We start from the raw sequence: 121896 nt of genomic DNA on the forward strand, positions 1-121896 counted from the left end.
ACGACTTGGAATATTTCTTGCCAGTCCCTTCTTGCCTGTAAGGTCTCTTTGGAGAAATCAGCTGACAGTCTTATGGGAACTCCTTTGTAGGTAACTGTGTCCTTTTCTCTTGCTGCTTCTAAGATTCTCTCCTTATTTTTAATCTTGGGTAATGTAATCATGATGTGCCTTGGTGTGTTCCTCCTTGGGTCCAGCTTCTTTGGGACTCTCTGAGCTTCCTGGACTTCCTGGAAGTCTATTTCCTTTGCCAGATTGGGGAAGTTCTCCTTCATTATTTGTTCAAATAAGTTTTCAATTTTTTGTTCTTCCTCTTCTCCTTCTGGTACCCCTATAATTTGGATGTTGGAACATTTCAAGATGTCCTGGAGGTTCCTAAGCCTCTCCTTATTTTTCCAAATTCTTGTTTCTTCATTCTTTTCTGGTTGGATGTTTCTTTCTTCCTTCTGGTCCACACCATTGATTTGAGTCCCAGTTTCCTTCGCATCACTATTGGGTCCCTGTACATTTTCCTTTGTTTCTCTTGGCATAACCTTCATTTTTTCATCTACTTTTCGAACAAATTCAACCAATTCTGTGAGCGTCTTAGTACCCAGTGTTTTGAACTGTGCATCTGATAGGTTGGCTATCTCTTCCTCGCTTAGTTGTATTTTTTCTGGAGCTTTGAAATGTTCTGTCATTTGGGCCATTTTTTTTTTTTTGTCTTGGCCTATCTGTTACTTAAAGGGGCGGAGCCTTAGGTGTTCCCAGGGCAGGGTGGGGCGACGCTGGTCGCTGTGCTGTGATGCTGTACGTGGGGGAGGGGCCAAGAGGGAGCAATGGTTCCCACTCCACTCTCCACCTATTCCAGTCACTGCCTCCGCTACCCACAATCAGATTGGGCCCCTCTGGTGCTGGTTCCCCAGTGGGTGGGCTTGTGCACACTCCAGGCCCCCGTGGGTCTCTCCAACGACCTCTCCCGTGAGTCTGGGAGTCTCTCCTACTGCCGCCCCAACCCCCACGGGCGTTCCCACTTAGAGGTTTGAGGCTTTATTTCCCCCACGCTGGAACCCTGGGTTACGCAGTCTGCTTAGCTCCCTGCTGTTCGTCCCAGTTTATCTGTGCACGAATGTGGGGCCACGGGGTACTACCCGCCACTCTGCCTGCCCTGTTCTCTGCCACTCTGAGTCCGGCGTTCTCAGTTTATCTGTGCCCGAATGTGGGGCCGCAGTGTCTGCTAGTGGTCAGACTGCCTGCCCTGTTTGTCCCACACTCCACGAGTCTCGGTCCTGCCACAGCAACGCGAGTCCTCTCCGCCCAGTGCCCGTCTCCGCCCCTCCTACCGGCCTGGATGTATGTTTATTTTTTATCTCCTTCGTGTCGGACTTCCTTGCCGTTCGATTTTCTGTCAGTTCTGGTTGTGCGAGGAGGCGCAGTGTGTCTACCTAGGCTGTCATCTTGGTTCTCTGAATTTTTGTTATTTTTAACCAAAAGATACTAATATACTTCAAGAAAAAATTTTTGTACAAATAGTCCATGCCCACTACCTCCATTCCCTTACCACTTCCTCCCTTGAAATCAGCGTCAGCTAGGGGTACAGACATGAGCCAATTACCCCTATGTTTGTTCACAGCCCTTTTTACAATGGCATTTATTCTACTTTACTGTGTGTTGTCTAGATCCACCATCCCTTATCTGCAATTCTGAAATCTAAAAAGGTTTGAAAAGACAAAAACTTTTATATAGCTGAATAGATCAATAGATAGATTTGCACTTTGGCACAGAAAAAAACTGAGCATAAACTGATGTGAATATTTGTGTGCAGAGTATACAATTAAGGTATTTGGTTCTGAGGTGCTGTTACAGACCCACCTGGAGATGCTAGGTGGTAATACAGGTCCACAACTCCAAATCCAAAACCTTTAGGCCAGGTGTGTTTGGAACTCAGCGTTTTTATGATTTCAGGAAATTTTTACAGTGCATATAACAACATATATGCTGGAAATACTATGTAATATTCAATAAGTCATTAGGGATGCCAGGAGAAACTATCTCCAAAGCAAGAAGGACATTCAAAAGCCCTCACCTAACAGTGGGGACCTACTGATTTCAGTACAGGGACAGATACTTTGGTGGTCAAGGAAAATTCCTTCATCAATATGGTATTAACCTATACTGTCCTTGAAAGAGAAACTAAGGTCTGTATGATACTGTGATAGTGAGTGCATGACACTATACATTTGTCAAAAAGTGACCCCTAATGTGAACTATGGACTTCCATTCATATCAATATTATGTATTTCTATTGGTTCATAAATTCTAACCAATGTGCCACACTGAGGCAAATAGGGGAAACTGTAGGGGGTGGGGTGGGTGGTGAGGAGAGGTCCTTAGGGGAATCTGAACTTTCTGTTCAATTTTTCTATAAACATAAAAATGCTCTAAAATTAAAGTCTATTCTTTCATTTAAAAATTTTAAGGTATATTTTGAGAGATATGCCTATTTTTAAGAAATTATTTAGTAAAGGAACTGGCAGGTGTGTCCACCTTTATCTGTGGAGCTGGAATCCCCCCTCCTGAAGCCTGAGCATTGGTGAACATCACTTCCTGTTTGCCTGGAGCTCTGGCTGTGATTCAGGCTTATGGCACTCACTCTGGGACAGCATATGGGGAACAAAGACATAAGGGGTGGGGCTCTCTGGTGGGACATGGTAAAGTTTCCCAAGGAAAAGGAGTGGAAGCTGTGCATGGAGAGGGCTAAAGCTGAAGGAGCGCAGGAAGAAAAGGCCCAAGCAGCAGTGCAGGAAAGTCACCTTAGGAAGTGGGGAGACATGGAAGGCCTCCTTGGGAAGGTCTGAGTCTCAAGTGTTCTATAGACTAGCACAGGACATAGGTTTCAGTCTCTGAAGCCACACTCCCTGGCCATAAATTTTAACTGTGCCACTTAGTGGAAGAGTGTCTCTCAGGAAGTCACTAAATTTCTCTGGGTCGTGGTTTTCTCTTCTGTGAAATGGAAGTCACCTACCCTTTTGAATAAGTATAATGTTTAGTAAAGAATAAACAAAATTGTGCATGTGGAACTCTCAGTACTGTGGTGAGCATAGAGTAAGCACTCAACAAAGGTTATAGCTCTTAGTAGCTCTGCCCTCTGACATTATAACTCATTTCTAGCACTTCAGTAAAGCAATTTCATAGATGATAGTCAGTGTGTGAAAGTCAGGGTTTTGAGGAGACTAGAGGAGCAGGATGGCAGAGGGTTGTGTGAAGGAGGAGGTGTTCCCACCCCATCTACTCCATAGAGAATGTTGTTGGCCGTTTATAGGACCAAGTTTTAGGTGGGGATGACCTGTGGCAAAGCTGGCAGAAATACTCACAGTGCTACAGGAACATTCTTGAAAGGACATTAAAATATTGTAAAGAGGCAATAAAATAAATTCTGTAGTTTAGAGAATGCTTTTCTCCTAAAAGGATAGCTAGAGAACCCAGTGAGCCCCTGGATATAGCAGCATAAAGAAGCATTTCAAAACATGCTTGTTAAATAGAAATAGATTGTACTGAGCAGCAGGTTAGACCAGATAACCTCAAAGACACCATCTAGCCTGTTTAGAATTCCCCTTTGTCAACTCTCCACTCTCTTCAAACTGTTTCAGATTCATCTCATCTCAACCTTGCCCACACACTCAATCAGAAAATTCAGCCTCTAAATCCAACTTCTGCTCTCTGTCCCAGTGTGCACTCTATTTCCAGATTTGCTTCTCCAACACGCTGTCTTCCTTGCCTGCCTTCAGGACCTTCAGTGGCTTCTCTAACTTACTGAGCCAAGGTCATGAGCTCTGCTGGCCACCTAAAGTCATGGTGAATTCAACAGGCTCCCCTTTACCCACGCAAGCTTTAGCTTACTCTTCCTCCATGAGGGCCCTCTATTAAAAGAAAACACAGTGAATATTTGTAAAAGGGGCCCTGACCTCTGTTCCCTCTGTACCCTCTCCACCATATACCCTTGACTAATTTGAAATGTGTAGTTTTAAGTTCTTTTTGCCATTGGCATAGCCACTCAATTCTCATGCTTTAATCTGCCCTTGGCCCCCCCTTCATTATCCTACCTTTTCTGAAACCTTTTTTGGTTCTAATGTAACATTTCACCCATGATTATTGTAGTGAGCTAATTAGAGTTGTCTGAGCTTTTAAACATTATTTTCCCAAGGAGAAGAATCCTTAATGGATTATACTTCCCTTAAATATCTGATCTTTATAAGAAGCTCTAAATTTGGGTTCCACACATTAAGAGTCTGTATTTTCAGATTAATCAGTAGGCAGAATCAATTGTCCCACTGTTTTCAGTGGAAGATTAAGGAGAGAGGGGATTATTTTCTTGACATATAAAAGGACCACACAGTCATTACAATTTAACTATAAGAAAGGATTAATTTGTATTTGAAATATGTAATTTTCACTTGGAACACAGACAAGGGACTAGTTCTCTGAGATCAAAATTCAGAATGTCATTTTCTTGATGTTTTATTTTCCATCTTTGTCACCTATATTTTGTTATTTGGTTTTTGTCAGAGCACAAGTGCATAGACTAGTATGAAGCTTCAGAGTCCTATTCTGCCTCTGAACATAAACTTAAGAACTCAAAGGGAGTCAATGTCTCCCTAGCTCTTAATTTTATTTGTTTTGATTGCCAAACATAAGCCAAAGGAAAATTACTGAGAAATTTCTTTTAAAGATCAACCCATTTCTTAAGTGATTGCTGCAGAAAAAGTGGGAGATTATTCAAATACAATAGTCCCTAGAGGGAAAGGACTTTTCCATACAAAACCTGGTCCTTCAGCACATGTCACATATGTCACACAGACTTGTCCAAGTGAGAAAACCCAGTTTCCCAAGAATTCTAACAATATTGAAGGAAGAGTTGCCAACGGTATTAACTGACATAATCAGACATAACATATTGTCTTCTGAAAGTTACCAGCTATGCATACATATGGTTGAGGTGCACAGGTGAGAATATGACAAAATGATTTTAAAAAACTGCTGTGTACAGTAATCTTGACAAATAGAAAAACTCCTTGAATTCAGTCCCCCTCCCTTGGCTAAGGTCCAAATTTTGTTCCTAGGATACAGTACATTATTTTACAAAATAATAACATTTAGAATTATTTTAAATCCTTGAGTGATCGCTCGCACTAACAAATGTGCTGCACCCAAATACCCAGGATATTGAGGGTACCCTGACACTGAGGGTACTGCTCTGATCCCCGATGAGCCATCCTAGACTGGAACTGAGTCAGACAATACGATGTAGGACTTCATTTGGTGAGATGGGGAGAGGTTGCTGTTGGGCTTTCAAACTATGTGTATAGGTACCAAAGGTGAATCAAGACATGAAGAACACCCAACTTTAAAATTCTGTACCTAAGGACCAGAGGAATGGTGGCAATTGTTGTCAGCAATTGGCAGTTTTTAAAAAAACCAAAACTAAGAAAAAAGAACTTCCACAAAAGTAAAGATAAAGATGATCTCAGTTTTAACGTGAGATGGGTGTTCTGGCAAAGTCTGCACATAACCGACAGTGCAGGCCTGAAAAGGTATAGTGGACACAGTTTTTTTGTCTTCCCAGAATATATTTAAGCAACTAGCCCTCCCCCATTCCTGTTCCCCATGACTCAGTGTCTAACTCAACTCCCAGTTTTTTGATCACAAATGACTAGAGTAGGAACAGGTTTACCAAAGAAAACGTTTACCAAGTAAACTTTGCCAAGTTTACCAAGTAAAATATAGAATGTTCACTTATGTTTTAATTTCAGATAAATAAAAGATTGTCTTATATAAGTATGTCAAAAATATTGCCTGTGCCAAAATTATACTTAAAAATTATTCTTTGTTCATCTGAAATTAAGATTTAAGTGATAATCCTATATTTTATCAGGCAATATTGCTTAAGGATGAAAATATGACATGAGCCAGGCTAATCAGAATTAGAACGGGGACTCCTGCAAAGGGCTTTCTTTTTCCTCTGAGCTCTCTAACCATAAGGGCAGTGAAAAAGAGCCGCCACTTGCCACCTTTCTCACCATAGAGGGATGACTGCCTAGATAAGAAGGCACCACAGGGGAAAGCACAGCCATGAAATGGAGAAGAACAGATATGTCTGAAGACAGCATTTGAATCCCCAAACTGAGCCTTGTCAGAAGTTAGATTCGCTCCCTGAAGTTTCTCAATAATATGAACCAATACATTTTTTGTTTGTTGCATCAGTTTGATTTGTATTTCTATCACTTGACAACTAACAGGTGGGATAAAAAGCCAAGACTTTAGATTTTAAAAATCATCCATGGATGGGACCTGCCCTGTACAGCAAATACTTGAACTGAAGCAGAGCTTGAAAGTCTAGATCTAGGACAAGTCATGTTTGGGGATACTTATAGGTGGTCCTGATAAAGCAGGAAAAGTGTGGTTTAGGGAGGCTTCTGAAAACTCCATGGTCCTTTTATCCTTGAATATCCGTCTCTCCCCACTGACTTTCTAGCCCTGCTCTGTCTTGCCCTCTAGTCTTTGGGGTCCTACTGGCTTCCGCCTTCCCACCTGGCTTGGACTTGCTCTTCCATCTTGACCTTCTGCTCTAGTACACTCTGCTTACAAACTGTCTTTTCAAATTGCTTTAGAATCCTCTTCCTATATTTTTTCTTGACTCTGCTTACCCTGGATCATTGCCATTTTTATAAACCCACCATTGCCCATAATATGATTCTATGAATGCTAGCCCTAACTCAGGGGCAGAAAAAGATTCTAGAGGTGCAAGCATTCAAAACGCCAAATGTCCACCCTATATATCAAGATAAAAGGGGAAGTAGAGGAGAGAACCAAGATGGTGGCATAGGTAGACACACTGCGCCTCCTCGCACAACCAGAACTGACAGAAAATCGAACGGCAAGGAAGTCCGACACCAAGGAAATAAAAAATAAACATTCATCCAGACCGGTAGGAGGGGCGGAGACGAGCAGCCAGGGCGGAGAGGACTCGAGTTGCCGTGGTGGGTCCGAGACTGGGGGAGTGTGGGACAAACGGGGCAGGCAGTCCGACCACTAGCAGATCCTGCAGCCCCACATTCATGCAGATAAACTGAGAGGGCCGAACTCAGAGTGGCAGAGAACGGGGCAGGCAGAGCGTGGGTAGCACACTGCGGCCCCACACTCGCGCACAGATAAACCGGGACAAATGGAGGGGAGCGAAGCAGACTGCGTAACCCAGGGCACCAGCGCAGGGAAATAAAGCCTTGAACCTCTGATTGAAAACGCCCGTGGGGGTTGGGGCGGCACTAGGAGAGACTCCCAGCCTCACAGGAGAGGTCGTTGGACAGACCCACAGGGTCCTAGAGTGTGCACTAGCCCACCCACTCGGAAACCAGCACCAGAGGGGCCCAATTTGATTGTGTGAGAGGGCGCCATTGCTCCCTCTCGGCCCCTCCACCACGTACAGTGTCACAGTGCAGCGTCACAGCGCAGCAACCAGTGTTACCCGGCCCAGGTGAACACCTAAGGCTCTGCCCCTTAAAGTAACAGACGCGCCAAGACAAAAAAAAAAAAAAAATGGCCCAAATGACAGAACACTTCAAAGCTCCAGAAAAAATACAACTAAGTGAGAAAGAGATAGCCAACCTATCGGATGCACAGTTCAAAACACTGGTTATTAAGACACTCACAGAATTGGTTGAATTTGTTCGAAAAGTAGATGAAAAAATGAAAGTTATGCCAAGAGAAACAAAGGAAAATGTACAGGGACCCAATAGTGATGCGAAGGAAACTGGGACTCAAATCAATGGTGTGGACCAGAAGGAAGAAAGAAACATTCAACCAGAAAAGAATGAAGAAACAAGAATTCGGAAAAATGAGGAGAGGCTTAGGATCCTCCAGGACATCTTGAAACGTTCCAACATCCGAATTATAGGGGTACCAGAAGGAGAAGAGGAAGAACAAAAAATTGAAAACTTATTTGAACAAATAATGAAGGAGAACTTCCCCAGTCTGGCAAAGGAAATAGACTTCCAGGAAGTCCAGGAAGCTCAGAGAGTCCCAAAGAAGCTGGACCCAAGGAGGAACACACCAAGGCACATCATCATTACATTACCCAAGATTAAAGATAAGGAGAGAATCTTAGAAGCAGCAAGAGAAAAGGAGACAGTTACCTACAAAGGACTTCCCATAAGACTGTCAGCTGATTTCTCCAAAGAGACCTTACAGGCAAGAAGGGGCTGGCAAGAAGTATTCCAAGTCATGAAAGGCAAGGACCTACATCCAAGATTACTGTATCCAGCAAAGTTATCATTTAGAATGGAAGGGAAGATAAAGTGCTTCTCAGATAAGGTCAAGTTAAAGGAGTTCATCATCACCAAGCCCTTATTATATGACATGTTAAAGGGACTTATCTAAGAAAAAGAAGATCAAAAATATGAACAGTAAAAATGACAGCAAACTCACAGTTATTAACGACTGCACCTAAAACAAAAGCAAGAACAAACTAGGCAAACAACTAGAACAGGAACAGAACCATAGAGATGGAGATCACATGGAGGATTGTCAATAGGGGAGTAGGAGGGGGAGAGAGGGGGAAGGTACAGAGAATAAGTAGCATAAATGATAGGTGGAAAATAGACAAGGGGAGGGTAAGAATAGTATAGGAAATGTAGAAGCCAAAGAACTTATATGTATGACCCATGGACATGAACTATAGGGGGGGAATGTGGGAGGGAGGGGGTGGGCAGGATGGAGATGAGTGAAGGGGAGGAAATGGGACAACTATAATAGCATAATCAATAAATATATCAAAAAAGGGGGAAGTAGAGGCCACCCAATATAAGATTGCTCCTTTTAAGGGGAAGGATTCCTACAGTCCTTTTTGAATTCTGGCTCTTCCCTCACAGATTGGGCAGCATGAAGCAAGTTACTGAACTTTCCTGGACTCCAGGATCATAGGGCAAAAGTCAAGAAAATAAGTCTCTCCCTGCCTGGTGAGGATGAGGGGAAATATTGGACACGAAGAGCCTAGTATCTGGTCACTCAGTCATTCAATGAATGTTAGTTTGACTTCAGTTTCACAGTTGCATCAGCTCTAATGGTTTTCCTTCATGTAAGTGATTGTTCCATGCAGAATGTACGTCTGAAAAAAGAACTCAGTATCCAGAATATATGAAGAATTCTTAAAAGTCAATTAAAAAATGAATAACACAATTTTAAAAAAGACAAAAGATTTGAATGAGAACTTCCGAAGAGAAGATACCCAAGAGGCCTATAAGCATATGGAAATATACTCAACATGAGTAGTCATCAGGGAAATTCACATTAAAACCATAATGAGGTACTTCCTTATACCTACCAGATAAGTAAAATTTAAAAGAGTAACAATTTCTAGTGTTGGTGAGGATATGGATAAATTGGAGGTCTCATACCTGGCAGGTGGGCATATAAATGGTGAAACCACTTTGAAAAACTGTTTGGCAGTTTATTATAAAGTTAAAAATACACTAACCTACAACCTAGTATTCCACTCTAGGTATGTATCCAAAATAAATGAAAATACAAGTCCAACAAAGAAATACTTTTACACAGGGGAGAGAAAAGATGGTGGTGAGATAGGTGGGAGCGGAGTTCACTTCCCCTTGCACATGGGTGAAACACCTACCCGATCTACTGAGGAACAAAGAGAACAACCAACAGTACCCCAGCGTTTATGAAGATATGAGACCAAAAAGTAAAGAGGACACTGAAAAAACAGACGGTAAGGGGATTGCTTCAGGACAAAAAGATCCCTGGGACCAATGTAGGGACCAGGGCCACTGCAGCTCCAGGCCCATGCCTGCCAGGCCTGCTGCAGGACTCCTGGGAGAGAGCTGAGTTAACAGCTCCCTCCCCTGCCAAACAATGCTTGAGCAGCACCAAGAGAGACCTGGTTGCTTGAGGTCGCAGGGAGGGGAAGAAGCACGAAGTAGTAAACACACAGAGACCGTGGGCACTGGCTGGGGAGAGTTGAGACTTGGGCTGTGTGGGGCCCTGACCTGGACAGTCCCTGGTCTAGCTGGAGAGGTGGGCTGTGTGAGAGGACAGGCCCTTCCTTGTATGGAGCATCAGGATTGAGCAGGAGGATTTTCTCAAAAAGAAAAAAACCCTTGGGGGCATTTTGGGGAATTTTCCTGCAGCAACAGCTCCAGTCTCCCCTCCACCCAGCCGCCCAGTGCTCTGGAGGGGCTGTGGGCATTATCGAGAAATCCGTAGCACCGCCCCTCCTCCTCCCCCCCCCCCCCCCGCCCCCGTGCACACATCCCTAGCCAGTACGAGGGTGAGTGCCTAAACTTGTGGGTCCAGGGGCAGCTGGAGAGCTGGGCCAGAGGCTGCACAAGTGCTGGTCAGGACAGTGAAGAGCTGGGCTAGGCTCCCTGAGTTGGCTGCAGCCAAAAAGACCAGCAAAACTGGCTTGGCCAGTTTGAAGCCAGCAGGCTTGTTTTTTGTTTGTTTGTTTGTTTGTTTGTTTTAAAGTAATTCCTTATTATTTTTTTAAATTATTTTTTCTTTCTTTTAACACCTTCTTCCTCTCTCTCCTTCTTTCTTGTTCTACTCCTTCTTTCTTTCCCTTTATATCTCTTCTTCCTTCTGTCTTTTTTTTTTAAATCCCCATAAATGAGACAATAAAACCTGGAACTGTGAAAAGACCAAAGTTGGACCCCAAAAGGGGGCATCCCAACAGCTGAGACAGTGAAACAAATTTCACTTTGCTACTCCAAAGAACTTGCAAGTTATTGTATATTTGTGTTACTATTTTTTCATTATTCTTACATCACTCATTTTATTAGTATTTTTTTAAACATCAAAGTGTAATTTTAATAATTTAGGTTTCTGTCTCATACAGTGTATTTTGGAGTCAGTTTAAAATGTTCTTCTTCTCTCTCTTACATGCACATGTCTATGTCAAAGTGTTCATATAGTAAGCTCCTGTACTTCCTGTGTTTCTTTCTTTTTAAAAAATATTTATTGTTATTCAATTACAGTTGTATGCCTTTTCTCCCCATCTCCCCCCACCCACAGCTGAACCCACCTCCCTCTCCCACTTCCACCCTCCTCCTTGATTTTGTCCATGTGTCCTTTATAGTAGTTCCTGTAATCCCCTCTCCTCACTGTCCCCTCCCCACTCCCCCCTGGCTATTGTTAGATTGTTCTTAACTTCAATGTCTCTGGTTATATTTTATTTGCTTTTTTCTTCTGTTGATTATGTTCCAGTTAAAGGTGAGATCACATTTTATTAGTATTTTTGTATCTCTCTTCTTTCTGTTTAGCCTTTTTCACTTGACTGGTTAATTTTCATTGTTTGACTGCTTTCCCCTTGTTCTCTCTTTCACAGTGTATTGTTAATTGTCTTTCACTTGCTTGTGTTCCATTAGCACACTACTCTAGGACCTATACTCCCTATTCTAGTTATCCAGATTACATAGATTCTGTCATATGATTGTTGCTCCATTACTATTGTAAATAATAGCTGTTCCATACATCTGTAAATACTACACAGAACCCATCCCAGATCTCAACCCATTTCACTGTGTCCTGAACTTCATTACTGGTGTGGCTAAGTCTATTCTCTCACACATTACACCTATTTTCTATCCTTTACTCCCTCTTTACCTCATAATCTGACCTCCCACTTGCACACAGCTTTCTACATCCAATTTACAATCCTTCCCCCTGACAACAAGAGTCTTATCTTCTTTCCACCCTTTCTAAAAAGTGACGAGGTGGGTGAATCATCACGATTAACACTATATATATTCAAAGGACTTCTGATCTCTTCTCTAAGGGCTGGTACTTTAAATATCATATAATACACTCCTGCTCTCTTAAACCATTTCACCTTCCCCCTAAAACCTATCATAAAAAAGAGTAGGTAGAAGCTGTGAACACCAGGATACCTCCTGGAAGAGGAAACCCACCAACAAAGGAAACACCAACAGCAAAGAACAAACAACTGAAAAAGAGCAAGAGAAAAGCCTCAAAACCTTGTATACATGGAAGAACCAGCTCCAACACAACCTGCCCACATCTTCACAACAGAAAACAAGAGGTGGGGGACAGACTGACCCTCAGATAGCCAGCTGGTGGGAAAGACCCACCAAAGAAACACCCAACAAGAGCCAAAAACCAAAGACATACACAGAGCCAACATAAACCACAGCCCAAGATCAGTAAGATCCGGAGATCAAAGAGACTGTACCGCTGAATCTCACAGGTATTCTACCACAGAAGTTCACACCATAAACCCAGGGGGTCAGAACAGAGACTCTTAAGAAGCAGAGGCTAACAGGAGGAGTCTCACAAACAATGGGAAGACAAAGAAACAATCCCCAAGTGAAAGGAAGTGGGGAAGTTTCAGAAACAATGCCAAGCGAAAAAGAGGCAAGTCAACTATCAGATATTCAATTCAAACAATTGGTTATAAGGAAGCTTAATGAGCTCACACAAAATTACCAAAAACTACAGGGAAACTACAATGAACTCACTGCAAACTATATCAACATGAAAAAGGAAATAGAAAATATCAACAAGGGCCAAGAGGAAATGAAGAATGCAATTTTGGAACTGAATAACACAGTATAAGGAATGAAAAGCAGACTTGATGAAGCAGAGGATCGGATCAGCGAACTGGAGGACAAAGTAGAAAAAAACACCCAGAATGAGCAAGAAAAGGAAAAGAGTCTCAGAAAGAATGAAGAGGGGTTAAGGGAAATGCAGGACAACATGAAACACAATAATATCTGTATAATAGGGATACCAGAAGGAGAAGAGGAAGAGCAAGGGATAGAAAACCTGTTTGAAAAAGTAATCATGGAAAATTTCCCTAATTTCATGAGAGAAAAAGTCACACAAATCCAGGAATCACAGAGAGTCCCAAGCAAGAGGAACCCAAAGAGGCCCACTGTAAGACACATCATAATTAAAATGGCAAAATTCCAAGACAAAGAAAGAATCTTAAAGGCAGCAAGGGAGAAACAGGAAATAACATACAAGAGAGCCCTGAAAAGGTTAGCAGCTGACTTCTCAATGGAAACGCTCCAAGCGAGAAGAGAATGGCAAAAAATATTCCAAGTAATGAGAACCAGAGGTCTGCAACCAACACTACGTTACCAGCAAGGCTCTCAATCAAGATAGAAGGCCACATAAGGAGTTTCCCAGACAAAAGAAGTCTAAGAGAATATACCTCCACCAAACCAGCTCTGCAAGAGATGCTAAAGGGACTACTTTAAGAACAGGAAAGAAAAGAGAGAGAAAGAGAGGAACACAGGTATAAAAAAATGGCAATGAATAACTACCTATCAATAATAACCTTAAACATAAATGGATTAAATGCTCCAATCAAAAGACATAGAATAGCTGAATGGATAAGAAAGCATGACCTGCACATATGCTGCCTACAAAAGACCCACCTCAGGACAGAAGACCTACACAGACTGAAAGTGAAGGGTTGGAAACAAATTTTTCAAGCAAATGCACAGGGAAAAAGAGCAGGGGTAGCAATACTCATATCAGACAAAATAGACTTCTAAAAAAAGGTCCATAAAGAGAGACCCAGAAGGTCACTTCATAATACTCAAAGGAAGAACCTACCAAGAGGACATAAACATTGTAAATATACATGCTCCCAACATAGGAGTAACCAAATACATAAAGAAAATCTTGGAGGACTTCAAGAAAGATATTGACAGCAACACAGTTATAGTAGGGGACTTTAACACCCCACTGTCAAAGATGGATAGATCTTCCAAACAAAATATCAACAAAGATATTGTGGAATTGAACAATGCCCTAGATAAAATGGACTTAACTGATATATATAGAGCCTTTCATCCCAAAGAAGCAAAATACACATTCTTTTCAAATGCACATGGAACATTTTCAAAGATAGACCACATGATAGGACGCAAAGCAAGCCTCAACAAGTTCAAGAAAATTGAAATCATATCAAGCATTTTCTCTGACCACAAGGGACTGAAACTAGAAACAAATCTCAAGGAAAAAACCCCAAAACACTTAAAAACATGGAGATTGAACAGCATGCTATTAAACAATGAATGGGTGAAGAATAAGATTAGGGAAGAAATCAAAAAGTTTCTGGAAACAAGTGAAAATGAACTTACAACAATCCAAAACCTATGGGACACAGAGAAGGCAGTCCTGAGAGGGAAGTTCATAGCAATCCAGGCCTACCTAAAAAGAATAGAAACATTTCAAACAAACAACCTAACCCTATGCCTACAAGATCTCGAGGAACAACAACAAAGACAACCCAGAACAAGTACAAGGAAGGAAATAACCAAGATCAAAGCAGAATTAAATGACATAGAGAATAAAAGCACAATTCTAAGGATCAATAAATGCAGGAGCTGGTTCTTTGAAAAGATAAACAAAATCAACAAGCCTTTAAGTAGGCTCATCAAGAAAAAAAGAGAGAGGACCCAAATAAACACAGTCAGAAATGAAAGAGGAGAGACTACAACCGATACCACCGAAATACAAAGGATTCTGAGAAATTACTACGAAGAACTATATGCCAAGAAATTTGAAAACCTAGGTGAAATGGACACATTTCTAGAAAAATATAACCTTCCAAAACTCAATGAAGAAGAAGCAGAAAGCCTGAACAGACCAATAACACCTGGTGAAATTGAAACAGTAATCCAAAAGCTTCCGACACACAAAAGCCCTGGACCAGATGGTTTCACAGGAGAATTCTACAGAGCATTTGAGGGAGAGCTAACCCCCATCCTCCACAGATTATTTCAAAAAACTCAAGAAGATGGAAGACTCCCAAACTCGTTTGATGAAGCAAACATCATCCTAATTCCAAAACCAGATAAAGACATAACAAAGAAAGAAAACTTCAGGCCAATATCGCTAATGAACATAGATGCTAAAATCCTCAACAAAATATTGGCAAACCGCATCCAGCAATACATTAAAAAGATCATACACCATGATCAAGTGGGATTCATCCCAGGGATGCAAGGATGTTACAATATTCACAAATCAATAAACATAATACATCACATCAATAACTGCAAAGACAAAAATCACATGATCATATCAATAGATGGGGAAAAAGCATTGGATAAGGTACAGCACCCATTTATGATAAAAACACTCAGCAAAGTGGGAATAGAGGGAGCATTCCTCAACATAATAAAGGCCATATATGAGAGACCTACAGCCAATATCATACTCAATGGACAAAAGCTTAGAGCTTTCCCACTGAAATCAGGAACAAGACAAGGATGCCCTCTCTCACCATTCCTATTCCACACAGTATTGGAAGTCCTAGCCACAGCAATCAGACAAGAAAAAGAAATAAAAGGCATCCAAATTGGAAAGGAAGAAACGAAACTGTCATTGTTTGCAGATGACATGATAGTGTATATGGAAAATGCTATAGACCCCACCCAAAAACTACTCGACCTAATAAATGAATTTGGCAAAACAGCTGGATACAAAGTCAATACTCAGAAATCAAAGGCATTCTTGTACACCAACAATGAAACTGTAGAAACAGAAATCAGGAAAACATCCCATTTGTTATAGCAACAAGAAAAATAAAGTACCTAGGAATAAACCTAACCAAGAAGGTAAAAGACCTGTACTCAGAAAAGTACACAACACTGAAGAAAGAAATTAAGGAAGACACAAACAAATGGAAGCATGAACCATGCTCATGGATTTGAAGAATTAACATCATCAAAATGGCCATACTACCCAAAGCAATTTATAGATTCAATGCAATCCCTATTAGAGTACCCATGACATATTTCACAGATATAGAACAAACATTTCAGAAATTTATATGGAACCATAAACGAACCCGAATAGCTGCAGCAATTTTGAGAAAGAAGAACAAAGCAGGAGGGATCAAAATACCTGGTATCAAACTGTATTACAAGGCCACTGTAATCAAAGCAGTCTGGTACAGGCATAAAAACAGGCACATAGACCAATGGAACAGAACAGAGAGCCCAGAAATAAACCCAAGTCTCTACAGTCAACTAATATGTGACAAAGGAGGTAAGAGCATAAAATGGAGCAAAAATAGCCTCTTCAACAAATGGTGTTGGGAGATCTGGACAGCTACACGCAAAAAAATGAAACTCAATCACCAACTTACACCATACAGAAAAGTAAATTCAAGGTGGATAAAAGACTTAAATATAAGTCATAACACCATAAAAGTCCTAGAGGAAAACATTGGCAGCAAAATCTCAGACATTCCACACAGCAACATCCTCACAGACACATCCCCTAAAGCAAGGGACATAAAGGAAAGAATAAACAAATGGGACCTCATCAAAATAAGAAGCTTCTGCATGGCTAAAGAAAACAGAATTAAAATGAAAAGAGAACCAACAGTATAGGAAAACGTATTTGCCAATGATATCTCAGACAAGGGCTTGATCTCCAAAATATATAAAGAACTCACACGACTCCACTCCAGGAAGACAAACAACCCACTTAAAAAATGGGCAAAAGACTTGAACAGACACTTCTCCAAGGAAGACATACAGAGGGCCCAGAGACATATGAGAAGATGCTCAGCATCACTAGCCATCAGAGAGATGCAAATTAAAACCACAATGAGGTACCACCTCACAAGTCAGAGTGGCCAACATAAACAAATCAACAAACAAATGTTGGAGAGGATGCGGAGAAAAGGGAACCCTAGTACATTGTTGGTGGGAATGCAGACTGGTGCAGCCACTGTGGAAGACATATGGAATTTCCTCAGAAAACTAAAAATGGAACTGCCTTTTGACCCAGCAATTCCACTGCTGGGATTATACCCTAAGAGCCCTGTAACATATAGTTTTTTATAAAAACACTGTAGCTTCATGGTTGTAAGTCAAGAGTCCCTTGAACTCATAAACACAGTTTATTAAATATCATAGGAAATGTCTTTGTTCATCTTAATAAAGGAATTTGGAAATTAAACTTCAAATAGAATAGTGCAGAGTAACTACTGATTTATCTTAAATCTTATGTAAATATATGGTAATCTTTTCCTTCAACAGTAATGAGGGCTAGCTGAGTGCCCACCTTCTCACAAAACCTTAGTCAACAGCCCCTTTCAGGTTTTTTTTTTTTAAACTCTTGCCTGGGGCCTGTAGTTGTGTTTTCAGTTATAAGGTTCTGTTGTACATATATATTTTTAAAAGTTTTGTTGAAGAAGACAAGGCTAAAAAGGTTGTTTCCATAATAGCTAACACTGTGCACTGTGCCAAGTGCCTTATCTGCATTATGTCCTTTAGCCCTCACAATATTACAAGGAACAAAGCAACAGAAGCTATCTTTTATATGTGTAATCTAAAGAACAAGATAAGTGAACAAACAAAATGGAAAGAGACTCATAGATACAGATAACAGATTGGTGGTGACAGAAGGAATGGGGGCTTGAGGGACTGGGTAAAAAAAATGAAGGGATTAAGTAAAAATTGGTAATTACAGTCCTGGCTGGTGTGGCTCAGTGATTGAGTGCTGGCCTGCAAACCAAAGGGTCCCCTGGTTTGATTCCCAGTCAGGGCACATGCTTGGGTTGCATGCCAGGTCCCCCCAGGTAGGGGGCGTGTGAGAGGCAACCACACCTTGATGTTTCTCTCCCTCTCTTCCTCCCTCCCTTCCCCTCTCTAAAAATAAATAAATAAAATCTTTTAAAAAATTGGTAGTTACAAAATAGTCATGAGGGTGTAAAGTACAGCATAGGGAACATAGTCAATAATATTGTAGTAACTATGTGTGGTGCCAGGTGGGCACATGAAATATCCGGGGAATCAACTTGTAAAGCACATGATTGTTTAACCAGTATGCTGTACACCTGAAACAAAAACAAAATAATATTGAATGTAAACTGTAATTGAAAAGTTAAAGAGTTAAGTAAGTAAATAAATGTTCTTAGTTGCAAAAATAGAAAGAGAAAGTTAAGCAACAGGGTCAAGCCACACAGTAGTAAATTAGAGAATGAAGATTTGAACCTTGAACCATATGAATTCAGAGCATGATTCCTCACTTGAGAACACGCAAATAAAGACCTAAATGATGTGGTATCTAACATTTGAAAAGTGGTAACTCACAGGTTTAACTTTGTATTTTTTTCATCAGTGTTGTTCAAGAAATATTTATTGCGTTCACCAGGTTCCAAGAAATACCCTAACTTTTGGTCAGATGTGGTGAATGAGATTCTTGGAGCTTATGTTCTAGTGACGAGAAAAGACAATAAACTCACAAGTGAATAGGTAAATAGAAAAGAAAAACATCAGATAAGGGCTCTGTTGGGCACCAAAAAGGATAAGGAGGGATTCTAGTTAAAGGCAGACCTCAGGGATGTGAGTTCCATTCCAGACCACCACAATAAAGAGAATATTGCAATAAAGCAAGCCACATGATTTTTTTGGTTTCCTGGTACATATAAAAATTATGTTGACACTATACTGTAGCCTATTAAGTGTGAAATAGCATTATGTCTCAAAAATGTATATAACTTAATTAAAAATAATTTACTGCTAATCATCATCTGAGCCTGTTGAAAAAATGGTGCTCATAAACTTGCTCAACAAAGGGTTGCCACAAACCAATTTGTAAAAAAATGCTATGTCTCTGAAGCATAATAAAGTGAAGCACAATAAAATGAGATACACCTGGGTTTTTTTTCTTCCTGCTCTTCCTGCTCCACCGTCTCTCCTGGATTGTGAGCTCTTGGAGAGTAGGCATTCTATTCAGTATTCCATGATTCATCTTAAACCACTATTTGCAGGTAGTAGGATCACTGAATCAGTGACATGCTATTTAAAGAGCGAAGTGTGCTCTCTTAACAACCTTTTATTTGAATGTAAATCACAATCTTCTGGAAATTATAGTCCTTTGTAGCTTTCGTTTATTCCACCTATATTTGAAGGTGAAATGTCAAAGGATTTTCCTTCTTCATTCTGCAGGGTGCAAAAGCTCATATCATAATGTTCTCAGGAAGATCAGAAAACCCCAGAAATCTCAAGTTCTCCTGATTAAAAAAATGCAGAATTTAATTTAACTTGGTGAAGAGTTTTAGGTTTTAAAAGTCTGACATTTTGGCTTGTTTTTGAAAATGTCCCCACAGCTGAGCCACAGTTCATAATTTGTTAAATAATTGATGCCTTGCACTAAGTGGCACCTTCAAAGGGGATATCCATCTTCCAAAGGGCTTGTGCACCTAATTCCTGTGAAAGTCAGCAGATGCTGAGACATTGCTGAAAAAGTGGGCCTCAAAAATCTCATTTCTTTTTTTTATTTGACAAATATTTTTGAGTCCTGACCACATGTCAGGCACTGAAACAGGCACTGGAAATACAAAGGTAAACAAAACTGGACCAGACCCCTGACATGATAGAGTTTACTGGGTAATGGTACTTTTTCCACATTTTCTGAATTCTACCCCATACTTTCTGAATCAGAATCCCTAAGGCAGTGATGCTCAAATTTTAGAGCATACCAAAATCGTAAATTATTGTCCCCTTCACCCCCAGAGTTTCTGATGCAGATTTGGGATAGAATTTAACAATTTGCATTTGTTACAACTTCCCAGGTGATGCTGGGGACCACACTTTGACAACCACTGACATAGGGCATAGAACCTAAGCATCTGCCAGTAATTCTGATGTCTGTCCAAGGTTGAGAGTTAATGGAGTATGGTCTGACTATCACTGTGTTGGTTGCATTGATCAGAGAGTTTCAAAATAAATGCAAGTCCAGTCTCTACTTTCATAAAACCCACAATGAGATAAGAGCAATAAAATATAAAGTCAAAATTTTATAAACAATTGAAATGCTTTGCTGGATGTTACTATCATGTGGGCACAAAGTCTCCAGAAATGTAAGATCTCTTACATTCCAGTGGAGGCTGGAATAGGTGGAGAAATCTACTGGGCCCTGAAAAATGAACAGTGTTTATACTGGTAACTGGAAATTGGGAAATTATTCAGGGAAATTTAACCTAAAGTCAGTCCATTTCCTTCAAATTTGACATGGATGACAAACCCCAGTAGTATAGCAGTAACTGACTTTTCACCAAAGGAAATTATGGGTATTTTCAAATCATACCTCAGTACTTGTAGATATTTTAAAATATTATTTATTTACAGGCATCACCACTTTGAAAGTATAACAGTTAGAGATCTGCCTGTAGGTCTTAAGTGAAATGCACTATGTTTACTTTTTTTTATGAAGACAACTTTTAAAATATTTGAATAATTGTATTTCAGTTCCTTTTAAAATATTACAAGTTTCATTGTATGCAATTAAAAACATTATTCTGAGAATGGTCTATGCCACAAAAACTAGCAAGGCATAGTGGCAGTGAAGTGGATTATGCATGTAAGAGAGTAAGCAGTATGTAGGGCTGGGTATAAAAGTAAATTAAGTTTGGATTGGTTGGGTGCAGACTTAAAAACCAAGGATAGAATCCATAATTTTTGATGGATTGGTTATCATATACGAAATGTAATTGATAACATTTGTAAATAACAAATGTAATTGAGGTTTAGTCAAAACCTTAGTTTTGACTAAACACCTACATCAAGACTTTTATTTAGTATGAATAAAAATCACATGGTGAATTTTTGAAAACACAGATTCCTGGGTCCCATATGCAGAGATTCTAATACACTAAACCTCAGGCGGAGCTCCCAAATCTACATTTTTAATAAGCTCCTGGGTGATGCCAGCACAGCTTGTCCACACAGACTTCACTTTGATCACCAATGATGTACTTAATGAAATGCGCACAGAAAAATACAGTTCAGAGACAGCTATGTATTGTGTTAATGCTTTCTTGCATTTGTTATTATGGTGCAAGTACAGAAAGGGAAAGAGAAAAGTCCCATGACTGGGTAAGTATGTGAAAAACCTAGAACAATAAAGTCAAACAAGCTAAGACCCTACATCATGCCAAAGTGCACGGTCACTCTTCAGGAGGACATAACATGTAATGTGTCCTAAGCTTAGGTGACCAAAAAAAATCCTTTGTCATCAGTTGTGTCGAACTAAATCCAGAGGACACATTTTGAGGAAAGCTGGTCTATGGCAACTTTGAAAGAACTTCCCCATAAAGCAAATACCAGAGATGATTAAAAGCAGTCTTTTAAAGAACACTATTGTTTATAAGCCTTTGCTCACAAGTCCTGAGTAGCTCAAACAACATCACAAGATTTAACTGAAGACAGTTTCTAGAAGTGCAATTTCCTTATTTCATCTAAGTTACTGATTTTCCTGAATGCCAACTTAGAATAATTTTTTTTCCAGTAAGACCTTAGCGGGGAGGCTTGATCTCAATACTCAGCTAACCCATGATGAGTCTAAAGCACCCAAGAAAAATGGGTAGTTCTCTCATTCCTGCCTTTCTCCTAATTGCGCAGGGCACTTTTTCCTAATAACCACATATGTGTCTGCTGGGCACACCTAAACACAAACCACCCCATGCATGTACTCATAGAGGCACCTAATCTTCAATCCACTATTTCTTCACATAACTTTTACTTTGAGGACTGTTCAAGATTGGCCAGATAACATTTTCCAAGAAGATATGACACATATTGGGGATTTCAATGGTAATTTTTGTTTTTATTGCTCAAAGGAGAAAAAGGATGCAGGCTTGAGTCTCCCACAGGGCAATCAAGACAGAGCATATGCTTATGCTCATTGACATTTTGTAAAAAGGACAAAGAATGAGAAATCCACTCAAACTTTTGCTGTCAAGTTTTTCAGATAAACAAGCAGAACAACTGGGTCTCCATAGCCTTTGGTGTCTTAGAACTTGGCCTTTGGCTGCATTCCTTTTGAAGTATGATTCTTGAGTCATGCCAAGTCACAATTTCTGCACAGGACTAGGGCTTTGGATGACATTACCATCCTTTCTTTCAAATAAAAAAAAAAACCTTCTTCCTCATGATCTAAAAATACTCCTCAGCCTTGGAGTGCAGACTTGTTTTCATCAACGCCTGTCCCCTAGATCATTTGTTTGAGGGAACTGATCCACATTTGGGTCTCCTTGAAATGTCCAGCTCACGGAAATAGCACAAATATTTCCTTTTTTCCAACCATGAGAATCCCATTCCCACCTCCAATTCACACACTTTTTCCTTTTCTTTTTTGAGATTTTCCTTTTTGTAAAGGAGGAGATGGGGGATGATCTTGGCAGGACAAAATAAAAATTATTTTGACTGAATTTTTTTATAATTTTAATTTTTTATTGTTATTCAATTACAGTTGTGTGCCTTTTCTCCCCATCCCTCCACCCCACCCCAGCTGAACCCACCTCCCTCCCCCACCTCTACCCTCCCCCTTGGTCTTGTCCATGTGTCCTTTATAATAGTTCCTGTAATCCCCTCTCCTCACTGTCCCCTCCCCACTCCCCCCTGACCATTGTTAGATTGTTCTTAACTTCAATGTCTCTGGTTATATTTTGTTTCCTTTTTTCTTCTATTGATTATGTTCCAGTTAAAGGTGAGATCATATGGTATTTGCCCCTCACCTCCTGGCTTATTTCACTTAGCATAATGCCCTCCAGTTCCATGCATGTTGTTGCAAAGGGTATAAGCTCCTTCTTTCTCTCTGCTGCGTAGAATTCCATTGTGTAAATATACCATCGTTTTTGGATCCACTCATTTGCTGATGGGCACTTAGGTTGCTTCCAGTACTTGGCTATTGTAAATTGTGCTGCTATGAACATTGGGGTGCACAGGTTCTTTTGGATTGGTGTTTCAGGGTTCGTAGGGTATAATCCCAGCAGCAGAATTGCTGGGTCAAAGGGCAGTTCCATTTTTAGTTTTCTGAGGAAATTCCATACTGTTTTCCACAGTGGCTGCACCAGTCTGTATTCCCACCAACAGTGCACTAGGGTGCCCTTTTCTCTGCATCCTCTCCAACATTTGTTTGTGGATTTGTTTATGTTGGCCATTCTGACTGGTGTGAGATGGTATCTCATTGTGGTTTTAATTTGCATCTCTCTGATGGCTAGTGATGCTGAGCATCTTCTCATATGTCTCTGGGCCCTCTGTATGTCTTCCTTGGAGAAGTGTCTGTTGAAGTCTTTTGCCCATTTTTTAATTGGGTTGTTTGTCTTCCTGGAGTGGTTGACTGAATTTTTATTCTTGCAGCTATGACCAAAAAAAACCAATTGTGTTAACTGAATATTTCTATTCCTATAAATTAACTTTACAAGTCTCATCACAGTCAAGTAAAATAAAATTTTCTCAGACAAATGTTGGATAGCTTTTATTTTAAACCATGTGTAAGATTACTTTAATTCTCAGTGGTAGAGCCTTCTAAATTCATGGTAGTGTTGTCTTGGTTAATTGTCTCATATTTAAATGACTAAATATTCATTTTATTCAAGTCAAACTCTTATACATAGCATTCAAGGCCCTTTGCTGTCACATGCTGTGAGTGGGCTTGGGAGGATAGCGTAGGAGTTGGGTGGAAGTCACAGCTGTTTCCACCTTCAAAAAGCATTGGTGGGAGGAAGGATCATGGTCAAGGAAGAAGGCAAAGGGTTAGGTTACCCGACAGTATGATCAAATGTTGTCAAGAGAGGAAGAGGTCAATGGTAGAAGAGGAGTCTAATGGTGGAGAATACAGTGAGTATGGATGTGGGAGATGGAAAACTAAGGTGCAGAACTGAATGAAAAATAAGGAAACTGGGAAGTCAATGGTCTGGGGACAAAGGCAAAAAACTGCAACAGATGTTCTAGTCAGCCCCATTTGCAGTTTAGGGACAGGACACTTCATTTTTAATGAATTAGTCATAGAAAAAGCTTCTAACATATTTGGTCTCAATTTGTCTCCCTAGACTTCTCCCTTACACATGTGTTAGACTTTAGTCAGACAAGAGAGTTCCCTCTTCCTCAAACAGACTTCAAACTTTTCCTCTTCCTACTTTTGTTTCTTTTACTTCCATTCTTGCACCTAGCACTTCTTTCTTCCTGGATCACCACCTGTTAAATCCTACGTATTCCTTCCGAGACCATCTCAGATGTCATTTCTAGGAAACCTTCCCTGATCCCTCAACCATATGCCATCTCTTCATTAAAGAAATTTGAATGTGCTGTTACACTTAGTGTGGTAATTTTGAGGCAGTTGAGAAAACAAAATAGCAAAAGGTTAAGAGGGAGCAGCTATTTCATCCCATCTCCTCTGGGGCTCTACACTTAAAATGCTCTGCATTCTGAAATAATCTTTAGTATATTTATATTGGTATATTATCTTACCTTCCCCCACATAATGGAAGATGTCTGATTAAGGCTAGCAGTTTACTAACTTAGGCTCTAATAGTCAACCTAGAGGAGTAGAACAATACTAGAATGAACAGTCAGAGTTACATATATTGGTCATTAAAGCAATGGAGACTGGAGCAAGAAGTCTTTATGTGTGTTCCAGTCTGATTCAGCAAGCCATAGCACACCCCTCTGAATCATAGTCTCTTCAAATATGAAATGAGGAGTTTATCTGCCCTATTCACACAGCACAGTTTTGGGGGGAAAAAGTGAGATAATGCCCACATATTATTTACAGGCTATAAAATGTTACATAAATAGTGGAGTTATAAAGATATTGTTCATTTATTCTTTAATCAATCAACTTATATGTATTGGTGCCTACTACTTAATAAGCAGGAGGATAATGGAGACCATATGCAGCAGATCCTTGAATATTATCATTTTGTTCAGCATTGTTTTGTTATAATGTTGATAGGACATTGTCAGAATTCAATTCTTACTTGGGTCTATTAGCCTGTGGTAAAATTGGTTTTGTTATGCATCACTTTACTTAACATTACAGAACCTATCAATGAAGTTAAGTGAAGACTTACTGTACATATTGATTATGCTTCTTAATTGAATAATCAAATTAACCCAATAAAACTTAGTAAATGAATGTAGAGATGTGCAGAAGTAAATGCATTCTTCTCTACACCCACCATTAAGAAATAATTTCTCTTGACTTTCTTTTTTTGTGTTCTTTTTCCAAATTTCTAGGATATCTATATACATATATTACTTTCATAGTTAAGAAAACAAACGTTGGTAGTTTTGCTTCTCCCAAATTTCTCCATGAAGGGTCACCAAACTCCCTTATCTACATACAGATTATGTGCTTCATGCTGGCAGAACTGCTGAATGTTATGTATCAAGTATGGTCCATCTTCCCAAGTGCTTAGTAGGATGCTTTACATGCGACCAGACTTAGATTCTTGTGTTTTAGTATGGCACAGTTCCAGCAACTTACTGAACAATTCTGTCCATGAGTGCTCACAGATCCAAGCTCCCCAACCCCCCACACCTGTCTCAAATTAGGACTAAATAATGTATTATTGAAAGCTCAATCTGCAACTAGTAAAAAAGAGCCATGTAAAATATGACAAAACCAAATTATATATAGCTTTTGAAAAATTCTCATCATCTCTTTCAATGACTTTAAATTGTGAGCATTGCTATAGGCCTCTTGCTAGTCATTCTCTTTTTCCTTTATAAAACAAATTGTCAGAAATACCATATGATCTCACCTTTAATAGGAACCTAATCAACAAAACAAACAGGCAAGCAAAATATAACCAAAGACACTGAAATTGAGAAAAGGCTGACAGTGACCAGAAGGGAGAGAGGAGGGAATTCCGGGGGGAAAGGGTGAAGGATTTGTAGGAACAATTATAAAGGACACATGGACAATAATGGGGAGGTGGGGTAGGGGGGCAGAAATGGGAGGGAGGTAGGGAGGGCTGGGGATTAGTCTGGGGTGGGGGGAAAAGGCAGAGAACTGTACTTGAATAACAATAAAATCAGAAAAAAAACCAAATTGTCAGGAAATTCTGTGTCTGGACATTTAGAAGTGTAGATTTCTACTGATGGTACTTCAAATGTGTAAGTTACGGGTGCAAAGGTACCAAGTTTGGACCAGAAAATCAACACATTCCTAGAAAACCATATCAACAGCCATAGTTTTCAACATGCACAGTGATGGGTCTGGCATCTAGTCCATGGAAAAGACAGAGAGGTGGCTACTGGGAAAGTTCCACCCTGATTCCTCTAAGGCTTAATATCTCTTCTTTTTAATTTTGTGGTCTTACTTCTTTCTGTTCCATCTGTTCTTTTCTTTCATTTTTAAAGAGATCCTCATTTAACAAACCATTACTTTTTATTTTTAAAGTAGCAATACATACCAAAAACAAAATTCAAAAGGTACAAAAGAGTCTAGGTTGAAGTGTCAGTCTCCCTGGGACCCTGTTACCAAACATTCACTTCGTCTCTCTGGAGATCATCAGTCAACCAATTTTTTGAGCACTTTTCTTTTTCATTTCCATGACTAACTCCCTGGACCAAACTCTCATGTCCTCATGCTGACCTTCATGTAACAGCTTACATCAGTTATTTCCTTTCCTAGCTAAACTACCCTTCTCCCATCAGGTAGAATAACTGAGAACAATGTCTGGGTAAGACCTAATTTGGAGTTTGATATACGTACGACATATAAATGACACGAAAGTGAGGAGGGTGTTCCACACTGGCAGCAGGGAGCTTACCTAAGATCCTGGCATATAGTGATTCTCTGTAAATGTTTACCAGGTGATTGAAATGATCAATGAAACATGCATGTGATGTTATAGGAATCAGAAAGGAAACTGCTTCATGACTACGGCGATCAGAATAAGAACTAACAAAGTACAGGGGAAATAGCCATCACAATCATTAATATCTATTGAATTAGTAACGGGTATACTCAGCTTCTAAGCATTCATTTATTTATTCCTCAGAAACCTTTATGAGGTATCACTTCATTATCCATTTTATAGACCAGGAAAATGTCTCGGGAAGGTTTAGTAAATTTCCAAGGATATTCAGCTGATGTGTAATCAAAAGTCAAATCCAAGATTCAATTTCAGTTGTCAGGGACTCAAATGATTAGGATAAAGAAGCTTGGAGCTTCTGAAATTTGCAAACCAGGATTTAGGGGACACTTTCTATATGTTCACATCATTCTAGGTATTGACAAGTATCTAATATATGCATAAAATATGGCTCCTTTCCTGCAAAGAACTTATACACTGTATATTTTTAAACTCGATATGATATTGTTTGGAAGGCGACCTGAGCTACTTCATTAGTGCTCACTTGGTGTTTCAGTTAGATTATATCCTCCTGAAGAGAGGGTTGATTGCTACTATACCCTTTGAACTTCCTTCTACTGCACAGCCCAGTATTTATTCTTGAATTCCCTTTTTTCCTGAGTTGTCACTAACCCTAAATGTGACAGATATCCCAAGGGGTAAGCAGAGGAAAGTAGAAATCCTTGGCTCATTAGAGCAGCAGTCAAAATATTGGTGAAATCAAGAAAAAGGTTGGAAGTGAACGTACTCTATGTCTTTGTTTTGCTTGCAGGGTAGAAAAGCAAATTACTTGGAATATTCACATAATATAAGTGAATTCTCCAATAATATTTACCAATCACAAGTCATGAGCCAAGTGGCATGGGGAACAATGAATGTGTAGTTCTCAACCACTGGTATGAGGCTTTGCATTTTCTTCTTTACATCAAAAAATAATATATTGGACAGCTTCTGCCCTGGCATTCACTGAAGGAATTGAAAAACTGAGAAAAAAAATGTAACCACGACATGACTTAAAAGTGAGGACATTTTATAAAGAACATAAATAAGAAATATTTAAATAAAGTATAAAGGAAGTACCCATATGCAGAAGAAAAGGAACAAGAGTTTAGTTTGTACACTAAAAATGGCTTCATTTTCAGTGAAATAGTGTTGGGAAATAGAACTGCAGCTCACCTTGAAGCAGAGCTGCCCAGCCAGTGTGTCTTGGCATCAAAAAGGTTATAGATGTGCCATGAAATGTGCATCCTTTCTATCTTGGGCAGGGGAAGCCAGAGCCTTTGGATGTGGTCTCCACCTGTGAGAAGCCTAGGCAGGGGTTCCTCAGAGGGTGGCCTGGGCCGAGTTAGTATTTGACAGTGTGCCCTACAGTCCCTAAAGGAGGCAAGCAAAAAAGGTGGTGTTTACCATGTGCTGAGTGGAATCAGGGAGAGCATTTACTTCAGCAGCCAGCTGAGAGTGCGATGCTGCCAGCTGTAGGCAAGAGACCCCTGGGGTTGCTGGGATGATTGGCATTTTAGGACGCCTGAAACAGGGCATGCAGCCAGAGTGCCTCCAGCCAGCGTGGGAAGCCCGGAAGGCCAAGTAGTTCATCCTGGTGGAGACAGCTCAGAGTGGGAGCTCCAAATCCTGGACTTCGAACATATCAGGCACTTATGTGTTTTGTGGCTGATGTGCCTGTTTAGTGGTGACCAACCCAGCAGTAGGGCAACTTTAACACATGGACTTTTTGAAGATTAGAGCTTTACCATCTTTTGAAATAGTTGATGTGAAAAAGAGTTCAAGTAGATTTGAATTTATTTTTATTATCCTAGAAATTTTGACATATTTGTCAAAGAAGAGAAAAAAAGAGCTGGTAAACTTTTAAAATATAATTGCAACAGTTTGAACAACATGATTTTATATTTTGATTGCCTTCTTGTGCAAAGTTTCCCCATGATGGTACTTATCAAGAATGCAAATGCTGTTGTGGTCATTTTTAAATTTTGTAATCAGGAAATGTGTGTCATTATTTCAAGTATAATGCCAGATATAAATGTGTTTTGTTCTGTCAATCTAGCTAAAATTGCTTCTTAAAAGTTTAGAAATGATGTTATTTGGAAGTTTTAGATACATTCAGTATTGAATATTTTCCTCAATGTTGGCTATATTTATTATATTTATATCATATAAAGAAATGTTCTTACCAAGCCCTTTACAGATATAGCCAAATCACTCACACATTACTCTAGCATACTACTCAAATAAATCATTTTTTCTAGGTGTGCTGACATGAAAAATGTTGGGAAGTACTTACTCCTAATACACCTTTTACAACTAGAAATTATTAAGCATTTCTTGTTGCAGCCAAGTCAAACAAATAAGTGAATAGGAAACTGTGCTATGCAGAGAACCAGCTGGGCAAAAGCAAAACAGTGAGAAAGTAAGAATGTTCCCCAAAACTACAACTATATTGAAACATTATAAAGAGAGGACCTTCTTTCTTTTTACTCTGTTAAAGGCACATAGCTTAGTTTTGCGGGGCAGAAAAGGACAAATTAACAGGTAAAAATTAACCATCACAAAATGAAAATAAAGATTTGTATTTTATTTTTATCATTTACACATTAAATATGTAAAGTAATGCAAGGTAAGTGCGAGTGGCATGCTCAGCAGGGCCAGAAAGAATTTACGAGGGAAGCCAGGTATTGTGACTGCCCAGTCTCTCTCTTTATCTATCAGCATGAACCTCTCATTCAGATCATCTTCTCAAATTATCCATAGGAGACTTATCCACATACTCAATAAGAAAAGTATTTCTAATTATATCCAACCATTCTTAATATGAATAGAATTATGCAGGGACACAAGACTGCCAAGACTTTTTTGCCAAACAATTTCTTTTGACTTAAGAAAGAACAGGCAGCTGCATTGTTTCCATAGCTATCCATATAAAAGAGCCCTTGGAATGAGGCTGACTCGTCCTGCTTTAAAAAGCTCCAAGGTAAGTGGGAACAGGACAGGACTTTCAAGAGGGAGACTGGCCACGCTACCCAGTGTCAGCTGCAGCTGCCAGCAGAGTACTGCTCCTTCTGATATTGCACGTTTCCCAGCCTTGATTTTTGTTGCCTTCTGTTTGCAATAGCAAATAATGCCACAGATGGGATTTTGTTTTGTTTTGGTTTTGGTTAACTAATCAAGTGCTTTTCCCTTTTCTTTTACAGAACTGTCTCACTCTCAGGCTACATCTTCTCACTTCTCACTTGCTAACGAGGTAAGATTTAGACTAACCAGTACCTGGAGGAGAATGCAAGAGACTGTGGGATGGATTTATGTCACTTAGCAAGCTTTGAAAAAGTGCTTGTCTCAGTAAATACCTTAACAACTGTACTTCAGGAAAGTTGCTAGAGAGGGAGAGAGGAAAAACAGTGCGCATATTCTTACTGATGGGGTGACATTTTAGCAAAAGGACAGTCGTTAATAGAATATAAATTTGTTTCTCTAGGAAAAAAAGTGTGCACTAAGATTCCCTGGCTAAAAGTCTCAAATTTTATTAAAAAATGTATCTTGCTACTAGACTTCATTTAGTAAACATGATATCTCATAAATAAGAAAGGACCTAGGAAAATGAGTCCTTTAAACTTCTTCAAAATCTTTTTAAAACGTCACCTTACTCCAGCGATTTTCAACTGGTGTGCCACAAGAATTTTTAAAACATACAATACCTGACTATTTAGTGAAAGATGCTGACCTCTTTTCCCTGAGATTGTAAAAAAAAAATGACAACAGCCAACACAATAGCTATCTGGTATGAGTGAATCAAAATTATATCTTTTTTTGTCAGGTTGACAAAAAATTATATATATTTTGGTGTGCTGCAGAACTTTACTAATTAGTTTATGTGTGCCACAAGATGAAAAAGGTTGAAAATCACTGCCTTACCCAGTACTGAGTGTTGTATGAAACAAGAACACTGTGAAATGTTTGTCATATCTATTGTAAAGGTATCAATCTGCCCTGCTACTGCAGACTGCATGTCTAAAAGAAAGACTGGTGGATAGCTGATTAAAATGAGTTTCAAGTAATTGGATCATGCAATGACTACAAGAGCATCCTTTGCCCAATCTTTTGTTCTACTGATATCACTGGCAACCTGCAAGTGACACAGAATGGCACAGCTTAGCATCATGCATTCTTCAGGAGGAAATTTGGGAAAGCAAAGGGAGCCCTTAAATGTAGAAGAATAAGGATAACATTTGCTATGGCTTTATCCTCAATTAGTTTATCTGGAACTCATTAATTGAATTTAATATGCAAAGAATTATGTTAGAGAAAATCTACTAAGCACCCAAGTGAAAAGAGTTAAATAAGATTACAATCCCTTAAAATCCATTAAATGTGAGCAGTTCTGAATGAACATCTAAAGGAGAAAAGAAAGTTCTCTTACATCGCCTGGCAAAAAATGAATTATTGTTGCATTATAATAAATGACATTTTATATCTAAATGGTAGCCTGAACTATTTCAAATTGCTTTCTCAGTCATCATTTTAGCTTTATTTTCAAAGTGTCTACACTGTATCTCATAGATTGTGAATTAATAAAGGTAGATATTGCAATTCCTATTCTAAAGATGGAGACACTGAGGCTCAGAAAGACCACATACCTTACCCAAGGTCACAAGCTCCTTAGCAGCATGCTGAGACTACAGCCCAGATCCCTGATTAGAATGCCAGTCTTGATGGATAAAAGAAGATAATGGGTGTAGAGCCCCCAACTCAGTGTTGGGTACTCAGGGGCCCCTGATGCATGGGAGTCTTTGAGATTATGTTTGTTTCAATAACTATAGTGCAGTGTACAGTGGACCTGCCTGGTAGAATTTCTAACAGAACCTTTGAAATATCATCAATATAGAAATTACTGATATACACAACAGTCCAGAATCTCTAGTGTGAAATGCTTCATCTTCTCCATAGGACCTCTGCCCTCAGCAGCCATGAGTTCCTCAGACCAGGAAATGGCCGTTTTTGGGGAGGCTGCTCCGTATCTTCGGAAGTCTGAAAAGGAGCGCATTGAGGCCCAGAATAGGCCCTTTGATGCCAAGACATCTGTCTTTGTGGCAGAGCCCAAGGAATCCTTTGTCAAAGGGACTATCCAGAGCAGAGAAGGAGGGAAAGTGACTGTGAAGACTGAAGCGGGAGCAGTGAGTAAAGTTCCAGGAGCTGACATTGTATTGATTTTTCTGTTTGGTCACTCAATCGACATAAACAGTGATCTTTTCTGTTTACCAGACTCTGACAGTAAAAGATGACCAAGTCTTCCCCATGAACCCTCCCAAATATGACAAAATTGAGGACATGGCCATGATGACCCATCTGCACGAGCCCGCTGTGCTGTACAACCTCAAAGAGCGTTATGCAGCCTGGATGATCTACGTGAGTGCCCCTCCTGGAGTCACCATGACCTGGACCCCACCAGACCATTGCCTCCACTATAGTATCATCGGGTCACAGATAGTGACCCATTTTGCTTTCACTAGCAGTGTAACTAGTTAAAAGTTTGACTATTGCTATTGTAAGGTGCCCCCCAGCAGCTGGCACTTTATCCTGTCTTGTAACCCAAAGCTGAGCAAGGCCATTGTCCACATACTGAGTTTACCACAGAATCTTGGAGCAGCTACTACTTATGTCTCAGCCATGGCCTACATTTCAACCCCACCTCCTTATTCCAGCAGCAGAACCATCCAGAGAGAAAAGATAAACTTATGTGACATCACTTAAATATAATGTTTTTAAAGATCAAATTTCACTTATTTTCACTCCTCCAAAATAACAGCAATTTGCATCTGTGCATTCTTATCCCTTCTATGTGGAATGTCTTGATGAAACCTTTCAACTTCCCCAGGCAGAGTTGCATTTTCTGTCCTATGGTTTCTGGCCCTGCAGTAACACTGGCCATGTTTTTTGACCATCATTCATTTGTATGTATGTCTCCTAGGTGGACTGTGAGCTCTTCAAGGAACATCATCTCATTTATATTTCATTCCTAGTGCCTCACAGAGGCCTGGCACACAATACACACTCAGTACATATTTTCTAACTACAATTACTAGGTTACACTGATATTTTGTATAGTTAGCCAGAGCTGATATTCAGCTGGACCACACCTATACAAACTACTGTTTAGAGTCAGTATCCATTCTTATTGGTTGGTGCCTGTCCTAAATCAGTTGTCAAAGATTTGAAAATCATCCTATTTAAACATAATGTATTTACAACATTTTGAATTCTGTTTCTTTATAATAGTATTTTGCAGAGTATTTATCTTTTTAAATGTTTGTATCATATTTCCTAAGAAGATTTACCATAGTTCACTTAACCATTCCTGAATTGTTGGGCTAAACAATAAATTAGGTTGTGTCCAAATTTATGTTTTTATGAATTTGAACTATCTTAACATTGTAAAAGAAATATGCATATATCTTAAAATACAGTAAAAATGTCTCATATTTCACATAAAAATCATTTTGGAGCTTCTGCTACGTGAAGATTGCTGACAAATCTGAGTGGCAATAAACTTAAATTGTGGTCTCTTCCCTCAAAAATTTTGCTATCTCATTGTTGTGCCTCCCAACTAGCTTTCACATTGAAGCCTTGAAGAAGTTAGGCATCAGCACTTAACTTACTTAACATGCTCCTTTAGGTTATAATTCATTAATAAGTGAATTGTACAAATAATGGACTTTGAGCAGTTATTCTTTCTTATTCCCTTGCACAGACCTACTCGGGCCTCTTCTGTGTCACTGTGAACCCCTACAAGTGGCTGCCAGTTTACAACCCTGAGGTGGTGACCGCCTACCGAGGCAAAAAGCGCCAGGAGGCCCCGCCCCACATTTTCTCCATCTCTGACAACGCCTATCAGTTCATGCTGACTGGTGAGCTGAATGCTCTTATATGTCCAACTTCTTAGAGAAGAACTGTATGAGAAAGAGACTTGAACCACCTCAACACTCTCTTTGAGATGGTCCCCTGCAGCTGAGGCTGACATATTTGTGAGGGAGACGGTCAGTCCAGGAAGGAGAGCGTGTAAAGATGACTTGCAATCCTTACTATTACATAATTGGTAATGATCTCTTAAACTTTTCAAAACCAACAGAGGTTGGCCATAGCTACATAATTTACTTTTGAATAACTCTGAAAGTAAATAAGCTTGAGCAAAAATATAAGTATATGTACATATATGCATGTCTCACATGCAGACACACACACTCTCACTCACACAATCACACACACAAACTATGTTTCTATTACCAAGAGCCAAAAAATGGAAGAGTAAAATTTGTCTCTGTGGTCTTATCCTATAACCAAAATTGTGACTAATAAACAGTCTCTTTGTATTAAGCATGGCAAAATGCTATTACCTTTTTCCCAGAACTAATCTGAACACACTCCAGATTTTAAGGTGTTTCTAGTATAAGGACAGTTATACCATGAATCTTCTTTATTTTAATATCAAAATTTATTTTATTTTATTTTTTAATAAATTTTTAGTCTTGTTCAAGTTCAGTTGTCTCCATTTTCCCCCCTCCATGCTCCTTCTGCCTCACCCATCTTCACCTTCCACCTTTGAACCTACCCTCTTTGGCTTTGTCCATGTGTCCTTTATATATGTTCCTTGATGGCCCTTCTCCTATTTTCCCCCATTATCCCCTTTCCCCTCCCCTCTGGTTACTGTCAGTTTGTTCTTTGTTTCAATGTCTCTGGTTATATTTTGCTTGCTTGTTTGTTTTGTTGATTATGTTCCACTTATAGGTAAGATCATATGGTATTTGTCTTTCAATGCATGGCTTACTTCACTTAGCATAATGTTCTCCAGTTCCATCCATGCTGTTGTGAAGGGTGGAGCTCTTTTCTTTTTGCTGTGTAGTATTCCATTGTGTAAATGCACCACAGTTTTTTTACCTAGTCATTTACCAATGGGCACCAAGGTTGCTTCAAGCACTTGCTATTATAAATTGTGTTGCTGTGAACATTGGGGTGATTAAGTTCTTTTAATTAGTGTTTCATGATTCTTAGGGTATGACCCAAGCAGTGGTATTGCTGGGTCAAAAGGCAGTTCCATTTTTATTTTTCTGAGGAAATTCCATGCTGTTTTCCACAGTGGCTGCACCAGTCTGCATTCCCACCAACAGTGTACTAGGGCTCCCTTTCTCCCCCTTGCCAGCACTTGTTGTTTGTTGATTTGTTTATGATGGCCATTCTGACCGGTGTGAAGTGGTATCTCACTGAGGTTTTAATTTGCATCTCTCTGATGGCTAGTGATGCTGAGCATCTTTTCATATGTCTCTGGTCCCTCTGTATGTCCTCCTTTTCAGGTCTTTGGCCTATTTTGTAATTGGGTTGTTTGCCTTTCTGGTGTGGAGTCATGTGAGTTCATATTCCCACCACCATTTTCTCCTCCAAACCCCTCCAACTTCCACCCTCAATCCTTCCCCACTTTGGCTTATCCTTGATGATGCTTTCCCTTCTTTCCCCTGTTATTCCCCTCCCCCCTTCCCTCTGGTTACTGTCAGTTTGTTCTTTAGTCCCATGTCTCTGGGTATATTTTGCTTGCTTGTTTGTTTGTTTTGTTGATTAGGTTCCATTTCTGTTTTCCATACTGTTTTCTACAGTGGCTGCACCAGTCTGCATTCCCATCAAGAATGTACTAGAATTCCCTTTTTATTTTGATGAATCCCATTTCTTTATTCTTTCCTTTATGTCCCTTGCTCTAGGGGACATATCGATTAACATATTGTTGTGTGGACTATCAGATTTTCCTGCCTATGTTCTCCTGCAGGGTTTTTATGGTATCACAACTTGTATTTAAGTTATTTATCCATCTTGAGGTCTTTTGTATGTATGGTGTAAGTTGGTGGCCGAATTTCATTTTTTTGGATGTAGCTGTCCAGATCTCCCAACACCATTTGAATCTTCTTCCTAGAACATTGTGTTGGCTAGACCAATCTGAGGTACTATACACCTTGGGAAAAGAGCTTAGAGGATTCCTCTTCAAGTAGAGGAACAAAACATCAAAACAAACTTTTACCTTTTCCTAAAAAATGACTAAAGCCATGATTACTTCCAAAGTTACCACTTTTACAACATTTACTCCTTTTCACATGTTGAAGATCTCCAATACCTATTTTCATTATTTCTTGTACCTATAAATGTCATTAACTTGTCATCAAAACCCAACTGAAGAACCTATCCCATTTTTGATATTTATTTAGTGGTAGAGTATAAACAGAAAAATCAGGTGCTTCCTTGCAGCGTTCTGCTTAAATGGTTCCACGTATGCTAAAGTAGGTAGGGAATGAGGGGAGCCTTAGGGAGCAGGGGAGAAGAGTACAGGAAAAGGTAATAGGTCTAGGGCCCATCATGCCATAGTGACCACTGAAAGATACTAAGTCTGAAAAATACTAAATTCATTCCATATTACTTTACTTACCAGTTATAAATATATAAGAAAACAGTATTAAATGTGTATAATTTCTTTTTTGTAGACCGAGAGAATCAGTCAATCCTGATCACGTAAGTAGATATTATGCTTTCTTCTCATTGCTGCAATAGCTGCCAGCTTTGGAACCTTATAGACTGAGTTTCTATTTGACAGCGGAGAATCTGGTGCAGGGAAGACTGTGAACACCAAGCGTGTCATCCAGTACTTTGCAACAATTGCAGTTACTGGGGAGAAAAAGAAGGAGGAAGCTACTTCTGGCAAAATGCAGGTGAGTCTGAGAGCAAGAGTCAGAACCAAGACTGTCGGGGCTCTCGGAAAGTCTGGAGCCTCACATGTGAGCACCGCTCTTGTCTTTGCAGGGGACCCTAGAAGATCAAATCATCAGTGCCAACCCCCTACTGGAGGCCTTTGGCAATGCCAAGACCGTGAGGAATGACAACTCTTCTCGCTTTGTAAGTCTCTTGGTCACAGAAGGGTTTTCTCAGCCCAAAATGCCAGAGAAAGCATGTCTGAGTTATTATTAAAAATCTCTTCTTTCTTGTGTGCTCCCAGCTTTGTACATAACATCGTTTTTTTCACTTGCAAGGGTAAATTCATCAGGATCCACTTTGGTACCACGGGGAAGCTGGCTTCTGCTGATATTGAAACATGTGAGTAACAGGACCGCCTAGATGGAATCCAAGGATGACAAATGATGGTTTGGAGGAACATCTTGCAGCTCCGGCTGAGCCTGGAGCCTGTGAAACACCAGTCTGCTGCCAAACGTGCCCATGGTTAATGCCAATCTTACCCAGAGTCCACAGTGTGCTTTATCCATGTCAGTCATGAGCTAATGAATCTGTAGCAACTGCCAGGAGCTGCTGGGCTTGTCAGAGTCACTCCAGCCTCAGAATTAATGTCAAGTTTTTGTAAGAAAAAACCCTAACACTAGGGTTAAATGAGTTGCCTCTGGGTTGAGTAAGTGTGATTACTTCTTAGAGCCTTGATAAATTTTGCTTTTTGTATTCCCTGTATTATAAAGTGAGAAGAGATCCTAGGGGGAGAGAGCTTATCAAGAGTCAATTATATTTCATACATTAAGGGTCTTCTGTAAGAGAAATGAATATGCTTTGGGCCAGCATGCTTTAGCTTCTTTTTAGAGATGGAAAAGCAACTGCCATGGTAGCGATGTAATGTGTGGTACCTCATGGTAACATCCAGCTGAAATCTCAGGGGACCAATAAAATTGAGGTAATGACCCCAAATGCCAAAACCACTTCAGAAACTTTACAATTTCCCCACAACCCAATATCTACTTTGCATTGCAGACCTCCTGGAGAAGTCTAGAGTTACTTTCCAGCTAAAGGCAGAAAGAAGTTACCATATTTTTTATCAGATCATGTCGAACAAGAAGCCAGAGCTAATTGGTAAGAACTTGAATTTACAAGCTAGGGGTTAATAGTTTTATTAATATATGCCAATATAAAATGTATCCCCTGAATTCTATGTGCTCAGAAATGCTCCTGATCACCACCAACCCATATGACTATGCTTTCGTCAGTCAAGGGGAGATCACGGTCCCCAGCATTGATGACCAAGAAGAGTTAATGGCTACAGATGTAAGTTATACACACACACACACACACACACACACACTTATTTTACAAATCCATTATGTTTGGGAATGACAATAGCAATCTGCTATAGGTGTGTGGTTAAGGAGATAGTATAAATTCTCCTAAATAAATTAGTGTCTTCTGCCCTAGCTTTTTTACTTCTCTTTTGTCCTGGCAGAGTGCCATTGATATCCTGGGCTTCACTTCTGATGAAAGAGTGTCCATCTATAAGCTCACAGGGGCAGTAATGCATTATGGGAACATGAAATTCAAGCAAAAGCAGCGTGAGGAGCAAGCTGAGCCAGATGGCACTGAAGGTACCAAATGAAGCTCCATCTGTGTTTAATAAGAAAATCTAGGCAAAAAAAGCCCATTCCAAACTCACGTCACCTTTAGAGTGGAGTTTCTGATGAACATGCACAAGTTCATCCCCACACAGACTTTCTATAAAGTGATTCACTAATCAGTCTGCCCCTGTGAAATGCGGGGTGCACAGTAGGTCATGTTGGGCACCTGAATTGTGTCTCTACAGTTGCTGACAAGGCAGCCTATCTCCAGGGTCTGAACTCTGCTGACCTGCTCAAAGCCCTCTGCTACCCCAGGGTCAAGGTGGGCAATGAATATGTCACCAAAGGCCAGACTGTAGAGCAGGTAGGTACATAATTGATATTCACTGCCAGGAATGCAAGCATTTTACCATCCTCTAATAACCTCAAGAGATATATCTTTTTCTTTTAAGGTGATCAATGCAGTGGGTGCTCTGGCCAAAGCTGTCTATGAGAAGATGTTCCTGTGGATGGTCACCCGCATCAACCAGCAGCTGGACACCAAGCAGCCCAGGCAGTACTTCATTGGGGTCTTGGACATCGCTGGCTTTGAGATCTTTGATGTGAGTATGGAGGTGGTTGGTTATGGAGTTTTATCATAAGGCAATAAAAATATTCATGAGAAGAAATTATGAATACTACAATCCTTTCTTAACACTGTCAACAATTATGCCAAGACTTAAAAGAGTGTGATTGTTTCATATACTGTAGTGGCAATTTTACTTCTATAAGAAACAATGCACTTGATGGGGACTCTTTAACTGGCTACATGACCCAAAGGGAGTTTGAAATCAGCTTGGTGTAGTGGGGAGGAAGGCTCTAAAAATCCCATAATGCAAAATGAAGTTAACATAAAGAAATCAAAGTAAACCTGTGTAAGTGCATAATATGCTCTGAGTATACATACAGTGGAAAAATCATTCAGAAATATATAGGTTGATAGCAAGAGCTGAGAAAATGTTAGTAACTTAGAGTCAGCATTAATACACTCAGTGCCATTAACTCTTAATTCTCATTAATGTATTAACATGGGATAAAAATTCACATTTGAATATGAAATACATTTACATCCTGCTTACAGTTTTGAAGAAGATTATCCTTTTCTTTCAAATTCTAAAAGAAAAACTTGGGCATTGAAGAAAGTACAGAAAATCTAGGGGGAAAAATTTCACATTAATTCCGTTATTTATATCTAGCTAATCTAGATAGTGTTAACATTCCAGCATTTAAAAAAATACAAGTGTGTGTTAACATACTGTACATAATATTTGGTATCTTGATTATTTTTTCACTTCAAATTAAAAAAGAACATGGGCGGCAATGATTGCTCACTTGTCATGCTGACCATGATGCTTTCCATACAACAGAGGCTCCTCCCTGCTCACTTCTAATGGGTCACAAATGAGCTTTTAAATGAGTCAACAGAAAATGCAAAAGTTACTGGGAATAAACATGATATGAAAAAGTAGGAACTCGGAAAAATACCTGGGTAAACTTAAGCAAGTGCAGCAAAAGTGTATTAACAATGATTTAGGATTGTGCATTAATGGCAGCAGATAGAACATTAGATTTCACAAGTTCCCAATGATTTGCATTTCTAAAGGCTATTTGACATATATTTTTAAATTAAAAAGTCCTATATTTAAGAATGCTCAATTGTTAAAGAGAAAAGTAAACATAACTATTTATTTAGTTTAACAGCCTGGAGCAGCTATGCATCAACTTCACCAATGAGAAACTGCAACAGTTTTTCAACCACCACATGTTCGTGCTGGAGCAGGAGGAGTACAAGAAGGAAGGCATCGAGTGGGAGTTCATTGACTTTGGGATGGACCTGGCTGCCTGCATTGAGCTCATTGAGAAGGTTTGTTTTACATTTCAGAAATCATGTTTTGTGGCAACTAAATTATTCTCTGCATCTTAATTCTATGCACAGAGAAAAATCCTTAAATAAAATTATAACTTTGTGTGTGGTTTGCTTCTAGCCTATGGGCATCTTCTCCATCCTGGAAGAGGAGTGCATGTTCCCCAAGGCCACAGACACCTCCTTCAAGAACAAGCTGTATGAACAGCATCTTGGAAAGTCTGCCAACTTCCAGAAGCCTAAGGTTGTCAAAGGCAAGACTGAGGCCCACTTCTCACTGATCCACTACGCGGGCACCGTGGACTACAACATTACTGGCTGGCTTGACAAGAATAAGGACCCCCTGAATGAGACCGTGGTCGGGCTGTACCAGAAGTCATCACTGAAAACTTTAGCTTACCTCTTCTCTGGGTCTCAAACTGCTGAAGCAGGTAGTGCTAAAAAAAATCCAACACTTTCTCTGGATTTTACAAAATGTGGGGCTAGATTCAGGCTGATGATCTCATAGGACTGCCGAGCCAAACCCATTGTGTCTCCAGGTTTTGAGTAAGTAGGCTGCACTGTAATCACTGTACATCTGTGGCTCTCTCCAACACTGACAGAGACCCTACTGCAGAGGGTCAGATAGGAACTGTCAGGAGTTCAACCAAAGAAATGCCTTGGCTTCTGATTCTCTCCTGCTTCCCCCTCCACATCTGCTGATTATTTAGTATCTGGGGATATTTAAGATAATATAATAAGAAACTTCTGCCTCTCAATTCTAGCTTTTATTGATGATTTTTGAAATTATAGTGTCCCCAAATGTCCTAATATTGAGGAGTCCATCTCTGTACAGTGAGATGAAACCTTTCTCTTTATTTCTGAGTAAAAAAAGAATCACAGAAAAGTGGATGCAAACTTAGTTGGCATATAAGATTCATTCAGGATCAAACAGAGAGGCCAGTGGTGTCGAAAAATTCTCACTTCAGTACAGAATCCAGCAAATAGGCAAGAAATAGCCCTGTTGACTCAAAACTGTATTTGAATGACATCTTTTCTTATTTTTTCCCCAGAGGCAAGTGGTGGTGCCAAGAAAGGTGGTAAGAAGAAGGGCTCATCTTTCCAGACGGTGTCTGCCCTTTTCAGAGTAAGGAAGAAACTGTTCTCAACACTCTCAGTTACTTTGGAAGTTTGCTTTGAAAATCATAGGGTCTTCTTTTCACTGTCATTTAGATTAGGGCTGATATTAACTAGTAACATCTGTTAATCTAGCTTTGGAGAGAAGAGCTTTAAATTACTTGGGAATTATTAGCTCATCTTTCATGTTAAGCCAAACAATAAACAATATTTTATAAGAGATTTTATAAAACTTAATACTCTGCCATTCTTAATTTAGTTGAGTCATAAAAATAAGTAATGACATACATTCAAAGAGACAAAATAATCAGTAAGACTAATAAAAATCTAACAGCTTGTCTATAAGGAACCTAATATGGTATCCTTGTTCTTAATCCAGTCAATTCTCAATCATAATTGGTAGAATTATTTCCTTTATAGACAACATTTATGCCCTAAACATTGATGTAGTTGGAAAGGGGGGACATGTTTATGAGAAAAATGTCCAAATGTGGTGCAAGCTTGTATTTTGTTATTTGGAAAACCATGGAGTTTAGCAGAAGAAAGTTGACCACCTAGTATGGGAAGACAATGGTTTTGAAAATGTAAATGAGTGGCCAGGGGGTAGGGGTACTTATATACAAAGAATCATGTGTCAGGCTGTTTTATATGTGTAACTCCTGCCCACTCAAGTGGAGAAAGAAGTACTGTGGCAGAAACTGCATCTCAAGAGAAACATCAAGTTGTTTCCTCAAGTTTTTATTTATTTATTTTTAAAGAAAGGGGAAGGAAGGGAGAAAGAGATAGAGAAAAACAGCAATGTGTGCTTGCCTCTCATGTGCCCCCAACCAGGGACCTGGCATGCAACCCAAGCATGTGCCCGAGACTGGGAGTCAAACTGGTGACCCTTTGGTTCACAGGCTGGCACTCAATCCACTGAGCCACACCATCCAGGGCAAGGTGTAACCTTAAGCGAAAATGCTCCATACTGGTCATTCAACTCAGCCATAGACACTGATTTTATAGACATCACCAGAATGCTAATAACCATGTCTAAAGTCTGAGATAACTGGATGTTTCCTGATTTTACAGGAGAATTTGAACAAGCTGATGACCAACCTCAGAAGTACCCATCCACATTTTGTGCGGTGTATCATCCCCAATGAAACAAAAACTCCTGGTAAGAAGTTCTAGAAAGAAAATACCATATATGATAGCCATACCTCCTGTTTAACAAACTCTGCATTGAAATAAACATGTATTTTTTTAGGGGCCATGGAGCATGAACTTGTCCTGCACCAGCTGAGGTGTAACGGAGTGCTGGAAGGCATCCGCATCTGTAGGAAAGGATTCCCAAGCAGAATCCTTTATGCAGACTTCAAACAGAGGTCAGACTCTCCTAATTACAGTGTACCCAAAAGTTTAGTATAAATATATTTAATGCCAGCAAAACAATTTGGGGAAAATATACTTCTACTTGTTATTTTAATGTCTCATGAAAGGTAAAAAATTGTCTCAAAACACCTTTAAAATGTAAATATAACACATATTAAGCACTCTGCAGACTTTTCATCGAATTTATGAAACTTCTGCATTAGCTCTTAGATGTATACATCAACTTTAATAATTATGAATACTATCATTTTTGAGTGCTTAATATATTTGGATTATCTCATTTAATCCTTACAAAAACTCAGTAGAGGCAAGTACTACCAATACCTCATTTTATAGATGAATAAACTGAGGCAATAAGAAATTAAGTTACCAGAAGTAACATGGGTATTAAGTGGCTGAGTTCGGGACTCTCATGCATCTATAACTATCAAGTCATTTTCTGTCACTTTATCTTTTTCTCTCACACACTAGTTTCCCAGAACCATATCACAATAACAGCTCCTCAGCTCCTTTTTCTCCTCCCTAGATAAGTCCATCTTGAGAATCAAATAAGAGGCAAAGTGATAAGGGGCTGGTAACTGCCATAAGCAGTTGGTCTCTCCTAAGTCTGGGTCTGGGGAAATTGACAGAGAACTCCAGTGTCCAAGACTTCTAGCACTCTTAAGTCTGCTCTTAGGTGATTAGAACAGTTCCTCATACCTAAAGAGTACCTTCTACCAGATTCCTCATTAAAATTTTCTTTCTTGGATTCAGAATCTTAAAAAACAAAAGCATCTAACAAGGATAGCATGCTATATTTTATTGGTCATCTGGACCTTAATGTGAACAAGATTATAGAATCATTGCCTGAGAACAAGGTCTGATGAGGCAGAAAGTTACAACTATGCAAGAAGGTAAAATGGAATAAAAATAGTCAACGCTAGGTTAACTATCAATATACACAATTTCCTTCCTGTAAAAAACATAATAATTTTTTTAAAACTCTGATTTTTAATGGATCACTTAATGTTTAGCTACTATTTGTGTCATCAGTAAACCAAGTTTTAAAAAACTGTATTTATTTGAACAGATACAAGGTATTAAATGCAAGTGCCATCCCTGAAGGACAATTCATTGACAGTAAGAAGGCTTCTGAGAAGCTCCTTGGGTCCATTGACGTTGACCACACCCAGTATAAATTTGGTCACACCAAGGTAATAGTCTCTAAAGTCTGCCTGATGTTATTCCTATTCTTTGAAGTTGACGTAAAGTTTCTGATCTACAACTCTGCCCATGCACAGGTCTTTTTCAAGGCTGGTCTTCTGGGGCTCCTAGAGGAGATGCGAGATGACAAGCTGGCCCAGCTGATTACCCGAACCCAGGCCAGGTGCAGAGGGTTCTTGGCAAGAGTGGAGTACCAGAAGATGGTGGAGAGAAGGTATATAAACATATTGTTTATTCACATCTCTCCTTTTCAGAAACATATTTGAGATGGCTTATAGTTAAGACTCAGATAGGTAAGGCCACCAAAGTAGTAAGGAATGAATATGAGTCCTGCATTAAAGTAGAGACATACATGTACCAGAAAACTCTAGGTAGAGATCATCACCATTGAGTGTTTGGGTAAAAAAAAAAAAATATATATATATATATATGCAGAGAGACAGAGAGAGAGAAGCATAGACTGTATGTAGTTCTTATCTAACAAGAAAAAATCTACCAGTGAGTAAATAGAGATAAAGTTTGTCCTAGCACTTGATTCTAGTATGGATTCATTGGGTGGATCATTAAAGAAAATACACTGAACTGCATAGCATGCAGTTTTTTCAATAGTGATCTTATACACGACACAGAAACAACTTCTTCCATCTGATCATTTCCATTATCAAACTATCAAAATTGAAAATATTAAGGACATTGAAAGATTTCTTTCAGTTGGTTAATACAATGTCCCTAAGGTACATAACTTCCTAGTCATCTAATATAATGCAGGGACAGAGTTATGAAACTAATGAGCCAGTGTCTCAAAGTACAGGACCCATAGTGAGAATGAATTTTCTATTTGTCACCTATACGTCCATAAACATGTATGTATGTGTAACTATATAAATAATTTACATAAAACAAATTTTACTTGTATCACCTGTAGTTATGGTAATATTTTGTATTGTAGTCTATTTAATTAAAAACAAGTGTGGTCACGACCCAGTAGATATATATTTGGACAATTAACTGCCTAAATATGAGGGTAATTAATTTTTTAAATAATATAGATTAAAACAAGTGTGATGATATTATAGAGTAGAATGCAACATTCACACAATATTAAAATATAAAACCAGAGATTCTCAAAGAAATCCTAAGTTTTTATGTCTCATATCCCTGGGGACTAGTTTCCCTTCTCTGTTCTTAATGGTGTTCTCATAGAAAACTCTGAGAAGCAGTGACAGAGAGGAGCGCTTATCAAAGGGTGGTTCTTGGACCTGCATCATCAGCGTCTCTTGCAAACTTAATAAAAATGCAAATTTTTAGACCCCACTTCAGATTTTCTGAACCTGAACATCTGAAGATAAGGTCCAAGAACTAATATTTTAACAAGCCCTTCAAATGATTCTTATGTACAGCAAAATTTGAAAAGCACTGAATTAGAGAAATGAGTGATCGATGAGTCCTTGGCCATCACGACAAAATCAATTTCCTTTGTGCTTTTGAAAGTAGGAGAACACAGTGGGGGCAGCACCTCCAACTCTCACTGCCAGATTTAATCTAATTTCATCATCCACCCAATCTTATTTGCATCGATCTACACTGATATTTCTGTGTAATTCCAGAGAGTCCATCTTCTGCATCCAGTACAACATCCGCTCGTTCATGAACGTCAAGCACTGGCCCTGGATGAAACTGTTCTTCAAGATCAAACCCCTGCTGAAGAGTGCAGAGACTGAGAAGGAGATGGCCACCATGAAGGAAGAGTTTCAGAAAACCAAAGAAGAGCTGGCCAAGTCAGAGGCAAAAAGGAAGGAACTTGAAGAAAAGATGGTGTCACTCTTGAAAGAGAAAAATGACCTGCAGCTCCAAGTTCAGGCAGTACGTAGTGGTGTTATCCTGGGTAGTGCTAATCAGGATGCAAGTGCAGAAGTCTGGTCACTAAGGACATTAAGTTGGATAGTCAATGTAGGAGACACTCACTGTAGGGAGAAAGTGAGAGCATTCTGATTGTACTAATAAAGCCATATATTCCTTCATCGCCCAATAAACACCCCCATACCAGCACCAGGACAATGAGGTAGAACTGAGGTAGACTGTTGTCTTCCATTTTACACAATTTCATCAAACTATAGGATTTGTAACTTATTTTCCCTTTGAAGACAGTCCTTGAAAGTAATTTGAATATGAAACTATCTCAAACAGAATATTAAGGGGAGAAGAGCATGGAGAGATTGATTTTTTTCTCTGAAACTTCCTTCAACTTCTAGTTGTCCATGCATCTTAAATCACAATATGTACAGCTAACAAATGGTAGTATTCTATGTCAAATTTTATTGAATTATTGCTTGTTATTGATCTCCAAAACTCAGACTTTCTCATTCCAACCCCCTGCATAGTCAGTGCCCCCTCACTTCATACCCAGATTGCTGCAGCAGCACTAAGTTATTCTGCCTGCCCCCACCCCCGACTCACTCCTCCTCCATCCAGCCTGTTCACTGCTCACTTCTGAACCAGTCCTTTTAGAACTGCTTCCATTAACTCCAATGTGTGATTTTTAAGAATGCCTTTCATTTGGTTTGAATTGAATTGGTCTGGCATAATTTATTCATCACAAAATCATATATTTTTTCCTGTTGATTAAGATTGTTCTCTTCTGTCAAGTTTGGGGTGTGTAACAACTCCTTCTAGATTACAAAAGGAAAAAGATGTTTTTTTCTTCCCCTATTCTCTTCAAATCCATCCTGAATTTTTTCTGTTGTCCCTGGAGGATTACTTAGGCTCTGTCCTACACCACTGTATCCACTGCATGGCTAGATGCAGCACATTTTATTCTTTTATGTATTCAAAAGCCGATATGGAGGCTCAGTAATAAATGTATATATTGTTTTCTCTCTCATTTCCTTTATACCCTCAATCTTCTTAACTGGAAATATAGCAGGTCGCCAGGAATTTCTTGATTACCTTATGCCTCAACTTGAATTTAGAGCATTCTCTCTTCTCTCTTCCTGCTCCTCCCCCCATAAATTGATTTCTAAAAACCAGATCGTACCCATCTGTCAGGGCCAAACTCAAATGCCATTTCACTCACAAAATAATCTCTGATAAAATTTCTCTGAAGTCTTATGTCACTAATTGCTTTTTGAATTAATAGTAGATTTTGGGGGCTAAACTTTCTAATCTATTGTAGAATATAGTTGGCCCTTCATATCCATGGGTTCCTCATCTATAAATTTAACCAATCATAAATTGAAAATATTGGAAAAAATGTTATGTTATTGCTGACATGTACTATACAGATAGGCCTAGTGAGGTTGTATCTGTACTGAAAATGTACAGATTTTTGTCATTATTGCTTAAATAATATAGTATAACAACTATTCATGTAACATTTACATTGTATTAGGCATTATATGTAATCTAGAGATAATTTGAAGTCTATGGGAAGATGTTTGTAGGTTATATGCACATTGTATGGCATTTTATAAAAGGGACTTGAGCATCTGTGGGTTTTGGTACCCATGAGGGGATCCTGGAACCGATCCCCCATGGGTACCAAAGGACAAGTGTATATACTCTTCTAAAGGAACAGGACAATATCTGATACATTTCATTTTTCCTATAATGTGGAGTATCCTACATTCCACAGGCAGAGGGCTCATAAAAGTTTAATTTCAAAGAACAAACAGCAGAAATTTACACTGTTATCATTGGAAATATTTCATTCTTTCTTCCCAATTTTGATTTTGTTTCCAAATCAAGGAAGCTGAAGGCTTGGCTGATGCAGAGGAAAGATGTGACCAGCTGATCAAAACCAAAATCCAGCTTGAGGCCAAAATCAAAGAGGTGACTGAGAGAGCTGAGGATGAGGAAGAGATCAATGCTGAGCTGACAGCCAAGAAGAGGAAACTGGAGGACGAATGTTCAGAACTGAAGAAAGACATTGATGACCTGGAGCTGACACTGGCCAAGGTTGAAAAGGAGAAACATGCCACAGAGAACAAGGTATGAAACATATATAAGAAAAGTTTATGTTTTTATTATTATTATTGAATACAAGCATAAAACTGAATCCACCAAAATATAGCATGTAATACAAAGTGATTTTACTTCCTAAGGTGAAAAACCTCACAGAGGAGATGGCAGGCCTGGATGAAACCATAGCTAAGCTGACCAAGGAGAAGAAGGCCCTCCAAGAGGCCCATCAGCAGACCCTGGATGACCTGCAGGCAGAAGAGGACAAAGTCAACACCCTGACCAAAGCCAAAACCAAGTTAGAACAACAAGTGGATGATGTAAGTCTAGGATAATCAAGAAAAAAATTGTTTTGAAAGAAGGCTAAGCAAACCTTTTGACTCAACATTATTTATATTTAGCTTGAAGGGTCCTTAGAGCAAGAAAAGAAACTTCGCATGGACCTAGAAAGGGCTAAGAGGAAACTTGAAGGTGACCTGAAGTTGGCCCAAGAGTCCATAATGGACATTGAAAATGAAAAACAACAACTAGATGAAAAGTTCAAAAAGTAAGTATAAATGAATTATTTATGTATGAACTTGCTTCCAGAGGTGGATATGGACTCAATTGTTATCTTTTGCTACTTTTCAAAAAGGAAAGAGTTTGAAATTAGCAATCTGCAAAACAAGATTGAAGATGAACAGGCCCTTGGGATGCAGCTGCAGAAGAAGATCAAGGAGTTGCAGGTAAGTACGTGGTTTCCACCAATGTAATTCAACATGATGAAATTACTAACACAAACTAAGTTTGTGTTTTTCATCACTCCCAGGCCCGCATTGAGGAGCTGGAGGAGGAAATTGAGGCAGAGAGGGCTTCTCGGGCCAAAGCAGAGAAGCAGCGCTCTGACCTCTCCCGGGAACTGGAGGAGATCAGCGAGAGGCTGGAAGAAGCTGGGGGGGCCACTTCGGCCCAGATTGAGATGAACAAGAAGAGGGAGGCTGAGTTCCAGAAAATGCGCAGGGACCTGGAGGAGGCCACCCTGCAGCATGAAGCCACGGCAGCCGCCCTGAGGAAGAAGCACGCAGACAGTGTGGCTGAACTTGGGGAGCAGATAGACAACCTGCAGAGGGTCAAGCAGAAGCTGGAAAAGGAGAAGAGTGAGATGAAGATGGAGATCGATGACCTGGCTAGCAATGTAGAAACAGTTTCTAAAGCCAAGGTACTACGGAGTCTGGGAAACTGTATGTTAACAACAATAATCCTTTATTATAGATGAACAAAAATAACCCTTTATTTACACACAAATGACATAACATGTGTAAAGTGCTCATTTGCACAGAGCACTTTACACACATTATATCATTTGTTCCATGCGGTAATCCAGTAGGTTAGTAAGAAAGACATTAGTATTTGTATAATTTCTACTGAACATATAAAGAATCTTAAACCAAAGAAGTTAAGCACCTTGCCCTCATCATACTATTAATAAACAAAAGCACCAACTTTGAACATAGTCTGTCTGTATTCTCTAGGTCCCCAATTGAAGAACATAGGTCTCCAATATCCTCAATTAACCAATAAGCAAAGTGTCTCTACATAAAGGCACTGAAATATTTATGAACATGCTTTTAGAAAATATGCCATAAAATTCTTACGAAATCTGAAATTTAGAACATAATCTTTAAATATTTTATAATATTGAACAGAGCTTCATGATTAACTTTTTAAAAATCCCAATGTATACATACTTCCAACTTAAGACAGCAATCATAAAGTATAAAGAAAAAATTTTGTGTATATCATATTGCACATAAGATAATTTCATTTATTTCATATGTCAACATACATATTTTTCTGTTTTAGAAGAAACTGTAGCTAGAGCAAAATTATGTTAAAATGTGTTCATTTACTCCTTTTGCTTTTTCTCCCGCAGGGAAACCTAGAGAAAATGTGCCGCACTCTAGAGGACCAAGTGAGTGAACTGAAATCCAAGGAAGAAGAGCATCTGCGGCTCATCAATGACCTGACCACCCAGAGGGGCCGCTTGCAGACCGAATCTGGTAGCTCTCTCCTCTTCTTTGATGTCTAAGAATGGGGGTGATGCGGTTCAGAACAACTGATTTGGTGATGTGAAAGCCTAATAAACACCACTGAGAACATAGGTGATTCACTGAAAAGCTCAGACTCTCAACCTACTTGCAAGGTCACTTGGAGACAATGTTGGAGATAAAGGATGGCAACAAGCTCTGCTCCAGAAAGACCTTGAGTATTTGGCCACAGTGAGAGGATACTTGGGGTTAGGAATCACTCCAACATGGGTTCAGGGCTCCTGTTCTAGATCAAGCTTCTTTTTACCTATATCACAGTGAACCAAATCCCTGAACAGGGCAGTGGGTAATCCAGTATGTAACAAGTCTTATAAAACTGAGACTATGGAGAATTAGGGATTTTAGCCCCCTTCTTGGATGGTTATCACCAGATTTTACACAGTATCATATAACCTGATAGAATAAATTATGGAGAAAACAAAAAGAATTTAAGCTATATTTATTTGTTCACATAATTATCACCATATAAGTCATAAAATGAACATTAAGCAAGAAGATGCCAATAAATAATTCAATCATCTGAGTACTTGACTTGTGAAGAGATAAAAGTTAAAATTTATTTCAAATAGGGGCTTACAAAATTTTCACTTTAACAAAATAGTGCTATTTCTTTCACCTGTCAGGTGAATATTCACGTCAGCTAGATGAAAAAGAAGCTCTGGTGTCTCAGTTATCAAGGGGAAAACAAGCATTTACTCAACAGATTGAGGAATTAAAGAGGCAACTTGAAGAGGAGATAAAGGTAACGTATTATTAAGACTCACTTTCCCCCCAATGATATGACCCTAGTTGGAGTCCATTAACTTTTCAAAGATTTTGAAACTAAAAACTAAAAACACTTAAACATCCAGTAAAATTAAGATGTAGTTTTTCCACAGGCCAAGAATGCCCTGGCCCATGCCCTGCAGTCCTCCCGCCATGACTGTGACCTGCTGAGGGAACAGTACGAGGAGGAGCAGGAATCCAAAGCTGAGCTGCAGAGGGCACTGTCCAAGGCCAACAGTGAGGTTGCCCAGTGGAGGACCAAGTATGAGACGGACGCCATCCAGCGCACAGAAGAGCTGGAGGAGGCCAAGTATGTGCACAGATGAGAGAATGTGCAGAAACCTTTTTGCAGAATTCTTTGCTTTTTGAATCAGAAAGATACAACCTTTGAAGATCCCATGAATGAGCCCACAATTAGCTCCTATTTGCTAGGCACTGTCAAGCTATCTGAGAACATGTGAATAAAGCAAACATGACCTCTGCCCTCTTCACCTAAAATCTAGTTAAGGAAATAAAGAACAACAAATAATTATTCAGAAAATTAGGCCTTATTGCTGTTGGTCAAGTACACAGAGCTCACTGATGCTTCAGGGTTTTGCACTTGCTGGTCCCTCTGTCTGGAATATTCTTCCCCAGGTCTCCCACTAGCTCACTCTCTGATTTCTTTTAGATCTTGACTTATATGCTACCTCCTCAGAGGGGCCTTCCTGACTATCTAGAATAGTTTCTCACCCCTTAATGTTTAAAATTGTTTTCTTCATTGCACTTATATCAGCAATATGTTATTATGCATTTTCTCACTTGCTTATTGTTTGGCAGATTCATGAGACAAGGACCTTTTCTGTCTGGTTCACTGCTGTGTACCATGTCTGGTTCATAAAAGGAGATTATCAATACTTGTCAAGTGAATGAAAGGATATTTTTAATATGAATATTTTTAGTATAAACTTTTTAATACCTTTCAGTGTGGTAATAGTTCATAATTCTTGCTTTGGTTCACTTCTCTCTACAAATATGTATTACCTTCAAGGAAGAAGCTGGCCCAGAGGCTGCAGGATGCTGAGGAGCATGTAGAAGCTGTGAATGCCAAGTGTGCCTCCCTTGAAAAGACCAAACAGCGGTTACAGAATGAGGTTGAGGACCTCATGCTCGATGTGGAGAGAACTAATGCTGCCTGCGCAGCCCTGGACAAAAAGCAGAGGAACTTTGATAAGGTAATTTCTGCAGGAGCCACTGCACTCCACTATTTTCCTCCACCCTTTATAGCAGAAAACCACTTTCGGTTTTTCAGGTACTGGCAGAATGGAAACAAAAGTATGAGGAAACCCATGCTGAGCTCGAGGCCTCCCAGAAGGAGGCCCGCTCTCTTGGCACTGAGTTGTTCAAGATGAAGAATGCCTATGAGGAATCCTTGGATCAGCTAGAAACTTTGAAACGGGAAAACAAAAACTTGCAGCGTGAGTCCCTTTCATTTTCAGTAATATTCATGCCTTGAAAGAACCTTTCTCTTATGCTCCCATCTGACCAAATCTGTACCTGTCTTTTACCCCAACAACAGAGGAGATTTCTGACCTCACGGAGCAGATTGCAGAAGGAGGGAAACGTATCCATGAACTGGAGAAAATAAAGAAACAAGTGGAACAAGAAAAATGTGAACTTCAGGCTGCTTTAGAGGAGGCAGAGGTACAGGTCAAATTGCACATTATAAACAAATTCAGAAAAGAATTAGGCCCAATCACACAGATTGAATAAAAAGATAAAAAGCACTTAATTTGTGAAAGAAAAGGTATGCAGAAAAGCTTCCAAATATTTCCATTCCCTGCTAATGTCACCTGTTGCTGTCATTAAGGCATCACTTGAACATGAAGAGGGAAAGATCCTGCGCATCCAGCTGGAGCTGAACCAAGTCAAGTCTGAAATTGACAGGAAAATTGCTGAAAAGGATGAGGAAATTGACCAGCTGAAGAGAAACCATGTTAGAGTCGTGGAGTCAATGCAGAGCATGCTGGATGCTGAGATCAGGAGCAGGAATGATGCCATCAGGATCAAGAAGAAGATGGAAGGAGATCTGAATGAAATGGAAATCCAGCTGAACCATGCCAACCGCATGGCTGCTGAGGCCCTGAGGAACTACAGGAACACCCAAGGCATTCTCAAGGTAAACAAGTTCAGGAGTTGGTCCTAGGGCACTGTGGTGACTGAAGCCCCGAGAACAAGATGTCTCAATGATCATTCATGCCACAGGACACACAGATCCACCTGGATGATGCTCTCCGGGGCCAGGAGGACCTGAAGGAGCAGCTGGCCATGGTTGAACGCAGAGCCAACCTGCTTCAGGCCGAGATCGAGGAGCTGCGGGCCACTCTGGAGCAGACGGAGAGGAGCAGGAAAGTTGCAGAGCAGGAGCTGCTGGATGCCAGTGAGCGTGTCCAGCTGCTGCACACCCAGGTAGGATTCAACGTCAAAAAACTCACTTTTAATAAATGTTTATATGTCCCAGAAAAATATAAGCTTAAATTTATATTTGACAACCAGGTTTTATACTTGTATCAAAATTTCATTGTATTATTGAGAAATCTTGTTTTGCATAGGTTCTTGATATTCTTCCTATAGTATTCTAAGGCTACACATGTTATTTTGTGTCACTATCTTTATGGACTCTACTTATCAGTATTGACAGTTGCATTGTAAAGAAATGGAATGTTTGAATATCTGCTATAATTTTATGCCTGTGAATTGTCTCAGTGGTAAATGACCATTATAGAATTAGAGATATTTGGCCTAATTATTAACTATGTATTTGAAGATGCTGAATATTCTATAAGATTTCTATTTCATTTAATTGTACTACATAACAAAATAATATTGAAGATCATTTGATTTGCAAATTTTTATCTGAAATTTTTCAAAAAATAGCTACTTCTAAGTTCTTAGGCACCATGACAAAAGAATTATAACTTATTTTTAACCAGAACACAAGCCTGATCAACACCAAGAAGAAACTGGAGACAGACATTTCCCAAATCCAAGGAGAGATGGAAGACATTGTCCAGGAAGCTCGCAACGCAGAAGAGAAGGCCAAGAAGGCCATCACTGATGTGAGATGAGCATTTGTTTTACTGATATATGCGTGCTACCTGCCATTACCAGCTTTCCTTATTTTCTTGATTTATTTGCTAATTAGGCGGCCATGATGGCTGAGGAACTGAAGAAGGAGCAGGATACCAGTGCCCACCTGGAGCGGATGAAGAAGAACCTGGAGCAGACGGTGAAGGACCTGCAGCACCGTCTGGATGAGGCTGAGCAGCTGGCCCTGAAGGGTGGGAAGAAGCAGATCCAGAAACTGGAGGCCAGAGTGCGTATCTCAGTATCTATTTCCATTTGCTCCCAGTGCCTCATTGGATCAAAGTTCTTAAGAGCCTATTTACTCACAGGTGCGTGAGCTGGAAGGCGAGGTTGAGAGTGAGCAAAAGCGTAATGTTGAAGCTGTCAAAGGTCTGCGCAAACATGAGAGAAGAGTGAAGGAACTCACATACCAGGTATAGCACTAATTCTTATCAGCTGAGCTCTCTTTCATATATATGTGAAACCTCATATGCAATGATACAGTGGTCATGTACTCTAGAAGTAAAGCTCTATGCTTTTTATAATCTTTCAGACAGAAGAAGATCGAAAAAATATTCTCAGGCTTCAGGATTTGGTAGATAAACTTCAGGCAAAGGTGAAATCTTACAAGAGACAAGCTGAGGAGGCTGTAAGTATCCTTAAGATAGAAGGGAAGAGACAAGTTTCCTGTTAAGAAAAGCTAATAAATGGTTAGAGTTACTACTTCTGGTAGTAAATAACTTATTTGCTTTATAGAGATTACATACTTCTTAAAACCTTTTGTGCCTTTTTATACTCATTGCTCATTATTTGTAGTATCAATGCCATAATTTTAAAAGTAAATTTTCAATCCACAAAGAAACCTCAAAAAATTTCAAAACAGAAATGATACAGGCCACATTTTCTAGCCACAGTGTGATAAAATTGCAAAGTGATGATAAATATTTTTCAAAATCCCAAATACTTAAACATTAAGCAACTAACTTTCTCAAATATTTTTGTGTTCAATTGGAAATTTAAAACATAATTACTGAATAATTATCAATTGTAAATAAAATTTTAAGGAAGATGCTATTTTTACAAACTTATAGATACAGTCAAAGCTGTCCTTGGAGGACAGTTGATTGCTTCATATGCTTTTGTTATTAATCAAAAATAAAAATAAATGAATAAACAGACATTCCACTAAATAAATTATAAGTAATTGTAATGAAAGTAAGAAGTACTGATAAAGATAAAGGTAGAAACTGATGAATTACATTGTACTATATCTTAATTTGCTAATGTCAGTAATATCTGGTAGTATCTAGGGAGTTAATAACATAATAGTAGTAAAATAAATACACTTATATATCTTAATAGAGGAAAAAGAGAAAGAAAATACTAATTCTCAACATTAGAAATGAGAAAGTAGACAAGCAGGTTTACATTTTTAAGATGTAAACTATAAACCTGTCAACAAAGTTGAAATCTAGAAGTCGGTGATTTTTACAGGAGAATATAAATTAGTAAGTTGGCTGAATATGTTATTTTACAATTACTTGGGAAAATGAACTCAGGTCCAGATAGTTGTTTCAAAACTTCAATACCAGATAATCCCCAAGCTACATAAGCCATTGCAGAGCATGGGAAAAGATGGAAAGATTTCCACATTATTTTAAGAAGTTCATATAACCCCCATACCAAAACCTGTCCAAGAGAGAAAGGAGGGAAAAAACTAAAGGCAGTTTTATTGATGAGTGTACTTATAGTAAAAATAGATTACTACGCTGATGAAACCCTTATTTTATTCAGGGGATTGTCCATCAGTGACTAAATAGGCTTAATTCCTACAATGGAAGGACTACTTAATATTAGGGAATCTGTCAGTAGAATAATTATATCCTAAGAAGGAGAAAAAAGTAATTGGATAAAAATGTGACAAAATGATATATTATGAAATTCAACATTTTTAAAAGACACTATTAAGAAATTCTTCCTTAATGTGGTAAAGAATATCTATCTTGAGCAAACAGTCATCTTATAGCAAGCACTAATAAGCATGACTTTAATGTTCTTGCCTTCTTCTCTGCTCTTACACTTTCTCTTGCTCTACTTGTGGTATGTACCTTTTAATATATTTTGGTTTAAAAATGTGAATGTGATTTTTTTATGAGACACCAATCCCCAAATAAATCATAAAATGAACTTCAATGATAAGCACAATCCAGGAGAAGTGAAGACAATCATGTTCTGCTGAGTATTTTAACTTAGTTGTAGATACCAAGTCCTTTCTTCCCTTAGGCCTAGGTAGTCTAGGAAGATGCACACACAGTAAAGGTTCCTTACAATTCCATTTTTATTCTCAGGAGGAACAATCCAATACAAATCTATCTAAATTCAGAAAGCTCCAGCATGAGCTGGAGGAGGCCGAGGAGCGGGCTGACATCGCCGAGTCGCAGGTCAACAAGCTGCGGGTGAAGAGTCGCGAGGTTCACACAAAAATTATCAGTGAAGAGTGATCATGACTGATGCTATGGAATGACTGAAGAGAGTCACATAATGTGAAGTCTTTGGTCATGTCTATCTGTAATTATTGTCTATGCTACCCTATTGTAAAGGAAATAAAAGCATAGGGTCATTTGCAAACAAAATCCTTAGACTGGTCTTTTCTCTCTCTCCTAAATTGATGTCAAATTTTGAGTCACAAGGCTGTCAAACAATCATATTCAACCTACCACTAAGAAGTAGTTATGTACTCACTCTTATTTTACATCTGTAGTAATACCTTAAGACTATAAAGTGGTTGCTTATTATAAGGAGGCCAGTTCTGATTAACAGAAACCTGACAGTCATTTGTATTTCTTTCTAACCTTCCCCTAACACCAGGGGATAGTAGAATCTTAGAAAGCTCCTGTTTTCCATGACATGAGCCTAATTCTCCAGGTCTATGTGAAGGATGCGTATAGCTGTATTTGCACATAGGGGATTCAGACTGAAATAGATCATTAACTCCTCTTGCTTAATAACTGTTATCAAGAGTACAAATCCCAAGTATTATTATTAGCATATGAGGTTCTCATCATTAATCAGCATGTGCTATTAACACATGCATTGGGTTATGAGTATGACATGAAAGAGTGAGATGTGACCTCCCTATGCAAGTTATAGGGTGGCTATGAAGTTTGGATACAAAGAGAATATTATTCTATATATTATAATATAATATCAATAAGCTATTAGCCTATGTTTCCAGACTTTTTGGCCTCCTCTATAATCATTAAAATATGAACCTCAAAATAGATTATATATATTCAACACACATAATGAGGAATATGAGTTTGGTGCAAAAACCAGATACGGTAGCATTCTCAATTGTTCAGAGTTTTCCTAAAGGAATGATTTTTCAGCTGGATTCAGTTAAGATCCACAGCCAAAAATATGACCTTCTTGGATTCATAAAGGAAAAGCTAAAGCAAGAGTGTGCAACCTGTGGCTCATGGGCCTCATGCACCCCAGGATGGCTATGAAAGCGGCCCAACACAAAATTGTAAATTTATTTAAACATTATGAGATTTTTTTGTGTGAATATGTGTTGCAATGTATTTAATGTGTGGCCACAATGACTCTTCAACTTCTAGTGTGGCCCAGAAATGCCAAAAGGTTGGACACCCCTGAAAGGTAACTATCCATCTGAATAGGGAGCAAGGTTACATTGGTTTAAATGGCACTGTGAAACAATAACTTAAATTGGACTGTAGGAGCAGTTTAACAGGTATTTAGGTTTCACAGTGTCACTGGCCTGAGGAAGGGTGTGGAATTGCCCTTCTCACTGCATTGACTCCTCTTTCATTTTGTTCCCACATCACCTGTAAATGCTTATGTGTCTCATAACATGGCAATAATGACCGAAAATGAAAATCTATCCAGGGCATGTCAAAAGTCTCATACAATTCTCACCAAATCCTATTGACAGCATTATGAAAATGATTTCTCTTCCAGAGAACCATTTCCCACATTTTCCAGATGCCCAATAAAGAAAATGGACATGTAATAAATAAAATGATGTACCTGTGGTAACAAAGCAGGTTAAGAGTGGGCTAGGGACGCCCATCTCAGAAGAATGTCTCCTTTAAGACCCCTTCTGATGGCTTTAAATTACTCCAGGTGACCAGGATCTAGATTACTATGTCATTTATGAAGATTCTCTTCTATTCTTTGGATTTCAGTTGCATTATTAGTAAGATGAGAGATATGAATTACATGGTCTCACAGTAACATTATCATGTGACCATCACAACCAGTATCTCCAGATATCTGCTTAAGGCAACATATTACCATTTAATCGATTGAAATACAAGTACAATAACACAGGGATGATTGCAAAACAGGGTATGTTAAGCAAAGTCGGCATCAGTTCCAGACAATGTTGACATAGAGAGATGCAAGTCCACAGAAACAATAAAGCAAATTTTCTTTTAATCAAAAATTAGAATAGAAAACAATTTTCAGATAGTTTGTAAGCAAAATGTGAAGTATATACGATGGGTAGCTGATGGGAAGAAAAGTCATAGTTGCTGCATTTTTAGAGAGAGAAAATCCATGTTTTCTAATATTTTCCTATGCCGAGTTTCAGAGAAGAAACATGATTTCACAAGCAACTTTCACTAAAAACAAAACAAAACAAGCAAACAACAATAACAAAAAAAAAAAAAAACAAGAGAAGCAGGATATCTCAGCTCGTAGAGACAATCCCATCTTGGAGCAAGTCTGAACTGGGAGTGGTATTTTGTGACAATGAATCAGAGGCAACCGACTAGGGAAAACAAAAGCAACTCTCTTCATGGAGCAAATTTTAAAATTCAATTTCCAAACATTCTTTAAAAAGCACAATAAATTGCAAAAACAAAAACAAACTATGCATTCTCGGGAAGAGCAAACAATCTTTTCATGACTCTGTTAAAAATCAGAAACTTCCTTCCCGAGTATAATGCCTACAATTGTCGGGCAGCTGACATAGTTGACTCAGTGAAACAGAAGAGCAGCAGGCAACAAAGTCCAGGGATTGCAGAACAGAGCTGCCTTTGAAAAATCACCTTACATTATTCCAAAGGCAGATCACTTTCAGATTGCCAACGACTCAAATTATTTATAGGAGATTGATTCATATACTTAACCCAATGTGAGAGGAAATATTTCTAATTATATCCAAACATCTTTAATATGAAGGGAATTAATGCTTGGAGACCTTCATTGCCAAAAACATGTTTTGCCAAATATGTTTTAAGAAAGAGGAGGAGGCTACGTGTTTTCCATATTTGACCCTATAAAAGTACCCTTGGAATGAGTATGACTTGTCTTTCCTCATAAAGCTTCAAGGTAAGCGTGAGGACAGGGCTCTGTCTGAGGGGCGGTAAGGGATGTCTGGCTGTCTTCATGCATGCCACACATCCTGGCTCCCATCGTCCCTGGCAGCCCTGCCATGAGGCACCAACTTACTCCAGAGCAATTTTAATTAGATGTGTCAGTGTTCCCAGTCATTTCCTGGTTCTCAGTTAAGAATTATGCATGCTATTATTGGGAATTGTTAGAATTTAATTCAGAAGAAATTTGTCCCTTTTCTTACAGTTCTGACCTGCTTCAAAGTTACAGCTCTAAGGTAAGAGACTGACTTTTTCTCATTCCTTGCAAGGCATGAGAAATCCTCCGCAGTGGCTTGGAGAGTGCTCAGGGGATTAGAAAATAAATGCATTTCAATTTCATGGCTGATCATGCTTCCCTTGAAAAATTCTGAAGGGGATGTTAGAAACTGGTTCTTATGCAGTTATGTCCTTTGTCAAATGTGAAAATGCTTTTTCAGAGCCTTCAGGAGTTTCATACATATTTTGCTATTTGCAACATTGCAGTTTGCCTTTTAAATAATTGAATTACAACACACAATACAACATTTCAGTGTTATTAATTTGTAGAGAAAATGTAAATTCCCTATACTATAGCTTTTACTCAGCAATATATAACAAAAAAACCACTTGAGATGCTGTCTAAATGGATTGAATCTTTGCTTTGAAAACTGACTTAAAGCTGAATGTTGTTTCACAATCATAAAATGGAAATTTTAAAAAGAGTGATATGGAAAATGATTATGAGCACTTTCAGCAAGACAAAGCACTGTAATTGTGTCACTCTAATCACTGTCATCTGAGTGGAAAATGTGGAGGTTTGCCCAAGTGCTTTAAGTTTAAGTTTTTCTGGAAAAGATAAGTTTATTATTACTTATAATCATAATTGACAGGATTAATGAAATTAAAGTGTCAAAAGATGACTCTTGAAAAAAATTTTGAGTTTTTTATAATATTAGTAATATAGCAAGAAAATAGGTAAAACATGTTAAGTCTTTGAGAAATACTAAAGACAGGTGAAAAAGCTGCATTTGTCAAAATTACAATACAAAAACTAGAGAAATTGGTGAATAATAGAATATATTTAAATAAAACAAAGCCCTCACATTTTTGCTTTCCTTTATTAGGTAGTCTTTGAAAATCCAAATTTATGACGAAAAGATTTTTACCACATACAAAATAGTTCCTGTAACTTTAGCAACAAATTTCTATTGTTATTTTTATTCACAAAGCCAGTTTTGAGCTTATTGGCTGTATCTAACCTGTGTTCCAAGAGGTGTGAACGACGCCATACAGGGAAAAATGGCCCCTGCCTGCAAGGCACTCATAATCCAACTGGAAGATAAGAACAATTAGTGAGAGATGGAGAACTCCTGTCATCTTCTTAGCCTTGTGTTATGTATAAGCCCATAACAAGCAGTTATACAAGTTAATATACATAACAAATGAAACTCAGAAAGCAGCTACAATACCATACAGTAGTTGAGCCAGGTTACAATAGTCTCTTTCCAAATGCATGATGAAGTATCTGTCAGCACTGGCTCAGAACAGGGGCACTGACATTTCGCCTCCAGCCGAGCCAGGGACGTGGGCACACTCAGTGCAGGGCTAAGCACTGAACTGGTCCGTGACTAAAGAATGTTTCATTTTTCTTTTTTAATTTTAATTTTATTATTTTTTAAATTTTTTAATTACAGTTTACATTCAATAATTATTCTGAATTAGTTTTAGACAACAAAGTAATTAGAAAATTATGTAAAGTTTTATTTTTTTCAATGTAAATCTAATGGTTCACTTTCTGAATTTCTATAATATCTTTTCTTCTTCTGCCAGGCAGAGTCTTCGACTGGGCTGCCATCAATAACCCGCAGCCATGAGTTCCGACTCTGAGATGGCAGTTTTTGGGGAGGCTGCTCCTTACCTCCGAAAATCTGAAAAGGAGAGAATCGAGGCACAGAACAAGCCCTTTGATGCCAAATCATCAGTTTTTGTGGTGGATCCTAAGGAGTCCTTTGTGAAGGCGACAGTGCAGAGCAGGGAAGGAGGGAAGGTGACAGCCAAGACTGAAGCTGGAGCTGTGAGTAACACATCTGGACACTATTAGGCCCTGCCTCATTCTGGGTTAGGTGAGTTGACACTACATTTTTTTGATCTGGCTTCTCTTATTTGACTTGACAGACTGTAACTGTGAAAGATGACCAAGTCTTCCCCATGAACCCTCCCAAATATGACAAGATCGAGGACATGGCCATGATGACCCACCTGCACGAGCCCGCTGTGCTGTACAACCTCAAAGAGCGTTATGCAGCCTGGATGATCTACGTGAGTTCATTCTCATGGCCTGCTCATACAGGTAGTTAGTATTTCTGAAAAATAGCAGATTATTAAGGTCTTTATAAACTAATTATATTCCTTTTTCCTTTTTGTTATAGACCTACTCAGGCCTGTTCTGTGTCACCGTCAACCCCTACAAGTGGCTGCCAGTGTACAACCCTGAGGTGGTGACCGCCTACCGAGGCAAAAAGCGCCAGGAGGCCCCGCCCCATATCTTCTCCATCTCTGACAATGCCTATCAGTTCATGCTGACTGGTGAGTGGCTCAACTGTCTTTCATATGAATTATTTTACCACCTATATAATCACAAAATGTTAAAGCTAAAAATACCTTTAGAAATAATCTAATCCAACCCCTTAGTTGTGCAGAAAAGGTTACTAAAACACAGCAAGGTACATACAGTCAAAGTGGGGACTAAAACTCTGTTCTCTTGATTCTAACTCTGTGACTCTACCAGAGCATGCTCCTGCTCATCCTTATGAAGTTTCTTTAGTCTCCCTATTTGGAAAACCACAACTTATTTTATATATTTAAGTAAGAAGAGTAAGATTAATAACTGAATTGTATTGTCTGAGTAGAAATAATGAATGTGCTCAATCATTTTGGTGCCTAAATCTTTAGTTGATTTTGAATTAGATATTTTAGAAGTACTTTTATTTCTTTAAGGCATCAGAGCTCATTTCAGATAATATCCTTTTTTGAATGAAATGGTGTATAGAGGGTACAGGCATATATATGCAGAAGTTGTTATTTCCCCCTTTAAAAGGATTATATTCTGATTAAATTACTTTCTTTCACCTGCTCTTTCTTTGACTCAATTTCATACTTTTGGGGAGACTGACTAGAGTTAAGATTGCAGTCTGCGGCCATGAAACGTAGGTGTGTGTGTGGCCAGTTGATCGACTTAGAAAGCAAATCTCAACCTTGACTTGATTAATACTATTTTAACCTACTAAACTACAGTCCAAAACCTTAGGGAATGTGTCTGCCTTTGGAAAATACTGCTCATTAATTTAAGCCAGAAAGACATACTTCCTGTGTGGGCTTATGGAATTTAAGATAAGACAACATTTTATTTTGTTCTTCCCCAACTTCAGAGGCTTAAGAATAACATGATATATAACTTTACAATAATATGTTAAAAACTACATTGGATATGATATTTATACTCAATATCCTAAGTGTTTCACTATAGAAAGTTTTGTTTGTGTAACTAGTATATATGCTGATTGGCCACTGTCTTCTTTCCCCCGCAGATCGGGAGAATCAGTCTATCTTAATCACGTATGTATTACTATTCTGAGCCTTATTAGTATTTAATTCTCACTGGGAAAATAAAAACCAAAAGACGAAATTAGTTAAAGTCCACATACTAAAGCAATGGCATAATCAGCCTAAAACTAGATATTGTTTTCACTCACAGGGTTTAGATTTCATCAGAATGTAAAATAACAATGCTGCAAGTTACAACATTTGCTAGTCCAGTCTTGAAAGTCCCATTGGACTCACAAGGGAGTAGGAGATATAAAATCCATTCTTGGACATAGCCAAAATCTGGTACAGGGCAGAGAGCAACACGCAGCCTTCTGTAGGTTAAGTGGTTTGGGAATTCACTATTGGTTCATTTTTAAGACCTACTTGAGGAATGTCTATTCCTTCAAAGATCTAACTTGAGCCATGTTTTTGGTCTAAAGAAAATGAAGAATACCGCATTGCTTCATAGTTTTTTACTAATTGCTTAATTTCCTGCCTAGTTGCTGAGTGGCTACATTTTGGACATCTCAAGCCCAGGCCTCAGCACCTAGAAAGAATCCTGGCATATCTGAAGCACTGAAGAAATAAGTGTTACATGAATAATGAATGAATTTCCCTATGTCTTGTCAGTGATAAGCAACAGAAGTAAAGAGCTATATGTAGGCTGAAGAAAAAGATCTAGGAGACTCTGACATAGACATATAAAAATGGATGCTTAGGTAGTAAATGTTGATGGTGGAAGTAGTTTCATTTGTCACATGACTTAATTCTCACATATGTTTGGTCCTATTTGACAGCGGAGAATCTGGTGCAGGGAAGACTGTGAACACCAAGCGTGTCATCCAGTACTTTGCAACAATTGCAGTTACTGGGGAGAAAAAGAAGGAGGAAGCTACTTCTGGCAAAATGCAGGTGAGTCTGAGAGCCAGAGTCAGAACCAAGACTGTCGGGGTTCTCAGGAAGTCTGGAGCCTCAGATGTGAGCACTGCTCTTGTCCTTGCAGGGGACTCTAGAAGATCAAATCATCAGTGCCAACCCCCTGCTGGAGGCCTTTGGCAACGCCAAGACCGTGAGGAATGACAACTCTTCTCGCTTTGTAAGTCTCTTGGTCACAGAAGGGTTTTCTCAGCCCAAAATGCCAGAGAAAGCATGTCTGAGTTATTATTTCAATCTCTTCTTTCTTGTGTGCTCCCAGCTTTGTACATAACATCATTTTTTTCACTTGCAAGGGTAAATTCATCAGGATCCACTTTGGTACCACGGGGAAGCTGGCTTCTGCTGATATTGAAACATGTGAGTAACAGGACCGCCTAGATGGAATCCAAGGATGACAAATGATGGTTTGGAGGAACATCTTGCAGCTCCCGCTGAGCCTGGAGCCTGTGAAACACCAGTCTGCTGCCAAACGTGCCCATGGTTAATGCCAATCTTACCCAGAGTCCACAGTGTGCTTTATCCATGTCAGTCATGAGCTAATGAATCTGTAGCAACTGCCAGGAGCTGCTGGGCTTGTCAGAGTCACTCCAGCTTCAGAATTAATGTCAAGTTTTTCTAAGAAAAAACCCTAACACTAGGGTTAAATGAGTTGCCTCTGGGTTGAGTAAGTGTGATTACTTCTTAGAGCCTTGATAAATTTTGCTTTTTGTATTCCCTGTATTATAAAGTGAGAAGAGATCCTAGGGGGAGAGAGCTTATCAAGAGTCAATTATATTTCATACATTAAGGGTCTTCTGTAAGAGAAATGAATATGCTTTGGGCCAGCATGCTTTAGCTTCTTTTTAGAGATGGAAAAGCAACTGCCATGGTAGCGATGTAATGTGTGGTACCTCATGGTAACATCCAGCTGAAATCTCAGGGGACCAATAAAATTGAGGCAATGACCCCAAATGCCAAAACCACTTCAGAAACTTTACAATTTCCCCACAACCCAATATCTACTTTGCATTGCAGACCTCCTGGAGAAGTCTAGAGTTACTTTCCAGCTAAAGGCAGAAAGAAGTTACCATATTTTTTATCAGATCATGTCGAACAAGAAGCCAGAGCTAATTGGTAAGAACTTGAATTTACAAGCTAGGGGTTAATAGTCTTATTAACATATGCCAATATAAAATGTATCCCCTGAATTCTATGTGCTCAGAAATGCTCCTGATCACCACCAACCCATATGACTATGCTTTCGTCAGTCAAGGGGAGATCACGGTCCCCAGCATTGATGACCAAGAAGAGTTAATGGCTACAGATGTAAGTTATACACACACACACACACACACACACTTATTTTACAAATCCATTATGTTTGGGAATGACAATAGCAATCTGCTATAGGTGTGTGGTTAAGGAGATAGTATAAATTCTCCTAAATAAATTAGTGTCTTCGGCCCTAGCTTTTTTACTTCTCTTTTGTCCTGGCAGAGTGCCATTGATATCCTGGGCTTCACTTCTGATGAAAGAGTGTCCATCTATAAGCTCACAGGGGCAGTAATGCATTATGGGAACATGAAATTCAAGCAAAAGCAGCGTGAGGAGCAAGCTGAGCCAGATGGCACTGAAGGTACCAAATGAAGCTCCATCTGTGTTTAATAAGAAAATCTAGGCAAAAAAAGCCCATTCCAAACTCACGTCACCTTTAGAGTGGAGTTTCTGATGAACATGCACAAGTTCATCCCCACACAGACTTTCTATAAAGTGATTCACTAATCAGTCTGCCCCTGTGAAATGCGGGGTGCACAGTAGGTCATGTTGGGCACCTGAATTGTGTCTCTACAGTTGCTGACAAGGCAGCCTATCTCCAGGGTCTGAACTCTGCTGACCTGCTCAAAGCCCTCTGCTACCCCAGGGTCAAGGTGGGCAATGAATATGTCACCAAAGGCCAGACTGTACAACAGGTAAGCGCATGACTCCAAGAATGACAGACACCCTGAACCTCACAACAGGTCTTTAAGAATACCAACCACTATTTCTATGCCCATGAAGGTGTACAACTCTGTGGGTGCTCTGGCCAAAGCCGTCTATGAGAAGATGTTCCTGTGGATGGTCACCCGCATCAACCAGCAGCTGGACACCAAGCAGCCCAGGCAGTACTTCATTGGGGTCTTGGACATCGCTGGCTTTGAGATCTTTGACGTGAGTTAACAGAAAATTCGTAGGAGGAAGTTACAAATCATGCTGCTACTATCAATATTAGTAAAGGTCTCTGAGAAAATAGCTGTCCTCTAAACTAAATAGATATGGGAAAGAAGAGCAGAAGCCCATAAAAGAGCAAGAACTTTGGAATGAGACACACCTGAACTCAAACTCCACCTCTATCAATTCCTACCTATTTAAACCTGGATAATGTGAATGGTATCTGACCACTTACGAGGCTAATTCAACTACAATTTATAAGTACATCACATAGCATTCCAAATAACACACTTACTTCTGGACTATTCTGCCAGTTAAAAGAGTTCTGTATTTAAAGCCCAAAGCACAAACCCCAAGCATATAGTACTCAGTAAATGATAAAGAAGGTGATGAGGGTGACAAAGATGACAGTGTGGGAAACAATGACAAATTCAAAGGAAGACTCCAAGATTCCTATCTGCTCTGAAATATCCAGGGGTAGAGGATGGATGTGACATTGTAAAGTAACTCAAATTCATCTGCTTGAGAAGGAATACCTGCCATATAGCTTAGGAAACAGTGTACCAAAGTCCTCTACCTGACAGATGTGTCTGACCCACAAGTCGTATTTCTACACCTTTTCCAATGAGTTGATTGATAGACACTGGAGGGATCTTTCTGAATTTTAAGAGCAAGGGCAGTTCCAGAAAGTCCCAAGCCCATATGGGAAGAAAGGAATAATCTGGCACCAAGCTGGAAGAAGAGCAATTCACTCTTTTTTCAAATAAGAAACCTAACAACAGAGCATACTTGCAATGTCTTTTGAGTTTTTTAAAAGCAGATTTATTGAGATGTAATTCACATACCATAAAGTTTGCCTATTTAACTCAATCATTTTTAATGTATTTATACATATGTGCAGTCATCATGACAATTGATTTTAGAACATTTTCATCTCCCCAACAAGAAACCCATTCCCCATTAAGTCATTCCTCACTTCCCTGTCCCCCAGCCCTTGATAACCACTAATCTTCTTTCTGTCTTTACTGATTCACCTCTTCTGGGCATTTCATAGAAATGGAACCATACAATACATGGTCCTTTATGACTGGCTTCTTTCATTTAGTGTAGTGTTTGCAAGGTTCATCTGTGAGATAAAATCTCTTTGACTTCTGTGTATGGTGACACTGTTCCTAGAAACAAGCATTCACAATTGCTTTTGGACCTAGGCATTCTGAATAATAAAGCAGATCAGATCTCGAGTTCTAATACTAAGTAAAAAGACTGGCTCTGCTGTCAAAGCACTGGAGCCCCTGCCATGACCCTTAATAGCAGGATCCTGCTCATGTTACACAACCTCTCTAATAGTGTTTCCTCCTCCATGAAATGGGGAAATAGTACCACCTTAAACAGGAGGCTGTTAGGATTAAATGCAATAATTTACACAAGCACTTACCACAATGCCTAGCATATAGGAAATGTTCAACAAATGTTAGTTGTTGAATTTTTATTGTTCTTATTAATAATAACATACAGACCACAGTGGCTCACATGTATCACCCTAGCTAGTTATACAACATAATCATAAAGAGATAAATTACTAAGAAACTTTTAGCTAACAAAAATAGATATTGTGAAAACCAAATAATTGTTTTACTGCATAGCGAAGCATCATTCAGACTCTGTTCATTCCTCTTTAGGGAACACTTCCAACAAGGGTGGTGACACATTCTAGCCTACAGCAGCAAAACAGGCAGGAGGGAGACGGGGTCTTGCTAGAAGCGAGGCAAAGCCACACTATTCCAACAGGGAAGTTACACTAGCCAACTAAGAAAAGCCCCTATCAAATAGAAGGTTTTATTATAAAATGAATGTTAATTTGTATTTTCCATTTATTTAGTTTAACAGCCTGGAGCAGCTATGCATCAACTTCACCAATGAGAAACTGCAACAGTTTTTCAACCACCACATGTTCGTGCTGGAGCAGGAGGAGTACAAGAAGGAAGGCATCGAGTGGGAGTTCATTGACTTTGGGATGGACCTGGCTGCCTGCATTGAACTCATTGAGAAGGTTTGTTTTACATTTCAGAAATCATGTTTTGTGGCAACTAAATTATTCTCTGCATCTTAATTCTATGCACAGAGAAAAATCCTTAAATAAAATTATAACTTTGTGTGTGGTCTGCTTCTAGCCTATGGGCATCTTCTCCATTCTGGAAGAGGAGTGCATGTTCCCCAAGGCCACAGACACCTCCTTCAAGAACAAGCTGTATGAACAGCACCTGGGCAAGTCCAACAACTTCCAGAAGCCCAAGCCTGCCAAAGGCAAGGTTGAGGCCCACTTCTCACTGGTGCACTATGCGGGCACCGTGGACTACAACATTGCCGGCTGGCTTGACAAGAACAAGGACCCCCTGAATGAGACGGTGGTCGGGCTGTACCAGAAATCATCACTGAAAACTTTAGCTTACCTTTTCTCTGGGGCAGCAGCAGCTGCTGAAGCAGGTAATTTTCAATAGAATTCATCTTTTATTGAATGTATAAAACCTAAACTGAGAAAGCCTGCACTATGACTGCTTGTCCTTTCTCTGTCCTCCTCAGAGGCTGGTGGTGGAAAGAAAGGCGGCAAGAAGAAGGGTTCTTCCTTCCAGACTGTGTCTGCTCTCTTCAGGGTACAAATTTCATTTTCTCTAACTAGATGCAGGAAATTAAGCTTTTCTTTATTGTGTGGGGAAGGGGAAGTAATGTTGCAAGGATTCTAGAACTAGATATGACTCAAGGAGATAGGTCAGTAGGTAGTGGTAGAACTGAATCTCAGCAAGGTTTGTGGTAATTTGGGAGAGATACTCGGTGTAAGATAGGAGACACAGCCCTCAGGAGGGATGAGAGTGAATTATAGAAATCAGTATGAGATGGTAAAATTCAATTTGTGGGCCAGGAGATAAGCTCATTTGACACTTAAAAGTTTCTATTGGAATAGATTTACTTGAGATATTGGGAACCTCCAAATGATGTTAAGTGCTTAAGTGTACATTGTCATAGAACTGAAATGAGTAGGTCTCAAAGGCTGAGTATAGAATAATAATAAGGACTGGAAGCTGACCTAAAAGAGTAAGAACCAGATGTGATAAGAAATACTCCTTTAAGGAAAATTTACTTTTGACAATCCAATCTGTAAAAAACTGAAGGTCTAGTTATTCTGAAGAGCCAGGATTTCCTTGGAAAACATCTCACACTTGGTACATAACTGTCAGTTTTCTGCCAGTCCCAAGAATAAGGCATTATAAGGCCACTTTCTATGGAACCAGAAAGAGGACACAGCTGTCTAAGTATATGATAAGGAATAAGCTTGTGATAGGGAAGCAGATACAACTGAAAGTTAGGTAAAGAACGAAATGGAGCCCTGGCCAGTGTGGCTCAGTTGGTTGGACCATCGTCCCATACACCAAAGTGTTGGGGGTTTGATTCTCAGTCAGGGCACATAACTAGGTTGCAGGTTTGATCCCTGGTTGAGGTGCATATGGGAGGCAACAAATGGATGTTTCTCTCTCACATTGTTGTTTTTCTCTCTTTCTCCCTCTCTCTCTAAAATCAATAAATATATTTTTTAAAAGTTTTTTAAAAGAAAGAAATGGAGATTTGGAGAAAGACATTGAATTATTTGTAAAACCAGACCACATATCCAGGCAAAAGAGTGTGGGTAGAGTATTTCCATATGAGTATATTACTAAATTTACAACATATGCTATTCCATTCAACAGCAGTGAACAACACTCCAACATCTAGTAGAAATATACATATAGCACAAAAATAGGAAATAGAAGATCATTTTAGAAATGTGGAAATTCCAGAGCTAACTTTTTGCAAATTCAAATCTGGATGAGTACTGGAAGTATCAGGGGGAATGCTTTATAAAGTATATGATTGTCTAACCATTAATCTGTACACCTGAAAGTAACAGAGAATAATATTGAATATAAACAGTAATTGACCTATTAAATTAAAAAAGTAATAATTAAAAAATTAAATGAATGTCATGGATCACAATGATTATGCCTGTATATAACAATGTATAAAAATATTTTTTAAAACAAATATTCATATGGTTCCACAGGAAAATCTGAATAAGCTGATGACCAACCTGAGGAGCACTCACCCTCACTTTGTACGATGCATCATCCCCAATGAAACCAAAACACCTGGTAAGATAGTTCTGCTATCTGGACAAGATTCAGTGTGTTTGCTTTAGACCATGGAATGAGACTTGTGTATTCTTCCTTTTAGGGGCCATGGAGCATGAACTTGTCTTGCACCAGCTGAGGTGTAACGGCGTGCTGGAAGGCATCCGCATCTGTAGGAAAGGATTCCCAAGCAGAATCCTTTATGCAGACTTCAAACAGAGGTCAGACTTTTTCACTACAAATTATTTTAAGAGATTCTTTTTATTTACTTTAATTTTTCAACAGAAAAACATTTATTCCTTCTATTAAAATTAAAGAGAAACAAATTGAACTGACTCTGTGTTGACATACCAAAAGTTTGACACCCTTTGAATATACAGAGAATAAAATGATAGATATGATTTCTTATGTTTGTTAGACTACCCAACAACTATGTTGTTTCTATAGTAAGGCAGAGAGACTTCTTGTTCATGACACCAGCTATATAACTTATTTGTTAAACAGATACAAGGTATTAAATGCAAGTGCCATCCCTGAAGGACAATTCATTGACAGTAAGAAGGCTTCTGAGAAGCTCCTTGGGTCCATTGACGTTGACCACACCCAGTATAAATTTGGTCACACCAAGGTAATAGTCTCTAAAGTCTGCCTGATGTTATTCCTGTTCTTTGAAGTTGACGTAAAGTTTCTGATCTACAACTCTGCCCATGCACAGGTCTTTTTCAAGGCTGGTCTTCTGGGGCTCCTAGAGGAGATGCGAGATGACAAGCTGGCCCAGCTGATTACCCGAACCCAGGCCAGGTGCAGAGGGTTCTTGGCAAGAGTGGAGTACCAGAAGATGGTGGAGAGAAGGTATTAGTAGGGATAATTTACTAAACCCCACCAGCCATGGTTTTAAATTCTGATTCCTGTTATAATCTGACTTTGAAAATTTCTGTTATTGTCACAGAGAGTCCATCTTCTGCATCCAGTACAATGTCCGTGCTTTCATGAATGTGAAGCACTGGCCCTGGATGAAGCTGTATTTCAAGATCAAGCCCCTCCTCAAGAGTGCAGAGACAGAGAAGGAGATGGCCAACATGAAAGAAGAATTTGAGAAGACCAAAGAAAACCTTGCAAAGGCTGAGGCCAAAAGGAAAGAACTAGAAGAAAAAATGGTTGTTCTGATGCAAGAGAAAAATGACCTACAACTCCAGGTTCAAGCTGTGAGTGTCAGAACCCATTTCTTGTCATCTGATGCTAAAATTTTATTTAAGCAATTCTAGGGGAGAGTCTAGATTCCACCAAATGAGGGACTTACTATCAATCTTTCCTAATTCACAACTCCTGAGAATGTTCTATAAAATTTCATTTGCAATATTACTAAAAAGAACTGTGATAGGATCCCTTGCTGTTGAGAAGTGTTTTTCCTTTCCAACTATTATTTCTCCTGGCAGAATATGGGCAGGACAAGATGATCTTTGCTGCCTAAGATTCTCCCTACTAAAAATGCAAAAAGGAGCAGTGAAAAAAGAACAATATTGACAGTGGAGAAGGAAAAGACTTTGTGATGAAAATGCATCAACTTGAAACCAATATTCTGAATTTTTATATCTATGCCCCCCTGGCAACTTCCCTCTGAACTCTCTGTAGAAACACTCTATTACCTGAAAGAATAGGATCATGGCAAGGATAACGACAATACTATCTATAAGTAGTATCATTTTTTATGCAAAGCATGACAGATAATGTTGATGTTCTTGTTCTGATGTCCCAATAAATATTCAGAGACTTGGGAAGAAATCCTTCATCAAACGTCACAGCCTAACCTATTTTTGTGACCCAAATGACATGAGAATTTCAGTTGCTACCACTGAAATCAACAACTGAAACATTAAAGGTTATCCTCTAATTTTATTTTGTTTTGTTTTTTTAATTCAGAAGGGAATCTGTATTGGAACTAAAGGTTTAGAACACATAACTAAAAAATTTAAAGGAAGATGAATCATAACCTAGATTGGCCTTCTGACTTTCCTCATAGTTTACATATGTCAGGGTTTCCTAAATTCAGGAGAGGTTCATCATACCTTCAAAAATCAAAGGATAATTACAGGAGGTACCCATGCTGTATCCAAGCATACTCCTCTCCTTTGAGTATAGAATGAACTCTTTTCAACATTATTCTGTCAACTATCCATTGAATAAATATTTGTTGAAGTTCCAAACACAAGGTATACAACTCTGAGGAAGAGATATGGTCTCTGCTCTCATAAAGATTATAGTCCTACTCCCATCTCTTCTCATAAGAAACATGCTTACTACTTCTCTGAGAACCAACTTTAACTCATTCAGTTCCCCTTATTTCTTCCAGGTGCTTCCTTTAGTTCTCAGCTACTCTGTCACTGTAGGACATGTCTTCCCTTTAAGTCACTTTTCTGACATTACCCCTCCCTCTTAGCAACCTGATAGATATACAACAATTGTGTTTGTTTTTCATATACTAAATTTTTCTGGAAATAAATATTAAATAAAATTGACTGAACTGAAATTATATAACAACACATTAAATGTAAAAGAGAAAAGTTTTCCTTAGCCCTGGCTGGGTCTGAAAATTAAACTGACAAAGATAGATAAACAAGAAAAAAAGCATACAAGTTTAATTAAATTTTTGCATATTTAAATATGCAAAAAAGGGAATCTTCACAAGAAGACCTGAAGTAGTGACAGAAGCAGAAAGCTTTGATACCTTTCAGACAAAGAAAAAATAAATTTGTAAAGAATTGAAAAGACACAGGAGTTTACACTAAGGGTAGTTAATGGTGAAGAAGTAACTAGAAAGATAAGGGTTAGTGTAATAAGGTTGGTTTATACAGACTCCTCAGTCCCCAATTCCCCATCTCTGGTAATAAGAATATCTCCTTTCCTCCTAGTATGGAGAGGATGCCATTAACATGGGAGTTTTGTGACCTAATTCAGGAAAAATGGTGAGGGGATATGATCAGAGCGACCTTCCTTGTTCTGCTATTTTCTCAAACTCCTTCAGCCTAAGATTTTCAATATGCCAAAGTGCCATATTTTGAGAGAGTGTACCCTGAACCCCATCATTTAAATATAATTGTGTCATAATTTCAGCAGGAACCATGACTTAAACTCCTTTATTTTATCTTCAATGTCTAAGTGTCCAATATATATTTCCTAAATGATAAAAAGCTAATAAAAATTAACCTAAGGCTTTAAAACACAATTTAATCTTTTGGTTTCAAAATATTAATGACATATGAAAATATCCAGAGAAGTAAAATATAAATGTGTCTATTGTTCTTTCTCAGGAAGCAGATAGCTTGGCTGATGCAGAGGAAAGATGTGACCAGCTGATCAAAACCAAGATCCAGCTTGAGGCCAAAATCAAAGAGGTGACTGAGAGAGCTGAGGATGAGGAAGAGATCAATGCTGAGCTGACAGCCAAGAAGAGGAAACTGGAGGATGAATGTTCAGAACTGAAGAAAGACATTGATGACCTTGAGCTAACACTGGCCAAGGTTGAAAAGGAGAAACATGCCACAGAGAACAAGGTACAAATCATGCTCCATTTAAGAGTATTTACAAATACTAGCCTGTTCCTGAAGTATTTCAATTGAAAGTTCATCATAAAATTATTAAATATGAAAGGAAAATACTATCATAATTATGTCATCTATTTAGTCTTTACCATTTCTACCTATTTATCTTGACCTTTACCTCACATATTTTTCAGCTACATACACCTGGGTTAGCTTGCAGTTTCCCTTTTCCATCAGGCTGACGTCCTAAAATAGTACCATGTTTTTTTATCAAGATGGCAGGATGTAACTAACATTCCTACAACTTTTTTTCAAATCTAAAGGTGAAAAACCTCACAGAGGAGATGGCAGGCCTGGATGAAACCATAGCTAAGCTGACCAAGGAGAAGAAGGCCCTCCAAGAGGCCCATCAGCAGACCCTGGATGACCTGCAGGCAGAAGAGGACAAAGTCAATACCCTGACCAAAGCCAAAATCAAGCTCGAGCAGCAAGTGGATGATGTAAGCCTAACATTATGTAAAAAAAAAATAATTGTAGATAATTTAACAAACTAAGCATGAATTTCCATTCTTATGATGAAATGAATATTTTTAAGAGCTTCCAATGAATAAATGGTATAAGACATTATTCCTGCTACAAGAACTAAGATGGACATATAAGTCCAAAAAATCAATAAAGAAAGTTAGTGGTAATGGGTAATTTGGGTAAAAAGAATTAGGGGGGAGGGAGAACTGTGCAAACAAAATGTGTCTTTTGCTGGGCTTGAAAGGAGAGACGCTATGGGAAGATATAGAAGAGAGAGGGTTCTCTAAGTGGGAAGCGTAACAAGAGCAAAGAGGCAATAATGATCCATAAGTTTTCCTCTCACAGGGGCTAAAGGGATTTAGAATAAAAAAATGTGGAAAATAAATTTGGCTTAAAACATGTCCTGATATTGAGTAGAGAACCCACTGTAAATGTCTGAGTAAGGGAAGACTTGACAAAGGCCACGGTTTGGGAATATTGCTATGGTAACATCATCCCATGTGGTAAAGCACTGATCACAATGAATTCCAGTGGGGAGATAGAAAAGACATGATGTCTCCCTAGTAGTTTACTGTAAAAATGTGGTAATAAGGTACATTTCAACTTTTAAATGATGAATTTTTGAACTACGTAAACAGTAATTAAAATGAAATAGATGGGACAAATTTGTCAAATTCAAAGAAAAATAAAAATAATTTGTCGATTACATATGAGTTTAATGTTTACAAGTTCAGCCTGGGACAAAAGGTGGTACCATGCCAGGAACTGTACTCATGGATCATTAACTTTTAGCTTGAAGGGTCTCTGGAGCAAGAAAAGAAAATCCGGATGGATCTAGAAAGAGCAAAGAGGAAACTGGAGGGAGACCTAAAATTGGCTCAAGAATCTACAATGGATGTAGAAAATGACAAACAGCAACTTGATGAAAAGCTGAAAAAGTAAGCAACAAGGACAAAAGTGTCATGGGGAAATTAATATTAATATTTCTGTGCCTTACATAAAGTGCTTTTCTAACAGGAAGGAGTTTGAAATGAGCAATCTGCAAAGCAAGATTGAAGATGAACAGGCCCTTGGGATGCAGCTGCAGAAGAAGATCAAGGAGTTACAGGTAAGTCATAAATTCCACCTTTTGTAAGCACTTCAGGAATCAAAACTGCCATGAATCACATTAATGTTCGTGTGTCACTCCCAGGCACGCATTGAGGAGCTGGAGGAGGAAATTGAGGCAGAGAGGGCCTCTCGGGCCAAAGCAGAGAAGCAGCGCTCTGACCTCTCCCGGGAACTGGAGGAGATCAGTGAGAGGCTGGAAGAAGCTGGGGGGGCCACTTCGGCCCAGATTGAGATGAACAAGAAGAGGGAGGCCGAGTTCCAGAAAATGCGCAGGGACCTGGAGGAGGCCACCCTGCAGCATGAAGCCACAGCGGCCACCCTGAGGAAGAAGCATGCAGACAGTGTGGCTGAACTTGGGGAGCAGATAGACAACCTGCAGAGGGTCAAGCAGAAACTGGAGAAGGAGAAGAGTGAGATGAAGATGGAGATTGATGACCTTAGCAGTAACATGGAGACTGTCACCAAAGCCAAGGTACAGTCATGGTTTCTGTAGCACAGGTGTGAGTGAGCATTCAAGAATCATTAGCAACTGGAGGAAGACTATGGAAGGACAAGGCAGGAGACTGGTCAGAGGGAGGGGTGACTAGGGTGTGATAGGATAAAGTGCTTACTCTTTAGGGTAGAAGAACCATATCCAAAGAATATTCGTAATGAAAACTTAAGCTCTTTCAAATAAAAACAATTCAACTATACATTTTGAGATTTTTAAAACACTTCACCTTGATTAAACTTTTTGTTTTTCTTTTAAGCATAAATACATAATTTGCTTCTCAAAAAAATTTCATGAGCTGAATCAAATTATTCTCATATTAAGATAAGCCAATTGAGTAAAGGCATCCACAAATAGACTACGTATCTTGTTACACTTCCTATCATAGTCTAAGGCCTGTTATTTTTGTTTGTAAAAATAGTTGATTCTCAAAATAAATGAGAATTGAAGCTCCTATGGAATGCTTGGGATTAATACAAATTTCTATGGTCCAAATACTTGTTTGAGGTATCTTCTACCACCTTTTGAATGCAGGGGAACCTTGAAAAGATGTGCCGCACACTAGAAGATCAACTGAGTGAACTGAAATCGAAGGAAGATGAGCAGCAGCGGCTGATCAATGACCTGACAGCTCAGAGAGCTCGCCTGCAGACGGAAGCAGGTGGGCCACTTACCAGTGTTGACCTTGAATGACAAATTTACCTTGGATGCTCAATTTGTTGAAAAATTCTGCATTCACGTATTTGAGATCACATATTACCTTCCTTAAGGTGTCCACTCATATGAACACAATAATGACCATGAACATGAACAGCTTTCTTTCTTTTTGTTTTGTTTTACTTTTGTTTGTTTTTTATAATAAAGAGATGGGGGGGGTTGTTCGTTTGTTTTTTAAACACTTTAAAGCAGATTTGACTAATCAAAAAGTTATTAAGTAAAAAGTATATTCTCACAATATATATTTTCACTTTCCAAATGCTTCTACAAGTTATTTATTACTTCAGTTCTTAATAGCCTATATAATGTTATTGCCATTTTAAAGATGACAAATTATGGTAGTGATAAAATGACTTGTCTAAGAATGCTTACTCCAGTCATTTTCCTGAAGTTTTTCCACTTGCTGGTAGCTACCATAGTGAAGTAGGGAAATATCCAGGATCACAACCCAGCCCAGGAGCCCTCAAGTGAGGTTTTTAGCATTTTGAATATCCAAAGTGGAGAGTCTCTGCATTCATTCCTCCCCCTATCAACTTGTCCACCTTTCGACCAGAGTTCTACATCCCCTAGGGAGAAGTAGCATGATGGAAATTGTTCATGGGTCATCTGAACTATTAAATCAATAGGCAAATCAAAGTGTTGGAACCACTTTACTCTTTCATGATTATTCAAATATTGTTCTTTCTAGAACACAGCACAAAGTAAGGTTTTTATTACTGTCATACAAATAAATGGTAAGTATGCTTTACGAAAAAAAATGGCATTGTAAAAAAATCAAAATACTCCTTGTAGTTTTTCTTCCTCAATACATGTTTGCACCTAGTAATTTAGTGGTATATAGAAAAAGTAAGTTGTGGTTCTTATGAAATGTTAGAGATTAGGCTTCCAGGTAATCTTATCTCTGAAATGGTGTTGAAAAGTTTTTCTCTATATTTAATATAATGTATTTTCTGAATTATAATGCTTAAAGAATTAGAGATCAATTTAAATGCCATTTACTTTATGAACTGATTAGTTATCCCATAAATCAACACCTTGGGGGAGTGGAAGAATACTTGATCATTTCTTAATATAAAAATGATTCCACAATTCTCTTTTGAACATCACTTCTACTTACAGAGGGAATTGCTCAAAGTCTCCTATTTTCTACAGAATAATTGTTTCAATCAACTTTCAAAGAAAGGTAAACTAGTACACTATTGCCTTAGACAATGTTTTGTTGGTTTGACTTATATTTCTTTTCACATTTCTTAACAGTTTCTAAGGTAATCAAATAATCTTAAATACCTCCCCAAATCTTTGTGTTGTTCATAGCACATAAACTGCCTCAACATTTTCCATACTTCTCAGTTTTACATATATTTTTCTTGTCAGGATTGAAGTGGATGTTGGTGGTTTGCTGTAATCCATGATCTCCATCATGTTTTGACTCAGCTCTCTTTCCCTGCTCCATTTTTAATTTAGAGCTTTGATTTCCAAAGTAAAGTTGCATTTTCTGAATTTTGGTCCTTATAGGTGAATATTCACGCCAGCTAGATGAAAAGGACTCTTTAGTTTCCCAACTCTCAAGGGGCAAACAAGCATTCACACAACAGATTGAGGAACTGAAACGGCAGCTTGAAGAGGAGATAAAGGTAAGCCCTACTTGTTATTGTTTTTGCTATTATCCTTGTTTCTGCTTACTTCTACAGATTTTCTTTAGGTAACCTACAGGAGCTTAGGTACTTGATAGCACTTTAAATGTATAAAATTAAATCACCAATCTTTATGTTCTCAGGCCAAGAGTGCTCTGGCCCATGCCCTGCAGTCCTCCCGCCATGACTGTGACCTGCTGCGGGAACAGTACGAGGAGGAGCAGGAAGCCAAGGCCGAGCTGCAGAGGGCAATGTCCAAGGCCAACAGTGAGGTTGCCCAGTGGAGGACCAAGTATGAGACAGATGCCATCCAGCGCACAGAGGAGCTAGAGGAGGCCAAGTATGTTCTAAACTTAGTTTAAATGAAGTATCTCTGTTAACAAAGTGCTTCTGCTATCACTATGAAATGGGCAAGCGTCCACTTCTCAAAAAAAAAACCTAGGAAAAATATGCACAAACATAAAACTAAGCAAGAAAAATACTCTAGGTTGTCTAAAGAAAGAAATTAAGCCAGAGAGTAGAAAGAGAAAAGACATAAGGCAAGAGGAAGCTGAATGATTGTTGGTTTTTTTGTTGTTTTTTTAAATTTTATTGTTGTTCAATCACAGTTGTCTGTTTTTAAAAGGGGGAACCTTTGCCATCATTCTATCTATACAAGTGTAGATAAAATAAGAATTAATTGTACTTTCTTGTGCTTCTCCTCTCCTCTCTCTCAGCAACTAATAAAAATATCAGTCCAAGGTGATAGATATGTGAGAGAAAAATAATTGGACTTTAAAGTACAGCTCCTCCTTTTGAGATGTGAAAATATGGCTATACTGAAAAGGGAGGGGGAATAAATATATTGTTACAGACAATAAAATAAAAATAGACATAAAATTCTGTAATAAAAAATAAAATTGTTTTATAACGGACTAAATATACAATGCAATCAAAACTTCAAGACTTAACTGTTAAGAGAGAATCTGGACAGAAAGGGACCTACTTATTCAACAGAAAGTTTAAGGAGGGATTTATTCATTTGGTCTATGGCTAAGGTACATCCCTATCACTGGAATTATAGTGTTTTGGTGAATACCTTAGAACAGATTCTTAGTAGAGCTCTCAGAGAAAAATTTATGTAGATTTTGGAAAGCTTTTTACTAAAGGATTTATGAAAAGCTATGAAAATAAGAGATATAATTAGACAATTAGACAAAATCAAGTATACTTTATTTGAATTCAATTAAGATAACACCTGAGTAAATAATATGTATGACAGCCTACAAGAATACACGAAGATTAGCAAAATACAGACTCTACTCTCTGGAGATCAAAATTCAGTGGAGAAAACAATATATAACAGTAATTCAAGGTAGATGTTAACATTCTCTAAAGAAGGCCTGAACCAGCTACTCTGAAGGGTAAAATGTTGGCTTAGGCTGATCATGATTGCCTTAAAGCCAGACTATGAAGTACAGTGATATCTAAATTTGGGTTGTTTTCAGTATTTGGTTGGTGGGAGAGTAGGAATGAGTTAATACAGAACTATACCTGGAAAACAAGTTTGAAAAGCAAAGTATTATGGAGTCTGACTGTGGAAATCACTCTCTTATACCCACTCTGATTATTCAGTTCCTCTGATGACTATTCACTTCTATTGTCCCTAATTCACTTCTCAGGAAGAAGCTGGCCCAGCGGCTGCAGGATGCTGAGGAGCATGTAGAAGCCGTGAATGCCAAGTGTGCCTCCCTTGAGAAGACAAAGCAGCGGCTCCAGAATGAGGTTGAGGACCTCATGCTCGATGTGGAGAGATCTAACGCTGCCTGCGCAGCCCTGGACAAAAAGCAGAGGAACTTTGATAAGGTAATTTCTGAAGAAGTTTCTGCCTCAGCATCCAACATATGATTAAAGATAGCCTGCTACTCAGTGTGCCTTATTCCAACCATCTGAGGGGTAGTCTCAGTAGCTCTTGTCTCACTGATGGGGTGGAAGGTTCCTGTGATTTTTACTGTTCTCATTCATAATATTTTTTCAATCCCAGACATCTCAACTCTGTTTGAGAGTTACTAGAATAAATGGTTTCATTATATCAAACTTTCTCCACTAAATTTCTTGACTATTCCTTGCCCCTCAGGTCCTGGCAGAATGGAAACAGAAGTATGAAGAAACTCATGCTGAACTCGAAGCTTCCCAAAAGGAGTCTCGCTCCCTCAGCACAGAGCTGTTCAAGATTAAGAATGCTTATGAGGAATCCTTAGACCAACTTGAAACCTTGAAGCGGGAAAATAAGAATTTGCAACGTGAGTACATTTTACCTTTTCTTTAACAAAAGAGGTAAAGGAATGCTTTTCCTCACTGAACAAATTTATATATTTTTGTTCACCAACAGAGGAGATTTCTGATCTCACTGAGCAGATTGCAGAAGGAGGAAAACGTATTCATGAACTGGAAAAAATAAAGAAGCAAATTGAGCAAGAAAAGTCTGAACTTCAAGCTGCTTTAGAGGAGGCAGAGGTAGATATTATTGTACACTTGAAAACAATTTTGAGAAAAATTAGGGTCTATCGCATGCAAGAATTGGTGAATCAAGAGAAAAGACAAATAGTTTGTACTCTGCATACAAGTATGGGGATGAGAAATTGACCATATATACAACTAACAGAATTGTATGTCAGACAGACTGCTAGACACTGAGAAAACAAAGATGAATTAAAGGCCTTGCCTTCAAAGGCACTATCTAGCTGGGGAGACAGAAGTATACAAAACCAACAATAACATGTTGTAGAAATTTCTATAACAATGGAATAACAATGTGTTATGGCGGCACAAAACTAAGAACTAATTCCTGTTGCAAGAATACTATACACTTTCATTCCCTGCTAATGTCACCTGTTGCTGTCATTAAGGCATCACTTGAACATGAAGAGGGAAAGATCCTGCGCATCCAGCTGGAGCTGAACCAAGTCAAGTCTGAAATTGACAGGAAAATTGCTGAAAAGGATGAGGAAATTGACCAGCTGAAGAGGAACCATATTAGAGTCGTGGAATCAATGCAGAGCACGCTGGATGCTGAGATCAGGAGCAGGAATGATGCCATCAGGATCAAGAAGAAGATGGAAGGAGATCTGAATGAAATGGAAATCCAGCTGAACCATGCCAACCGCATGGCTGCTGAGGCCCTGAGGAACTACAGGAACACCCAAGGCATTCTCAAGGTAAAAGAGTTCAGGAGTTGGTCCTAGGGCACTGTGGTGACTGAAGCCCTGAGAACAAGATGTCTCAATGATCATTCATGCCACAGGACACACAGATCCACCTGGATGATGCTCTCCGGGGCCAGGAGGACCTGAAGGAGCAGCTGGCCATGGTTGAACGCAGAGCCAACCTGCTTCAGGCTGAGATCGAGGAGCTGCGGGCCACTCTGGAGCAGACGGAGAGGAGCAGGAAAGTTGCAGAGCAGGAGCTGCTGGATGCCAGTGAGCGTGTCCAGCTGCTGCACACCCAGGTGAGTAGATAGGATAAGAGAATAGTGAAAAATAGAGGAAGGAGTATCAAATTCTTGCTCATGTCTTAGTACTATCCAAAAATTTATTCATAATGTTTCATGGAGGATAAAGTTAAAATATTTAATATTTTGCATTAACAATGTTTTTGCTTATTTGAATTTTGACATTCAGAGTTGATTGCCTTTTAAAAATACATTGTCAACTGAGGTGCTAATCAGTTAATTAATTAATTAGTTTGTGATGTCATTGAACAGCAGGCATTGTAATTTTGCTTTCATGTACTTAATATTTCTAAATGTGATATTTTAACAAGAACACCAGCCTGATCAACACCAAGAAGAAACTGGAGACAGACATTTCCCAAATCCAGGGAGAGATGGAGGACATTGTCCAGGAAGCTCGCAATGCAGAAGAGAAGGCCAAGAAGGCCATCACTGATGTAAGATGAGCATTTGTTTTACTAACATATGCGTGCTACCTGCCATTACCACCTTTCCTTATTTTCTTGATTTATTTGCTAATTAGGCAGCCATGATGGCTGAGGAACTGAAGAAGGAGCAGGACACCAGTGCCCACCTGGAGCGGATGAAGAAGAACCTGGAGCAGACAGTGAAGGACCTGCAGCACCGTCTGGATGAGGCTGAGCAGCTGGCCCTGAAGGGTGGGAAGAAGCAGATCCAGAAACTGGAGGCCAGGGTGGGTCTTCTGATTAGCATATTTTCCATCTCATTCCAATGCAACACATGATCTTTGAATACCTCTACTACATAATGCAGCAGTGAATGAGAGACATTCCTTGTTGCCAAAAGCTTATTAGTGGGGAGATTAGGCTAGGGCATCAAAAACTACATATAAAGCAGAGTAAAAGAAATACTACAGGCCATATGAAGAGCAGAAATTCAGTGAATGGATCATAATAGATGTCTGTAAAATGCCCATCTTTTTGCAGGTACGTGAACTTGAAGCCGAAGTTGAAAGTGAACAGAAGCGCAATGTTGAAACTGTCAAGGGTCTACGCAAACATGAAAGAAGAGTAAAGGAACTCACTTACCAGGTAAGGAAAATGGCCCATCTATGTTTTCACCCCAGTCTGCAAAGGATTAGAAACCAAATGTAAAACAAAATATGATGATATTTGTACTTTCAAGAAACTTATTCTTTAAAATATTATTTCAGACTGAGGAAGACCGTAAGAATGTACTACGGCTCCAGGATCTGGTGGATAAACTGCAAGCAAAGGTGAAAGCTTACAAGAGACAAGCTGAGGAAGCGGTGAGTACAGAATCCCGAGGGGGGATTGGGCAGCCTCCAGTTCTCAGATATGTCCAAGCCAATTTGGTTAAAGGGATGAAAGAATAAAAAGGGTAAAAAGAGGGAAGATTAAAGAGAAATGGTTCAGTGAAGGTCTGAAGAATGAGAAGAAACCAACCACTTGATGAGCCAGGGGAAAATGTTCTAGGGATAGGGAAAAGCAAAATGCAAAGCTTTTGAATGGAAAGGAGTCTGGTTCAAGAAGCTGAACAAGGGAGACTGCAGAAGAGATGGAGCTGAAGAGCTGGGCAGGAGGAGCAACACAGGGTATTCTAGGTCATAATAAGAAGTCTGGCTTTTATTCTAAGTGCAATGGAACACTGGGAAGCCACAAGATGTTTTTCTGTCAGGTCCGTCAATATATACATATTTAATATATATACACATATATGTATATGTACACATGTGTATATATATTAAAAAGAGTATTCTGGCTACCATGTGGAGAATGATTGTTGGGTAACATAGGTTGGTGCAGCAAAATATTGTAGGAGACTCTCTAGGTGGTCCCATAGCTTAGATTAGGATAGTAGTGGACCATACAGAAGGAAGTAGAGATACTTTGGAAGTAGAAACTATAAGATATGCTAAAGGGTTGCACTTGGGAGATGAGAGAAAGAAAATCAAAGGTAATTTGTTAAGTAATGGTTTGAGTAAACAGGTGGATGGCATATTACTAAAAAGAACTAAGCGAAGAACATACCAGCATTGCAAGAAGAAAACAGGAATTCCAGACCCATTGACCTAACAAACTAGAAATTCTGAACTTTATTTGGTCCAAAATGCATTTCCATTCATTCTCAGGAGGAACAATCCAACGTCAACCTCTCCAAGTTCCGCAAGCTCCAGCATGAGCTGGAGGAGGCCGAGGAGCGGGCTGACATCGCCGAGTCCCAGGTCAACAAGCTGCGGGTGAAGAGCCGCGAGGTTCACACAAAAATCATAAGTGAAGAATAATTCATCCAAATGCTGAAAGGTGACCAAAGAAATGCACACAATGTGAAAATCTTTGTCACTCTGTTTTGTACTTACAGTTTTTGCAGATAAAAAATTTATTTGCAAAGAATTTGTGTCTCTTTTTCCCCCACTGGGTCAACTTACCTTTTTATGCATTAAATGAAGAAAAAACATTTTGCTTCTATCTTACAGAGAAGGATTTAGTCAGCAAAAATAAAAGGTGAGAGGAGCAGCCAGGTCAGTCCCAGTTAGTCAGTGTGCTAAACCATACATGCGCCGGGGATGCCTAGAGGGAGGCCTTAGTCATACAGAACATAGAGGATTTGTTAAACCCCTCTTAGCAAAACCGTAGCTAGTCATCAGAAAAGCAGATTTCTGTTAATGAAGTTAACAGTCTTGATACCAAGGCTGAGTAAAAACATAGTGAAACACTAATTACCAACATAAAATGAAAGAAAAAGTAAACAATTTTGGTTAGACACTTAAAAATATTTAAAATGCAAACTCTCCCCTATTATGAACTATTAAGATATGAACTATTAAGTTGAGATTAGAATCTCTTAAGGAGGAAATATGTTCTATAGATTTTTCTGGTCCTTTTTAAATATGAGGTTCTTAGTTTTTTGTTACCTACAGATGCTTAGTTGTTTGTTTTACTGAGCCTCTTCCCTTGTTATTACATTAGAATGGTAAACAAGAGTTAAGAATAAACATATTTTCAGTATTTGTTCTTCTCTCTCTTTAGAAGCTTCTGCATCTTTCACAAGGCTTCCCCACAGTACTTCTGATACAAAGAGAAGGCCAATTAATATTTTTAAAAAGTCCATTTCCTACTCTCATTATTTTGTCTTTAGGTTGCCACATTGTGCCTTTCTATAGTGTTGTGGTAATTAGCATCATAATTACAATGTATAGTCTCCATTATATGTATAATTATAAGGTATAATCTGTGTGTAGTATTACTACTACAGATTTACATGTGCTGAGAGTAGCATGTGCCTTCTATTTACTTAATTTTATACAAACGTGGAGCAAGCAAGCATCTTGTTTATTAGGACTATGACAAAGATTTTACAAGAACAGTATATAACCTATTTAAGAGAAACAATACAAAGTTAAAAGGTTTTAATTTTGTTATTCAGTAGGTTAAATTATTCAGCTACATACTTCTGGACTTTGGCTCCTGGGGAAGTTTCCCTCTGGGTTACTATGCACTTTCATTTATTATGTATTGATTTTTGGATTGAGCATTCTAATCTAATCTAATATAATATTCTAATACAACATATTGAGCTCACTTTAAAGTAATTTATAAAACAGTTAACAGTCCTCAATATATTATCTAATATCCTGCTAGAGGTTACAACCTATTCATCCAATTCCACATTGCCATTTCATTTGGTTATTCACTTCATAAGAAAATGAAGAGATAAACAGACAAATGTTAAGCAAAGCTGTAGGAAAGGAAGATAGGGTCTTACAACAATAGCCAGTCTTAGTTGTACTCTCACCTAATACTGACCCTCCTGAAAAGCATGAGATTTCTTATGCCCCTGGAACATTACCACACCACTTGGCTTAATTTCAGTCTGCCTCTCCCTGAAAACAATGCTTCCCTGGAAGCTCTCTTAACTGGTAACAGTTATTCTCTCCTTAGTGCTGAGCTAGACACAAAATTCCCTCCTCATCTTTGGTCTCCATTGCTGATTATACTCTTGTAAACAGTTCTTCCTTTTTTGAGATTCACACTATTCAGCTATTCCCCATACCTATTGCTATTATCTACTGACTTTTTATTCATTAAAGTGTTTGGCACTTCTTCTCTCATCACCCAATTCTTGTCACATTTCTGGGAGACTTCAATGTCCACATGAATCATTCATCCAATACACTGACTCTCACTTTCCGCTGTCTTCTCTTCCATTCCACCTCTTCTGCAGCCCCATCCCAGAAAATGCTATATCTTCAAAGTCACAAAACCAAGCAACTCTTTCCTGATTTCCTAGCTTGCTTGTGGAACTACACCCAACAGAACAGGTCTTCAACACCATTGACACTTCCAGTATTCTGGCCTTTTACTTCTTTCATTTTCATCAGCCCCTGTTTTACCTTCATTTCTCTCCCAACTAAGCAAAAACTCATCATCTATCTTTCTGTCTACTCTCATGACAACACCATAGAATTCCTTTGCCATCTCCTATCCCTCTATTATACTGGAGTGTAAAAACACTAAACCTGAATGAATCAAGTAATTTACTACTTCACACTTCAGAGAAAATGGTACCACTATAAATTCTTAACCACCAAACCCACGGGGCCTTCTGTGCTGTAGTTATTTGGTCAACTTGCTCAAACACTCTATTTCTCTCTACTTGAAATCTTCCCCACTCTCCCCAAATTTCCATTTGCCCTTTGGCCCTGGAGAATAATCTCACATCCTGCCTGAAAGAAAAATAGTAGATTCCATTGGATGAAAATTGCCTTACATTTCTACTGCCAAGTCATATTCTTCCTTTCCCTGTGTGGGTCTCTTCTCCAATTTAGAGCCACTTCCCCTGCCCAGCTCTGAAACTCATCCCCCCCACCTTAAAATATTTATAAAATGGACCATTCTTTTCCCTCACCTTTATTCCATTCTCTCTTACTCTACTGGATCCTTTCTTAAGCTCTCCCTTTATCCAATTTTTTCTATAGTTATTATCTCATTTCCCTAATTTACAATAAAATTTCATGAGTCTCCCTTTCCTTACCTCCCACCTACTCCTCTGCTCACTTCAATCTGCCTTCTGCTCCCTATACTGTACCTAAATTGATTTCACTATGATCCTGTCACTTCTTTTTTGCTAAATCAAATGAACACTTCTCAATCCATAATTAAACCGACCTTCTAACCACTTATTATACATCTGGTCGTTCTCTCTTATTGGAAGAGAGAGATGTTCTCTTCCCTTGATTTCCAAAACTCTGTCCTGCTCTGGTTTACTTTATAGTTCTGACTTTCCAGCTTCTCTTTTCCTCTCTTCCATCAGCTCATCTGCTTCTGCCTAACCATCCAATGTTGTTGTGAATTCAGTGTGTTGTGACTCAAGTTTCCATCCTAGGCCCCTTTCTTCTCACTTTACATTTTCCCCTGGATGATCTCATCCATCCCCTTGGCTTCTTCACCATCTATAACACATGAACTCCAAATTTCCATCCCAATTCTAGTTCTCTATTCTGAGCTCCAGACTTGATATCTCTACAAATAAGCACTTCAAACTAAACACATTAACAATTCTCTTTTACCCTCCTTAAAACCTCTCTTGTGTTCCTATCCTGTTCCTCAAAGTGGATGGCAATAGTCATGATTCAGTCGCTCAAGCTAAATATTTAGGAATCAGCCTTGAAATCTACCTGTCAATATTTACCCATATCCAATCAATATTATGTTTTTTCTTTACTACCCCTAAATATCTTTCAAAACCATCAACTTCTCTCTCTTTTTCTGCCATAGTCCTCATCCAGACTGTCATCATCTACTGTCTGGTCATCCACACATCTATTCTTCTTTCCCAAGTCTAAACCACTCTGGCAAAACCCAAACTACAGCCAGAGAGATCTTTTTCAGAACAATAATCTGGTCACATCACTCTCTAGCTTAAGATCACTCCTTTGCTCTTACTATAAAAACTAAACTCCCAATGATTGCCCTGCTGACCTAGCCAGCTTCACCTTGAGATACTCTCCTTCTCCATCTTTAGGTTCCAGCTTCACTGACCTCCTCCCAGTTCCCTGAATATACTGTAAGCCTTATCATATCAGGGACTTAACACATGTTGTTCCTCAGCTTCCTGGAATCTTTTCTCACCTCTCACTTCCATGCTTTGACTAGAGAAGGCCTACTTATCCTCTAAATCTCAGCTTAAATTTCATTTCTTTAAGAAAACCTTCCTAGACCTCTAGAACAGGTTAGATTTCCTTGTTAATATGTTCTCTTCACTTATCATTTACTAAACCATAAATAATGTCTTTCTCACACATTAAAATGTAAGCTACATTAAGTGTAGATAAGGGGTCTCATTCATTCCTGTATCATGCTTGAGTAGAGTACATGCTCAAAAATTGTATTTTGAAAGAATGAATGATGTCTCCATACTTTTGAATTTGTTTCCTATATGCCCTCCAATCTTTCCATTTGGCAAGTATTTACCTATCCTTTAAGTCTCAGTTTAAATGTTACTCCCTTTAATGCTTTCTTTAGAAGTCAGGCATCCACCCTTACATGATCTATGACACCCACATAGACTTAAACTTTCATTTTCATTGTCATATGCTTCCTGGTCCTTTTGCCTCTGACCATAACGCTCCTTCCCCTTCTTTGTAAGTTCACCCTACTCATCATTCAAGAGCACCAGCCCTAAGAAGCCTCCCCTAGTAGGAAGAAGAATCTCCCTAGAGCAATTACCTAATACTTCTCCTGTTAAATTATGCTCTCCTGTCTTATCTCTTCCATTGAGTTATTCTATCATGTCTTATTTCTTACATTCAGTTATTGCGTCCTGTCCATGTCTCCTGCTCAGTTATTGTGCCTTGTTATAACTCTCCTGTCCAGCCACTGCACCCTTTCTTATCTCTCCTGTACATTTATTGTATCCTATCTTATCTGTCAGTTTCATTTATCGCAGCCTGTCTCATCTCTTCCAGTTACTCCACCCTGTTTTGTCTCTCATCATTTTTGCACCTTGTATTATCTTATCTGCTCATTTATTATATCTTGTCTTACCTCTGCAGCTCAGTTATTTCTTCCTTTACTATCTATCATTTGCATTAACTACATCTTATTCTCTCTCCTTCTCTCTCCTTTCTATATCCTCTCTCATTTATTGCATTATTTCTTATCTTTTTCAGTTATTCTATCCTGTCTTCTCCCTCCCATTCAGTTATGACATCTTGTTATTTCATTCCCTCTCTCTCCCTCCCTCTCACTTATTGCCTCCTTTCTTATCCCTCCTCTTCAATTACTACATGTCGTATCTCTCTGGCTCAGTTATTCCATCCTGTCTTATGTCTCCTACTTAGTTAATGCACCCTACCTCATCCCTCCTCTTCGGCTATTGTATCTGTCTTACCTCACCTGTTATTCAAAGCAAGTTCAAATTTTAGAGTGATAAATCATATAGTCATCACTGACTTTGTCATTATGAATATCTGTACCTTCATAAAACCCCAAATTCAAGAATCCCTTCAGTCTCTGCACAAATTACCAAAACATATAAGAAAAAATAAATAATTGGAATGGGCATATATCTATTAAAGAATTTGAATCAATAAGCACCAGGCCCAGATTCCTTTATTAGTGAATTCTACCAAACATTTAGGAGGAGTAATACCTATTCACCAACAGTACCTTCAAGAAAATAAAAACAAAAGGTACATTTTTCTAACTCATCCTGTAAGACCAGCATGATCTAATAACAAAACCAGGTAAAGACAACATAAGACAAAAACTACAGACCAATATATCTTATGAACATAGATGCAAAACTCCCCAACAACATACTAGCAAAGTAAACACAACATTATATTAAAAAGAATTACACACCACAACAAGGGAAAATTTATTCTATTCAATCTCTATCAACTATCTCCTCTTCTTCCAGCTCACCTACTCCAGAGAGTCCATCCCTGCAATTCTTTGACATCAGTGAGACACCTATTCATTGACCCATGCCACTTTCTCATTGTTTTGATATTTGCCCTTTTATTCTCATTTTATTCCTTATCCAAGCTTAAATTTTGTAGTCTGGTATTATAATCCTTCGCTTGAAAAGATTCTTAACTCCTTGCCTTTTTCCCCCTATATTTCACTATTCATATTTTCTATGGTCACATCCAAGCAACTAAGTTGCTGGAGAAAACATACAGATCTACCAAACTGGTCTCACTTTAACTTCATGATTATAACTCAATACTTCTGGGCAAGCCTGGGACACCTCCTCTCCAAAATGAACACTTCACATCTTCTATCTGTATATCCACTATACCTCCTCCACTGCCCTCACTCTCAGCCAGTGACCTTGCCTCATACTTCATTGAGAAAATAGAAGCAAGCAAATAGAAATTCCCACATCTTTCTACCAGCAAATCTACCAACTAACCTCTAACCTGCATCTTGCCCTCACTCTCTGTCTTCCTGCCTAATACATGTAGTGTCCTTGCTTCTATCAAACTCCAACCCTTCCACTTGGCCACTGGATTCCAGCCCCTCTTGCCTGTGTCCCACAATTATCCCTTCCCTCTCTTGCATCATCAGTTTATCTAACTCTACAGGATCCATCTTATCAACACAAGTATGCTTAGTCTGTCCAATCTTTTAACAAATCTTCCCTTGGTCTCATGTCTACCTCCAAATACCACTTCATTTATTAGCCACCCTTCTAAACAATCCTTTCTTCTCTAACCTTTATTATGAGACATAATACTTGCCCCTAGATGCTGAATCATCCCCAGGCTTGGGGTTCTCAAAGGTCCCAAATATTGTAGAACAGACTGCTGTATCCCTTTGACATTCCAAATTCCTGACCCAGAGAATTCATGAGCATAATAAAAAGGTTGTTTTAAGCCCTTATGTATGGGGTTATTTGTTATGTAGTTACTGTAACTGGAACATGGTCCAAACCACCATTACATTCCATCTACATTGTAGCAATAGCCTGCTGCCTATACTTGGCCTTCCCTTGCAGCCTAGAATCTATATTCCATACAGGTATTTGAGTGGTTCTTTTAAATCTCCAGTCAGATTACATTGATCCACTTCCCAAATATCATTCCTGGTTTATCTCAATCAGATTAAAAAGCCAAAATCCCCACAAGATCCTACATTACATGGCCCTCCCTACCTCATCTCCTGCCACTCTCCCTCTTGCCCATTTTGCTCTGATTACAGGTTTCCTTGCTGCTCCTTAAACAGGTGTACTCCTGCCTCAGGGACTTTGCACTTTCTGTTCCCTTTGCCTAAAATACTCTTTTTCTGGATATCCAATACTGCTTACTTTTTCACTTCCCTCAAACTTCTACCCAAATTTCACCATATTCTAGAAGCCTTTCTGTATCACCCACTTTGGTACAGAACTCCCTTTCCCCTTTACTCTGCCTTATTTTTAGCACTCACTAGTATCTGGCACACTATGTATTGACTTGTTTATTAGTTTGTGTGTGTCCACTCCCATTAGCTGAAATTTCCATGAGGGCATGGGCTTGGCCAATTTTTGTAGTGACACCCTGAAAACAGTGGCTGACACATAGTGGACATTCAGTAAACATGTATTGAATAGGCAAATGAGTAAATGACTGTACCCACATGGTAGAATGAGAACACTAAAGTGTAATAAGCAATTGACTTAAAAATGAATATACAACTTCTTTTCAGTAATGATGACCCATTAGAGCCCCGGAGAAACTTAGTAGAAGACAAATAGCAATCTGACTTGCCAAATAGCAAGGGGTTTTATTACAGTCATGCTGTCATGCTGTACTCCACAGAAGCTAGGACATAAACATCTCCAACCTAGTTCCCACCTGTATTTTTAACACAATTTACATAACAAAAACATAAAAACAACAAAATAGTCCTATTCATCCACATTTCCTAACACCACCTATCTGCAGCCCTTTACTACCATTTTGACTCCCTGGCTATATTTGGGGGAAATATCAGCATGACATTGCAACCTTTACCTCTATTTAAGAAATGTCTACTTCAGCAGCCCCTGGTGGACACTATTCTAAGCATTGTACATATGTGCGTCTGTGTGTGTATATAAATTAAATGAGATTACATATAATTACGTATAATTTCCACTTAAGATATAGTGAAATAATCTATAATATATATTACTTATATAAGTATTATATACTATAAACTACTTATATAATCTAATTTAATTCCTACAACTCTATTAGGTGACATGAATATTAGGGTTTTCACCAGATTTATGTTTTCAATTGATAAAGAAGTGCAAGGTCACAGAAGAGTATATTTCCAAATCTTGAGGATAATGAAGGAGAAATGCTAGAGAGAAATTTTATCCAGACTGCTGAAGTACAGCACCCAAAATGACTCTCTTTCCCACCCATACCTAATCATAAAGAACCACACAAATACAAGAAGTCTTCGTGTTAATTTCCTGTGTTTCCTATTTAGACAGTCTGTAGAAAAGCAAGTATAAGGGAAATGTCTCCCCCGTCTTCAGTGTTGGCTCTCTTCTCCCTTTCCAAGCTCTGCAAGGTTCTCTGGGCCACTCCTGGTGGGCCATGCCACTGCTCACTACAATGTCACTGTCTTACTTTAGAGTGTTCAAGATCTGAATGCTCAGTGTATCTGTGATTGGTCACAGTTCTGACTTTTAGGCAGAGTCCTCATCAGCCAGAACTGTATAACTCAGCCTATGTATCTTGGTTTCATTCACAGTTCCTTCTTTTATCTTGCAGTTCCAAAAGCAGTACATGCATTTGATAACATTTATGTCTATAATTTAGATATTAAGTTGCAAAAGAAGTAAAAATAAATGAGTCATGAAAATCTTAAATTAGAGACAAATTAGATGTTTCTTCTTTCTGGCTTAGAACGGAATATTTTGGGTAAGTCCCCAGACTTCTAAGAATCATTTCCATGGAGATTAAAATAAAAAACAGTCTGACCAACTATTCCACAGTATTGTATCAAAAGAAATAAAAAGTAGAAAAGATTCAATCTGTTACATGTTAAAAAGAAATTCTAAGTCAATAGGATATATAAAAGCTATAACCACATTAATCAGTAATTTAAGCTAGCAGATGACAGTTGAAAAGAAAATATCACACCTGATCTTAGGGACATACTTAGGGTAGATACATAGATTTCCTGTCATATTCAGTAACAGCTACATATGTGGCAAAACCCCCCAAATCCAATTTAAAAGTATCATGCTCGTATGTTATGGCTCATTCATTTCTTAGTTCACAAAGAGAGTATTGTCTTTCCTCCCACCTTAAATTAAAATATATAGTACCCACCTCATTAGAGCTACAGCTAGTCATGAGGATTTGCCCATGAACTAGAAATACATGTTTTGTATCTCCTTCTGTTATGCGGTGGAAACATACATGGAACATCACACAGCATTCTGTTGTCCCCTCAATGAAAACCTATGAGCTGGAGATATCCATGGTAAGTCCTCCAGAGAAGGAACAGAATTGTTTATATCCATTCTAAATCCCTTATGGTCCATCACCACTCCCTAATCTAAGAGTTAATTTTCTCCTTCATGTTTACACTTTCAGACTTTAAAAGAATCTATCATCACTGTTTCTAAAATCCAGACCCAGGCTAGGAATTCTGCCTTAATATTCATTGCTCACTGCTTCCAATCATAGTGTCAGATCTAAAATTCATCCCAGCTTTTCAATGGCTCTAAGTGCTAACAAATCAATTAGTCCTGAACTCCTCACATCAAGCTCATTCTGCCAGACCAATTTTTCAGGCAGGAGAGTAAGTGGGAACCTGGCTTTCAGTTCTGTGATGAATGATGCAACAGCAAAGCTGAAGAAGCAGCCTTAGAAGCCCTGAATCCCCATCCCTATCAAATGCCTATTAAAAAAGCCCTAGATTATCCTCTGTCAAATTGTTTACAGTTGACAGCAAATATTTCTAATTATATCCATTCACAGCCACAGTCAGTGAATATTTTGCAAAGAGATTGCCAAGTAGGTTCCCAGCTAGGACAGCTGAGGTGGCTGCTGTGTTTGCAGAATGGTCTCTATAAAAGTGGAACTGAGATGCCTGTGTCCTGTCCTTCGTCAAAATTCTTCAAGGTATGTATACGTGGAAGAACACTCAACTAGTTTTACACTCCTGAATTATTATTCACTTAAGGGAGATGGCTCTTGTTTCCCAATTTTTAATTTTTCTTTGTAACATTCCTAAGGGTGGCATTGTGCTGCACAATAATTACTAGTATTTTAAATTGAAAAAAAATTGAATTAAATTGATTAAATTTAAAAAATTAAAGAATCCACATTCTTCTGTTTGTTTTTCTTTCAACAGTAGTTGTCTACTTTGAGCCTACCACCTTCTCCACCTGGTAACACAAGAGGTAAGAGTAATCTATAATTACAGTCTAAAGAACAAAGGGATCTCTATGTTGCTATGTCTTAAAGAGCTACTATTTTATATCTTAGTTTACTATTGGGAATAGGATATAAGCCATGCTCTCTAAGAATGGCTTCTCATAAAATTTTGACTGTTCAGACCATTTAATCACAAAAAACTTAATGACTCTTCTGTTTTACATGTTGTTAGAATTGTAGACAGTATGCAACAATCACATGTAACTAATGTAAACTACTACTGCAACTTAAAGCCATAGGATATATCAGAGAGATGGAATGGTAATAGCAACAATGGCTTGATCTGGAAGTCAAAATTTCTAGGTGCCAGTCCAGGCTTTTCACTAACTCTAGTTGCCTGGTGAAGCCAGTTGGCATTTATATATCTTGAAATAGTGTGTCACAGTGGAATTAGCACTAATAAGTCCTAAAGGGAACTTGGGGGAATAGGACTCACATCCGAGCACCACCACTTATACCTCTGTGTCACTGAATGACCCTTTGTCTTTCTGAGCCTTAGTCTCCTCATCCGTAAAATGACAAGACTAGATTCTAGGTGGCCATTAAGGTCCTTCCAGCTCTTACCATTTATGATCTAACTCAGTGGTTTCCTAGGACCCCTCCCATAGAACCAAAAACATTTAATGGACCTCCCCCAACTCTTAAGTTTCAGGACCTGTACTTTTTGCATTATGTTAAGAATACAAATAATGATGAAAACCTACTATACATGTAATGATTATTTTAAATGAGTTTATATTTAATACAGCAGCATTCATTTAGAAAAGAAAACATGTTGTTTGTGTGGGAATGTTGCTTGTTGAACTTGAGGCGATTATCGCCGTGCAGGTGAATTCAAGAACTTGCTTCAACAAGCCTGAGGATTCTTGAGGGCTTGTGACACACAAGCTGGGAAATGACTGATTTCAGCCATGAAATGGGGAGGGTAACATCCTCTGTATGTTTTTTCTGTGTTTTGTGGATACACTGTACATAGTAATCTCTACATGGTAGTTAATTTGAAATTGCCTGGTGTAAAAACAAGCACAGAAATAAAAAATAATGTAACACAATAACATTTCTTCTTTGAAGGAAAAAACCCCCTAACATTAAATATTTCAATATCTGTCCCCTGAAATCTTTAAATTTCACTGTATTATCAAGAAACTTTTACAAGTATGAATTATACTGATTTCAGAGATTAGTAGGTAGCAAATTCTATATCCAACATTGCGAGTTGAGAGGAAGTTTTGACCAAGACTCCTGGAAAGCCTATAAAAGGTTGACATTGTATCACTGTTAACAACCAAGACACTGCTTTCCACAAACCAGCCCCTCTTCTGCTCCACAAAGGTCACCCACTTTAACTCTGAGCAATCACTCTGTCCTTCTCACAAGGGTGAGGGACTTATTTTCTCACAATTAATATGACAGTGGGAAAAGTTTAAGTTTATTTTGGCTTAAAACCCTTTACTAGCTATTCATTTCAGAAGATATATTTAGAGGATTTGTATTTTTTTAAAAAGAGGTGGAGGAAGGGAGGGAGGGGAAGAGAGAAAGAGAGAGGGAGGGGGGAGGGGGGAGAGAGAGAGACAGACCTAAAACAATAAGAATCAGATAAAAAGGCTATGTATGCTATAATCCAGCTAAAAACAAAGAGGAGTATAGACTAAAAGTATGCAACTGCTATAAAAATTTTATTAAAAATTCAGATTTTTTCCAAGAAACTTTTAAAGTTATATTCTGTTTAGATAATATTTCTGATTTTTATACAATTTAAGAACTGATATAATATAATTTTGCGGTAGGATAATATCATCTGTTGGATTTCAGCTATCATGTACTTACTTTCCCCTTTACTTACCTAATGCTTGTCAGTTAACTAGGAGTTTGTACTTATTAGGTGTTTTCAGCCTGGACTATGTTCTCAAAGAACAGCTATATCTTTCATATGCTCAATTTTGATATCTTTTTACATCCAGTTTATATATCCATCTTTAATAATTTGGGCAGCAAGAAAATTTGCTAAATAACTAAGTATTTTAAATAGTTTCATTTAGGTTGTATAGCCATTGTTAACAGTTATTTTCCAATTCATTGTATCATCACAAAGTCAAAAAGGGGGATGTGTAGAAAAAGGGAGGAAAAGAAAAGCAAGCAGAAAAAGAAGAGATTCTGAACACACTTGGGGTATTACAAATGTTGCTGAGGGAAACATCAATTGCTCCATGTTTCTCACATGATACAAAAGATACAACGGAGGCTTGAAATTTCACAAAAATCAAGCTACCAATATAAGACTTTCAACTCAATGATCTAATATTTCCAAACCTGTACAAAACACACAGGAGTGACCCCTAGAAGCAGGGGTGAGGAAATGAGCATGGCCAGTGAAGTCCATTCACCAAACGGGAGGGCAACAGGACCATGCCCACCTGCAACCTGGGTCATCATCCAACTTTTTTTCTTCCCTCTAGGTACACCTGGTGCTGTGCTGTGCTGTGCTGCCATCAATAACCCGCAGCCATGAGTTCCGACTCTGAGATGGCAATTTTTGGGGAGGCTGCCCCTTACCTCCGAAAATCTGAAAAGGAGCGAATCGAGGCACAGAACAAGCCCTTTGATGCCAAGAATTCTGTCTTTGTGGTGGATCCTAAGGAATCCTATGTGAAAGCAACAGTGCAGAGCAGGGAAGGAGGGAAAGTGACAGCCAAGACTGAAGGTGGAGCTGTGAGTAAAAATAATTAAGTAAATAAAAGGAGGGAGAGGCATAATTGATACTTCTCTATTACTTAGTTGATACACACTGGCTCCTTCTTTTCTTAAGACTGTCACAGTTAAGGATGATCAAGTCTTCTCCATGAACCCTCCCAAATATGACAAGATCGAGGACATGGCCATGATGACCCACCTGCACGAGCCCGCTGTGCTGTACAACCTCAAAGAGCGTTATGCAGCTTGGATGATCTACGTGAGCGCCCCCATTGAAATCACTTTTCAGTAACTCCACGTACCATGCTAGCTAAAACAAAGCTAACAGATTTTGCTACTTAACATTATTTTAAGGCCCATCATTTGGTTAGTGTTGTAAATTCTGATGTACTTGAAAATATGCATGTGGAAAATCATCTATTTAATACTGAGATAGTTGGAAAACTGCAGCATTTTGTGCAGCAGAGGGGCTTAGAGGGAGGTAGCAAATGAATGAAGCCAATATGCCTTATGAGAACTTAAGGCTTAGGTCCCTTAAATGCAATACTTAGGTCCCTATCTATATATTTCCCAGGCAGATTAATGAGGTGACTACTGATTGAGCAACCTTGTCATTTCCCACAGACTTACTCAGGCCTCTTCTGCGTCACTGTCAACCCCTACAAATGGCTGCCGGTGTACAACCCCGAGGTGGTGTCTGCCTACCGAGGCAAAAAGCGCCAGGAGGCCCCGCCCCACATCTTCTCCATTTCAGACAATGCCTATCAGTTCATGCTGACTGGTGAGCGAGTCCATAATTACAATTTCTATAGCCATTTATAAAAGATTTGTATACTAGTAACACAGAAGACATAGAGCCAGTACTCTGAGAATAAAATGTTTAGCACAGACATAATAATAGCACTAGTAAAATTAAGGAGTATATTTAGAATAAAAGGTACCAGTTCCAAAAAAGGAGTTTTGCTTATATTTGTGTGTTAAAATCCAAATTAATTCAGCAAATTCCAGCTCAAAATTAACTAAATCTAGGTGCCAACTATGCATTTTAATTATAGCTAATATATTGTATCTTCTAAAAAGTAAACTTTCAAATTTCATGCAAAGAAGTTATCACAACTACTATATTAAACTTTGGATTGTACATTAATATCATAACAGGATTTTTGAATTATGAACTAGGTAATTAATGGGACATTAAACATGAAACTATTATTCATTCATCTGATATTGATAGTTTATTCTCATAGTTAATATGGTAAAATAATGCATTACATATTTTATCACATTAAAGGTAATGGAAGTTTAATACATTGATTAATTACCACATCTTTCGCTAGTTATTTTTTAAAAGTATCTTGTGAAAAAAGCAAAGCACTAGTTGATAAAGTTATTATTTTTGTGTGAGGGGTAGTTTTAAAAGACAATTTTGAGTTTACAGGTACTGTGTTAATCTATGTGCCAAGTTTTTTTTTTTTTTTTTAAACACCTTGGGTTTTGGTTTCTCTTCACAGATCGGGAGAACCAGTCGATCCTGATTACGTATGCACATTTCCTGTCTTTTTTTTTCTGTTGAGTTTTGATTCGTGTAGTAGTTACTACTATAACCTTAGATTCTGACTTTTTATTCTGTCTGGACTTGACAGCGGAGAATCTGGTGCAGGGAAGACTGTGAACACGAAGCGTGTCATCCAGTACTTTGCAACAATTGCAGTTACCGGAGAGAAGAAAAAAGAGGAATCTGCTCCTGGTGGCAAACTGCAGGTGGGCACAATGTTCATTTCAGGATGGAAGAACTAAAAGGTTTTAAAATGTGACCACAGTACTTCAAAATCAGGGCAATTTAACTGCATACAATGCCAGATTTGGGATAACTCTTGGAAGGACTTGTGAGAATGAAATATATTGGCAGGTTTGCAAAAGTTCTCGCAACCATTTAATTAGGAGGAAAAAGTGGTCCTGAAGGATACGGAAATCAAGACCCTGTCAATGGGGTGTCCTCCTCCCCACAGTTGTCTTCCTCACTCGCTTTAGAAAATCCTACCCAAAAGTTACAGATTACTGCAAAGGGGGAAAGGAGAAAGGGAAAGATCAATGAGAAGTTATTTTCGCAAACAGCAATTCCTCTTTTGTAGTTTTTCTTTATCTGTCTTATTCAATTCTCTTAAGGGGACCCTTGAAGATCAAATCATCAGTGCCAACCCCCTACTTGAGGCCTTTGGCAATGCCAAGACCGTGAGGAATGACAACTCCTCTCGCTTTGTAAGTTTCTTGGTATTCCTATTTGTGTGAGCATTAGCACTGCCTCTTCAACACATCGGATAATAATATATTTTCCATCTATTCATTCCATAGCTAAAGAACTAGCGTCTACCTTAATATGAACAATAAATTCTCTTTTGCCTCCTTAAGGGTAAATTTATCAGGATCCATTTTGGGGCCACAGGCAAACTGGCTTCTGCAGATATTGAAACATGTAAGTTAATAAATATTAGTTACAGAGTATGTTTTTCTTTGAGGTATATATTTAAAATCTTATTTTTATCTATTTTCCACCATGGCCTTTTCTTTTAAATATGTTTAATCTCACTCTCTAGATCTGCTAGAGAAGTCCCGAGTTACTTTCCAGCTAAAGGCTGAAAGAAGCTACCACATATTTTATCAAATCATGTCCAACAAGAAACCAGAGCTCATTGGTAAGAAATATATTTTACTGATAATAACAGCTTTTCTAAGAAGTCCCTCTGAAATGTTTTTGATGACCAGTAAATCTTTCTACAATTATTGTCTTCCATGTGTTCAGAAATGCTTTTGATCACCACCAACCCGTATGACTTTGCCTTTGTCAGTCAAGGCGAAATTACAGTGCCCAGCATTGATGATCAGGAAGAGCTGATGGCCACAGATGTAAGTAGTAGATACAACATGGGGAAAAGAGGGAAAAGGCAAATTCATTTTCCATTATACCGCACTCTCCTCTATTAGAGTAGATAGCATTAGTAGAAAAAAATATAAGGAGGCAGTACTACCTTTTCGGCTTTTCTACCCCTGGAATAAAAGTACAAGATATTTCAATGCCCTTGTCCACCAATAAGTACTAGAAAAATTAAATGTCTGAAGTGTTAGGTCTTTGTCATTCCTTGGCTAATTTATTTTTTATTTTTTGTTATCTTATCAGTCATTTTTGGTTATTTTTGTACTCCATTAGTGATGTTTCTCTTCTATTTCTTGTCAGACCCTATACCAAATAATCTGAGAAAGAACTACAATATTTAAAAAATTTTATAACAGAATATGCAATCCCCACAGTTCCTCTATACTCAGATGTAAGCACAAAATCTGTTTTGAGTATACCTTTATGGGCTAATAATATAAGCCGCACCACCCCATGCAGTGTAAGAAGCAATGAATAGTCTACCACAATATTATTCTTTTTGGGACTCCATGAGGCTTTTACATTTATTTTTGCAGCTACAGTTTTTCCCTCCTTCCTCTTTTTTTTAAAGGGTTCTCTGGCTTATTTTCTTTATATGTACATATTTTGTGTTTTATTTTGAATTTCTCAATAATCAATCTTATTTGATTAACTTTCTTATTTGATGAACATTTGATAGCAATGGGAATATCCCAACATTCCTAAGATAGGATTTAAAGTTGCTTGCAAATATACTTTTCTTTTCAAATATTATTTTCAAAGAGTCTGTGAATTATTTTTATGCCCTTATCTTATAAATATCAGCTTTTACTCTCTATATCTTGTTATTATATTCATATGTCCAAATGTGATATGGACTTGAGAAATACCTCCTAGTTTCAGAGCTTAAAAAAATGTAGTAGTCTTGCTCCAGGACTTCCATAATAATGTCTAAGTTCTGTAAATAGGTAGAGTCAGTGAGCTGGAACTGAAGGCAACAATCTGAGGAAAGAGTCTTAGGAGACAAGAGTAGTAAATAAACATTCTTTCCTCCCTGATTGATACCTGTCCCCATTGTGAAAGCCTTTGCAAAGCATAGCCTGGGCAACTAAGAAGGTAATTAAAATCTGACAAAGAAAAAAAGACACAAATATATTTCAATGTAATAAGAAAGTTCTTTCCACAAATATCTGTTACCTTCAGCAATAATGATCGGGTAAAGTTCACTGCCAGGTATCTCATGGTCAGTTAAGCTGTGACCTGGTATTAGAGAAGAATGTGGAAAAAAACTCAGGCCATTGCTATTGTCCTCATCTCTTCTTCCCAATAGTATCCTTCATACCTACTAGGGTGAAAAGGTAGACTTTGATTATGTATTAGTTTAGGACAATGTAGAAGAAGAAGGAGCAAACAGAGTGATTAGTGAGGCTGGAGAAAAGCACAAGAAAAGCCATGAGACAATAAGTATATGCAGCAAGGCCAGGCTAATAAGGTAGAGAAATGGGAAAAGCACTGGCCTTGGTATCCAAAGCAAGGGCTCGAGTCCTGGCTGAGTGTGGGCACATCATATAGGATCTTTACTGTCCACATGACTCAATGGGAAGGCTGATACATGCCTCTTGGTGCTGCTATGTGAAACAAAATGGTGATGAATGTGAGTGCCTTTTGAAACAAAAATGTGGTAATCAAATATAAGACAAAGTGTGGTAAGAAAAATAGTGGGAGGTGATTCTGAGTCTGTCGTGGTAATAATTGTGAGGTGAGTTAAATTCAACTCTTCACAGAGTGCTGTGGACATCCTGGGTTTCAGTGCTGATGAAAAGGTGGCCATTTACAAGCTCACAGGAGCTGTGATGCATTATGGGAACATGAAATTCAAGCAAAAGCAAAGGGAAGAGCAAGCCGAGCCAGATGGCACTGAAGGTACCACTCCCTGTTGACTTTTTTCAATTGACGGAACTGACCCCATCAGCTCCTCAGAGGCACAGGCCATGTTTTTACTTTGTTTGAGTTACCTATGATGGGAATAGAAATGACACACTGCTTGGTGTTTTATATGACTGAGTAGATCTGTGGTGATGTGATTTCTGCCCATTCTATTTTTCATTGACTTATCGCAAGATAGGATTTGCAATTTGATTAAAACATTTTTCATTCCAGTGAATATTTTGTGTGCCCATGTGCACTGGAAAAAAGAAATTTAAATTTTACTGTCACTACTCCCTTAGATTAGAATTTCTCAAATTATTTTTATCTGTAGCTCACTTTAGCTATGTTTTGCATATCACACATTGATTTCAAATTTCAAATTTCAAATTATCATCTCAAAAAATGACTAAAATTAGCATAAAATATAGCAATAATTTTGAAGCAATATCAGTAAATGAATAGGTTTTGCAACATTTGCACATATTACTCTTTAAGTAAAAATTTTTTCCTGTGTCATTGTCATTCACACCTTAAATTATATAAGCCTTGATTGGTTTCACTTTCCTCACCTTGTCCATGCAGTTGCTGACAAGGCAGCCTATCTCCAGAGTCTGAACTCTGCTGACCTGCTCAAAGCCCTCTGCTACCCCAGGGTCAAGGTCGGCAATGAGTATGTCACCAAAGGCCAGACTGTGCAGCAGGTAAACATGACTTAAACCTCCTGATTCATTTGAGCCAAAGGAGACTCAAGGGTCCATCATTGTTTTCAATTCAAAAACTAAACTACCATTGTTCTTCAAGGTGTACAACTCAGTGGGTGCTCTGGCCAAAGCCATCTACGAGAAGATGTTCCTGTGGATGGTCACCCGCATCAACCAGCAGCTGGACACCAAGCAGCCCAGGCAGTACTTCATTGGAGTCTTGGACATCGCTGGCTTTGAGATCTTTGATGTGAGTTATGATTGACAGAAAATTAGCAAATGCAAATCCTGATCATTTAAAGCATACAAAATCAACAAACAAAAAGTGGGAGTGTTGTGGGGCTGGGTGAAAAAGGTGAAGGGATTAAGCAAGAAACGAACAAACAAAAAACCTCTAAGACACAGACAAAAATGTGGTGTTTACCAGAGGGGAAGGGAGTGGGGGTAGGTAAAAAAAGGGTATGGGAGGATAAATGGTGATGGAAGGAGACTTGATTGGGGTGGTGAACAAACAATACAATATACAGATGCTATATTACAGAACTGTACACCTGAAAGCTATATAATTTTATTAACCAATGTCACCCTAATAAATTCAATTTAAAAAATAAACAAGTGTTGGTGAGGATGTGGCGAAAGGGAACCCTCATGCACTGTTGGTGGGAATGAAGATGGTGCAGCCACTGTGGAAAGCAGAGCGGAGTTACCTCAAAAAATTTAAGTGGAATTGCCTTATTACCCAGAGGTCTCACTTTTGGGAATATATCCAAAGAAACCCAAAACACTAATTCAAAAAAATATGCACCCCTAATGTTCATTGCAACATTATTTACAATAGCAGCCCAAGAGCCCATAAATAGATGAGTGAATTAAAAAGCCATGGTACATTTACACAGTAGAATACTACTTGGCTGTAAAACAAAAAGAAGAAGAAAATCTGTCCTTTTTGTGATAGCATGGATGGACCTGAAGAGCATTATGCTAAGTGAAATAAGCCAGTCAGAGAAAGACAAATACCATATGATTTCACTTATATGTGGAATCTAATGAACAAAATAAAGTAACAAAATAGAAACAGATTCATAGATAGAGAACAGACAGACAGATGTCAGAGGGGAGGGGGGTTGGGGGCTGGGTGAAAAAGGTGAAGGGATGGAGGGGAAAAAACAACACAAAGAACTCACAGACACAGACGACAGTATGATTACCAGAGGGAAAGAGGGTGGGGGAAATAGAACAGGGTAAAGGGAGGATAAATGGTGACAGAAGGAGCCTTTTTGGGGGTGGTGAACACACTATGCAATATACGGATGATGTATTATAGAATTGTACACTGGAAATCTATAGAATTTTATTAACCAATGTCACCACAATAAATTTAAATAAATTTTTTTTAAATGATGCATAATGTGATAAGAAAGTGGTGGGTTTTTAAGGAATAAGGCTTTAAAATTATTGAATGGTTGTTTAGATTATAAAGTACTTTATTACATTAAAGATTTAAAATTTTATATGATAAAAGAGAAAAAACTTGAACTGTGCTAAACTTCATTGAATGGCAAATTTTATGAATATCAATCAGGTGATTCGATACCATCATTTAAGTCTTTCCTGATTTTCTGTCTACTTTTTCTGTAAATTACTGAAAGAAGGGTATTAAAATCTTCAACTATCAAAAATGTACAAAATGGAATTCGTGCTAAAGAAAGGCCTTTGAAGAGATATAAATTCTAGTAAATAGGTATAAATAGAAAAGAGTTTTACTTTTTCAAATCTAGAAGTCTCAAAAATGTTCCATGAATGATTAAAATAGTCAACATCAATCTTGGATCCAAACCGATGAGTATAGAAACAGTTTCTTAAATTACTCTAAGGAAATATTTAAAAGATTTCCTCATATAATAGCATTTTGTATCTATGTAGTTATTTGGGGAGCAAAGTATAGAGGAGTCAATTCTCCTTTGTTTTAGAATTGTGTCTTAAATTAAGAAAACAATCTGAACCTTTGTAATTTAATAAATTAAATGCCTTAAATTTAGAAGGAAATATTAGTAGCTGCTCTGTAGATACAAATACTTAAGTTATGAGTAATTCCTATATTTATTGTTTCCTATAGTTTAACAGCCTGGAGCAGCTGTGCATCAACTTCACCAACGAGAAACTGCAACAGTTTTTCAACCACCACATGTTCGTGCTGGAGCAGGAGGAGTACAAGAAGGAAGGCATCGAGTGGGAGTTCATTGACTTCGGGATGGACCTGGCTGCCTGCATCGAGCTCATCGAGAAGGTTTGTATGGCTTTTCCAGCCTTCAAAACATGAGGAACAAATAGTCTACCTTCTTATGCTTAACTGAAATCCCAGTTTTCAAAGAAAAAGCTGTGGAATTTTATGGTATACTTGTACTCTCTGATCAGTTGTGAGATGTGTCACCAGTGACCTATTATTAATGAAAAAAAGTAATTTGTAGAAAAATTATTGCAACACACATACACAGTCACATTTATCCCTCTAATCACTTCATTTTCCCTGTTATCCCTACATGATTTCACACACATGGGAGAAATGAATGAAATTATAGCTAGTCCTCAGAGTATGGTGATTAACTCTAGTGAACCTATGGTTGTGTTTTGTGCATTTGTCATCCTTCATGTGTATCTAGGCAGGCTATGTCAAGATGTCTTAAAGTTTGGAAGGTTAACTCTTTAATTGCTGTAGTCAATTGAGTAAACTGATGGCTAGTAAGTAAGGCTTTCTATAGCCTTACCTGGAATATGAACCCTGAATTCCTCATTATCAAGGGGGTAGAGCAAGAGTTATATCAGTCCAGAAGATGTAAAACTCATCAAGCAATTGTTAAACACTTTCAAAAGTGTACTGAGAACTCATCATGTATCTATGGATAGCAATAAGGCATATTGTTATTTGTGAATCCTACCCTTTCAGTGGGCAGAGGAAATGCAACTGCTGTGTGGGAAAACTTCAAATACTAATGACAAAATTCATAAAAATATGAAAGATGAGAGCATAAAAACAGACTAGGTCTGTCCAATTTGGGGAAGAGATACTATAATTTGGTGATATGGTATCTCTACTGTTCATCAAAGCTGTATAGTCCTCACTCAGGAAAGCCATTTGTTTTCTTCTATAGTATTTCAGTTTCTTGGAACACCCAAAACAGATTTTGGAAGACAGTTTGTAACTAAAGCAAAGCCATCAATGTTGAATTTTATATCAGGCTTTAATACCAAATTTGCCACTGGAAAGAGTCAATCTGCTTATAAAGGAAAACTGAATAAGCATCACTTAACTCCACAGTGGTGGGGAACAGAGATTAGAGCACAAAGAGTTTTATGATACAACATGAGATGCACTTTTTTCCTGGCAATGGATCATTCCTAGTCATTATCCTTAATCTCTCTGCTCTTCATACTTTTGTCATGTCTAAATTTGAAGTGAAGGAAGTTACACTGTCAGTAGGCAGGAAAGTATTTAGATATATACATTTATGAAAGCAAGAATTCAGCTTTGAAATGGCAGTTTCAGAATTTAATTTTATACTCTGAACATAAAGTTTATCGTGGCACAGATATCTTTTTTAAAAAATGTAGTTTCTCTAGTAAACATATTTCCCATATGTCCTTGATACATGATTGTTTCACATTTCAGTAGTAGAAGCAATGAAGCAGTATCATGCCTAATTAATTTCTTATCATTCCAAGTCTTCTTTTGTACAGGTTTCCACCAAGTATGTAAATAACTGGAGCATATTTTTTTTGAGAGATTCATCATTCCTATACTCTTTTTTCTACTCTTAGCCTATGGGCATCTTCTCCATCCTGGAAGAGGAATGCATGTTCCCCAAGGCCACAGACACCTCCTTCAAGAACAAGCTGTATGAACAGCACCTGGGCAAGTCCAACAACTTCCAGAAGCCCAAGCCTGCCAAAGGCAAGGCTGAGGCCCACTTCTCGCTGGTGCACTATGCGGGCACCGTGGACTACAACATTGCCGGCTGGCTTGACAAGAACAAGGACCCCCTGAATGAGACGGTACTTGGGCTGTACCAGAAATCTGGAATGAAGACTCTGTCTCTCCTCTTTTCTGGGGCTCAAACTGCTGAAGCAGGTAATTTTTCCTTGAATTTATTGGGGTGACATTGGTTAATAAAATTATATAGCTTTTGGGCATTCAATTCTATAATACATCATCTGTATATGTATTGTGTGTTCACCACCCCAAGTCATCTTCTGTTACCATTTATATACCCTTTACCCTGTTCTACATTGTCCCACACCCCTTCCCTCTGGTGATCGCCATACTGTTGCTTGTGTCTGAGTTTTGGGTGGCTTTAGCTCAATCCCTTCACCTTGTTCCCCAGCCCCTAACTACCCTCCCCATGACAGCCATCAATCTGTTCGCTATCTATGAGTCTGTTTCCATTTTGTCATTTCATTCATTAGATTCCACTTATAAGTGAAATCATATGGTATTTTTCTTTCTCTGACTGGCTTATTTCACTGAGCATAATATTCTCCAGGTCCATCCATGCTGTCACAAAAGGTCAGATTTCCTTCTTTTTTATGGTCAAGTAGTATCCCATTGTGTAAATGTACCACAGGTTTTTTATCCACTCATCTACTGATGGGTATTTTTAACTTCATCAACATGTTCCTAGAGCCAGAAGTCAGAAATATACTATTTATCAGAGATTGACACAGTTGTAGCAAAACCTAACATGAAATTACAAGCCAATATGGATCTAATGAAATGAAGTATAATTAATAAGTGTGGTACAGTCCTACAATCATAGACTTTCAGATCTAAAATTGACACAATGGATCATTTAATATGGACCCCTTTCACCAATAAGAAAACAGAGACTCAGAGAGTTAAGTGACTTGCTCAAAATTATACAGCTCATTTCTACCATTTAAATAGTATTCAAGGATCCAGCTGAGTTGGAAATGAGAACATTCTTTGTTAGAGCACTAGTGCTTCAGAAATTAAAGTTCTGTTAAGTCACCTAAGACTGGATGTACAAGAACAGATGAAAGCACAGGCAAATAGAATATAGGTCTACCCTGCAGGTTAGCAGAGGCTCACCTACTTGGGACCAAGCATGCAACTTCACCTGGTTTCCAGGGACTGTGTGCACTGAGGCTTTTCTCTGTGTCCTGGCAACTCCTCCAGGGGATAGTTTGCTGATTTGAATTACAGGAATCCCATCCCTTCCCCAAATCTACACTTTACACACACAGTTCTTTTGTTGTTGTTGTTGTTATTGGTGGTGGTGGTGTTTTCCTGAACACTTATAATGCAAGCTAATGCTTATATTTTCCAAATCTAGAGTTGAAGGAGGGGAGATATGAAAAGAATAGGAATGATACAAATGAATGAGTGCAAATTTAAATTCCAAATGGTATTTTGGCAGTCCTGGTATCTATGGATAGTACTTAAAAGGCTATTGTAAATAACTGTGATTTCTCTATTTTATTTTTCAGAAAGTGGTGGTGGCGGAAAGAAAGGTGGCAAGAAGAAGGGGTCTTCTTTCCAGACAGTGTCAGCTCTTTTCAGGGTACAGTATATTTCTTGAATTCCAAATTATTACTCTTGTGAAGAAATTGAATTATATTATAACTTAAGTTATAATATAATTTAGTTATATATTATAACTTTAAAAAGTTTTTTAAAGAAATCTATGGTGACACAGAAAAAAAGTAAAAAAACAATAAAAGGTAGAGATGTACTAAAAATAATCTAAAAAATGCCTGAGGAAGAATTAACAATAGGACGCACAGCATGTCTGTTCACATCAAACCTCATGCTAAATTAAGCACATCCTCTTTAAGCCCCAAATCTAAAAGATCTAGTATTAAATAAAATTCACATGAAATCATATGCTCACTTAAAAGCAACCACTGTATTTTGTTACATATATTTCATATGACCAAAGTCTCAATATAAAATGTCTCTGATTGCAGTGATTAAGGAAAACATACTGAGACTGACTGGTTTTGTGTAATCCGTAATTTTCTATCTATGTTCCATATATGTGATTTATTTTTGTTATTATGATTTGTTCTTCATTGAGACAGCGCATTAAAATATGAAACAGAAGCACATTAACTACAGATCATTGAAAGGGAGGGACTCTAATGTAAATACAACTAGAAATTATTTTTAAAACTTTTCATATGGTTTTATAGGAGAATTTAAATAAGCTGATGACCAACTTGAGGAGCACTCACCCCCACTTTGTACGCTGTCTCATTCCCAATGAAACTAAAACTCCTGGTAAGATATTTCTGATATCCAAATAAAACTCCAGTGTGACTTTTCATGAGACTTTTAGAGGGAAAACACATCTTTTTTTTAGGGGCCATGGAGCATGAACTTGTCCTGCACCAGCTGAGGTGTAACGGCGTGCTGGAAGGCATCAGAATCTGCAGGAAAGGATTCCCAAGCAGAATCCTTTATGCAGACTTCAAACAGAGGTTTGTGTCTCATTATTTATGATTTTCAGTGTGCTAGTCTATATCAAAATTGCCACATATTTCAAACATTTTTTAGCTTTTCTTTGAACACCGAAATGCAGTTATTTGAAAGGTGATCATAAAAGAAAGAAGTCTTGGTTTATATGATCATAAATTTTTCATTATATCTTCACAAGTTTTACATAAAGCACAGTTTGATTATTTCAACACATTTTTTTCTCCAAAAGTCAATCTATAATTTTGTCAATGCCAGCTACTAAAAGTTCTACCTTTTTATTTCAGTGAATAAAACCACATTTTAATATTTTGTTTATTCTGACAGATACAAGGTTCTAAATGCAAGTGCCATCCCAGAGGGTCAGTTCATTGACAGCAAGAAAGCTTCTGAAAAACTTCTAGGGTCCATTGACATTGACCACACCCAGTACAAATTTGGTCATACCAAGGTACCACCAATACAAATTTCTATCATAAATTCACCTCCTTTGGACTTTCTCATGAATAAAAATAACATTTAACTTGTTCTTTTGCAAGGTTTTCTTTAAAGCTGGCCTGTTGGGAACTCTAGAGGAGATGCGAGATGATAAGCTGGCTCAACTCATCACACGCACTCAAGCCATGTGCAGAGGGTACCTGATGAGGGTGGAGTTCAAGAAGATGATGGAAAGGAGGTGAGGGACCAAGTACAAGTCCTCCTTCTCCACATTTTAATAGTTGAATCCAATGCAGTCATTACATTTGTTGAGGAATGGTCACTTTCCACATTCTTTTTCATTTGCATCTTTTTTCTTTCCTACAGAGAGTCCATCTTCTGCATCCAGTACAATGTCCGTGCTTTTATGAATGTGAAGCACTGGCCCTGGATGAAGCTGTATTTCAAGATCAAGCCCCTCCTCAAGAGTGCAGAGACAGAGAAGGAGATGGCCAACATGAAAGAAGAATTTGAGAAGGCCAAAGAAGACCTGGCTAAATCAGAGGCAAAAAGGAAAGAACTTGAAGAGAAAATGGTAACTCTGATGCAAGAGAAAAATGACCTACAACTCCAAGTTCAATCTGTGAGTATCATACATTGCACAGTCCAGCCACATCTTATCATCCTACGACTATCTGATTTGATAGGATAATTTTAAAGTTAATAAATGCTTTATACAGAAATACTTGTTATAATTGTTTGCCTTTCAAAAGTACCAGGATTCAGACCTAAAGAAGCAATAGATGCAGTTACGAATTACGCTGCATATGTTCATGTGTGCATTCACATATAGTCTGATGTTCAGTGAGCAAAGCCACAAAAATATCTGCAGATCATTTCCTTTCTTTATAGAACCTTCTCTTGAATTATAATGTTCTTTTTTTAGTTAATATTTTTTTGAATAAAATAGAGAAGTTATGTTGTTTTCACTGTCACAGAAAAAAGTTTAAATCAATCACCCTCAAATGTAAGGAAACTGAGTCCTACATTGAACAAGTGAATTTCCAAAGTAGCAGAGGTGCAGATTTTGCCAAAATGCTTTTTTTCCCGATTTGACCTTCCATGTAGGGATATTTGGAAGAATTTTTTCACTATATTTAATCAGTATATACTAACATTTTTGTCCTTTTGATTTTTGAAAGTTGACAAGGTAGTTGGCATATGTCTTGACCAAACTGTTTGAGTCACTGAAATTTCTACCTTTTAATAAATTACTATGAGTTTGCAGACATAACTTAGACAAATGAAAACATTTCATTTCCTCCTTTAGGAAGCTGAAGGCTTGGCTGATGCAGAGGAAAGATGTGACCAGTTAATCAAAGCAAAAATCCAGCTCGAGGCCAAAATCAAAGAGGTGACTGAGAGAGCTGAGGATGAGGAAGAGATCAATGCTGAGCTGACAGCCAAGAAGAGGAAACTGGAGGATGAATGTTCAGAACTGAAGAAAGACATTGATGACCTTGAGCTAACACTGGCCAAGGTTGAAAAGGAGAAACATGCCACAGAGAACAAGGTACAAATCATGCTCCATTTAAGAGTATTTACAAATACTAGCCTGTTCCTGAAGTATTTCAATTGAAAGTTCATCATAAAATTATTAAATATGAAAGAAAAATACTATCATAATTATGTCACCTTTTTAGTCTTTACCATTTCTACCTATTTATCTTGATCTGTACCTCACATATTTTTCAGCTACATACACCTGGGTTAGCTTGCAGTTTCCCTTTTCCATCAGGCTGACGTCCTAAAATAGTACCATGTTTTTTTATCAAGATGGCAGGATGTAACTAACATTCCTACAACTTTTTTTCAAATCTAAAGGTGAAAAACCTCACAGAGGAGATGGCAGGCCTGGATGAAACCATAGCTAAGCTGACCAAGGAGAAGAAGGCCCTCCAAGAGGCCCATCAGCAGACCCTGGATGACCTGCAGGCAGAAGAGGACAAAGTCAATACCCTGACCAAAGCCAAAATCAAGCTCGAGCAGCAAGTGGATGATGTAAGTGAAAAACACAGTGTTGTGTCTTAAAGTGAAATAATCAATCGTAACATGTAAATATTAATAATGCTTATAAACTTTTAACTACCAGTTTGGGAATAATATTTAAAGTTCAGGTTATTTAATGTATCTTTTAAAATTCTTCTGTGTATCTTTGAGGACTAGTAACATGGCCCTCAAAGTGATTAAGAACAAAAATAAGTAAAACCCTCTAAAACTCTAGCTTGAAGGATCTCTGGAACAAGAAAAGAAACTTCGCATGGACTTAGAAAGAGCCAAGAGAAAACTGGAGGGTGACCTAAAACTGGCCCAAGAATCCACAATGGATGTAGAAAATGACAAACAGCAACTTGATGAGAAACTCAAAAAGTGGGTATTCAATTGTAACCTTACTGTGTGTCAGTTCAGAAGAAACACATGCTTTAAAAATCTCTAAAATATTGCTTCATTTTATATAGGAGAAAATGCATCTTTCACTTTTTAGTTAATGAAAACCGTAGATTATTGACTTGTAAAATATGTATCTCACTTCCTCACCACTAACAGTATAAATAGATGTTCAATTATACCTAGATAAGAAGAACATTAAAAAAAAGTGAATGTGAGCTAATGTGATGCTCTTCTAACAGGAAGGAGTTTGAAATGAGCAATCTGCAAAGCAAGATTGAAGATGAACAGGCCCTTGGGATGCAGCTGCAGAAGAAGATCAAGGAGTTACAGGTAAGTCATAAATTCCACCTTTTAAAAAAGTAGGCACTTCAGGAATCAAAACTGCCATGAATTCACATTAATGTTCGTGTGTCACTCCCAGGCACGCATTGAGGAGCTGGAGGAGGAAATTGAGGCAGAGAGGGCCTCTCGGGCCAAAGCAGAGAAGCAGCGCTCTGACCTCTCCCGGGAACTGGAGGAGATCAGCGAGAGGCTGGAAGAAGCTGGTGGGGCCACTTCGGCCCAGATTGAGATGAACAAGAAGAGGGAGGCCGAGTTCCAGAAAATGCGCAGGGACCTGGAGGAGGCCACCCTGCAGCATGAAGCCACGGCAGCTGCCCTGAGGAAGAAGCATGCAGACAGTGTGGCTGAACTTGGGGAGCAGATAGACAACTTGCAGAGGGTCAAGCAGAAGCTGGAGAAGGAGAAGAGTGAGCTGAAGATGGAGATTGATGACCTTGCTAGTAACATGGAGACTGTCACCAAAGCCAAGGTCTTTATTAACTTTTTACTCTTTCATCCTTGTTTAGAACAATTCAAAAATTATCAAGTTTATATACAACAATCTTATCTAACCATACAAACTTTAGATCTTATTTCAAATATTAAAATTATTCTCAATAGGCATCACTATATTGAATTATTTCATTTATATGTAGAAATCTTTTTTTTAAGATTTTATTTATTTATTTTAGAGAGGGGAAGGAAGAGAGAAAGAGAGGGAGAGAAACATCAATGTATAGTTGCCTCTCATGCAACCCCCACTAGGGACCTGGCCTGCAACTCAGGCATGTAACCTAGACTAGGAATAGAACTGGTGACCCTTTTGTTCACTGGCTGGCACTCAATCCACTGAGCCACACCAGCCAGGGCTATAGCAATCACTTTAAACTTTGTCACTAATACTATGAAAGAATGCAGTTATAGAAAAAAAGGTCTAAAAATCATATTCCACAACATGATGCAGAATCTAAATTGATGCTTATGTTTTCCAATAATTTCTAATATCCTTTATACAATCATTTTTTCATTCATTTAGGCAAAATTACGTGCCTTTACATCCAAGGCACCACGCAGGGCTTTGAGGTAGATAAAACTCATCCCTTTTCCATAAGTACTTACAGATCTCCAAATCCCAGACTTACACGTAGAAATGTATCATGTTACTGCTTTGTACGTCCCACCACAGGGAAACTTTGAGAAAATGTGCCGCACACTAGAAGACCAGCTTAGTGAAGTGAAAACAAAGGAGGAAGAGCAACAACGCTTAATAAATGAATTATCAGCCCAGAGAGCACGTTTACATACAGAATCAGGTTAGTAAATAAGTATGATCATCCTATGGAGAGCTGAAGAATGAAAGGGGAGTCTCAACCAGTGTATACCTGTCAAACAAATCATTTCTTGGGCCATGTACACCCATTTACCACTGACTTGCTATTCCTTCATATTTTCACCATAAGATGGTAAAAAATGATTTATAAGCTATAACTGGAAAAAATTAAGCTCATTGGGCTGAGAAAATTTTTGTTGCTTTAGCATTGGGAGGGGAGTATAAGGGGACTAAATGGTAATGGGGAAAAATACAATAAAAACTTTTTTAAAACCCAAATCCTAAAATATCAAAGAAAGCTCACACAGTTTGAAAGAGCAAGAACTCATCTTCTCAACAGCATCAAAGCTCTTGAGTTATTCTTTCCATCATATGGAATAAGAGAGTTTTAATGTTGTTTCACCCTTTAAATTATTCTTCATTTAAACCACAGAAATAAATCACTCATGTTTTGTCTTTCACAGGTGAGTTTTCACGACAGCTGGATGAGAAAGATGCTCTGGTTTCTCAGCTATCCCGAGGCAAACAAGCATTTACACAACAGATTGAGGAATTAAAGAGGCAGCTAGAAGAGGAGTCTAAGGTGAGAATTCTCCAGCTGATACTTTCAATCAGTTGAACTTTGCAGTATGAGACACTATTGAACTTCACATAGAGAATATCAATGATCAGAACAAAAAAATCACATTACACACTTTTTGGTTGGTTCAGGCCAAGAGTGCTCTGGCCCATGCCCTCCAGTCCTCTCGCCACGATTGTGACCTGCTGCGGGAACAGTACGAGGAGGAGCAGGAAGCCAAGGCTGAGCTGCAAAGGGCAATGTCCAAGGCCAACAGCGAGGTTGCCCAGTGGAGGACCAAGTATGAGACGGACGCTATCCAGCGCACAGAGGAGCTGGAAGAGGCCAAGTAAGGGGTCTTGGGGAAGGCAACAGAAAGAAATAAAAATTACAAAACAACAAAGGAAAAATAAAAGAAAGAGAATACTCCAGACATAGAGATAGGTAAAGGATTTCAGTCTATTTTATTGCAGGGTGCTATGTTCCACCATGTTCTCCTTCTTGGAGAATGGGTCATGGCCAGAGCCCTCTCCCATTCTGGTCTATGACAAAGGCATCTTAAATTTCTTTCCACCAAAATGAATTTGTAACTATCAGTATACCCTTTATGAATAAGTAGAATTGATTTCTTTTAATACAATGAAAAATAGAGACATTGAGACATCTAGTATATTGTTATAAATGTTATAATTCACGCTGTTCAATTTATCTGTACCTGGAGTATTGCAAATTCAGAATGAGACTATCATACTCTTTTATCATTTAACTAAAAACCAGCAATAATGAGTCTATTCACAAATAACAAACACTATTTGTGGAGTAAAACTCATGGGAATTACACATGGAAGGAAAATAACCATTATATTCCCAGTGAAGGAAACTTCCCTAAATTTGATTTATCTCAGTAGTTGTTAGAACTAGACAGAATGAGGTTTGGCAATCATTTACAGAGGGAGTATTCTAGATAAGAGTGTGGGCTGGTACAGGGAACAGTAGGATTGGAGGACATTTGGGAAGTAATAATGGATTATTTATTTTCTGTGCTGAACCAAAAAGGTTCCTAATTAATTGAATGACCCTGACCATACAAGAAGACGTCAAAGGATCCTATTCAATACCAGTATTATTTAATGATATGACTCCTGTTCATGGTTGTCACTTCTTCCTCACCCTTCCTCACATCATCATATTGCTCAGTCAACTAAAGTTCCTTATCTCACTCTTTAACTCTTTCTCTCTCTCTCTCTTTCCCTCCCCACCTCTTCCACCACACACACGTGCACACACACAAATGGCCTCATAAAAATGTCTGACAACCCCTGAGATAAGGATAAGAATTCACTAGGCAAAACAGAATTCTAGAAGAAATAAAATGGATACTGAGAAGCTATTTTTAGAAAACCACAATGACTTGTAGACATAGGAACAAAAAAACCTTGGGAAAACAATGCTTTCTTAGCTAGCAGCTTTATAAAGTTGACAACTTTTACTCTGCCTTTAGTCACTCACACTGACCAACTTCTCAGGAAGAAGCTGGCCCAGCGTTTGCAGGAAGCTGAGGAGCATGTGGAAGCTGTGAACGCCAAGTGTGCCTCCCTTGAGAAGACAAAGCAGCGGCTCCAGAATGAAGTGGAGGACCTCATGCTCGATGTGGAGAGATCTAACGCTGCCTGCGCAGCTCTTGATAAGAAGCAAAGGAACTTTGACAAGGTGGCCCAGCCTGCTTAAACTTCATCCTTTTTTCCTTAGGTCTCCCTTTCTCCTTGCATTGGCTGATGACTTACTGCTTTTCAGGTCCTATCAGAATGGAAACAGAAGCATGAGGAAACTCAGGCTGAACTCGAGGCCTCCCAGAAAGAGTCCCGTTCTCTCAGCACTGAGCTGTTCAAGGTCAAGAATGCTTATGAGGAATCCCTGGACCAACTTGAGACCCTAAAGCGAGAGAATAAGAACTTACAGCGTGAGTCTTTATAATCATTGTATTTCAAAAATTGTAGGGAGATATCTTCCCAATTTTTCATTTTTCTCAATTTGAATTTGGTATTTTATTATTAAACTATAGAGGAGATTTCTGACCTGACCGAGCAAATTGCAGAGGGAGGAAAGCATATCCATGAATTGGAGAAAATAAAAAAACAAATAGATCAAGAGAAGAGTGAACTACAGGCTGCCCTAGAGGAAGCAGAGGTACATGTTTTGTTTGCTCATTTATGCATTATAAATAAGTTGAAAAATTAATAGCAACTTGAAATCAATCATGTTGCAAACTTTTAGGGGATATCTCATATAATTCAGTGAGAAATACTGAATAGTTTCTTGGGAATACAGAACTAATAGGCTAAGTTAAGATGTATGAAAATTGGAGAGTTTAAAATGCCTTCTTGAAGAAATTATCATAATGTAACCAAAAAAAAGAAGAAGCTCTTGGAACTTTACATTTAGATAACCTAAATGTTGCTTTTCCAAAAGGCATCTCTTGAACATGAAGAAGGCAAAATCCTTCGCATCCAACTTGAGTTAAATCAGGTGAAATCTGAGATTGACCGGAAGATTGCTGAAAAAGATGAAGAAATCGATCAGCTAAAGAGGAACCATCTCAGAGTTGTGGAGTCTATGCAGAGCACCCTTGATGCTGAAATCAGGAGCAGAAATGATGCCCTGAGGATCAAGAAGAAAATGGAGGGAGACCTTAATGAAATGGAAATTCAGCTGAACCACGCCAACCGCCAGGCTGCTGAGGCAATAAAGAATCTTAGAAACACACAAGGAATACTGAAGGTACATTGTGATAAACACACATGGTCTCATACATTCTGGGTGTCATTGTGTAACTCAAATTTTAATATTGTATGAGGACTATATGCCATAAGTCATCCAAGTAATGTGATAATCAGTTGAAATTTTTATGTACACAGCTAAAAAATAGCTTAATTCTGGAAACCCCAGGACAGAGTTTACTTTGTTATCTGAAGAGAAGACAAAGTGGTGAAGGCTGAGGAAACAGAGGAAGTGATGAGACAGTTTAGTTACATGCCACTGCATAAATCAATTCATTTATCTGGACTTCACTTGTTCAATATATATAAAATAATACCATGAGACCACCTGATCTCTAAGAATCCTTTCCTGATCCAAAATTTTGTAGCTTACATCATACTATTTTTCTATGATTCAGGATCAAAAATAATATAATATATTGTCTTGAGTAGAACTGCTACCCTAGGCTACAAAGAATTTGTCATTAAAGGGACTTGTAGAATTTTCCTATCTAATCATACTCTAAGTTATTAAGGTCAACATGTATACATGACCCCAAATTTGTATTTGCTTTAATCAGAGCATGAGTAAGAGTCATTTTCTCTTTCTGTTTAGGACACTCAGCTACATTTGGATGATGCCATCAGAGGCCAAGATGACCTTAAAGAACAACTGGCAATGGTTGAGCGCAGAGCTAATCTGATGCAGGCTGAGATTGAAGAGCTACGGGCATCCCTGGAACAGACTGACAGGAGCAGAAGGGTGGCAGAGCAAGAGCTTCTGGATGCTAGTGAACGTGTGCAACTCTTGCACACCCAGGTGAGAATCAAGAGTATGGATGAGCAGATGCTCTCCCTGAAGTTGAAGACAATTTGTGAGAATGTTTGTTCATAAAGTCAGGGTTTGTCTTGGCAAAGTTTTGGAATTTTGGAAAATGTACATCATTAAGTACATACTGGGGCCTATCTGGTTCACAGGTATATTTATGGGCTGGCATAATCATGTTAATTTGAAATAATTTCAAGTTCTAGAAACTTTAGTAAAAGGCAAAGAAAACCCTTTACTAATAATCATATATACAACACTGGAGGCCATCTTGTCTTTTGCAATTCTAAATGGGAAATAGATAAGCAAATAAAATAGAAAAAGAATAAACCACCACATTATATTTACATACCATGTGTGCACATGAAGCTGATTTCATGGGATGATAAAAAAGCTCTTAACTACAAACTTATAGAAAAAATCATAACTGCTAGTCAGCATTTGTATGGATTTGTTTCAGAAATGGTGATCTATCCTCACAATAGCTAATAAATAAGCAGCCATTTTAATTTGCATTTATTGCCATAGAAAGATGTTCATAATACAGTAAATGAAAAAAGTAACTTAAAATAGTATATATGCATGATCTTTTTTTGCTTAAAATATACAGAAAACATCCAGAAGGATAAACAAAAGCATTGTAAATGTGAAAGTATAATAATCATTCTCTGTCTCTTTTTTTTGCTTAATTTGTATGTTCTACTATTTTTACAATAAGCCTATTACTGTAAGCTTTTTAAAGTTACAATATAAGGAAATAAGCATCCCATAAATGTTAAAATCACATGCTACAAATCACTTTAAATTCAAATAAACATACATTTTTCTTACTCATTATTAGTATTCTTGAATTGGTTGAATATTTTGAATACTATCAAGTTTCCAAAACATAAGAGATTCTTGGATCATTTTTCAACCAATAATGATGCTATTTATGCACTTAAAATATAGAGCCAACAAATGTGAATGAACACCTAAAAATTAATAATCAATTTTTCATGAGCTGTACGGCACAACATGGTATAGGCAGCAGTATAAATTTTTTTCTTGGGGCAGGGATAGTGCTTTATGTGTACAAGCAGACACTAATATCAGATATCTTTGATATCAAATATTTTTATATCAAAAATTATATTTTACCTGGAAGAATTCAAGAGAATTTTTTATTAATAGATATATGAGTAGAATAAAGAGAAGGCATAAACTTAGAATAAACTTTTGATTTGGTTTTTATTCTGAACACTTCTTACATCAATAATTTATGCCTACTTACACTAATAAAATTGACAATATTTATGATTGAGTATGTTTTTCTTCTTTTTATTAATTTAAAACAGAACACAAGCCTGATCAACACCAAGAAGAAACTGGAGACAGACATTTCCCAAATCCAAGGAGAGATGGAGGACATTGTCCAGGAAGCTCGCAATGCAGAAGAGAAGGCCAAGAAGGCCATCACTGATGTAAGATGAGCATTTGTTTTACTAACATATGCGTGCTACCTGCCATTACCAGCTTTCCTTATTTTCTTGATTTATTTGCTAATTAGGCAGCCATGATGGCTGAGGAGCTGAAGAAGGAGCAGGACACCAGCGCCCACCTGGAGCGGATGAAGAAGAACCTGGAGCAGACGGTGAAGGACCTGCAGCACCGTCTGGATGAGGCTGAGCAGCTGGCCCTGAAGGGCGGGAAGAAGCAGATCCAGAAACTGGAGGCCAGGGTGGGTTTCCACCACTTCATTCAATTCCCAGCCTGTTCATGCAGCTAGTAACAGCCAATTTTTAAACACCTTTGTTCTTTTCCAGGTGAGGGAGCTTGAAAATGAGGTTGAAAATGAACAGAAGCGCAATGTTGAGGCAGTCAAGGGTCTTCGCAAACATGAGAGAAGAGTGAAGGAACTCACTTACCAGGTGATCAACTTTTCCATATTTTCCAAATTTTATTTTCAAGAAAATAAAATGAATTATTTTCAAATCATGACACTATCTATTTGGTACCTTTTTCATTTCAGACTGAGGAGGACCGCAAGAATATTCTCCGGCTGCAGGACTTGGTGGACAAATTACAAACCAAAGTTAAAGCTTATAAGAGACAGGCTGAAGAGGCTGTGAGTATATCTTCAGAGTGACAGAAAGGTTCAGGAGCAATTCCATGAAGTTTTGAGAATTTATGAGACTTTCTTTAAGGCAAATAACATAAAATTGGGAATACAGAATTAGGTTTGTTTAGGTATTTATTTAGAATGAGAAAATTTTACCATGAATTACTGGAGACTTTGAGATTCAGGTTCACTTCTTCTGAGACATCTTTAAGCAATTTCCAGACATGTTCACACAGAAATGCTTCTTGTTTACAACCCAATTTCCTCCCTGTCTAGAACACTCTACAACTCCTACCTGGAAGTCCTATATTCCCAGCACTCATAGGGATTGTGCAAATGAGGGCTCTGAAGTTTAAGCCTTATTTAATTTCATGATAAATCCATCTCAGGACATTTCTTTTTAATTTGACTGCTTATCTTTCTTATCCTGTTAATTCTGAAATATTCATCAAGTTTTTCTGCAACCAATACTACCTACTGTGCCTACTCTTAAAAGTTTGTGTCATAGAAACAAGATTGATTCTGATTCTTGCTATGTTGATCTCCCTGTGGTCATTGTAGAATCTTAAGTTTGCCAGGAAGAGAGTTAAGTAAGAAAGACTGAACAGGGAGGGGGGTTGTAAGCCCACTCATTCACAGAGGCAAGTATGTGGAAATGCCCTACCCCCAAATAAGTACATCACCAAATGACAGAACCTTTTGCTTTCTCATTCATGAAGCAAGTCCTGTAGCTGCTTCTAGTAACAAAGGCAATAAGAATCAGAAATGTCAAATTTTCTTGTACTCTCAAATGCATTTTCATTCATTCTCAGGAGGAACAGTCCAACGTCAACCTCTCCAAGTTCCGCAAGCTCCAGCATGAGCTGGAGGAGGCCGAGGAGCGGGCTGACATTGCCGAGTCCCAGGTCAACAAGCTGCGGGTGAAGAGCCGTGAGGTTCACACAAAAATTATAAGTGAAGAGTAATTCATCCAAATGCTGAAAGGTGACCAAAGAAATGCACAAAATGTGAAGTTCTTTGTCACTTTCACATGTCGCTATAATATCAAAAAAATAAAATCTGCAGAGAATTTTGCAATCTAAAGATACATGTGTCTCGATTATAAGCTCTATAGTGCTATAAGAACTAATTCATTTATTCAACATTGTTAAGCGCCTACTGGGTGAGATCAGAGATGGTGACAAAAGTGAATTTGGGCATTGAGTGAACTTTAATAGAAGGCAAATGAAATGAAGTGCTCTGAGAGGATGTAGGGCTGGTTAATGAACCCTCAATTCCATTCAACCAATCTTAGTAAGCACCAAGTATATGTGTGTACAGAAATGGGCACCCAGGGTAGGACATTACTCCTTCCTTTGAGGAGCTCCAGCCAGTGGGAGAGACACCAATTCAGATAGATTACAACACAACATATTGGCTTTGATTGAAGTATAAGAGCAAAGTGTGATAATAACAGAGCAGGTTACTAAACTGGGAAATCCAGAAAGATTTCTCAAAGAAGACTTGAGCTAGCTCCTAAAAGATGAGTAGAAGAGTTATTAGGTGAAAGAGAAATGGAGATGGTCATTTGAAAAAGAGAAAATGAGCATGAGACTTCAGAGTAGTTTAAACCCAGGCTCCATGAGCAAAAGGGCATCAGATGAGGCCAGAGATGGAAGGTAAAACCTGACTGTGAAGTTAAAACCTCACTGCCTCTAAGTACCTAGGAATAAACCTAACCAAGGAGGTAAAACACCCGTACTCTGAAAATTATACAACACTGAAGAAAGAAATTAAGAAGACACAAACAAATGGAAGCATGTACCATGCTTATGAATTGGGACAATTAACATAATCAAAATGGCCATACTACCCAAAGTTATTTATAGATTCAATGCAATCCCCATTAAAGTACCCACGACATATTTCACAGATATAGAGCAAACATTTCAGAAATTTATATGGAACCATAAATGACCCCAAATAGCTGCAACAATTTTGAGAAAGACGAACAAAGCATGAGGAATCACAATACCTGATATCAAACTGTATTACAAGGCCACTGTAATCAAAACAGCCTGGTACTGGCATAAAAACAGGCACATAGACCAATGGAAGAGAACAGAGAACCCAGGAACAAACCCAAGTCTCTACAGTCAACTAATATTTGAAAAAGGGGGAAGAAGCATAAAATGGAGTAAAAATAGCCTCTTCAACAAATGGTATTGGGAGATATGGACAGCTACATGCAAACAAATGAAACTTGATCACCAATTTACACCATACAAAAAAATAATTTCAAGGTGGATGAAAGACTTAAATATAAGTCATAACACCATAAAAGCCCTAGAGGAAAACATTGGCAGAAAAATCTCAGACATTCCATGCAGCAACATCTTCACAGATATGTCCCCTAAAGCAAGGGACATAAAGGAAAGAATAAACAAATGGGACCTCATCAAAATAAAAAGCTTCTGCATGGCTAAAGAAAACGGCATTAAAATGAAAGGAGAACCAACTATTTGGGAAAACATATTTGCCAAAGATACCTTAGACAAGGGTCTGATCTCCAAAATATATAAAGAACTCACATGACTCCACTCCAGGAAGACAAAAAACCCACTTAAAAAATGGGCAAAAGACTTGAACAGACACTTCTCCAAGGAAGACATACAGAGGGCCCAGAGACATATGAAAAGATGCTCAGCATCACTAGCC

At 38.5% G+C, this 121896-nt stretch overlaps 3 protein-coding genes across 6 annotated transcripts; all 3 read left to right on the plus strand.

The window, feature by feature from the left end:
- Window positions 1-29649: 29649 nt before the first annotated feature.
- Window positions 29650-56183, plus strand: LOC112308902 (myosin-2). The gene is made up of 40 exons (XM_024565192.4): window positions 29650-29663; window positions 29884-29933; window positions 31634-31860; window positions 31949-32092; window positions 33435-33591; window positions 36202-36229; window positions 36312-36426; window positions 36518-36610; window positions 36745-36808; window positions 37466-37564; window positions 37653-37756; window positions 37932-38070; window positions 38286-38404; window positions 38493-38642; window positions 39773-39943; window positions 40065-40374; window positions 40996-41069; window positions 42131-42218; window positions 42309-42426; window positions 43503-43626; window positions 43714-43850; window positions 45244-45499; window positions 47381-47623; window positions 47737-47913; window positions 47995-48140; window positions 48228-48318; window positions 48402-48791; window positions 49506-49632; window positions 50304-50422; window positions 50559-50755; window positions 51476-51659; window positions 51737-51902; window positions 52004-52128; window positions 52295-52603; window positions 52690-52893; window positions 53418-53543; window positions 53630-53800; window positions 53880-53984; window positions 54104-54199; window positions 55899-56183. Exons 3-40 carry the CDS (start codon window positions 31654-31656, stop codon window positions 56049-56051), a joined length of 5826 nt encoding a protein of 1941 aa, XP_024420960.2. The 5' UTR covers window positions 29650-29663; window positions 29884-29933; window positions 31634-31653; the 3' UTR covers window positions 56052-56183.
- A 2698-nt stretch (window positions 56184-58881) lies between these two features.
- LOC112308904 (myosin-1) lies at window positions 58882-84294 on the plus strand. 4 transcript variants are annotated; one of them, XM_024565194.4, is made up of 40 exons: window positions 58882-58908; window positions 59158-59188; window positions 60762-61005; window positions 61107-61250; window positions 61361-61517; window positions 62519-62546; window positions 63314-63428; window positions 63520-63612; window positions 63746-63809; window positions 64467-64565; window positions 64654-64757; window positions 64929-65067; window positions 65283-65401; window positions 65490-65639; window positions 67519-67689; window positions 67811-68123; window positions 68220-68290; window positions 69733-69820; window positions 69903-70020; window positions 70304-70427; window positions 70515-70651; window positions 70749-71004; window positions 73108-73350; window positions 73662-73838; window positions 74656-74801; window positions 74881-74971; window positions 75056-75445; window positions 75998-76124; window positions 77696-77814; window positions 77958-78154; window positions 79476-79659; window positions 79931-80096; window positions 80186-80310; window positions 80703-81011; window positions 81098-81301; window positions 81616-81741; window positions 81828-81998; window positions 82252-82356; window positions 82479-82574; window positions 83418-84294. In XM_024565194.4, exons 3-40 carry the CDS (start codon window positions 60802-60804, stop codon window positions 83568-83570), a joined length of 5823 nt encoding a protein of 1940 aa, XP_024420962.2. In that variant the 5' UTR covers window positions 58882-58908; window positions 59158-59188; window positions 60762-60801; the 3' UTR covers window positions 83571-84294. The 4 variants fall into 4 exon arrangements, with proteins under 4 accessions (XP_024420962.2, XP_053766680.1, XP_053766682.1 ...); XM_053910705.1 differs by lacking the exon at window positions 58882-58908 and having other exon boundaries at window positions 58937-59188; XM_053910707.1 differs by lacking the exon at window positions 58882-58908 and having other exon boundaries at window positions 58937-59188; window positions 60766-61005.
- Window positions 84295-93305: 9011 nt separating this feature from the next.
- Window positions 93306-120286, plus strand: LOC112308903 (myosin-4). Its single transcript, XM_024565193.3, has 40 exons — window positions 93306-93401; window positions 93634-93682; window positions 96173-96425; window positions 96523-96666; window positions 97032-97188; window positions 97919-97946; window positions 98051-98168; window positions 98574-98666; window positions 98817-98880; window positions 99002-99100; window positions 99208-99311; window positions 101103-101241; window positions 101830-101948; window positions 102049-102198; window positions 104065-104235; window positions 105765-106074; window positions 107451-107524; window positions 108156-108243; window positions 108326-108443; window positions 108766-108889; window positions 108978-109114; window positions 109243-109498; window positions 110186-110428; window positions 110740-110916; window positions 111140-111285; window positions 111546-111636; window positions 111728-112117; window positions 112814-112940; window positions 113422-113540; window positions 113669-113865; window positions 115043-115226; window positions 115311-115476; window positions 115579-115703; window positions 115986-116294; window positions 116889-117092; window positions 118436-118561; window positions 118648-118818; window positions 118904-119008; window positions 119110-119205; window positions 120012-120286. Exons 3-40 carry the CDS (start codon window positions 96222-96224, stop codon window positions 120162-120164), a joined length of 5826 nt encoding a protein of 1941 aa, XP_024420961.2. The 5' UTR covers window positions 93306-93401; window positions 93634-93682; window positions 96173-96221; the 3' UTR covers window positions 120165-120286.
- The last annotated feature ends 1610 nt before the right edge of the window (window positions 120287-121896 follow it).

Source organism: Desmodus rotundus, chromosome 9, assembly GCF_022682495.2.
Source record: "Desmodus rotundus isolate HL8 chromosome 9, HLdesRot8A.1, whole genome shotgun sequence".
NCBI lineage: Eukaryota > Metazoa > Chordata > Mammalia > Chiroptera > Phyllostomidae > Desmodus > Desmodus rotundus.

What these genes read in the sequence shown, in the direction of transcription:
- LOC112308903 (XM_024565193.3), top strand. Translation starts at nt 96,222, where the DNA reads ATGAGTTCCGACTCTGAGATGGCAATTTTTGGGGAGGCTGCCCCTTAC. An exon ending in ATGACAACTCCTCTCGCTTT is followed by an intron (nt 98,667 to 98,816) that starts GTAAGTTTCTTG and finishes TGCCTCCTTAAG; the next exon opens with GGTAAATTTATCAGGATCCA. An exon ending in ACGTTTACATACAGAATCAG is followed by an intron (nt 112,941 to 113,421) that starts GTTAGTAAATAA and finishes TGTCTTTCACAG; the next exon opens with GTGAGTTTTCACGACAGCTG.
- LOC112308904 (XM_024565194.4), top strand. Translation starts at nt 60,802, where the DNA reads ATGAGTTCCGACTCTGAGATGGCAGTTTTTGGGGAGGCTGCTCCTTAC. An exon ending in AAGAGTTAATGGCTACAGAT is followed by an intron (nt 64,758 to 64,928) that starts GTAAGTTATACA and finishes TTGTCCTGGCAG; the next exon opens with AGTGCCATTGATATCCTGGG. An exon ending in TACAACTCCAGGTTCAAGCT is followed by an intron (nt 71,005 to 73,107) that starts GTGAGTGTCAGA and finishes GTTCTTTCTCAG; the next exon opens with GAAGCAGATAGCTTGGCTGA.
- LOC112308902 (XM_024565192.4), top strand. Translation starts at nt 31,654, where the DNA reads ATGAGTTCCTCAGACCAGGAAATGGCCGTTTTTGGGGAGGCTGCTCCG. An exon ending in CTGGCTTTGAGATCTTTGAT is followed by an intron (nt 38,643 to 39,772) that starts GTGAGTATGGAG and finishes CTATTTATTTAG; the next exon opens with TTTAACAGCCTGGAGCAGCT. An exon ending in GTCTCAAACTGCTGAAGCAG is followed by an intron (nt 40,375 to 40,995) that starts GTAGTGCTAAAA and finishes TTTTTTCCCCAG; the next exon opens with AGGCAAGTGGTGGTGCCAAG.